This window comes from Saccoglossus kowalevskii, chromosome 20, assembly GCF_978046115.1.
Source record: "Saccoglossus kowalevskii chromosome 20, keSacKowa6.1, whole genome shotgun sequence".
NCBI classification, from domain to species: Eukaryota; Metazoa; Hemichordata; class Enteropneusta; family Harrimaniidae; genus Saccoglossus; species Saccoglossus kowalevskii.
In genome coordinates this window covers 27,437,559-27,581,737 of record NC_140660.1, presented here as the reverse complement: position 1 = coordinate 27,581,737, position 144,179 = coordinate 27,437,559, and the positions used below count along the sequence as shown (strand labels likewise).

Below are 144,179 nucleotides of genomic sequence, written 5' to 3'. Positions count from 1 at the left end.
CGTTGTACCAGTGCTACCAGTAGCAGCAGATAGCAGTGCAGTTGCCGATACTCTCTGGACACAGAGCATGAGTTAACTTGTAGTGCAGCTGCTTCGACAGTGTGCCAGATATGAAGGAACGCAACATTGCACAGTGCTGTCCATTGGAGAGTGGAGTGTTCCCTGCAGCATCGATCAAGTCTCCAATTTATTTTATTTTACAGTGTATTCCCCTCCTTGCTGGTTCCAGTGACCATCATCCCTGTTATTTGTTTATTAAAGTACAGGAAACCGTATATATTGTGTTGTGTTGATTTGTTATAATCGTTACTGGTATATTTCTTTCTCTGCACAGCCTGAGTTGTGATGATATATATTCACCAAACGATCCCCACCCCGTGACAGCGGACAAGCTGAAAGGGAGGGGAATTATAAGATAAGCACGCTACCAAAGACAAAGACTATTAGACCGGCACTAAAGACAAGCTCCCGGATTCTGAATACGATGTAGCCCCACAAAGGCCCCCAGCATTTAAAGTCACAATAATACAAAAATAGATATTCAAACATGAGCATAAACAATTCTCAAAAAGAAAGCATAAATTATAGTAGAATGCTGAACTAATACACTGTAGCCACAGACTGTAGTGACATTATAAAGAACGAAGACTCACCAACACCTCCAATCAAGAGACATTTTGTAACATTTTGCCCCTTTTGTTGATAGGTGAGGACAAGTAGCGTTTTTCCTGTCAACAGGTAGGGGTTCTTTGGAGTGAAAATATATCACTCAGTGAGACTGGTGCGGGGCAAGGGAACTCTTTGATAATTGAATCACTTTAACACAGTATACGGCTAACCTCTTTTATTACTAGCACACTAATGACGTGAAGTACATGTAAGTCACTTGAGGTCACACAGGTAACAGTCACATAGACTTGCCAAGACAACAGCACATTGAAGCTGCCCTCTGAAACCTTTACAGAGGATGTCTCGCAATATCTTTTCTGAGAACTTAATGCAATGCACAATTATCTTGAGCCAAAGTTGTATCTATATTCTTTGTCCAAGCTCTGTGGAGTGCAAGGCCTTTGGTTCCCGAGGGGACGGCTTGGTCTTGTGGATGAGTTGCAAGAACTGACCGAAAAGTGAGTTTGTGTGCTAATTTATAGCAGTTTGTATAGGTGTGACTGAAGCCAAGTGAGGCTAAATCAATCAGAAATATTCGGGGATTCCATTGAGTCGCGTATACATAAAAACAATTTGATTGGTAATGGGGTCACATGTTCCAGCAAAATAGAAAATACCTGTCAAGTGTAGTCAAATGACACCAGGCAATTAATCAAGACAGAAGTTACAATCATTAAAATTTTAATTTCACACTTCAGTATCCTTGGTACCGGGCACAGAAAAACATCATGACCTAGTTACCAGGGAAATCAAACTACGGTAGCTAGTTCACTTGAGTAGGTCACCTTCAAGGGATGTGCCAACCAGCTTTCTGCGACAAAACTAACATCTACATATACCAGTGGCATATATGACTATGAACTTCAGTTGTACTGTGTGAAGAAAAATGAAACATTTTCTATCACTAACTCACAAATTACCGATGAGATTCATTGGCTCTGGCAAAGAGAATAATTAATCTGTACATACCACCAACCTGTTCCTTCTAGAAAACAATGGCTGACTGTAACAGGTCAGGTTAAACGAACGGAACTCGCTAGCCACCAAAGAGGGCGTTATATTGCAACCCGACTATGGGAAATTTTTCCTCAACATAAGCTTTCATTGCAATATATTCACAAATACAGGCACATACTTGTGTTGGCGTGGCCGCCATTTTGTCTTGAAATTCTAAACATTTGCAAATTTTCCACACAAAGTTGTGATTATGCAAACTCGTCTTGGATTAGTACATGACAAACATAGCCAGTTAGTAGTTATACTGTGGTGAACGTTATCAATAAACAAACGTATTGTATTTACACTTGTCAGTATAGCAGCTAGATTGAGTACATTAGGTCAAAAAGTCATGACCATTGAACTCTTATTTCATGTTTACAACACGACAACCAATCAGATTTGAGGTCAATTCATCTGAATCTCAACATGGAATATAGTATATCTCAGAAATGATACTGCGGCTAGACTCACAGTCCTATGCATGCAAGTTATACATGCTCTTTTATTCAGTTTAGAGGAAAGGGAATTATAATGCATAATTATTCTAAGGCATCACTCGATGTTCACTGCTTATAATATTTATGAATTAATTTTAATGTATGGTATTTTAATCTCAACACGATATATGATTCCCTTGCTAGAAAATGGTATATCACACAAATGGTGCAGCGGCTAAACGACAGTCCTCATGGGTACAAGTTATAGGTTCTTCCCCATTATGTTTTGAGGTGAGTGATTTATATTACTTAATTATTCTAAGACATAGCTTGATATTCACTGCTTATAATATTTATGAACTAATATTAATATATCATTTTAATTTCAACACTAGATGTGATTAACTAGCCGGAAAATGAAATATCACAGAAATGGAGCCGCGGTTAGACTGCAAGCCCCATGGGTATAATTTTGTACAATCAGTCCTAGGCCACCATACACGACAGAACAATGGAAGTATGCACATCCTGTCGTAATCTGTGATTTTCCGATTTGCATCCTCACTTATCAATCTTCTATTCTATTTTATTTTATTTTATTTTAATATAATTGCATTATTATTAACGTGTGTAATTTACTTAGAGCTAATCAGAGTGAATTTAGTTAAAATAGCTTAAATTGCAATTCAACATCAAATTAAATTATGAAAATAGGGTCGACAAATTAAAACCTTTCATTCATTGTGTAGCAACTGTGTTGGCATGCAAGTTGTAACAATTACACACACGTCCCATGCCACCCGACCATCCATACATCAACCCACATTTTTGTTATCTGCACAACAGGAGAAATTAAAATCATGCACAAGAAAACAGTAGTTAATTATTTGAATGAAGACGCAACACAGTAAAATGCAAATAATAACTATTGTTTAAGAAATGAAAGACTAAATCATGTTACACACATTACAGAAAATATTTAAAATGCTTAGAAATAAATTTGTTCTTCCAGACGTGCCGATTAACTTGTCTACATGTGGTTGAGTATATATGTTTGTTCAATGACAATATGGCAATTCTTACATATTTAAATTCAATAATTTAACAAACACGACAAACGGCCCAACACAGTTTCCCAACACATAAGCACAGTGTATGGTATGCATCTGCGCCCAGATAAAATTAAAACCAATCAGACAACTATATAAAAACAATGTGTATTATTATAATGGAAGCCTCAACACAGTTGCATTTTATAATTTTTGTATTTGGTTTATTTTCATAAACTTTTAATAAACTCATAAACAAAAAAATTACATTCTATTTTACATTAAAATAATGAAGAGTTGGTCACTTAGTCTGGTACATTGTGTCTGCAAAGTGTAATGTGATGTTTCATACACTGTTTATTTTGAAGTCATTGAGAGAAATTATTCTTTTATAGCGGAAAATAGTACATATGGAAGGCACCATGCATATAATTAGTCCTCCTTGAAGTCTCCAAGTTAAATAATAAACACCCCTATGTTTCTAGTCACACAACAAACTGCAAACAAATGAAACCGTCCGATGCAAACGACCTGCTTCATTGGAAATCGAGTTTTATCCCCTTTTCGTTTGCATCAGAAAACACGTCGATGTCATAAATGACCCATTTTTGCCAAATCTTCTATGATTATTTGATAATACTATTAATTCAGTTCAGCGTTTAGATAGAATATTCATTATGGACTCCCGAATATTCGGTTGTAGTATTAAAAGGGAATTGTTTAAGACAATTAGGTATAATTGTGATAAACATGCCTACTCTATATACGGAAAAGAGCAATTTAGGTGCATATTTGTTTTATAACTATGTGTTTTCTATCACCAAACACTTAAACCAGACGGTGTCAAATACCGCAGCAGGAAAGCATACGGAAAATTGTCAGATAGAAGCCGATATATGTTTTGTGTCCTCTTGTAAATAATATATGATCTGACCAAATTAACTGAAGTTACCCATGCCACCTAATAATCTAGCAACGTTATTTCGGGGGAATTTGCTGTTCCTCTACATTACCATGAATATTACGTTTAAATTGCAAAGAAAATCAGTCTTCGATTAGATCATTGAAGGAAAAGATAGAGTTACGTCGAACCAACAGACAATTGTGTATTCTATTTAATTAAATTAACAATGAAGGTCAAGAATCTTTGCAAAGCTGATCATTTAAAAATCTTTCATGGTATCAAAAGTGTGTCGAGTGAATTCCATTAAATGTATCTTATTTACTTGAGGATTGCCAAAATACACAAACAATACGAAACACTAGTTTGACATAAAATGTTTGAAAGACCCTGTTTGAACAGCTTTGTCTATATGCAACATAAATGTCCGTGTATTGTGCGTAGTGGGGTGGTGGTAACTTTCATTCCATTAAAATACTAGTTTTTCATATAGTAATCATAAAACGCAATTTCATGATAAGGTCATATAATATTGCAACGAGTATGTTAGAGTAAATATACTCTGTCAACAAAACCTATAAACGTGATTAAAAATGCAATTTAATATTTAACTAAAATATTAGGAAAAATAGGGTCGTCACTAAAAAGCTAAAAGTCATTTTGTGGGGACCGTGGTGTAATGAAGCTTGTAGTCATTGTACACGCGCCCACACCCATTTAGTACGTGAGTATAATCAGGGCATTTATTGTGCACCCCTGTCTCCAGGTCACCCCTGGATGTTACCAGGATACGTAATTATTCCCCTCGAAAATCACCAGGGGCTATCCCGGTATGCAAATAACTAGTACCCTGCAAAACAAATTTTGTGACAAGCAAACTGATACTATAAAATCTCCTTCTAAACTTTGTATTAAATTACCAGATGATATTATGATAACGCCTATGTGTAGAGTTATTTCTCTCCAAGGCCTTTAATATGTCTTCTATAAAGCAGGGCAGCTGATTTTCTTATTTTATTTTGAATATATAGAGCATTATTTTTTATGTATATTACAGATATAATATCACAGATTCAATGTCACCCAAAGACATGAAACAAAATCAAGTGGGACACTATGGATTCAGGTGGTGTGAATTAAAACAAAAGTTCAATCAGCTTCACAAGTTTCTGGCAGATATCTTATTTTATGTTTTTAATTATGAATGAAGCGACACATTACTAATTTAATATCAGCATATATTTAATATCAGGACAAATGCTATGTCTCCGTCCGGCAATACGAAGCATCGTGTCATTATAAATATATCCACAAGGGTGTTATAAATCAGTTTGACTAATTGTATTGTATGGACTGTGTATATATGTTTTGTGCAGATGACACGACAGACCAAGAGAGCTATGCACAGTCTGTCGCAATCTGTGGTTTTCCTATTTGCATCCTCACTAGCCATCCTCTATTTATTTATTTAAACTTAAATTAATTCCATTATTATATACACATGTAAATTAGTTATGGCTAATGTGAGTGAATTTAGGTAAATTAGCTTAAAATGCAATTAAATATCTTAAAATATTAGGAAAATGAGGGTCGTCAATAAAATCTTTCATTATTTTTTGTGGCAACTGTGTTGTCATGAAGTTGTAACAATTACAAACACGACCATGCCCGCCAGCCATGCATGCATCGAGCAACATTAATGTTCTCTTCATTTCAGGTGGAATTAAAATTAACCACAAGAAGACAACATTTAATTATTTTAATGAAGCCGCAGCACAGTAATATGCAAATCAATTCTCTAACTGCAGAACAACGACAATAAGCCATTAGCCATCCACAGCAGCGATTAGTGTAACTGTTTTTTCATCTACTCCCACTATATTTAAAACGCTCAAATGAATGTTGTCGAATTCACGAGTGTGCGCATTTTCGTATAGTGACGTAAACATTGCTACAATCAAAGGCGCCCATTTTGGGCTCGGTACTATAGTCGAATTTCAAAGATACAGCAGATGTTCCAGTAAGGAATTATTAAAATTGTTTGGCGTACCAAAATCCTTTATTTGAACAGAACATGTTCTATAATCCATCTATATTCCCATGTTTCGACATAAACGTGGAACTCAAAACAAACCGACCTACAAACCGACCTACCTGCGTCCCTGCAAATCTTATCGCCGTTGCGTTTCCGAGAGGACAATGCCATGAAACCAAAAATCAACGTTGCTATGTTTCTAGTCACACAATCAATTGAAAACAAAACAAACGACTCGATCCAAACGAGCTGCATCCTTGAAAATCGAGTTTTATCGACGTTGCGTCTCTGAGAAAAACATGTGGATGCCATGAACGCCCTATTTTCGTATACACAGTTTGTTATTATATGTATTATTTCTATAAATGAAAACAGAAGTACGAAACTTTATGTATTCATGATTTATGAAATTTATATCCTACATCTCATGGCTCGTGCTCTAAAGACGTTACACTCACAAAAATACAAATATTAATAAGAGAATTTATTATATAACTGCATATCCCTTGCTATAATGATATATTTTGCCTATCCGTGTAACTTCATGCAGATGTATGATAATGCTATATTCATGGCTTACCTGTGATCCTGAGTCCCCATTTTGTCTACCGGTATTTCCCGACCAGTTTACTTACTTACTTAGTGTCTGACTTGTGACCAAGAAACGTCAGAGTCGTATCAAGGAAAGCTAAATATAAATTGCTCATGTCAAGAGAGCTACAGAACCACGACAACCAACGTCAGCCGTCGCTGTCCACAACCGCGATATAATTTTACACCTAGAAATTGAGAATCGCAAGTGTAGACACTTCATATCGTAACGAACACTACATACAGCTATCCATGCCAACAATAAAATATTCAATATTTAAGAGTGATGTAAGTGTTTTTTCATCTACTTCTGCTATATTTAAACGCTCAAATTAATGTTGTCGAATTCGTGAGTGTGTTTATTTTCGAACAGTGGCGTAATCATTGCCACAATAAAAGACGCGCTGAATGGGATGACCATTTTGAGCTTAGTACTATAGTTCTATATTCACCAAAAAACAACGTTGCTATGTTTCTAGTCACCCAACGAACTGAAAACAAAAGTAACCGTCCGATGCAAACGACAAGCGTCCTGGAAAATCTAGTCTTATCGCCCCTGCATTCAGACAGAAAACACGTCGATGACATATACGACCGATTTTTGCCCAATTTTCTATAATTTTTTTGGTAATATTATGACGTGAAATGCGGGTTGGGGCTATTGTGGAGCTACTCCGCATTCAGGAGCTGGGAGCTTGTCTTCAATACAGGTCTAATAATAGACGTCTCTGGTAGCGTGCTTATTTTATAAGTCTTCTCCCTTCAGCTCGAATACAATAAATCAAAACAACACAATATATAAGGTTTTTATTTCACATTAATAAATGAATAGTACGGGGTGCCAATCACTGGAACCAGCGAGGAATGGGGATATACAGTAAACAAATAAAACTTAGGACATGATCAATGCTGCAGGGAACACTCTCCGGTGAACAACAATGTACAACGTTGCGTTCCTTTGTATCAGACACACGGAAAAGCAGCTGCACTACAATTTAAACTCGTGCTCCGTGTCCAGGGAGTATCGGCAACTGCACTGCTATCTGCTGCTACTAGTAGCACCAGTACAACGGGGCATTTCAGGCAGTGAGCGTCAGTGGTTTCTGTCGATTAGCACGTCACGTCACGTTAGTCACGTCTGCATATGTACCTCAGTATAGGGTACAGCTCCCTGGAGTCAGAAATCAGCATCACAGGATGTTATAGGATCAAGTCAGGTCTCCTTCCTGACTAAAGATGTTTACACTTGTCTCAATTTAAATACTACAGTTAAATTATGGCTATACAAAAAATAAAATGTAACCAAAGAAATTATTGTGTTTTTTTCGAAATAGCAGACAAATTATTGTAAAGAGGATGCCAATTTTGGTAGTGGAATAAATGACTTTTATTTTACTCAAGCTCAACCAATTTTTAAATTTTTAATTAAAATACTCGGATCAAGGATGTCATATTTATTTTCATTGCCAACAACACTGAGCTAAGCACATTCAAGGTATTTCACAATAACCATAACATTGTCTGAGATATACCATTATGCCACAGGAAGAGACAAAATGTATGTATCTCAAATTCTGCTGACAACACAATCCAGTGACTGTATCAGCTGTATACAATAAACATGTACAATGGGTTGTTGCAAAGTACCCAAGCATATGTGCTTTTCATCCAAACAACCAGGGCTCTGTACTTTTCACTTACAATTTATGTCGAATTACCCACGCCCCTGAGTTCAACACATCGAGGGTTGATTTCATATCATTTTAAACAGACATAAATTATCTTTAAAAATTCAAATTGATTATACATTTGGGTGGTAATTGTTATCTGAAGTCTATCTTCTCAATTGAAATAGTTCACAAAATCCACCACACAAGTCACAGTTCAAGTGAACTTGAAAACCAATTTGCTTGTCAATTTAACCTCTCTCCCAAACTCCCAATGCTCTGCAGCCCAGCACTAGGAATTTAGTTCGAGATCTTTCTGACCAGAAATAAAATATATTCATGAATACAACAAAACTAAATAAATATGGAATAGTTTATGCTTCACGCACAATTGTGGGTTTTTTACTTTTAAATTTCAAGTTACACTAAATCAAAACCGACAGTTCATAGTTCAGTTCTATTCTGTGTCCTCCTCATCTGATTCAACAAAAACGCACCCTGACTGGTTAATAATATTCACATTCATCAGATCATCAAAACTGTCCACTTTCCTTTATTGCGAGTTTCTTCCAGGTTTTTCAGTGAGCTTTCACGGCGGGCGCCAACCGTGACATCTCTTCCCATTTTAGTCTGGTTCCGTAATCTTTAGCCCTCTTTACTGGACCTATTTCCGCATCAGCCGCCTGGGCTTTCTTTGTCTGATCACTGCTCAATTTACGTTGAACTATGACATCCCGTGCCTGGGTCTCTATTTCTGTTTCCACCATCCTGGTGTCCGCTATTCTTTTTTCTTTATTTATTTTTCCTTATTCACTGTTTCTTTATCCCTCATGCAAGTGAGAGTATCCTGCAATTCACTGCTATACTCTCCGACCCTGGAAATCATAGCACTATGTTTTCCCTGCTAACCACATTCCCGTGGATTTTCCCTGGCCTATAACTTTATACTCGTATTCCCCAAAGTCAACAACCATGATCAGAATCAACCATCAACCTGATGGTGAATTTCCTGTCGTACAAATACTGCCTGTGGTATCTCACGAAATTCACTAACACCAGTAATTATTTCCTTGTGAGGCAATAATACCTTTTCATTTTACTAAGCGACCTGCTGCCATACGCCATCACCCTTTCCTTTTCATCCCCTATACCTGTTTCACTTGCATCCGTATCCTGCACTTGCCCCTTTTTCCTGTGGATACGCTAGTACTGGGGCAAACATCAGACACTCCTTTAATTTCTGGAGAGCAATATCACATTCCGTAGCCCATCAAACACTATTTTCTTAGTTAATCTACGCAAAGGTACTACTACCCCAGCAAATCTCTCTGCATACCGGCTGTATTAGAACGCCGTCCCCAAGAAACTTCTTACATCACCTGTTTGGTCACTCTTTTATGGATCTCACTTTGTCAGGATCCGTCGCTACGCCATCTTTCGACACTATATGATCCAAATAAATTACACTGGCTCTGCACAGGTCACTTTTCTACTTGCATTCTGTTCAATACTTTTTCCAAATGCTCTAACTCCTTACATCTAAGACGTACATAATAATATCGTCAAGGTCTAGGAACTACAACTTGGTTCAATAATACGGGCATTCAGCATATTTTCTACTTCCAATGCAGGTCTCTGCATCACACATATACGTTGATATTGTTTTCTTGACATCAGTGTTCCTGATGCCCCAGTATCTATTAAAACAATCTTTGAACCTACTTTGTCTGTCACAAATTTACCGCCTATTATCATAGTATAGTCATATATGGTAGGGAGGGGTCTACCGCTTTTTCTGGGGGGGCACTGTATCTAGTTCCTCCAGTTTCTTTTCGTCTGGTTGTGTTCCCTGCACTCCTCCATCTCTCCACCATTTTTTACTGTTTGTTGAGGTTTCCTGGGACTGTCTGCATTTCTGACCCAGATCTGGCCCCTAGAGTTGGTCTTGATTTATTTCCAGCATAACTGCTCGGTGGGGTAGCACAATCCCTCTTAATATGTCCCGTACTCCACATCAGTAACACTCAATTCCCGTCAGGCTCTACCTTTTTGGTCTTCCAGCTGTTGACCCATTGAATGGCAGCTCTGCTATTGGGGCTTGTTTAAATTTTCCGTCTGAGTCACAATCAGCAATCACTCTGCTAAATTTGGGGTACTGCTCAGCCAGTCCTTGTTTTCAGACATCACGTAAAATCAAAATACTGCCTGCCTAGCCGTTTTGGGAAGAAGGATTCATACCTGGGTAGGTCATCTCTGTTAACGCACATATACCTTCTCCCAATTCCTGCAGACTTTCATCTTTCTTGCGCTGCCTTAATCGCAACGCTGCATAGGTATCTGCTTGCCCACTGTGACTAAATCCCCTGTCCAATTTTGCGACCAACCCCTTGGTATGGTATTTCTCCACCATCCCTTCTTAGGTCAGCACTTTCTGCGACAAGCCGAATAAACTCACTGCCAAATACCTGGAATTATGTACTATATCCCAATTATTTACAAGTGCACATTGCTCAAAATACGCCTTGTAGTCTCTCCATGGCGTTTCCCATAACATTTTCTGGAATGATGTTAGGCTTTGTCACAGGATATATCCCTCTCTGACGGAAAGCTTCCTCTCCCTTCAGTGTTTTTTCTCTGCACAGCCTTGGTCTAACTGTCGGTTCTGGATCCTACTTTTTCCCCTCAAATAAGTTTGAGGTGGGGTTTGTCAGTCGTCTGCCAGTTGATTTTGTTCAGGGATACCCAATCCATTAGTCATCTGTTTTGTCAGCTGGTCTGCCTGTCAATGCTGATGGTGCCATGGTGTGGCTGTATCCAGCCTCCATGGTATATTCTCTACTACTGCTGGCTTACACCGTTTTTCTGGTGTAATTATGCCAGTCAACAGTTAAGGTTAGTCTTTTCTCGGGTCCCATAGCCGGATGTTGGTGTCACCTGTGGTGGTAGCTCCTCTGCTTTACCCACTGGCTGCTAAACCCTTTCACCTATCAGTCTCCTCCGGATCTTTCACCACTGCAGTATGACCAGCTGCTACATGTGCAAACTCTATTTCTCCTGATGTATCAGCATAAATTTGCTGATCATCTTCCTGCTCTGCATCAGCTACTGGTTCAGTCAGGTCGATATATCGAAAATACCCCTTCAACCGCCGACAAAATTGCTGCAAAAGATTTCTCAACTGAGTCTGGTAGGTTTCAGTGTTTTTTAACATACTAAAAGTTTACAAAAGTAGGACCCTCGGAAAAGTTTGTTTTTCAAGATGGCGTCCAAGATGGTCGCCGAAACATCTGAATGATCATAACTCTGTAACTATCAACTCAAATTTGATGACTTTGGTGTCTATTCCTAGGTTTTCGTGGACATAGAACACGTTAAGACCATAAAAACATGATGTTGGCTTATTATGCAACACACAATTCCAAAATGGCGTCAAAAATGGCTGCCAACATCTCCAAATGACCGCAAGTTTATAACTATTGACTCAAATTTATAATCTTGATGTCTATCCCCAGGAACACATTAGAATCAATGAAAGTGGGTAAATATATAACTAGTAAGACCAATATTGTGTCGAATATGGCACTACCATGTGACCAGTGTTTCAGTCTAATGTGATTAAACTTGGGTCTAAATCTATATATGTTTTTGGGAGGTCAAGGAACACATTTTAAACATTTTAAAATCACAAGCTGAAAGAGCTGGAAACTGGGTGAGTTAAGATTTGTTGATGCAGTGGCTTTCCATATCTTCAGTGCTGTCATCAGTTGAGAAACGTGTTGTTACGAATATGTTATTGGTTGAGGGCGCATTTTACATATTTTGACTTTCAGAATATGTATTGCGTCTAACTGAATAAAAATTCTCATCTTTCCCTTTTTCAGACACATAATTAAACAATGAGTGCAAGCACATCCAGTCAAGCTTACTTTGAATATATATAGCATTATTTTTTTGATATATATTACAGATATAATATCACAGATTCAATGTCATTCAAAGACAAAATCAAGTGGGACACTATGGATTCAGGTGATGTGAATTAAAACAAAAGTTCAATCAGCTTCACAAGTTTCTGGCAGATATTTTATTTTGTCCTTTATAATTTATTTTGAACAGTCCAAAGTTTTAACAGCTCCGAGCCACCATAAAAATTGTTTATCTGTTCAATCAATATACAGTATTACCAACATGAAGCGACACATTACTTATTTAATATTAGCATATATTTAATATCAGGACACATGCTAGGTCTCCGTCCTGCATTACGAAGCATTGTGTCATTATACTTATATCCACAATGGTGTTATAAATCTGCTTTACTAATTGTATTTTATGGACTGTCTATATGTTTTGTTCAGATGACACGACAGAACAAGAGAGCTATGCATAGTCTGTCACAATCTATGGTTTTCCTATTTGCATCCTACTAGCCATCCTCTATTTATTTATTTTAACTTAAATTAATTCCATTATTATATACACATGTAAATTAGTTATGGCTAATGTGAGTGAATTTAGGTAAATTAGCTTGAAATGCAATTAAATATCTTAAATATTAGGAAAATGAGGGTCGTCAATAAAAGCTTTCATTATTTTCTGTGGCAACTGTGTTGTCATGAAGTTGTAACAATTACAAACACGACCATGCCCATCAGCCATGCATGCATCGAACAACATTATTGTTATATGAATTTCAGGTAAAATTAACATCAAGAAAACAACTTTTAATTATTTGAATGAAGCCGCAACACAATAATATGCAAATCAATTCTCTAACTGCAGAACAACGACAATAAGCCGCCAGCCATCAACAGCAGCGATTTGTGTAACAGTTTTTTCATCTACTCCCACTATCTTTAAAACGCTCAAATGAATGTTGTCGAATTCGCGAGTGTGCGCATTTTCGTATAGTGGCGTAAACATTGCTACAATCAAAGGCGCCCATTTTGGGCTCAGTACTATAGTTAAATTTCAGAGATACAGCAGATGTTCCAGTTAGGAATTATTAAAATTGTTAGATTGGCGTACCAAAATCCTTTAGTTGAACAGAACATGTTCTATATTCCATCTATATTCCTATGTTTCGACATACACGTGGAACTCAAAACAAACCGACCTACAAACTGACCTACCTGCGCCCGTGCAAATCTAATCTTATCGCCGTTGCGTTTTCGAGAGGACAATGCCATGAAACCAAAAATCAACGTTGCTATGTTTCTAGTCACACAATCAATTGACAACAAAACAAACGACTCGATCGAAACGAGCTGCATCCTTGAAAATCGAGTTTTATCGACGTTGCGTCTCTGAGAAAAACATGTGGATACCATGAACGACCAATTTTCGTTTACAGAGTTTGTTGTCACATGTATTATTTCTATAAATGAAAACAGAAGTACGAAACTTTGTGTATTCATGATTTATAAAATTTATATCCTACATCTCATGGCTCGTGCTCTAAAGACTTTACACTCGCAAAAATACAAATATTAATAAGAGAATTTATTATATAACTGCATATCCCTTGCTATAATGATATATTTTGCCTATCCGTGTAACTTCATGCAGATGTATGATAATGCTATCTTCATGGCCTACCTGTGATCCTGAGTCCCCATTTTGTCTACCGGTATTTCCCGACCAGTTTACTTACTTACTTAGTGTCTGACTTGTGACCGTCAGTGTCGTAAACAAAGAAAGCTAAATATAAATTGCTCATGCCAAGAGAGCTACAGAACCACGACAACCAACGTCAGCCGTCGCCGTCCACAACAGCGATATAACTTTACACCTAAAAATTGAGAACCGCATGTGTAGACACGTCATATCGTAACGAACACTAAATACAGCTATCCATGCCAACAATCAAATATTCAATATTTAAGAGTGATGTAAGTGTTTTTTTTCATCTACTTCTGATGTATTTAAAACGCTCAAATTAATGTTGTCGAATTCGTGAGTGTGTTTATTTTCGAACAGTGGCGTAATCATTGCTACAATAAAAGACGCGCTGAATGGGATGACCATTTTGAGCTTAGTACTATAGTTCTATATTCACCAAAAAACAACGTTGCTATGTTACTAGTCACCCAACGAACTGAAAACAAAAGTAACCGTCCGATGCAAACGACCAGCGTCCTAGAAAATCGAGTCTTATCGCTCCTGCATTCAGACAGAAAACACGTCGATGCCATATACGACCGATTTTTGCCCAATTTTCTATAATTCTTTTTGTAATATTGTGCGTGAAATGCGGGCTGGGGCTATTGTGGGGCTACTCCGCATTCAGGAGCTGGGAGCTTTTCTCCAATACAGGTCTAATAATAAACATCTCTGGTAGCGTGTTTATTTTATAAGTCTTCTCCCTTCAGCTCGAATACAATAAATCAAAACAACACAATATATAAGGGTTTTGTTTCACTTTAATAAATGAATAGTACGGGGTGCCAATCACTGGAACCAGTGAGGAATTGGGGTTTACAGTAAACAAATAAAACTTAGGACCTGATCGATGCTGCAGGGAACACTCTCCGGTGAACAACAATGTACAACGTTGCGTTTCTTTGTATCAGACACACGGAAAAGCAGCTGCACTGCAATTTAAACTCGTGCTCTGTGTACAGGAGGTATCGCCAACTGCACTGCTATCTGCTGCTACTAGTAGCACCAGTACAACGGGGGCATTTTTCAGGCAGTGAGCGTCAGTGGTTTCTGTCGATTAGCACGTCACGTCACGTTAGTCACGTCTGCATATGTACCTCAGTATAGGGTAAAGCTCCCTGGAGTCAGAAATCAGCATCACGGGATGTTATAGGATCAAGTCAGGTCACCTTCCTGACTAAAGATGTTAACACTTGTCTCAATTTAAATACTACAGCTAAATTATGGCTATACAAAAAAATGTAACCAAAGAAATTATTGTTTTTTTCGAAATAGCAGACAAATCATTGTAAAGAGGATGCCAATTTTGGTAGTGGAATAAATGACTTTTTTTTCTCAAGCTCTACCAATTTTTAAATTTTTAATTAAAATACTCGGATCAAGGATGTCATATTTATTTTCATTGCCAACAACACTGAGCTAAGCACATTCAAGGTATTTCACAATAACCATAACATTGTCTGAGATATACCATTATGCCACAGGAAGAGACAGAATGTATGTATCTCAAATTCTGCTGACAACACAATCCAGTGACTGTATCAGCTGTATAAAATAAACATGTACAATGGGTTGTTGCAAAGTACCCAAGCATATGTGCTTTTCATCCAAACAACCAGGGCTCTGTACTTTTCACTTACAATTTATGTCGAATTACCCACGCCCCTGAGTTCAACACATCGAGGGTTGATTTCATATCATTTTAAACAGACATAAATTATCTTTAAAAATTCAAATTGATTATACATTTGGGTGGTAATTGTTATCTGAAGTCTATCTTCTCAATTGAAATAGTTCACAAAATCCACCACACAAGTCACAATTCAAGTGAACTTGAAAACCAATTTGCTTGTCAATTTAACCTCTCTCCCAAACTCCCAATGCTCTGCAGCCCAGCACTAGGAATTTAGTTCGAGATCTTTCTGACCAGAAATAAAATATATTCATGAATACAACAAAACTAAATAAATATGGAATAGTTTATGCTTCACGCACAATTGTGGGTTTTTTACTTTTAACTTTCAAGTTACACTAAATCAAAACCGACAGTTCATAGTTCAGTTCTATTCTGTGTCCTCCTCATCTGATTCAACAAAAACGCACCCTGACTGGTTAATAATATTCACATTCATCAGATCATCAAAACTGTCCACTTTCCTTTATTGCGAGTTTCTTCCAGGTTTTTCAGTGAGCTTTCACGGCGGGCGTCAACCGTGACATCTCTTCCCATTTTAGTCTGGTTCTTTACTGGACCTATTTCCGCATCAGCCGCCTGAGCTTTCTTTATCTGATCACAGCTCAACTTAGGTTGAATTCTGACATCCCGTGCCTGGGTCTCCATTTCCGTTTCCACCATCCTGGTGTCCGCTATACTTTTTTTCTTTATTTCTTTTTCTTTATTCACTTTTTCTTTATTCCTCATGCAAGTGGGAGTATCCTGCAATTCACTGCTATACTCTCCGACCCTAGAAATCATAGCACTATGTTTTCCCTGCTAACCACATTCCCGTGGATTTTCCCTGACCTATAACCTTATACTCGTATTCCCATAAGTCAACAACCATGATCAGAATCAACCATGCACCTGATGGTGAATTTCCTGTCGTACAAATACTGCCTGTGGTATCTCACGAAATTCACTAACACCAGTAATTATTTCCTTGTGACGCAATAATACCTTTTCATTTTTCCACAAAGACAGATCTCAGAATTGAAAACTGAAAACAAGCCAAAAATTCATATTTTGGAGTACAGGTTTGCAAGGCATGCTTGTCATGAGAAAGCCTTCCAAGACCTGCCGAGATTTCTTTGGCTGTGATTGACTGTGACAAGAGGATCGATATTCTGTGGGAAGTTTCAGTCGGCTTCAAAGAGGCAACACCCAATTGGCAGGGGATGATGCATATCTTGAATCAGGGGAGCCAGCACCCTGGGCAGACGTCAGTCAATGATCAATATGTACTCTTGAGACAAATCATGCATTGTGTCTACATTAGACTTTGTTTGCAACATTGCCATGAAGCACAAAATTCCCACCAGTGTAACTTTTGACCAGCCCTTGTATTGGAAGGCTGCCGAAATAATCATTGATGCGCCACAAAGTATAGGAAATCCCATGGAAGGGACTGGTCTCAAAAAGATAATCGAAAATACAGTTGTGCACATAATGACAGGGAAAGCTGTCAAGAGTGTTTTTTGGGGCCATCTTCTTGTTGACAAGTGCCAACATAACCAGCTTATAACGGAAATGGTCAAAAAACGATCCCGAGATTCAGACACTGCTGGATCAAGCCGAGAAATTGTACTCCTCCCTTCTTAGCGGAGAGTCAACACTAGATGATGCTGCTTGTCTTGAGGCTTTGATTCAACTCGAGACAGTAATGGGGAAGAATAAAACTGAACTTGCTCAGACCTCAAAGATCAGCTAGTTGTGGCTAAATTATCAGCGTTTGGTTGGCATGGCAAGAATGGTGATCAGAGCAGATCGTACTGGGTCTTGGTTGATGCATTTGCAGGCAGTGTCTAATTGCATAACTGTCTTTGCTGCAGCTGGACACTTCAATTACCTGCGATCTGCTCATTATTACATTATTATTATTATTATTAAAATGAGCAACCTGGAGGAAAAGCACCCAGATGTTTATCGAAAGTTCCTTGCTGGTTTTTACGTTGTTCATAGGAGTAATCAGTGCTGGGCAGGGCTTAATAGTGATCTTGTAATTGAACAAACATTGATGAGGTCTTTAAAGAGCACTGGTGGTCTAACTGGACATGCAAAACCCTTTAGACCTTGGAGTACAACTGTGCGATGCAGGATTTCACAGACCTGACCTAAACTACAAGTCTGCAATACAAAAGTTCAACTGAGGCACGCTTCAAAAAAGATGCATCTGATCTCGAGAAAATTCGAATAAAGCTTGCAGCCTGCTCACCTTTACACCTGGGCAGATGTGATTGTACACGTCTTTGAATCGGTTGGGAACAAAATCATTGAAGATATAATTGGAAAGTCGGCATTTACTTACAAATTCAAGCCGAAAGACATAGCCCAAACCTTGGGAATATGTCTGCTGTGAAGATTGCTCCTGATCGTACCATTGATCCTGCCCTTCTGACCCAGCCTTTCCTTGTGGTGTCAAGGTCGTAGATCTTTCGCTTGAAGAGGTTTTGACATATGAACTCTTTGAGGCTGTGATGAACTTTATTCTTGAAATAGATTGGTACATGCTTGATGGTGGCTCTTTGCTCCACCATTTACCTTGAAAGAAAGGCGACTCATATAACGCCGAGTATTTTGGTGACTACACTGTGAGACATTATGGACTAGCAACAGCGGTGTTCGATGGCTATGGTGAAGGTCCTCCCATGAAAGACAATACACATCAAGGAAAAAGAAAAAAGCCTGCACCCTATTGTTAGTTTCACTGCAGAAACACAGTTTTCAGGCAAAGAGGGGGACTGTTTATCTTGAGACGAAATCAAAGGAGACATGATTGCGCTCATTAGTACAGCACTAATTGAAAGGGGATGCAGACGTTGATATCATTAAGGCAACTATTGAAAAATCCCGTCATTGCACCACAACGTTGGTCGTTGAGGATACATATTTGCTGATCTTTCTCCTTCATTACTCCAGAACAGACAATGAGATCATCTACTTCTGTTCTGATGCAAATAAGCAGTCAAAAGAACACAAAGTGTATAACATTAACCTGTTGAAAGAAACTTTGTACATGCTTACTCAGTCTGTAATTCAACTTCAAGTATTTTCTACATCGTCAGCCTTCTGGAAATTAGTGAAATCTGATCTTGTCATGAAGTCTTGTGCTAGTGCATTCATCCTTCAAAACGAATTATACGAGGACATATCAGATCTTGGCAAAGACATAATGGTTAATCTCGTTATTGCCAAATACAACGTTACACTAACATCACTGCACCACATCATCTTTCACCAAGAAAGTGGCAACTGCTGACTTATTTTTCACTCCTGAACGCCTTCCCCCAACATCACCTGCAACAAGATTCAATAGCCAGTGTTGTGTACTTTCATTCATGGTATGGAAGGGGATGGCAAATGAAATGAATCCAACCGAATGGAGATGGAAATGATCAGTTAATTCCAATTATGACCCCTAAAAAATGCTGAAAATTATTCATTGCATTGTTTGGTGGGATGCAAATTCTCTCAATGCAGCTGTAGACGCCATGAACTCCCCTGCACTGCTGTATGTGGTCCTTGTCAAACTGAAAATTGTGACAACCCAAACAACGCTCAAGGCGTTGACACTGAAGAAGAGGATGACACTCAAAACTGAAAACTCTGAAACTTATTCCATGGACAAAGGTGTTTATGCAATAGGTGATAGTAGACAGCTGCAGGTAATGAATTCAATTCCATAATGATTCATTAGCTCTGTGATATCCAAAGTGTTCTTAATGTGTTACTTGCCCCACAAAACCTGGGGATATACATCAAGATTATCAAATTTGAGTCAATAGTTATGGACTTGCGGTCATTTGCAGGTGTTGGTAGCCATTTTTGACGCCATACTGGATTTGTGTGTTACAAAATATGCCAAAATCATTTTGAATGATCTTAATGTGTTCTTTGACTGCGAAAACCTAGGGATAGACACCAAGATCATCAAATTTGACTTTATAGTTACAGAGTTATAATCATTATGAAGTTTGAAAAAAAAACACTTTTATGGGGGTCCTATTTTGGTAAACTTTTAGTATGTTAAAAGTACACTAACAGAAACACTAACAATAACCAGTTGTATCAAACCACTGTCACCAATGTGACGTAAAATGCAGTGACGGGCCTTTGTAAAGAGGATGCCAATTTTGGTAGTCGAATAAACCAATTTTCACCCAAGCTCTACCAATTTAAAGTAGGAGACTCGAGTCAATGATGTCATATTTATTTTTTTAGACAACAACACTGAGCTGAGCACATTCCAAGTCATTTCACAATCACCTTTAAACATTGTCTGAGACATACCATTATGCCACAGGGGGGAGACAGAATATATGTGTCTGACAACACAATACAGTGACTGTATCAGCTGTATAAAATTAAAATGTACAATGGGTTGTTGCAAAGTATCCAAACATGTGTGACTTTCATTCAATCAGCCAGGGCTCTGTACTTTTCAAAACAATTTATGTCACAATATCATTAATTCAGTCCACCGGTTTAATGGGGTATTTATTAAATATTGGTTTGTAGTATTAAAAGGCAATTGTTTAAGACAGTAAAATATAATTGTGATAAACAATGACTACTCTATATACGGAAAAGATCATTTTTAGTGTATGTTTTTCATAACTAGGGCAAGTTAAATGTATTTTCTATCATTAAACACTTAAAACAGATGTTGACTGCCACAGCAGGGGAGCATACAGAATTGTTTTCAGACAGAAGCAGATATGTGTTTGTTGTCCTCCTGTAAATAATATATGATCTGACCAGATTAACTGAAATGACTCGTGCCACTTAACAATCGAGTAACTTTTTTTTTTGCGGGGGGGAGGATATGCTGTTCCTGTACATTAGCATACGTATTACGTTTACATTGCAAAACAGAATAGGCCTTCGAATGGAGCAGTGAGGGAAAAGATAAGTTATTTTGAACCAACATAATATTATGTATTCTATTTACCGTAATTAGATTGACAATAAAGGTCAACTAAAAGGACCTTTGCAAAGCTGGTCATTTAAATATACTTCATAGTACCAACAGTGTGTCGAGTGAATTCCATTAAACGTGTCTTATTTACTTGAAGATTGCCAAATACATTTTGAAATGTTATATGAAATCCCGAGTTTGACATAAAATGTTTGAATGACCCTGTTTGAAATACTCATATTCCATATAATGAGTAATTCTAAAACGCATTGCAACAAGTTGGTTGAGTAAATACGTTGTCCATTTAAGCAATATATCTTGCTATCAATTTAAATAAACCAGAAAAAGACGTCATAGTTGGGGTTGAAATAGTATTGCTCGTACAGCTGTTCAAATATGTGTATTTGTACAACATTGTATGTTTATATTGTATGTTTATATGTAATTATAATTATATTTGTTTCCAAATTCAACCCTATCTCATGACGCCTCTTCAAAACATTCTATATTCTCAAATTATTCCTTGAGTGATGTAGCAGAATTGTTTTTCATGATTACGTAGTATATATTTAACCACATACGCTAGGGACTGCATTTCAAACATTACATAGATTATTGTCATGCGCTGATGACACCATGTTCCGGATATGATATGTGGAATAAAAAAAAAATATACCACCTATCTCGTTCAAAAATATAACTAATGGTTACTCCGACAACTCGGGTTCGATCTTCCAGATAATTATAATAGAGAATATATCATGTGATATGTACATGTCCGTCAAGCTTAGTATAGTCAACACCCTCCCAAAAACCGTTAGAACAAACTAGTGTTTATTAAATGAGAAGCACATATGGATGTTCCTCCATTGGACGATAAATTAAAATGCGTCACTGTTTTGAGAAATTCTACTAGATAAATTAATGCGTTTTGCTATAGAGCGACACGTTGCTGTTATCCACCGAGGCAGTTATCTACTGAAAAAAGACATCTACATTTGAGAGTTCAGTGCAGTCAGGTAATTATTTGTCTCATATACGTTTTTAATAGGAGATCGTTCGTCCGATAGGTTGAGTTGAGTAGATGGACATACGTCTGGTAATCAGTGCGTTATATATGCTGTGTAGAAACCCAGTTTTTGTTCTTGAATGAAACACACAATACAGCAACTTCAATTTAATTGTTAATTCAGTGATACTTTCTCGATCAAATCAAGGTTAATATACGTATTCATGTCAACTTTAATTTGCAAATAGTATTTTGTGTATCAACATTGCATAGCAAAGATATCTAAAAAAACATGGCTATTCAATCCCGTGTTGGCGTAGTTGGCTTGTTCTATTATTTTAAGTCTTTACTTTTAAAGCACAGATGTGGCACCGTGAACATTCTTATGATTCAGCGTTTGGGACAAACCACCATTAGACGTACATCAACTAAAATGTGTTTATCAAATTACAATTTATTTTTCCGTTTAATTTTCTTGATTGTCAATATCTTGACATTTCGTAGTACTGTCATTTTATCAATAACGTTTACACAATTAATCTGGTAAAATACATCGTTGGGATGATAATAGGAAGCAAATTACCGGACAAAATAAAATTATTTGGGTTTATCTTCAGACAGAACCAGACAGAAAAAACAGCGCAGTAATTAATGTCGTGCAATTTGAAATTGTTTCACAAAATAGAAATTCACATTATACAAGAATGTTATAATCACGTCAGTGAAAATTGTCTTTTTCATGTTTGGTACAGCATACATGCATATACGACCGGGGAATGGTGACAATCGCGAATATGTATGACTTATTGAATCTATTAAAGGCTTACAAATTAAATACACCGAGAAGTTTGTTTTATCGCTGTTAAATGTGTCCAAGACAACTGTTAGATTAAACTTGTACTTTTTAAATTTTTCGTTTAAATCTAGCCGCTCACCATTACGCTGCATATGCTGGTTTTAAATTTCACTTCCTATTATACACAGCATATTATGAGCCTACAATATACTATAATCACTGCAAAAAATACAATTATATTTGGCTTAGTGGAACCAACCAGAACCGGATATCGCCACGATTATGGGGATTCAACGTTTTATACTTTCTCGTTTGCTAATGAAAATTCGGCAAAGAGATGTTTGCAGTTATTGACTGTTCATATTATGAACAAGTGTTGTAACTTATTACTGGAATCACGTTGTACTTGGGTAATTGTCGTGTTTTCGACGTAAATTTGCTATGTGGTAGAATACATTTTTTTCAGTAATGGTTTTGTGAGTATATAATTTCCATACGTTTTATTGACGCTATATATATACTACAGTGTTTGGGCATTAGATGAGCTCCATCCGAAACGAGACAAGTCCATGTTGCCACGTCACCAACCTTTTAGAAATAAAAATAAAGCGTTCGTATCGTAGGCTTTGGCTATTTTATCAGGTTTTCGTCCATAACAGGTACACATATTTTTAGTCTGAGCGCCCGTTCATGAATATATAAAAATATTCATGAGAATTTGGAGTTCCGTTCAATTTGCACTGTTAATAATTTAATCGAAACGTATTTTGGGCTATAATACAGTTATCACCAACTATAGACCTGTTCATAATAATAATACTGAGTGAATAATTTTTTTCTGCCGTCTTGATAAAATTTACACTTATACAATATAAGCAAGGTAATGCATCATCAACCCTTGCAGTCACTGACATAAACACGTGATTACGAAGTGTCATGCTGCAACATCTAGCGATAATGTGAAGTTCTGAAAGTTCAAGTAGTGAAAGTTAGCATTTGCAATGATCCTTCAGCAAGATCAACTGTGTCTGTTCTTATTTGTTTATCAGAGAATCATAACAAAGGCCACAAAGGAGTTCAATCCAATGAAATACCGAGTAATGCTCAATAAATCCTCTATCCATCTATATAAGTATATAAGTCAGTGAACGCACCCAAAACTATTGTTGTTTTGTTCTAGTATTGTTGAAGTCAGATGCATAGCATCATCAATCACTCACACTTCTGTCACACGAGCATACTATCCAAGTATACTACTACTACCAGTATACATAATAAATTATTGTACTGCTACTAACACATCGTTTCAGCTTTTCCATAGATAAATACGTCTCGGAGATCAGAGTCAAATATGATGCTGTGTTTGATGGTAATTATTTCAATGGCCAGCTTCACACTTGCTGTTCCAAAAGAGGTAAGTTTAAATCATTAAACACTAAACTACATGTATTGCTTGGATTACTGAGCGTTTTAATCTAATACTTGCACTGCAATTATTCTAATATTATTTTGAGGAACTATGATGGAGCATTTTCACTTCTACTCACACTAAAATTGAAATCTGGCTGGGCCATGTTACACAAATAGAGCTATTGTTGTTGTACCCACATTTTGAATTCAGAATTTAGAGAATCACTTTCGTTGTCTTTGTGTCTAATCATCTTGCTGCGTATGCGTTTTTAGTGCCATAAATAAATTTGTTACACATAAAATATAAGAAATATATGTTGATATGTTAAATTTAAAATATAGAAAAAAATAATGTCAGTTTATTCTTCTTTCAAATCTACAAACCTGAACATAGCAGATTTTAAAATAGCAAATTTGAACACAGATCTTTAGTGGCGCTGTCCTGGACACAATGAACACCCCTTGTGTAAGGGATACAATTGTATGGGTCCATAACCCAGTCCGTTGGGCGAGATTACCCTTCGTTACCGATATGACATATGACGGTTCATATAACAATAGGCTATATTCAATGTTTCATGCCTACTTGAAATATTGCAGTCGTGTTCTGTTTATTGTTTATTTAAACATTGTTTATTTCAATTCGTCTTTTTTCTATTTTGATGTGTTGGCATTAGTTGTCGATATTTTTGCTTCCATTGAGGTACATTGATACATAATTGATTCATAATGAGTTTCTTCATCTAAAGCATCACAAAAACACTGTTGCACACAAATCAATACAATGTTTACAGCGTATGCCATGTATGTCTTTTATTATTCACTATTACTATATTCTATTATTTTATGTTTTCTAGAAATTGGCTGTAAAGCGAACAGGTAAGTATAATTCCTAAATATTGAATTGTTCAGCAATGGTTCATATTAATTAACAATAAAAGGATCATCACAAGCTTTAGTGAATATCTACATTGTTTGATGATATATTTAACATGGCCCCATTGTCACCAATTATCACATTGGAACTCCCTCACAGTTTCATTAAAAAGTTCACATAATAGAATTTATTATTTATAATAGAATTAATCAATTTAAAAAAGATTTAAAGACCCATCGCATAAGTAGTTACCTGGCATATCCATTTTTCTTGACTATTATTAATATTTTAGTTACTTTATTTTCCTTGTATTATATTTGCTAACGAGGGTATATTTCTTAGTTCCTTGGAAGATTTTGTTTATTGTTCTTTTCCCCTACCAATTCATTATTTATATTTTCTATTTTTGTTTGAATAGCTGTTTGATTCGTTTAATTGTTTCATAACAGCTTAAGTAATTATTATATCAACTGGTTACTTGGTTATTTTTTTTGGATAAATAGTTGTTGATGAATTGTATTACATATATATAGTTTTACTTGGTTATTTTTTTGGATAAATAGTTGTTGATGAATTGTATTACATATATATAGTTTTCTAGTACAGATTTAGAAATATAAATAGTTTCTGTCTGTCAATGACCTTTACACATAAGTTAACTAGAATGGCAGGGCTGTGGACTAGACTAGTTCAGTAGAACTATTTTCACAGACCTCATTTTTTTTACATTTTTTTACTATCTACTTAACTACTTGTATTTTTTGCTGATGAAAATAAACATATAATGACTAGTGATATAATGACATGTAATGCACCCCTCAAATGCGACATGTCCTTATAATTGAATAGTGTCCATAACAAATAGTGTTCACTCATTCAGAATATAGCTAATCATAATTTCTCATTTATGGATGACCACATATGAAAATGAGCAGCACTTCTATGTACCACGCTGAATATTGGTCACTAGGGGACGGTCTTTTATAAAGGATGTAAGAATCTAGCAATGACGATGTATATAATTCATTCACTAATTAAAATATGCATGTTTTTGGACAGGATGTGGTGGGAGCTTTTACATCAATGAAGGCGAGCAAAAGATAATTACTAGTCCTAATTATCCATCTAATTATGACAATAATCTTAACTGCCCTTGGATTGTCTCAACCAGCCCTGGAAATACTCTCGATGTGAATGCTGTAGATTTTAATATAGAAAACTTAGTGGATATGTTGATAATCCATGATGGGACTGAAGCTGTTCAATGGACTGGCAATTCTCTACCACCAAGCTACACATCAGTTTCCAACGAGTTAATATTCATATTCAGAACTGATTCTATGAATAATTACAAGGGATTTAAGTTAATTATTACAGGTAATATAAAAAAGGCAAAATTTACATTTCTTCTTTGTAATTCAAAGAAGTGTCAATTAGCTTGTGTTTCACGATAACTGTAGTCATTTGTAAAGATTATGTTATTGACTGACAAAATTATGTGAATAATTAATGATATTTCATTTCACTTGATACTGGACAACACTGAATATAGATAGACAATTATAACGTCGTGAAATACGAGTGTCCCTTTTCTGGCATTGATCTATCTGAGCCAAGGGTCACATATCAAGGATATATGTAATTTTTGTTGCATATCCCACTTTTGTGGCTATTTTGAAAAATTAGACGATCTGACGGTGTAAACTCTGAAAGTATTCGGGCACCACATATGTTGACATTGAATATATGAAATGAATATAACCATAATGTGAAGTAACACTCGGATGATAACTAGATAAACCATGAAATTTGCTGATTTTACTTGTCTACAGGCCGTGGTGGTTTTAGGTATTTTACTTGTATTTGAAATAGATCATGGGAATAGTATATTAGATTATGTTATTTAATGGTAGCTGTTGCTATGTTTTGATTTTTGATTTGAAAATAAGGCATGGAATAGTTTAGACATACCAGAGATTTGGGAAGATATATATTTCTAGATAGACCATAATACTTGTATGTGACATAGTCCCGTTTTGTATTGACTGATAAAATATTTATTAAGATGAACCATGTAATTTCCAAATGTATTATATCATTTGAAGATACACCTTAAAATGTGAAGGTCTTGTTTATATTCATCTACAATTATTTATATTATTTATCATATAGTGTCAGGCGGAAGTGAGAAAGGAGACCCTCATATGACGACATTTGATGGACGTCGATACAGTTTTCAAGGTCAATGCTGGTATACATTTTTCAAAGACTGCAGTGCACACCCCGATTTTGAAGTGATTAGTAAGTTCGGGCCAAGAGATGATATCAAGAATAAAACAAGAACGGTTTCTTTCAAAGTTACTGTCGGAGACCAGTATGTTATTGTTAATGGTCGCGATGTAGCTACAGTAAGTTATATCATATAATTAAGCATTCAATTAGTCTGCTAAATCTGTTTAAACTGTTTAAATAGAATAGTGCTGAGAGTATATACGATATTATATATTTCAGGGAAGCAAGAATAATGGTCACGTGTACTCACCTTTCATACATGTACAAGAAAATAATGACCTGATTACACTGGCGTTCACTTCCAAATATACAACTTTCACTCTGGAGTGGACACCGAGAAAGCATATGTTAAAAGCATCATTCTCTGGCACTGATTACAATGGCAAGCTCTGTGGTTTGATGGGTAATGCTGATGGTGATACACGTAATGATCTTCAGACGCCCGATGGTTTTGAAGTAAAGGACGTTACTGCGTTCGGTGAAAGCTGGAAAGTGAAGGGTGAAGTGTAAGTTTGTTATTTCTTTATTTTCTGCTTCGAAAAGTAGTCATACAGTCACTCATTTAAATAACCGAATCTTAAAAACGTGATGTATGGTTATTGTTATTTATACTGTCGTGAATGTATGTTACATATTTTGTGTAATATTTAGACTATTAGGATAAAATTGCGATGGTGATTATAAGGTGATACTTTTGTACTCAACTCCTCACAATTTACTAAAAATATAATAGTAATGTGTATTTCTGCAAAACTGTGCACATGTGTGTTGATATATTTTTGAGTTTTTAGTTACAGACAGCCAATTAACTCAAGATAAAACGGTTACTTGAAATGCAGTAAACCGCACTTTTTTTAGAAGTATACACATTGTTATATTTATATGCTCAGTAAACAAAATCATGTTTAGTTAAAAACAGGTGAAAAAGCTGTCATTATTTGTATAATATGATGCTCAAATTACAGTGCAAAGAAGAGAGCCTTGCCTTTTTGTTTTATAGAATTTTTTGTTCAGTTTAAAATCCTGAAGATATTACATATTTGACAATTCTACTTTGAAAATGACCGAGTACAAAAATAAGTTTAATTTAATTTGCAACATATTTAAAGAAATGTCATTTTTTGTTTCATTACAGGTGTGATTAAGAGTCTTCTAATAACAAATGCTGGACACAGGTTTAGATTTTTCAACGCATGTAATTTGAATTATTATGCTGTTGTAATTTGGCAATTCACAGGTATCGATTTCCGAGAATGCAATGGAACGGTGATAGTGGAATACGGGTTATATATAATCAAGCTTCAATTTAATGTTCAGCATAAAATAAATGGGAAATAAATGGTGAAAGATTGGAAACCAGTGTCGCTTTTTTTGTTACTAAATATGAGAACGGATTTGATAAATGATGCAACAAACACGTTGTATGTAGTATGGGTCTGATATCGACCACGTTATAACTGATAATATTATATTGTATGTACAAGGTCATGTCGGTATTGACTTCCATCAAATATTCCCATTCGGGGATATATAGTTTACCAACACCAGAAAGCGATCGTAAATTATATAGTGACCACGGGGAAGGGTGATACTACCCTCATATTACGTGTCAGTGTTCGCTCAGAAAATACTGAAGGAATTGGGAAATGTCTGTAATTATGTAAACTCGAATTCAATACTTAATGTCTGTCTGATAATTAAGGGGTGATAAAACACCTGTTCAAAACGTTCGTCATCTACTACACAAGCCCAAAAGATACATTTCTTGACAATCTGGAGTGAAAACCAGTTATAGATTCCAGATCGGTCGATGACATAATGATGTATGGATAATGACCGTTCTAGCGTAACTGGTATCACGCTTAACTGTACTCTACACTGTGTACAATTCTCATAAGCGAAGCCATCTTTCTGTTCAATACAGTGTATTGTGTTCGTGTACATAAAATGCGAGAAACAAATGTAAGCAATAACGCTATGTTTATATTTAATAGAGCGTCATCATCCCAAACGAATATCATGTTCTTTAAAGTTTTGTATACTACTTGCACAGTGCACAGTCTACTCAATGGATCAAATAACACATTCACCCAGAAATTCGGTGGTATTTGTTTAAGTATCTTAATTTTGCCAATAGTCACGATTTAAAAATATTATTTTACCCAGTTTTGCAGATTTTGAAATTTATGCCTATTTAAGAGGTTGAGGTTAAGGTTAAGGATGCCCAATGTGTTGGTCATTCTACAAGTATTAGCAAAGTGAACGTCTGAATGAAGAATACTCGGTTCACAAATAAACAAATTCGGATCAAGATGCCGTCACCCTAATCGCTAGACGGTGTTGAGGGATTATTCTTGCAGCCAGAAATATAATGATTTATGACATATCTCACAACGTTGACTTTGTGAATTTTCTGAGCTCGCCAATATGATTTTGTGTGAATATATGGGGAAAGAAGTGGAATATGATATAAATTACCATGTGTACGTAGTCATTGACGAAGTCATTAAATTTGAATCTTAAGTGTTTTCTTTTGCCTGAACAGAGTAAACGCAAAGGAAGTATTTGCCAAAATAAACAATACTACTTAAATCGTGTTACATATCGGATTGATAAAAAAAAGTGGCGGCCTTTCGATAAAATGTTCAGCTGCATAATCTGAATGTATGAATTAGTGTAAGCTGAGTGACACTGGCAAAGTGATACTGGTGATTATTTAAGTGCGCCTCGGATACTACATCACTTTTAAGATGTACTGTCACGTGCTATGATCACGTTGGGAAGACGCAAGTGTAGCTCGACGAGCCCCCAGTCAGATTTAACAAACCCGAGTTACGTTTATACGAGGATTGAACGTACTCATTTATTAAAGTTCATTAGTATATATATATATATATAGTACATCAAACAATAATAAGACATTCAAAAATTAATCGCATGCCAAGAAGAAAATGTACTCTCAAGTGAACACGCGTGTATCGCATTCAATATTCATGAAACAAATAATGTCAGTGTGGTCAGTGTGTAAACAAATATTTGATTTTTACATTTGGGGATTAATTAATATAGTACCAACAAGACGGTTGGAAAGGCTGTAAACTGTCGATTTGTTGTTCACATAAAGAGACCAACATGTGGGACATATGCCCTAAAATGTTTCTAACAATATTTCGTGTGCAAATCTCGGTTTTGTTAGTCGTTTAGGTATCAGTCAGCAGTATGTCAAAAATCCATATTGTTAAGATAGGTCTTCATAGACATTTCGTCATTCAACATAAACATTATAAACATGTTTAATAATTGTATATATAAACAAGTACTTCAAAATAAATTATGTATTATTTTGTGTCATCAACAAAATCGGAGATACACCATTGCCTAAGCAAATTGTGTTTATCTTTGGACAATTTTATTATCGGTGGTGACATTTTTTATCAATTCAGTGACTATTGTCAATAGCGTATAGGGAATATATTTACAAATTGGGCATTCACTTGTATTGTTACTTGAGTAGCCTACAGCTTGCATAAATTTACCTGTAGATATAGCCCCTTTAAGTAGACGCAATTGTATGTCACCTTAATTTTTAAGAAGTGTCGTAAATACATTTAAAATTTGGCTTAATGTCCGTGGATATACCAAGAATATCTCTCCATACGAAATCAAGTCTACTGTTATTAGTATCAGTGAATTAATTAGAAGATTGTAAATAACTTTGTTTTCAAACTTATGTAAACATTCAAACTTCTCATCATTATCAGAGCTGATATACAGTGTATAATTGTAGCGAGTAGTGTCAGGAAATGGAGCTCATCTGTTTTTTTCATGAAAGTAGTCCAGAAAGGGTAAGTCCGGGAAGCTAGATAAAATACCAGTGTGTAATAGTTCGATTTTGCACTTAAGTATGCGGGAAGAGTGCATGGTAATTCCAGTTTCCAGTGGTATCTCAAACTCATTATATCAATAATCTGGTTACTCCAGCACAGGCGAAGTGATCTGTAGAAAATGGTTGATTGTTGGAAGGGTTCAGAATCATAGAGTTATTATAAATTGGCTCGTTAAAGTATTCATGAATTTTAGAAGGTTTAATAGCTCGCTTAACTGTAATTGAGCTGAAGGAGGCAAGAAGTTCGTTATAGCGTTGAAGATATTTGATTCTGAATGCTTTAATATTGGATTCAATGTGAATAAACCCGAGATAATTTCACGAGCTACCCAGTGTTTACCTTGCCGCATAAAGTTGTTGAATTTGTTGGCAGCGTGTCGATTAAATCTTCGGGGGGCATAGAAATGAGGCGATGCCTCAGTTTGGATGCACAAAGCTGGTTGATGACTAGTACCCGACCACGGTATGAAATTGCTTCGCAAACTGACCACAGTAATGTAGTTTACAGAGAGAGAGAGAGAGAAAGAGAGAGTAGCCTTGTCGTATGCCACAATTAACATTTTAATGAGCCTTACCCAGGCAATGTATATTGTACTATAATTAATGAAAGTATTCAAGAGATTCTGGTGATGAACACAAACAAACGTGTTTCCTTGATCAATTGATATTATTGGTAACGGAATGTGTTGTTGTTTCGCGTAACACGTATTAAAATTGTTAGAAATATTTTTTCCGGAGAACTAACTTTGATCAATATGTATGATTTCGGCGAGCACAGAGCGAAACGGATAGACATTGTTTTGGTAAAAATGTTGTAGACGGTGCAAAGTAAAAATACAGAACACCATTTTCTAATTAAATTGTAATTGTTCCATCATAGATTACCAGTTCTAACATGGACTTGTTCACACCTTTGTATTGTTCCAGATTGAAAAAGAAGGTAGTTGCTGTGCCACTTTCGTGCAACTGCTTAAATCGTGACCGCACGGTGGCGCCCTGTAACTAGGATTTAATAAGTTTATTGAGCAAGGATTGGTTGTCAGTAATAAGCGATTGAACGTAATTACGAGTGGCGTCATTATTTCGACAGAATGTTTAGCAACTTTTAGATTTTGTGTTCGGGCTTTGCTGTACTGCTGTGAAAGCAATTTATTTGTCAGTTTACCTACGTCACAAGAATTTTGAATGACGCAAACTTACCGTTTTTTAAATGCCACTGCCTCCATAAGAGTTCAATGAGATAATTCTGTTCGTGTAATAATTGAGAGTTGAGGCACCATATCGCACTATGTTAGCGGCGATTTTTAGTTTGACAGGGGAGTGGTCAGAACTAATACCTGTTCCGTTAATAGCGGAAAGTATTTTCGTTGCAAGGTTCTTTGAAATGTAAATACGATCAGAACATCAAAACGTGCAGCCTCTGGTTCGGCCTTGGGTTCGGCGCGACTACGTTGGTCACCTCCAAGAATAGTTGTTCCAAATGTATCTAACGATTTCAAGAAGCGTTTAAACACTTTGAAGTTTTCTCTTCGTTCATTTGGAATAAAATAAGCTTGGAATTAATGAAATTTCTGATATTGTCATTAATACTGGCTTTGATATGCAATGCGTAACCGGATATAGTTTGATTGACCTGTAGGATGCTAACACAGCTTTTTTAATTCTATAGCAACTGTACCAGAGTTCAGTTCCAAGTGAGAGAACTGTATTTCACCCGCCAATTGATATGCCACGTGTGGTCATCTATGTTGGTTGTATGAGTTCCCCGCAAAAACTTAAATGTCAGAAGGAAGTTCAGTTTTCAAAAAGAAAAAGATTATCTCTTGTCCCTTTATGAAGGTGGAGGTAAATGTAATTTAAACAAATAAAAAAAAATATTTGCTTAGCCATCCCTTTCCAGTGATTTTACTGGCCCTAACATACACGAAATGGCCCCAGAAAAGTTATGATATACTCATTAATTTAAATGTTCACATAGAGCAGCATTTGCTATTGTACTACCCATTTTACAACAAATTGACCGTATCAAAATTGACTTTAACTGTCGCCATAGCTCTTTTATGTCGTCAATACCATACAAATACCAAGTATATTTATTATGTCATTAGATTGACACAAGCAGAGCTATTGACCAAAAGCTATGTATTATAGTGATAACGATACCATTTACCTCATTTGTTTGGACCATGCCAGTCACCAGTATGTTTTAATGGGTTTTAGCTTCATGCAAATGAACAGAAATGTATTGTGACTGTATACTTAGAGATAATTAACACTGAGTTATTTAACAAGCAAACTTCAAGAGTGAATGTTCATAACCATTTATAATTAATTGTATAATGAATATGTACAGTACAGTGACGATATTGTACATAATTTAACTTTTGAAGTTGAATTTATGTTAAGTGTGTGTGGGGATATAATCAATAGGTTGCACATTGATTAAAGGGCACAATTTTGGAACTAGTTTGTATTTATTTAAAATAGTCTAAAAATAATGTTAGCACCCACTAATAATAATAGGCTGAGAATCTCATATTTGACTAAGTTGAGAATTTATTGTATTTACAAATCAATATCATCATGATCATTACCATGAAGTACATTGTACAATCTGATTAAATATTTCACAGCTTTCAACGGAATCACCACTATCTGATTTAAGCAACTCTGTATTGAAAATCAATATTATCATAATCATTGTCACGATGAATCATCTTATTTCCAATATTACTCACTGTAATAAAATCAGTCCACAATGACACTGCCTTAAGTAATAATATCTGCTTCAACTGATCATTATAGGTATCTGATTTGGCAGTCATAATTTCAGATTTATTGTAATATTTGCTGTACAACGACCAAATTATAGGTATCTGATTTGGCAGTCATAATTTCAGATTTATTGTAATATTTGCTGTACAACGAACAAATGTTCCTTTGTTTTGTAATCACTTTAGGGTCGAAGGCCTTTAGTATTTGTGAATAAAGACCATATATAATAATAAAAAAAAGATTTGGCAGACATATGTCACTTCACGTGGAACAACGTCAACAAATCAATGCCAGATCTAAACTTTGTCATTTCGGGGTTGGCTCTGAAAAGTTTCTGTCCGACAAAATCATTGTAATTATTAATGTTAACAATAAATCCCTGTTTTAAATCTAATCTGTTAATTTATAAAGTTTATTTTATTAATTTTATTTATATTTGACACGTGCATAATAAATAAAATGACATCTATTTATTATGATAAAAACATGATTTACATCAATATTATAAAATTAAGGTTTAAGAATTGTGCCTTTTAACCTACATCAAAACTTTTACGTTGTCCCTAAGTTGCATAGTTGACATAAATACACTCTTAGTTTTAAATAGATACAACATACTTTAGTTTTTCATACAATGAAATATTAAATACTGACAGAATCAGAATCCATCCACTATTTGGGTAAGAAAATGTTGCTTCTAAAAATGCACATTCAAACATACAATTACCAATACTGTTCCATTAGATATAAATTGAACCTGACTTTTCTTTGATACAGCAAAAAAAGTGGTAAATCATTTGTCTCCCCGTTCCCATTACTCCTCAGAGACAGCCTCGTTTTGCCTTGGGCTAGGATATAACAAAACAATAATAAACACATCAATACAAAAGACTCACTCCACGGATCTACATTTGTTGTTGTTGCTTGTATTCATTCTAAATACAAGTAAATGTTTATCAAATATTTGCTTACAAAAAAAGGTTATAGTCCATGTCTTTGAAAAAGAAAAACATGACTATTATACATTACGAACTAAATAATATTGATATCTTTTATTATATCATATCAACCACTTTCCATTTAGTGTAGTCTTAAAAAATAGTATACATATCAGTATGAAGTATTTTTCACATTTTTTAGTTTTGTTCTGTTTCAACTTATGTCACTGTTATTATAAAAAATGTTTACTATATATATATATATATATGGAATTTGAACATGAACGATCCAGGTATAAAGAAATGTGATCCATGCTTTATGGATCTGATTCCTGGCATGTCCAGAAATGTGGCTCTTATCGTTCCAGGTATGTTAAGAGTTGTGTCTATGATCGATCCAGGCATCAAGAGTTTTATGGTTCTGGTCGATCCAGTCATCAAGAGAAGTGACTCTAATCGATCCAGGCATGCCAAGAGATGTGCCTCTGGCCGAACCAGACATGTCAAAAAGAGGTGACTATGTTCTATCCAGTCACCAAGGAATGTGGGCTCTAATGACCCAGGCATGTCAAGATATGTAGCTATGATCAATCCAGGCATATCCAGAGTTTGGGCTCTGATCGATCCAGGCATGTCAAAACATGTGGCTCTGATCCAACCAGGCACGTCAAGAGATGTGCTTAGATCAATCCAGTCAACAGTTGTGGCTCTGATCAATCTCGTCAATAAGAGATGTGGCTCTGATCAATCTCGTCAATAAGAGATGTGGCTCTGATCAATCTCGTCAACAAGAGATGTGGCTCTGATCAATCCAGGCATATCAAGAGATGTGGCTCTGATCAATGCTGTCAGCAAGAGATGTGGTTCTAATCAATCCAGGCATACCAAGAGATGTAGCTCTGATCAATCCAGACTTGTCAACAGATGTTGCTTTGATCGATCCATGCATATCAAAAGTTGTGCCTCTGATCAATCCCGTCAACAAGAGATGTGGCTCTGATCAATCCAGGCATTTCAAAAGATCAAGGCATGCCAATACCTGTGATGAAGGATGAGTTATCTTGCTTCTGCCAAGTCAAGACATTCAGTTTCCATCACCACTCTGGATGACCAGAAAACGCTTGCTTAATTTTCAGAAACATATTCTCATAGGTTGCCAACTCGTTGTAATGCCAAACTTTGTACACCTTGGTGATGCGATACCCCACTTCAGCTTTTTTTCAATTCCAGTCTGCACCCAACACCAATCAGCTGACTTGCATTGACACCGTTGTGCTTATTCGTGCTCTCCGTGCATTTGGAAAAAGAGTGGGAACAACAATTAATTGTAGGTATATACAATCTTCTCAGAGGCAAATCGTTACACTTGATAATACCTAATGTCGGGTGCCCAACTGGATATCTCAAGGTATTATTGATGTATGGATAGATGAACCAGTAGTCAACAAATTCTATCTTGTAACATTCCTTGATCTCGAAATACAGACACAGGGCATTGATACGATCACCGGAGAAAGACTCCCTAACTCTGGTGGGGATTGAGATACTTAAATTTCGCTCTCATTTAATACTTTGTGCCGAGATCTAATGGCAGCTCCGCGCGTTTCAGTATGTATCAGGTGTTCGAGTTTTAGTTTTTTCTCGGCGAGTGTTCTGCTCACTGAAGGGTGTGTTTTGCGTTCGTTTTCCATCCTTTGAACTTCGTCACAAAGTATTCGTTTTCCGTTACGAAAATTATTTGCGATGTATGAGATGTATTGTTTAGTCAGTTGTTTGATATTAAGTTTTCCATATCCCACCAATGTTGTAACGATTAAAAGCGTGTTTTTGTCTCCGCCAAGTCAATCAATATTCAGTAAAAATATTGCAATACTCCTGGTCATCAAGAAGTTTTGTGTTAAACGACCAGGTGGTACTGCGGTGAGAAATATTCTCAAGTGACAATGACACAGTAATGAGTGAGTGATCAGCAAAATGATAGTTATTATGTATACGGAACTGTTTGATGCGAGATCAATAAGAGAATGGGAGGTAGGCCAAGTAAAACCGCTGCAGTTATTATTAAAGTTACGCTAGGCATTGATCAACTTAAATCTCTTAATAATATTTAAAAGTAAAGCTGACGGGAAAGTGTGGTTGGCTCTGTCCATGTTAGGATTGACAGTACAGTTGAAGTCACCACCTATACAACTAAATCGTTATTCAAGCTATTTAAAGGTGATTTAATTCTAACAACAATTTTGTGCGATAGTATTGACATAGGTTTTTATTTATAGACCATAAACTGATTCGTATTACAATCCATGTTTCCTGGTTACCCTATGCGAGTAACCATCATGCATGCTGGTTCACAAAAACGTTGTTTTTTACCGTATCTTTCAGAGCGATGTAGAGAGACGTCCGCGAATGGATGCGAGAGACGTCCGCTGATGAGTGAGAGTGACCTCCGCTGATGGATGAGAGAGACGTCTGCGGATGAATAAGGAAGGCGGCCGGGCATTTGAGCGTTTTGAGGGAGGGAGGGATGGATGGATGAGAGAGACGTTCGCAGATGAATGAGAGAGACGTCTGAAGATGAATGAGAAAGACCATAGTCCAAAAGTGTTCTCTTGTTCGGACCATCAAATTCTGCTCAAATACATTGTCAAATTTGACAAGACCAGATAATTTTGTTGCGTGCAGGTTCAAATTCACAAAACAGTTTCACTACCCAATGATTCTATGAATGGTGTATTTAATAGACAATGTCGACGCATTGCTTACTATCAGATCGATACTATGGTAGCGGGTGTCAACAGCCTGCTATGGTACTCAGTTTGCGTTACCTATTTACAGTGGCAATTAACACGAACTACCATGGTTAACGTACATTAAAATAGAATCAAATTTTCGATATGGAAATCGATTGGAAATAAATGTTTCAAGACTAAGTGTTATCCACACAACCCAACATTGGACTAATTTTATATGTAAAATACACGTGACTAATTTAATGAGAGTAAATACAGTTTTTTTCTTAGTAAACAAATAAACTATTACACTCCATTTGTCAAGGTTGCTGCTCACAGAAATAAAGCATTAAATAATCTAAGTGAAATAGTATGCTTCCTATTTTGAATACAATCAACTCCAATCAAACATACAAGTTTATTTTTTTTTTCAAAATTAACATTTTGCAGTTGGCATAGAATTACTACCTCTGAAAGTCGTCAGTGAACATATTAAGTACCTCCGGAAATCACCAGGGCAATCCTGAAAGACACTTGTGCACATAGTTAATATCGCTGGAAGTCACAAAGACAACTAATTATTACCCTAAAACAACCATTTAATTAGTTATTCTAGTGCTGAGTATGACCTCTGAAAGTCACCTTGGGCCATATTTAATATCCATGTATACCACCAAATATTTAGAATACTGAAACTCGCCATGGCATATAATTAATACCTTTTGACACCATGATCAACATTTATAATAATGCAATTCAATTAGAGAGAGTTAAGTTAAAATGGCTTTAAATCCATTTAAATCATCAAACCCTACACCTAATTTACAGATTTGAATTTTTTGAAGATGCAATCAAATATTAAACTATAATATTAAGAAAATGAGGGCCAACAAAACACATAAACCTAATTTATAGATGTGTAAGAAAAATGCAATATATTATTAAACTAAAATATGAGGGTCGTCACTAAAAAGCTTTCATTCATTTTGTGGGGACTGTGGTATAATGAATCTTGTAATCATTACACACGCACCCACACTAAATTAGTACGTGAATATACACATAGAAATTAATGGGCATAAAAGTAGTACCCCTGTAACCAGGTCATGGAATTAATACCCCTGACATCATGTTACAAAATAATGCCCATGTAAGTCACCAGGGCAGACAATTAGTACCATGAATTTAGACAAGGCACATATTTAGTCCCCTTGTAAATCACTTGGGCATATAAGTAACTCCCGTGGATGTACCCAGAGTACATAATCACTACTTCTGTAAATCCCCAGAAGCTCTTATTAATATCCCTGCATAACAAACTTATGAGATGCAATCTGATGCTATATTACACATTGTACATTGATACATGCTCGATTAAGTTCATGTTGAGTTTTTTTTTATCTTACGCATCATACAAACCAAATCAACACACTGTTTACGACGTATGCCATGTATGCCTATTATTATTCACCATTACTATATTATATTATTTATGTTTTCTAGAAATTGGTTAAAAGGCGAACAGGTAAGTATAATTACTAAATATTGAATAGTTCAGCAATGTTTGATTCAAAGAACAATAATGACTGCATGACGGTTGTGAAGTTATGCTGTCAAGGTTTGAGACAATGGCACTATAATATGAGATTATGAGAATACCATAAAGTATGCACAAAGACAGTACAGCGGGAGTGTCGACCGACGCGCAGGAGAGATCGATGCGACGGCGTACTTGTCTGAATGCATACTTTACGGTATCTCGTAATAACCTTAATACCGAAATACAAAAAAAAGTTTAGAACAGTATCAGCGAACTTCTTTGTGTGGAGTCTGGTCTAACCCATGTTTATTTGTTTTGTTTATGCGCGTAAGCATTTCATATTGTGAATTCGCATTTCCTAATATAGTAGGATAAAAATTACGGCACGCTGTAACTTATGGCGTTACGGTGACAGATGTATGATAATGTAACATATTGACGGATATTTTTCAAAGTTTAACATAATCACTAAATATAGAAAGGATTAATGGCTTCAGTGTGTTGTACCAGATGAGGGATTTAACTCTAAAGAAGATGTGCCTTGGTCCACATTGTCAACATTGTAGTTCATGAAAATGCTTTGCATCAAACTGGACTTCTTCTTTTGTGATGATATAGCTTTCTCCAAACATATGCATGTCTTCCATAGTTTTCCAATGTAAATCCGTTGGTTTCTTCTGCTTAGCCTCTCTGCTGCTGTCCTTGCTTTCCCTGTAGACTCATTTCTGGGTTATTTGTAGGTACAGTCAGAGGTGAACGCTCTATCGTGGGTGGAATTAATTTGCAACTTATGTCATTGTCACTTTCTTCAGCGTCTGTTCAGTCTTTCCAATTTGGCAATAAATAGTTATTCTTAAGGCCGTAGTTAGTGACCTGAGTACAAGCCATAGTGATGATAAACTCACATGGAACACTGTTGAATACGAGCCCAAGAAACCGGCCAGCTTTCAAATCAGCAACCTCTTTGACTGATTTCTAGACATTTGGGGTACACAACACATCGCATTTTCAGATATATGTTTGTGTAGTGAGTGTAAAATGGTAAAATTCTACCATTGATTGTGGGCTGTTATCAGTTTATATAATATGAAAATAATTAAATATATTATTATATATCTTGTGTACAAAACATAATTCATTTTAATGGTATTACCCAGGTGGCTTGTGACCCTCATTATGGTCTCAAACCAATTACTGCATTGCTCGTGATGACAACTGACCCTTAACATTAGGCAGTATGTTTCGGATACTATTTTGCCTTCTCCTGAATCCAGTTTATTGAAATATTTTTTTCTGAGTGGATTTTTTAGTTCACTTCGTCATATATATTTTTTTTAAAGAATGCCATGTTGTTACAGTCAGCATCTGTCAAAGTCTAACATAATTGTACACTCTTGATAACCACAAGCAGTTAATGAGCATCCAGGTAAAACCACAATGAATTGTTTGCCTCATCCCATTGCTGGTAGGCATGCAATTCATAGCTGAATTGACCATGCACAGACATTTTGTAACGCTACTGGAAGTGCACACTCACATCGCGGCAATTATTTCCTGTATCACGCCTGACCGCAATTGAAGTATTCGGAGGTGAAATTGTCATTCATTTGGTAGTTTATTTCCTGTGATAATCAGTTGTTTGTAGCAACTACTGGAATGATTAAGACATGTGATATCTTGTCTTGTCGTTACCATTATAAGTTATACCAGTGTTACATCACATGCATGTCAAATATATACCAATAGTACACTCATTCAGGAATGACAATAGCAATCCTCGGTATTTATTTACTATGCTATTACAGTACGCTTTATAATGATTATTATATGTAGAAACACGACATATAATGACAATGACGTAATCAAAGTCAGTCTGAAAAGTAAACAGTCAACGGCCACGATCCAAATCTGAAATAGATTGAAATGACATGTTATATCTGGCGTGTTAGACTCTCAAACGATTATAGTTTGTAATTGTAATTCATTTTCATTTACCGAAAGTATATTTAACAGTCATTTGATTATAGAATAATTTATACATTATAATGTTCTTTTTTTGTGTCAACATATAATTAAAAGCTGATTGATAAATTGTAACTGTTAAACCATCTAAATTAATGAGGTAAACGTATTCTATTTTTATTCTAGAGTGAACTCCATTTTTCAAATAATATTAATGTTTTTTTCACTGCGAGACTCAGCCTTATGCTTGACATTCAACGCGTCGTGTCAAAAAGGCTATTTAAATGCATATTTCCTCGCTGTACACAATATAAAAAATGAAATTTGATGTAGTACTGTTGTCTTTACGTTTTACTTTTATAGCTGGGCATTCGGACATTGACAATCAAAAATATCCAAGTTCTGAATCATATAATTCGGATTTGGAGGAAAATACACGGATTTCATGCAAACATCGCATACTGTATATATTGTTTGTTTGTGTACGTTCGGTATAATTTCTTTATTATATTCTCTATTATTTATTTACCAAGAATACAAAGTATTAGTGACTTACGATATTGTTGTTATCCCATGAGCCGTACTGCTTTGATAGCTCGACAATCCAGCCGCCATATTGAGAGTTATTGCGCCACCTACATCAGTTATCCTGCCGTCGTGTATTGCAGCTTTGCATACACACGAATCCTGAGATGAACAGATACAATGGAGAGGATGTAGTGGATTACTGTTCTATATGCACACGAATACTGAGATGAACAGATACAATAGAGAGGATGTATTGGGCTACTGCTCTATATGCACACGGATCCTGAGATAAACAGATACAATAGAGAGGATGTAGTGGATTACTACTCTATATGCACACGAATCCTGTGATCAACAGATACAATAGAGAGGATGTAGTGGATTACTACTCTATATGCACACGAATCCTGAGATGAACAGATACAATAGAGAGGATGTAGTGGATTACTACTCTATATGCACACGAATCCTGTGATCAACAGATACAATAGAGAGGATGTAGTGGATTACTACTCTATATGCACACGAATCCTGAGATGAACAGATACAATAGAGAGGATGTAGTGGATTACTGCTCTATATGCACACGAATCCTGTGATGAACAGATACAATAGAGGGGATGTAGTGGATTACTGCTCTATATGCACACGAATTCTGAGATGAACAGATACAATAGAGATAATGTAGTGGATTACTACTCCATATGCACACGAATCCTGAGATGAACAGATACAATAGAGAGGAGGTAGCGGATTACTACTCTATATGCACACGAATCCTGAGATGAACAGATACAATAGAGAGGATGTAGTGGATTACTACTCTATATGCACACGAATCCTGAGATGAACAGATACAATAGAGAGGATGTAGTGGATTGCTACTCCATATGCACACGAATCCTGAGATCAACAGACACAATAGAGAGGATGTAGTGCATTACTACTCTATATGCACACGAATTCTGAGATGAACAGATACAATAGAGAGGATGTAGTGGATTACTACTCTATATGCACACGAATCCTGAGATCAACAGACACAATAGAGAGGATGTAGTGCATTACTACTCTATATGCACACGAATCCTGAGATGAACAGATACAATAGAGAGGATGTAGTGGATTACTACTCTATATGCACACGAATTCTGAGATGAACAGACACGATGGAGAGGATGTAGTGGATTACTACTCTATATGCACACGAATCCTGAGATGAACAGATACAATAGAGAGTATGTAGTGGATTACTGCTCTATATGCACACGAATCCTGAGATGAACAGATACAATAGAGAGGATGTAGTAGATTACTACTCTATATGCACACGAATCCTGAGATGAACAGATACAATAGAGAGGATGTAGTGGATTACTGCTCTATATGCACACGAATCCTGTGATGAACAGATACAATAGAGGGGATGTAGTGGATTACTACTCTATATGCACACGAATCCTGAGATGAACAGATACAATAGAGAGGAGGTAGTGGATTACTACTCTATATGCACACGAATCCTGAGATGAAGAGATACAATAGAGAGGATGTAGTGGATTACTACTCTATATGCACACGAATCCTGAGATGAACAGATACAATAGAGAGGATGTAGTGGATTGCTACTCCATATGCACACGAATCCTGAGATCAACAGACACAATAGAGAGGATGTAGTGAATTACTACTACCATATATGCACACGAATTCTGAGATGAACAGATACAATAGAGAGGATGTAGTGGATTACTACTCTATATGCACACGAATCCTGAGATCAACATACACAATAGAGAGGATGTAGTGCATTACTACTCTATATGCACACGAATTCTGAGATGAACAGACACGATGGAGAGGATGTAGTGGATTACTACTCTATATGCACACGAATCCTGAGATGAACAGATACAATAGAGAGTATGTAGTGGATTACTGCTCTATATGCACACGAATCCTGAGATGAACAGATACAATAGAGAGGATGTAGTAGATTACTACTCTATATGCACACGAATCCTGAGATGAACAGATACAATAGAGAGGATGTAGTGGATTACTGCACTATATGCACACGAATCCTGAGATGAATAGACACAATAGATAGAATGTAGTGAATTACTGCTCTATTTGCACACGAATTCTGTGATTAGCAGATACAATAGACAGGATGTAGTGGATTACTACTCTATATGCACACGAATCCTGTGATGAACAGATACAATAGAGAGGATGTAGTGCATTACTGCTATATATGCACACGAATTCTGTGATGAGCAGATACAATGGAGAGGATGTAGTGAATTACTACTCTATATGCACACGAATTCTGTGATGAGCAGATACAATGGAGAGGATGTAGTAAATTAATGCTCTATATGCACACGAATTCTGTGATGAACATATACAATGGAGAGGATGTAGTGGATTACTACTCTATATGCACACGAATCCTGAGATCAACAGACACAATAGAGAGGATGTAGTGCATTACTACTCTATATGCACACGAATTCTGAGATGAACAGACACGATGGAGAGGATGTAGTGGATTACTACTCTATATGCACACGAATCCTGAGATGAACAGATACAATAGAGAGTATGTAGTGGATTACTGCTCTATATGCACACGAATCCTGAGATGAACAGATACAATAGAGAGGATGTAGTAGATTACTACTCTATATGCACACGAATCCTGAGATGAACAGATACAATAGAGAGGATGTAGTGGATTACTGCACTATATGCACACGAATCCTGAGATGAATAGACACAATAGATAGAATGTAGTGAATTACTGCTCTATTTGCACACGAATTCTGTGATTAGCAGATACAATAGACAGGATGTAGTGGATTACTACTCTATATGCACACGAATCCTGTGATGAACAGATACAATAGAGAGGATGTAGTGCATTACTGCTATATATGGACACGAATTCTGTGATGAGCAGATACAATGGAGAGGATGTAGTGAATTACTACTCTATATGCACACGAATTCTGTGATGAGCAGATACAATGGAGAGGATGTAGTAAATTAATGCTCTATATGCACACGAATTCTGTGATGAACATATACAATGGAGAGGATGTATTGGATTACTACTCTATATGCACACGAATCATGTGATGAACAGATACAATAGAGAGGATGTAGTGGAAACACATGAATCCTGAGATGAACAAATACAAAAGAACGTCTTCAGAAATCCCATGTTTATGTTTGAGAAAACACCTTATACCTATTGATATTGTCATTCGCTATCTTTTCCCTAAACCTCCCCGGCACTGCCAGCAAAGGACCGTAAAAACTTAAGTCGTCCCAGTTGTGACGTCACCTAGCAATCGAACTAAACTTGGCAGGATCGAGGCGCCCCGTGACACCCAAGAATATGATCAATTTACATTGTATATGTTTACATATGTTCGGTTATCATACGTGAATCGGTCATGCAATTAGACTTGTGTTGTTGCAATAGTGCAGCTCCTATTCTTCGCCAATTAATTAATGAAATGTACAACTCGAATGTAAATATATACTCACAGCAGTGTACATTGTTGTTCCCCAAACATCACATGAGTCCGCAGTACATCCAGCTGGACATGTAAATCTGTGTTTTGAAGAGAAATCATTTATCGTGAACGAGCAATAATTTCCAAGGAACTCAATGCACCAATGACAATGCACACACTCAAATATATTGTGTACCATTTAAAAATCTTAAACGGCCAGTCGAAATACTTATTACCAGCTGGTATTAATTGTTACTTAAACCAAGTGTCTCTATTTCGAACCATGTTATAACTAATTAGTTTGAAACTGATTATTGTTGTTATGTGCCACAATTCTCTTAATAATCATCACTCGAGAAACTTACTGTGGACAAAACTACTGTGCAAATGCGCATAACCCTTTCGTGATACATTTGATAAGAACGTTCAATGTTAGTTGATGTTTACTTTTCCGCGCAATTGAATCACACATTCCCGTTCTACTACAGTTAAAACGTTCAGCATAAAGCCTCGTGCAAAAGGATAAATCCAGTGAAACCAGAAATGTCGAAACGTGTTTCGAAACAGTGTATAGTGTAAGCAATTGCCAGTGGTGCGCACCTGTTTTCTTACATTTGTTTAAACATTTTGCACTGAAATATTTGCAGGTTTTTGCTGAACGTCATGTTGACGTTAAGTTTTGTAATTGGCTGTTGTAAAAACGAAAAAAGACATCCGACAAGAATCCGCCATGAGTTATCAGGTATACGCTCAACTTATAGCAACGGCAAATGTTTGCAGTTTCATTGTGCAAACGTGGGAAAACATGGACCGTTGGCGGTGCTCTTCATGTAGAGCTTTGAACGATTTAGTAGGGCATCGACAATATATCGTGCGCATTTGAAACCTCCTAAACCACTGATCATAGATGAATACGACAATTTTCGCTATCGCAATAATTACGTTTTGACAGAAAATGCAATCAGCATGATACAACGGCAGTCTAATCATCAACTAAGCTTTCGAGATGCCAATATATCCATACGTAAGATGACAGTTTAATCACAAAATTAGCACCTTGTCAAACATTTATGGAATACTGCCACATGTTCATACTTCTCTGAACTTTGTAGTCAACTGTATTTGTCAATAACAAAAGTTCCAAAATCTCTATAACTCTGTAATTGTCATTCAACTGCAGCGTTTTATCTGATCAAGGCTGTCGATAGGATGGAATTTCTAACGCCACTGTCTTTTGTTAGTCATTTATATAAAGACTCGCTCATTTACACGATGGTACCAACAAATGCGATGTTTACTACACTAAAACACAGTGTATTTAATCTTGTCACATGTTCAATAATTTTTTAAAATGTTATTTCTTAATATTGAAGACAGAAACTATTTATGTTTTTTGTTGATGAACCAACACAAACATTTTTCCCGTTTTGCAAAGTCGTTTAACATCATTTATGAGTACAGCTGTGGTAGTTTGTCATCTGAATAAATACAACTGAATCACTTGTAGATTTACTCAGGGACAATGAGATTCACCAAAACGTTGTTTATCTATGAATTGCGATTACACAATGAACCAATGCAATAACCCATATTGCAAATAAAGAAAATACATATAAGATCCATAGTCCAAAATGAATTGAATTGATATCTAAGGGATACGAACTTTTAAATATGAAACAACAGATTCGAACATAATAAACAGGTGCAATGATCAACATTGCAAATGAAACATATATGTTCATTACAATGAATCAGTGCAATGGATCATAATATAAATGAAGAGAAGCTGTACTTACCTACATGGTCCACTCTGTTGGGAACAGATTGAATCTGCAGTAGTACTACATCCAATGACAGGAGCTTAACAATTGAAATAGAATAGCATACATACTGATAAATAAACTACTATGGAGTTATGCAATTCAACTCGAAATATACTGCTTGAACTAGATGTTACAGGAAAGGCTTTTTCTTATCAGCTTATTGATTGTTAGAACTGTGGGTGGCAATGAGCTAATTCCAATATCGTAAAAATGTATGTGATTAGAAAAGTCAAGCCACAGACAAATACAATATCACATGTTTCATTGATTTTTCAAAATTTTACAAAAAAACAAAACATGAATCAAATTATTCAACATTGAACGAATGAAAGGTTTGAATGTAATTGTCTTATAAGATTGATTTATTAATTGATTTACTTTGGCATAATTATTGTACTGATGTATCAATACTTTTAATGAACTTAGTACAATTAAGTTTGTGCTGTTGAGAAAACATTCATACCTGTTTCCTCGGTCGTCAGTATCTTGGTTGACATTTGAACTGTTTCGGATGTTGTAATCACACTGGTTGATTCCATTGTTGTTTGAGAAAGTGATGTACTGGGTGATGATGTAGTTGGTGGTACTGTCGATTTAACTAATGTTGTGTGTGGTAGTGTTGTATGAGAAAGTGATGTACTAGTTAATGATGTGATTGGTGGTACTGTCGATTTAACCATTGTTGTTTGTGGTTGTGTTGTATGAGAAAATGATGTACTGGGTGATGATGTAGTTGGTGGTACTGTCGATTTAACTAGTGTTGTTTGTGGATGTGTTGTATGAGAAAATGATGTACTAGTTGACGATGTGATTGGTGGTACTGTCGATTTAACCATTGTTGTTTGTGGTTGTGTTGTTTGAGAAAGTGATGTACTAGGTGATGATGTAGTTGGTGGTACTGTCGATTTAACTAGTGTTGTTTGTGGATGTGTTGTATGAGAAAATGATGTACTAGTTAATGATGTGATTGGTGGTACTGTCGATTTAACTAATGTTGTTTGTGGTTGTGTTTTATGAGAAAGTGATTTACTAGTTAATGATGTGATTGGTGGCACTGTCGATTTAACTAATGTTGTTTGTGGTTGTGTTGTATGAGAAAGTGATGTACTGGGTAATGATGATGTGGTTGGTGGTACTGTCGATTTAACTAATGTTGTTTGTGGTTGTGTTGTATGAGAAAGTAATGTACTAGTTAATGATGTGATTGGTGGTACTGTCGATTTAACTAATGTTGTTTGTGGTTGTGTTGTATGAGAAAGTGATGTACGAGTTAATGATGTGATTGATGGTACTGTCGATTTAACTATTGTTGTTTGTGGTTGTGTTGTATGAGAAAGTGATGTACTGGGTAAAGAAGTAGTCAGTGGTACTGTCGATGTAGTTATTGATGTTTGTGTTTGTGTTGTCTCATTTAGACTGGTCGCATCTGCAATTAATAAAATCATCAAAGGCGTCAGGTTTTTCATACGTACAATGATGCATAGTGAGTGACGTAGGTGAATGTCCGTGGACTTATTGTGATTAGATTCATATACTACTGTAGATATTCTTTGGAGTAATTGCTGAATATTAGAAAAGCTGTTTTGTTTGCGAGTCCCAGTGTCAATAAATGCGCACAATTAATAAACATGAAGGAAATACAATATATTGTTTTAGTGAGCAAAGAGACATGGTATTGATCTGAATGTAACCTTGTATACAAAGTGAGGCAATTCTTCAATTACAATCTAAGCAAGAAAGGTATGTAGTGCACATTGGTTGCTGTTGTGATATGTGCATTTGGCTGATCAGCAAATATCATATCATATAAGTATTGTTCAGTTTGCTATGTTCCAGAATGTAGTTCATCTTGACAGTAAAGTCTTGATGGTCTTTGCATGCTAAGATCGTCTGGCCATTATAATCTAATCCTATGTGGGTTACCTGACCTTAATCTGTTCGAATAGTGAGCAGATTATCCACTGACTCAAATAAATCACCTATGTATTGTCATCCACACTTTCCTGTGTTGCTTTAATAATCCTGACTACTAAGTGCATTTTTGCATTGTTTGACTGTCAACTCTTGACTACTGTTGCCGACAAGTGAATAATCTGCATTTTCTGTGTTGCTTTGTGCATCAACTCATACCAAGCAAGATTGACCATCTTCCCAGAAGTAACTCTCAATCATTTCAGTAAAAGTAGTGCTTATATTTTTTGGACAGAGGGAAAATGATATGATGACCAACCACAAATTGTTTTCCTTTGCATAGTAAGGTATTTATATAAAAATAACTAAAACACGTTTTTGTCAAATTCAGTAAATGGGGTGCCCTGCCAGTAGATGCAATGCCCGGCCACTAGGTGGCGTGTCCGGTCAGTAGATGACGTGTCCGATCAGTAGATGGCGTGCCCTGCCAGTAGATGGCGTGCCCTGCCAGTAGTTGGCGTGCCCGGCCAGTAAATGATGTGATTTACAAGAATGTTTTACTAGAGTGTCCAAAAGATCGATTAGAATAAGTTTGTTGAATTTGTTATATTTCCCCAAGCCTTGGACTTGTAGCAGATAATCTCATACACGCAAGGACAAACAATTGATAAACAACTTAAGCGATGATGCCATTATGAAAGTGAATGCACTATTTTGTAACATTTAGCATAGTAATAATTCATATTTACTTAAATTTTTTCCACTTGACACTGTAAGCAGTACAACTGAAGCAATAATAACAGCTGAAATAATAGCAACTGCACCCACAGCAACCCCAATAATTGTAGCAGTTGTTCCCGCAGTCACTGCAGTCCCTGTTCCAGCACTAGCACCAGTTGTACCAGTAGCACCTCCTGTACCACCTCCACTGCCTACTTGCTGTGATGAGGTATTTCTGCAACACAATCGTTGCTTCATGAAATAAATAATAGTATCTGTTGTTAGTTGTTGGCATAATGGATGGTATTTGTGAGCTTATATGCGACACATGATATGATTGAGGTCACTGATTGGTGGATTGGAACAATACATGGCGTGTATATATGAGACTAATACCTTTAGAAACGATTGCTTAATGTTACACATGGTTGACACTTTGTAATGAATTCCGGGAATAGTGTGTATTTTGTGTTGGCAAACTGTCTATCTAAACGGTAAATCAAGGAATTTCGTTACAGCGCCCTCTATTACAATTGAAGTCATGAACTGGAATAGAAATGCCGTCAACGTAAACAAGGCAGCCATTTAAGGACTGGGCTCCGTCAGTTTGCCCTGAAATCTAGTTGAGTAGTTAATTTAAATATTTTTTTTCTAGTAGCGATTGACATGATTAATATTTGTTGGTGCCGAAATTACAATTGTGTTTGATTCTATGTATTGTATTTGATGATTCAAAATGTGCATGTTCACCACGACATTGCTCAAGTTTTATATGTACTTTTGTACTGTAGTTTACCTGGATGGTATAGACATCATATTAAAGTTCGTGAAAACTACGGAATTGCCGATATTATCATTCTGAGAACGAAATAAGGGGAGCGCCTACAACATAACTTATTTAAACGTTTCTCATTCATCTGTGTGAAAATAGGTCAATATAATAATCTGTCGTAATTTGCATTTTGTAAGTCACTTCTGAATATATTGAAGTTCATTGGTCATGTGGTAACTAGAGATCACACAAGGGCTGAAAGTATGTTATGGTGGCTTTGTATTTTAGAACCTCTTCGCAAGAATTTAGGTCGTATTTAAAGCAGGAGGGTCATCACCTGCGCACGCGCGGGAATTGAGTCCTAAGCGACGATAACAACACACGCTTAGAACGCAAATGCTCATGGTTAGACGCTTGTTTGTAAACAATGACACGCTATAGCCACCTGACGCATAAGTAGGTGACGCCTCCTCTGCTTTAATATGCTCAAATAAAGCAATAACAGCCTATTTTGGTACCTTGTACATGATGGATTTCGAGCCGCATCGGATGTATAACGTATACTGCCCTTAGGATAATTGTACATTAAGAACATCATTTTATTTGAAAATCCAAAACAAGGCCGGTAAATACAGCAATCAAATAAAAAATAATATTATATATCTGTCACCGTAACGCCATAAGTTACGGCGTGCCGTAATTTTGCGGTGTTTTATGGGGTATTTTCATCCTACCATATTAGGAAATGCGAATTTCAAATATGGAATGATTACGCGCGTAAGTGTCCTCTAATAATAAAAACAAACATGGCTGCTGCCAGAGTTTGACCGGAGAAGAAGTTCGTTGATTCTGTTCTAAACATTTTGGATTACGGCATCTCCATGGTGTATCATTGGAAGGAAAAGATGTATAATAATAAGGTTATTAAGAGATCACCTCGAAGTATGCACTCAGACAGTACGCAGCGCATCGACCTCCGCTGTGCGTCGGTCGATAGTCCAGCTGTACTGTCTTCGTGCATACTTTGAGGTATCCTCGTAATAACTTCATAATATTTAATGTATTTAACAATACCAGTTATCAATGTCTTAATAATAAATGGTGGCTGGTTACAGGCCAGTCCCCGGTAGATCGTAGCGTGAACAATATCATAGAAAATGAGAACAAACGTACAATAAAATCAAATTTCAACTGACACTCATATTTATTGGCGACATTTTACCCTGAACACAGGTTTTTTTGTGAAAAGAACACGTATAACCTCATCAGCGTGCCATTTCCTATATCAACATTCATACTGATGAAGTCAAATGTTTTCCAACACAAGAAAAAATCATTTGTTCAAAACAGTTAAAAGTATGCGTAGTCGTGTGCATATTCTCATTTACTATTCATTTTCATGGCTCAACTCACCAATTCATCTTTTATATCCAAAGCTTCTTCCACGTCATCTGCACTGAAAACCAAGTAAATTACATTGAGTATATTTGGGTTGCATACAATCACAGATATCACAATGTCGAATACGTACACTTGACAAATAAAAGACTCACAAAAACAAAATATATTTAAAAAATGCTATGCAATTAGTTTAAACACTCTAAATGCAATTCAAAACATGTTTATAAATAGATCATTTTTCGTTCACTGTGAGATCACGCGTGATTTCGAACGTAGAAACAGTACAAACAAAGGTCACAGCGCCGTAGTCGCGACAAATGAACATTGCGTGTGATTTGACAAAAGCGAAAGTATTTTTGTAGATATTTCCATGCTTAATAATGTGCTATACACATTCGATGATGGTCAATTTAAGGATATCTAAATGCAATATTCCACTGTCAAAGATCGGCTCTTCGATGTGAGCTACAAAATAAAAAAACATCGAATTCAAAATCAAATCGTTCGATTTTTGGGAAAGACGTTCGGCGCAAGTCTTTTAGGCAACTCGCGAGATCTCGCAGTTGAACGCAAAATCGCTTATAAATGTAGAATCGCTACCATTATCAGTCTATTCAAATTGTTTGTATGGTGTAGAACTCCTGTCATGATAATGGTGTTCGAGTTTAAGCGCAATTTCATTGCCGAGGTATTTCAGTTGTTGGCACAGTGCAAAACACAGCCATGTCAATGGTATTTGAAACTTTAGCAATTGTGAACCCCAATCATGACCATGTGATTTAAATCATTGATCCGGTGCCACATCTGTCATGGCCATGATATTTGAATTGTTGACACATGGTAAACCTCTGTTATAGGCATGGTATTTATAGACTCCTGTCTTGGCCATTTGAATCATTAACATGGTAAACTCAAACTATAATACAATACAAATTAGATCATTTTCACTGTTTAAAGCCTAACCACGGCCATGATATTTGAAATGTTACTACAGTTTAGACCCTTGTCACGGCCATGGTATTTCAATCATTAGTATAGTTCAGACCTCCTATCATAGACATGGTATTTTAATCATTGGTATAGTTCAGACCTCCTATCATAGACATGGTATTTTAATCATTAGCATAGTTCAGACCTCCTATCATAGACATGGTATTTTAATCATTAGCATAGTTTAGACCTCCTATCATAGACATGGTATTTGAATCATTAGCATAGTTCAGACCTCCTATCATAGACATGGTATTTTAATCATTAGCATAGTTCAGACCTCCTATCATAGACATGGTATTTTAATCATTAGTATTGTTCAGACCTCCTATCATAGACATGGTATTTTAATCATTAGCATAGTTCAGACCTCCTATCATAGACATGGTATTTTAATCATTAGCATAGTTTAGACCTCCTATCATAGACATGGTATTTTAATCATTAGCATAGTTCAGACCTCCTATCATAGACATGGTATTTTAATCATTAGCATAGTTCAGACCTCCTATCATAGACATGGTATTTTAATCATTAGTATAGTTTAGACCTCCTATCAGAGACATGGTATTTTAATCATTAGCATAGTTCAGACCTCCTATCATAGACATGGTATTTTAATCATTGGCACAGTCCAGACCTCCTATCATAGACATGGTATTTTAATCATTAGTATAGTTTAGACCTCCTATCATAGACATGGTATTTTAATCATTAGTATAGTTCAGACCTCCTATCATAGACATGGTATTTTAATCATTAGCATAGTTCAGACCTCCTATCATAGACATGGTATTTTAATCATTGGCATAGTTCAGACCTACTATCATAGACATGGTATTTCAATCATTAGCATAGTTCAGACCTCCTATAATAGACATGGTATTTCAATCATTAGCATAGTTCAGACCTCCTATAATAGACATGGTATTTGAATCATTAGCATAGTTCAGACCTCCTATCATAGACATGGTATTTTAATCATTAGCATAGTTCAGACCTCCTATCATAGACATGGTATTTGAATCATTAGCATAGTTCAGACCTCCTATCATAGACATGGTATTTTAATCATTAGCATAGTTCAGACCTCCTATCATAGACATGGTATTTTAATCATTAGCATAGTTCAGACCTCCTATCATAGACATGGTATTTTAATCATTAGTATAGTTCAGACCTCCTATCATAGACATGGTATTTTAATCATTAGCATAGTTTAGACCTCCTATCATATACATGGTATTTTAATCATTGGTATAGTTCAGACCTCCTATCACAGACATGGTATTTTAATCATTAGCATAGTTCAGACCTCCTATCATAGACATGGTATTTGAATCATTAGTATAGTTCAGACCTCCTATCATAGACATGGTATTTTAATCATTAGCATAGTTCAGACCTCCTATCATAGACATGGTATTTTAATCATTGGTATAGTTCAGACCTCCTATCATAGACATGGTATTTTAATCATTAGCATAGTTCAGACCTCCTATCATGGACATGGTATTTTAATCATTAGCATAGTTTAGACCTCCTATCATAGACATGGCATTTTAATCATTAGTATAGTTCAGACCTTCTATCATAGACATAGTATTTGAATAGTTGGCATAGCCTATTTATTTAAATTATTGATACGTTATAGACCCCCCTGTCATGGCCATGGTGTTTGAATAGTGAACAGACACAGTGTATATTATATTGATGTTCAATCAATAGAATGACATCCAAATCAACAATCAAATACCAAACTGCCAGTATATTGATTTCATATTAACTGATAACAATGCGATAAAGACTTTCCGTTTCCGACATTGTAAAATTCTTTCGTTTTTATGCAGAAAGCTACAATATTTTTAGCTGGTAAAATCATAAGCAGTTTAGGACACACTATAGGTACGACCATGAGGGCGCTGTTCATACTCGGGATGCGATGACGTCATACGGGGTGGGATGACGTCACAATGGGTGCCCGTGCATGGATGAGCATAAATAATGACGTCACAATGGGAATTCGTGAATAAATTAGCATAAATGAGCGTCCATGACCGTAAAGGGGATAATTTTAATGAGGATGACGTCACAATGGGATATTGTGAATACATTTGCATACATAAAATAGATTTGAATACGAGGTCGTGTCAAGGTCATCGTGAATACATTTGCATAAATTACCATAATTTTTTTTTTAATATTTTTTTTTTTTTTATTTAATTATTATTTTTTAATTGAATGTTTTTTTTTAATTTTTAATTGGACGGGCGTGGACGTCACGAAAGATTTTTCAGAATGTATTGTAGAGGGCGCTCTCTCTCTCTCTCTCTCACACACACACACACACACTAATCAATACACGTAATTTTGAAAACTAACGGAGTTTATTACATTTATTGCACAAAAGAAGTAAACAAGAATGAAATGACATGGAGTATATATTTATGGCATGGTTGAGTATTTTTTTAATGTAAAAAAAAACATACGATGCGAGTAAGGATAATAGTTGCGTAGTGTATAAATGTTTAGCGTGATTAAATATTTCTTAATACCTCGAAAAATACGTAGATACATGTAAATGTGTGGCGTGGTTAAATTTATATTTAACGCCACGAAAAATACGAGTACATAAACGATTCGATTAAAAACACAGAAGAGTAAAAAGTCAACAGTGAACAATCAAAAATAATTAATTCTATATATACATATGTTGTTCATTGTTTATATTTCTTACATATTTGCTTTTTTTTCGAGTAAATTATTTTTAACGGCACGAAAAAAATATGAGTACATAAACGATTCGATTAAAACACAGAAAAGTGAAACGTCAATAATAGTAAACAGTGAAAAATAAATAATAATTCATTCTATATATACATATGTTGTTTATTTTTTACATTTCTTACTTCCTTTCAATGAGGCAAGCAGTCGGTACACTTTTTTTTCCTATTCCATCCCTCTAATCAGAATCGATCATCTGTCATAGAAGAAAAAAAAAGAAAGAGAGAATAATATTAAAAACCGATAGTTACATAAAAAGGGTTATGTGTTGGAAATTATGAGTCACCTCGTAAAATTGCGGTCTTAAACAGCTAAAATGCAAAGTATGCAAAATCGGTTGATCGACCTACAGTTTGGTTTTTCAAAAAAATGGCGGACTGTGCTACTATGAGTTAAAATATATATTTACCTGATTGTTTCACAGAATAACTTTGACATACAGTTTGGTTTTCAAAAAAATGGCGGACTATGCTACTATGAGTTAAAATATATATTTACCTGATCGTTTCACAGAATAACTTTGACATACATAATCATGAGTTTACGTTTTAGCGTAGCGATTTTCGTTTTCCCTTGGCGAAAAAGATCTACGAAACAAGTCATACAGAACGTATTGGCCACACATGGCTTGAAAGTATTCGATGATTGTAGATCCACGTACGAGAAATCTTTTAAATTCCGTGACATGACTACCGTACGAGTAAAAATAGTCATCGGTGTTTGAGCGATGTGTATTACTCCAAAGCACACTCGTGAATGCCAGTTTGAACTAAATCACACGATTAAGTTTAAGGCATAGGGGTTATTTATAACTCGCTCCTCACAAGTGTTCCTAATGTGAAATAGACCTCCCACGTAGATGATAAACAACAGATGTTGGTGTATTTGTATATTTATGTTATCTAAAACATGAACACTCGCAAGCATGGATATTGAATAGAGTTTCAAGTTTAAAGCGTCACCCATATGCATGAATTTCGACCTGCGTCTATTGAATCACGCCTGGACATAACAAACATCGAGCAAACAAACCTAATCTCGTTGATGGCGATTAGTTGTATACTGTTCCGTTCGTGACAGTGTGAATTACTACAGAGTTGAAATTCACCATGAATAAAAGTCGAAATACTCACATATTTCTAACATCAGTCTCTTATAACAGGACTTGACATTCTGTTGACCCCAGGCGCTATCAGTCAATTCACTTATTCTTACCGATTAGACTTTGCTAAAATACTACCGTTCTTTTCGACACATAACAAAAACACATGGCCCACAGTGGAGGGATTTGATCTCCCAAATAAATGAGTTTACGCTGTAACGTAGCAATTTTCGTTTTCCCTTGGCGAAGAAGATCTACGCAACAAGTCATACAGAACGTATTGGCCACACATGGCTTGAAAGTATTCGATGATTGTAGATCCACTACGAGAAATCTTTTAAATTCCGTGACATGACTACTGTACGAGTAAAAATAGTCATCGGTGTTTGAGCGATGTGTATTACTTCAAAGCACACTCGTGAATGCCAGTTTGAACTAAATCACACGATTAAGTTTAAGGCATAAGGGTTATTTATAACTCGGTCCTCACAAGTGTTCCCAATGTGAAATAGACCTCCCACGTAGATGATAAACAACAGATGTTGGTGTATTTGTATATATATGTTATCTAAAACATGAACACGCGCAAGCAGGGATATTGAATAGAGTTTCATGATTAAAGCGTAACCCATATGCATGAATTTCAACCTGCGTCTATTGAATCGCGCCTGGACATAACAAACATCGAGCAAACAAACCTAATCTCGTTTATGGCGATTAGTTGCATACTGTTCCGTTCGTGGCAGTGTGAATTACTACAGAGTTGAAATTCACCATGAATGAAAGTCGAAATACTCACATATTTCTAACATCAGTCACTTATAACAGGACTTGACATTCTGTTGACCCCAGGCGCTATCAGTCAATTCACTTATTCTTATCGATTAGACTTTGCTAAAAAACTACCGTCCTTTTCGACACATAACAAAAACACATGGCCCACAGCGGAGGGATTTGATCTCCCAAATAAATGAAATAAAACACGTACGTATGGATATTATCGAAGCGTTCAATCCCATCGTTTTTTTCTTCAGATTTGATAACGTCAGACCCCCTGCCAAAATAATCTCATAAATAAAATGACGCGTTCCCCATGCCAATGTTACGATTATACTCCAAATTATACAATAAAAACTGGGTCAACTTGATTCCGTCAACATGAATCTGACCCAGGCAGAATGATGATTCCAGTCCATCACCAATTCACTTGTCTGAAAAGGCACACCTCAAGAGTGTATGACGCCTTGTCTCAATTCAGACTGAATCAAAGACTGTGCACGCCGTCGATCTATATTTGTGATCGGTGTAGATGAGAAACATTCCACCACTCTGATCGTTTCTATATCATCGGTAATTCAGTGTACCGCTCGAATGTAATGCATCAATCAATAGTTTATTTTTGAAGGTTTATTTTACAATGACTGGAAAACCGACCGGAATCGCGAAATTTTAGGATTCAATCTTTACTCAGTCAACCATCAAAACTATTCAGTTCATTCTCTCTTCACTAATGAAATGGCAGTAATCAGCAAACTATCATTCATCGTTTTTTTAAACATCATTTCGTGTATCCACGATTTCGAAATACTAGAAGAGGCAAGAACGAACGTTACATTTGAATGGTCAAATGACAAGAGGTTGACCCCGCTCGAACGTGCAACAGAATGTATTAAATACATTGACCCATTTGAAAGACAGAGTCAACCTCAAAACATTGAGAGCCATAGCCGATGCTTCAAACAGCGAGTTTCTCTTTAAATGGTTCAAAACCAAATTAAATGAAGCACTATGATTCGTCACAAATTACGCTGACATTCTTAGCAGCCTGGCAAACGAAATCACTCAACTAACCTCACCACCAGATTCAAATTTCCACCATCAACGACAAAAAAGAAACATTATAGGCGATCTCCTGTTCGAGGTAACGAGCTTGGCTTGGCTACAAAGAGTCAATTGTAGTTACTAGCTCGCCAAATTGACCACTTTGAAACGAGACATTTAGGCGATCATCATCATCAAGACATCGGCTCAGATACTGTACGCCTCGGCAAAACAGCCAATTGACGAATTCGTAGACTCAAATTCCAACAAGAACAATCCTGACATAATACTTAAACTACGTTCCTTGCAAGAACGTGTAGACGTCAACACAACATTTCTGGAGACCCACGAGATGAAGGACACAATTTTAGTATATCTGTTAATTACTGTTGATAAAACACATTTTTTGAATGAATTGGTTTTCCGATTTGAAAAACATTGAGTACGTATTCATGCGTTAATTAATAATGTTCAACCCATTGAATTTGTGTCTCACCCCAAAAAAATCAGAACAGCATTACTAGACATCTCCATATTTCTAAGACAAAACTAACCAAATTTTGAAATTATACATATTTTAATACCAAACTTGATATTTTTACCATCAAACTACTGAATCACTGTACGTATAATTACGTATACCATTGACAAATTCAGACTCCGCTTATAATTTATACTCGATTATGTCTTTACCAATCATTACTCCGCTCATCATTCACGATTCGATTGACCACGTTCTGAATAATTTGTACATACAGATAAACTGATTTTTGCGATATACATGTACTTCTTGTTTTCAATACAAAACTAACTGCTTATTTGATCCCTCAATCAAAAGCTGTTTTACTTGGGATTGACGTTTCCACGTTGAACTGATATGACGACATGTCGGTCATCAACGTTTTTCAGAAAGGGTGACTGTCGAAAAGTAGGACACCACTAATTTAAAATAAACAGTTATATTGGAGAGAATGAGATGAAATGTTATTATTATCGTTGTAGATTCAATAAGCAAACTGGAAGCGGGTCAAGAAATCGTAAATGATTCATATTATAGAGATGGTGCGTAGTTCGTTCTTTGACGGTAAACACGTACGCATTGCAAACAGAGTATTTTCAATGGCAAATATCGACCAGTAATAATGCCATACACTTTGTATGCTAATTCATGTTTAATAAAATGCGCTAAGTATTGATTATTGCCAAGATGTACAGGGAGCACTCGCTTATCCATTAGGCAGATTCCATTATACAATTATAATATCCTGACCGTATTGTTTACACTCTCGTAAATCGACTGTTTGACGTGACTGGGGCACCGGTGGACGTGGAATGCGTGCGTGCACGTTACATTTCGTCAACACTTTCATTGATAATAGTATCATTTGCAATATGGCATAATATCATTCGACGATTCTCAGAATACTGTATGTATGTATGGACGTTGTAGTTCGAATGATTAGATATTTGTTTTATTTTGCCATTTTTGTCGATTATTTCATTATGAACAGTGTTGGCTTGCTCTCGAAATAAATACTTTTACACCGATGTTACCGTTTGTAATGTTTATAGTGTGTACGTGAAAGATATTCGCCTTTGAAATAATAATTGAAGACACAACTATATAGTCTTCAAATCAGCTGGGTGTTATTATTGAAGTAACGCATGAGGCGTAATATTGTTGTAATGGGGGTCTGGTCGCGTTTCATAACTCCTGTATTGAATAATGCCATGAATCAAATTGTGCTAACAACATGGTAAACACGTTTCAGCAATAAGTAGCTATTTTATCGGCGAGGAAAGATCTGCTTCTTGATTGCGATTATGATTATGTCTAATATAATGTATAATAATCTATTACTCTACGTACACATCTTGATGCGGGCTTTTCAATTCAACTCACTGCGGCCGTACACAACATGGCTAGTTCCCCCTTCGAAAGAGTGCGTGCGTGTGTTGCGTGAGCAACACTATCTGTGACCACTGAGCTTGTCAAATATTTACAAAGCACGATGTGATAACTGAGGTGGTAAACTGACCATGATGTCAATATTCAACCACCTAATTTGCACAATAATAATTAAAATTGAAACCGTATTCAAGCGCGGGATCTTGGTTGGAAATACAACGAAGTAACAAACAACCATCAAAGTGTAACAATAATAAAATCAAAAAAAATCAAAAAAAAAATATGTGGTGTTTGGTTTAGGAATTTGGCATTTTAGGATTTTTTTTCTTATCGTGCCCTGAAACAGATGTGGACGAATGTTCTTAGCTCAATGATTGTTTTGTCATTTTAACTTTTTAGTATACCTGTTAAGTGTTCATCATCTGTCCTAAAGTTGATTTTATTGTATTTAATATTTTGATCATGATTTTTTTTGTTTCTCTTTGTATAGATTACAATTGAGAAGATATTGTTTTTCGTTCTCAATTTTCTAGTTGTCACAAACTGAGCAAATTCAGTCTTCAGCTATAAGGTTATATACAATAAAGTAACAAAAATAAGCAAATTGTAACAATAATAAAATCACAAACATTTGAATGTAAAGAAAAACAAAATTATTTTGTGGTTGGTTTAGGCATCTGGTATTTTAGTTTTTTTCTTGTCGTAACCTGAAACAGATGTAGACAAATTTTCCTAGCTCAATGATTATTTTGTCATTTTAACTTCTTAGTGTATCTGTTAGGTGTTCATCGTCCGTTCTAAAGTTGATTTTATTGTATTTAATATTTTAATCATGATTTTTTCGTTCCTCCATGTATAGATTACAATTGAGAAGTTTTTTTCGTTCTCAATTTTCTAGTTGTCGCAAACTGGGCAAATTTAGTCTTCAGCTATAAAGTTATTATATCTACCCCTTTCGATTTGGAGGGGGTATGAGCCCTTATTCCGAGTTTCGCCTTAGCACAGAACTATGATTTAGATTTTTGATTGTAATCTATACATGGAGGAACGAAAAAATCATGATTAAAATATTAAATACAATAAAATCAACTTTAGAACGGACGATGGACACCTAACAGATATACTAAGAAGTTAAAATGACAAAATAATCATTGAGCTAGGAAAATTCGTCTACATCTGTTTCTGGTTACGACAAGAAAAAAACTAAAATACCAGATGCCTAAACCAACCACAAAATAATTTTGTTTTTCTTTACATTCAAATGTTTGTGATTTTATTATTGTTACAATTTGCTTATTTTTGTTACTTTATTGTATATAACCTTATAGCTGAAGACTGAATTTGCTTAGTTTGTGACAACTAGAAAATTGAGAACGAAAAACAATATCTTCTCAATTGTAATCTATACAAGAAGAAACAAAAAAAAATCATGATCAAAATATTAAATACAATAAAATCAACTTTAGGACAGATGATGAACACTTAACAGGTATACTAAAAAGTTAAAATGACAAAACAATCATTGAGCTAAGAACATTCGTCCACATCTGTTTCAGGGCACGATAAGAAAAAAAATCCTAAAATGCCAAATTCCTAAACCAACCACCACATATTTTTTTTGTGATTTTTGTGATTTTATTATTGTTACACTTTGCTGGTTGTTTGTTACTTCGTTGTATTTCCAACCAAGATCCCGCGCTTGAATACGGTTTCAATTTTAATTATTATTGTGCAAATTAAGTGGTTGAATATTGACATCATGGTCAGTTTACCACCTCAGTTATCACATCGTGCTTTGTAAATATTTGACAAGCTCAGTGGTCACAGATATTGTTGCTAACGCAACACACGCACGCACTCTTTCGAAGGGGGAACTAGCCATGTTGTGTACGGACGCAGTGAGTTGAATTGAAAAGCCCACATCAAGTTGTGTACGTAGAGTAATAGATTATTATACATTATATTAGACATAATCATAATCGCAATCAAGAAGCAGATCTTTCCTCGCTGATAAAATAGCTACTTATTGCTGACCCGTGTTTACCGTGTTGTTAGCACAATTTGATTCATGGCATTATTCAATACAGGAGTTATGAAACGCGACCAGACCCCCATTACAAAAATATTACGCCTCATGCGTTACTTGAATAATAACACCCAGCTGATTTGAAAACTATATAGTTGTGTCTTCAAATATTATTTCAAAGGCAAATATCTTTCACGTACACACTATAAACATTACAAACGGTAACATCGGTGTAAAAGTATTTATTTCGAGAGCAAGCCAACACTGTTCATAATGAAAGAATCGACAAAAATGGCAAAATAAAACAAATATCTAATCATTCGAACTACAACGTCCATACATACATACAGTATTCTGAGAATCGTCGAATTATATTATGCCATATTGCAAATGATACTATTATCAATGAAAGTGTTGACGAAATGTAACGTGCACGCACGCATTCCTCGTCCACTGGTGCCCCAGTCACGTCAAACAGTCGATTTACGAGAGTGTAAACAATACGGTCAGGATATTATAATTGTATAATGGAATCTGCCTATTGGATAAGCGAGTGCTCCCTGTACATCTTGGCAATAATCAAAACTTAGCGCATTTTATTAAACATAAATTAGCATACAAAGTGTATGGCATTATTACTGGTCTATGTTCGCCATTGAAAATACTCTGTATGCAATGCGTACGTGTTTTCCGTCAAAGAACGAACAACGCACCATCTCTATAATATGAATCATTTACGACTTCTTGACCCGCTTCCAGTTTGCTTATTGAATCTACAATGATAATAATAACATTTCATCTCATTCTCTCCAATATAACTGTTTATTTTAAATTAGTGGTGTCCTACTTTTCGACAGTCACCCTTTCTGAAAAACGTTGATGACCGACATGTCGTCACATCAGTTCAACGTGGAAACGTGGAAACGTCAATCCCAAGTAAAACAGCTTTTGATTGAGGGATCAAATAAACAGTAAGTTTTGTATTGAAAACAAGAAGTACATGTATATCGCAAAAATCAGTTTATCTGTATGTACAAATTATTCAGAACATGGTCAATCGAATCGTGAATGATGAGCGGAGTAATGATTGGTAAAGACATAATCGAGTATAATTTATAAGCGGAGTCTGAATTTGTCAATGGTATACGTAATTATACGTACAGTGATTCAGTAGTTTGATGGTAAAATAGTTTGGTATTAAAATATGTATAATTTCAAAATTTGGTTAATTTTGTCTTAGAAATATGGGGATGTCTAGTAATGCTGTTCTGATTTTTTTTTGGGTGAGACACAAATTCAATGGGTTGAACATTATTAATTAACGCATGAATACGTACTCAATGTTTTTCAAATCGGAAAACCAATTCATTCATAAAATGTGTTCTATCAACAGTAATTAACAGATATACTAAAATTGTGTCCTTTATCTCGTGGGTTTCCAGAAATGTTGTGTTGACGGCTACACGTTCTTGCAAGGAACGTAGTTTAAGTATTATGTCGGGATTGTTCTTGTTGGAATTTGAGTCTACGAATTCGTCAATTGGCTGTTTTGCCGAGGCGTACAGTATCTGAGCCGATGTCTTGATGATGATGATCGCCTAAATGTCTCGTTTCAAAGTGGTCAATTTGGCGAGCTAGTAACTACAATTGTCTCTTTGTAGCCAGGCCAAGCTCGTTACCTCGAACAGGAGATCGCCTATAATGTTTCTTTTTTGTCGTTGATCGTGGAAATTTGAATCTGGTGGTGAGGTTAGTTGAGTGATTTCTTTTGCCAGGCTGCTAAGGATGTCAGCGTAATTTGTGACGAATCATAGTGCTTCATTTAATTTGGTTTTGAACCATTTAAAGAGAAACTCGCTGTTTGAAGCATCGGCTATGGCTCTCAATGTTTTGAGGTTGACTCTGCCTTTCAAATGGGTCAATGTATTTAATATTATGTTGCACGTTCGAGCGGGGTCAGCCCCTTGTCATTTGACCATTCAAATGTAACGTTCGTTCTTGCCTCTTCTAGTATTTCGAAATCGTGGATACACGAAATGATGTTTAAAAAAACGATGAATGATAGTTTGCTAATTACTGCCATTTCATTAGTGAAGAGAGGATGAACTGAATAGTTTTGATGGTTGACTGAGTAAAGATTGAATCCTATAATTTCGCGATTCCGGTCGGTTTTCCAGTCATTGTAAAATAAACCTTCAAAAATAAACTATTGATTGATGCATTACATTCGAGCGGTACACTGAATTACCGATGATATAGAAACGATCAGAGTGGTGGAATGTTTCTCATCTACACCGATCACAAATATAGATCGACGGCGTGCACAGTCTTTGCTTCTGTCTGAATTGAGACAAGGCGTCATACACTCTTGGGGTGTGCCTTTTCAGACAAGTGAATTGGTGACGGACTGGAACCATCATACTGCCTGGGTCAGATTCATGTTGACTGAATCAAGTTGACCCAGTTTTTATTGTATAATTTGGAGTATAATCGTAACATTGGCATGGGGAATGCGTCATTTTATTTACGAGTTCTGAAGAAAAAAACGATGGGATTGAACGCTTCGATAATATCCATACGTACGTGTTTTATTTCATTTATTTGGGAGATCAAATCCCTCCGCTGTGGGCCATGTGTTTTTGTTATGTGTCGAAAAGGACGGTAGTATTTTAGCAAAGTCTAATCGATAAGAATAAGTGAATTGACTGATAGCGCCTGGGGTCAACAGAATGTCAAGTCCTGTTATAAGTGACTGATGTTAGAAATATGTGAGTATTTCGACTTTCATTCATGGTGAATTTCAACTCTGTAGTAATTCACACTGTCACGAACGGAACAGTATACAACTAATCGCAATAAACGAGATTAGGTTTGTTTGCTCGATGTTTGTTATGTCCAGGCGGGATTCAATAGACACAGGTCGAAATTCATGCATATGGGTGACACTTTAAACTTGAAACTCTATTCAATATCCCTGCTTGCGAGTGTTCATGTTTTAGATAACATAAATATACAAATACACCAACATCTGTTGTTTATCATCTACGTGGGAGGTCTATTTCACATTGGGAACACTTGTGAGGAGCGAGTTATAAATAACCCTTATGCCTTAAACTTAATCATGTGATTTAGTTCAAACTGTCATTCACGAGTGTGCTTTGGAGTAATACACATCGCTCAAACACCGATGACTATTTTTACTCATACGGTAGTCATGTCACGGAATTTAAAACATTTCTCGTACGTGGATCTACAATCATCGAATACTTTCAAGCCATGTGTGGCCAATACGTTCTGTATGACTTGTTGCGTAGATCTTCTTCGCCAAGGGAAAACGAAAATCGCTACGTTACAACGTAAACTCATTCCGTGTGATGATTATGTATGTCAAAGTTATTCTGTGAAACGATCAGGTAAATATATATTTTAACTCATAGTAGCACAGTCCGCCATTTTTTTGAAAAACCAAACTGTAGGTCGATCAACCGATTTTGCATACTTTGCATTTTAGCGGTTTAAGACCGCAATTTTACGAGGTGACTCATAATTTCCAACACATAACCCTTTTTATGTAACTATCGGTTTTTAATATTATTCTCTCTCTCTCTTTTTTTCTTCTATGACAGATGAGCGATTCTGATTAGAAGGATGGAATAGGAAAAAAAAGTGTACAGACTGCTTGCCTCATTGAAAGGAAGTAGGAAATGTAAAAAATAAACAACTTATTTATATATAGAATGAATTATTATTTTTTTCACTGTTTACTATTATTGACGCTTCTATTTTCTGTGTTTTAATCGAATCGTTTATGTACTCATATTTTTTTCTAGCCGTTAAAATTAATTTACTCGAAAAAAAAGCAAATATGTAAGAAAAATAAACAATGAACAACATATGTATATATAGAATTAATTATTTTTGATTGTTCACTGTTGACTTTTTACTCTTCCGTGTTTTTAATCGAATCATTTATGTACTCGTATTTTTCGTGGCGTTAAATATAAATTTAACCACGCCACACATTTACATTTATCTACATATTTTTCGAGGTATTAAGAAATATTTAATCACGCTAAACATTTATACACTACGCAACTATTTTCCTTACTCGCATCGTATGTTTTTTTTGTTACGTTAAACAAATACTCAACCATGCCATAAATATATACTCCATGTCATTTCATTCTTGTTTACTTCTTTTGTGCAATAAATGTAATAAACTCTGTTAGTTTTCAAAATGACATGTATTGATTAGTGTGTGTGTGTGTGTGTGTGTGTGAGCGCCCTCTACGATACATTCTGAAAAATCTTTCGTGACGTCCACGCCCGTCCAATTAAAAATTAAAAAAAACATTCAATTAAAAAATAATAATTAAATAAAAAAAAAATAATAATTAAAAAAAAATTATGGTAATTTATGCAAATGTATTCACGATAACCTCGACACGACCTCGTATTCAAATCTATTTTATGTATGCAAATGTATTCACAATATCCCATTGTGACGTCATCCTCATTCAAATTATCCCCTTTATGGCCATGGACGCTCATTTATGCTAATTTATGCACGAATTCCCATTGTGACGTCATTATTTATGCTCATCTATGCACGGGCACCCATTGTGACGTCATCCCACCCCGTATGACGTCATGGCATCCCGAGTATGAACAGCGCTCTCATGGTCGTACCTATAGTGTGTCCTAAACTACTATCATATTTATTAAAGTTACTGGTCATATATGGGCTGTTTAACACAATGCATAGTTTGTAATTTCATTCAGCTTCTTTCAGTCATAATTAAAGACAAATAAAAGGCAAAAATAATGATAATGTCAGGACTTTTTCTCCCAACAAACGAAAGTATTTCACAATGTCGAAAACATTGTCGTAGTCTTTGAAATTTGTTTATGTAATTAAATGCAAACGTTTGTGATAACATAAACTAATTATTGCCAATATAATTTAGCGGCTAATAATTATCACCTCAATTTAGAGTGATAGCATTTACCATTACATTATCTGCTTTCACTATCAATGTAACGAATATTTGTCTTCATTGAATAGAGAAAGTACATGTTCATACAAACTGTGAACATATTATTGTATTGCACTGTATGTTGAGTTGGCAGTTATCTTTTCATTTTGTCAGCCAGACTTTGTATTTAAAATGTGTTTTAAGTGTATATATACAGAATATACAGAGACAGTGATGTTAAAGAGCGGTAGTCGTCGCACCGCGCATGCGCGAGATATGGGTCTCATATAAACAAAGATTGCGATTTTGACTGTTGCGCACACTGACTTGTACAGACTGAGAGGTTACCAAGCTTCAATTTAGGTATGTTTTTGTTGTTTGGAAGGTATCGACGGAGTAGCCAGCGGTAATTAGCCTAGGACAAAACTCGTAGTCGTTATTTCATTAGAAAGACGCATTGTATTGTTGGAAAAACAATGTTTATCAACACAAATGTCGCACACGCGCGGTGTGACAACTACCACTACCGCCCTTTAACAAACGAACATTGTGTTGTATGTATATTACTGCATTGGTAAATGTGATATGCAAACTTGTCTTTATACAATGCATTACTTTACATAGAATAATACATTTATCATTCTTGTTCTCGACTAAATGATGTAATAACTGATCATCAGAGTGAATAGAACACTTGTGGGTTTCTAGACGTTTGTGCATGGTGCGCATGCGCTCTGCAACTGTTAATTTTTAGTCAAATATGTCCAAATCGACAACACATTTCCAGTAGTTCACGGTACTATAAGTCAAACGTTTACCCGTAATCATTTCGTGTTTGTATTTTACCACGAACAAGTATGACAAATAACATGTGCCACAGAAACCTGCTAATGGTGTTTTGCTATGAAAGTTTCACATATACATGTATACAAACCTGAATTCCTCAACGTCTGGTGGCCCTTCATCGGCCATAGCGTATTATAAATGGTTGAATTCTCCAACGGCAAAATAAGTAACATTAATGAACGAACACAGCTTTTGTGTCGGAACAAATGGACTCATCGCGGACTGCTATGTTTAAATGATGTCGACAGTATTGAAGATTAAAACTAATCAGCTTTTGAAATGTACTCGAAAATTTATTCTAAAAATAGTTTTCATATTCTGACCTATTAGGAAGATTATATTGCTATGTTTTGCAATGACAATTGGCATGGTACTATCTATCAATGCATAGATTATATGCAGTGTGTCATTAAGGTTTTTTAATCGAGGATTTCTTGCGTGTGTGTGAGCGCCCTCTACTGTTCAATCAAACACTTTATGCCGGGCGTGTTGTCATAATTAATAAACTATGTCGTCATTACTCGTACAAAAAAAAACGAAAAAAAAATTGAAGCAGTATAATTTATGATAATTTATGTTAATATCACAAAATCAGTATTCAAAGGCAGCACTGTGATTAAGAGCCATAAACTTCTACTTCACATAAAGTTAACCAATTGTTATGGTCTTTTAGTTGTACACCAACATAACGACCACTCAGCTGACAATCAAAGGGAATTCTTTCTTCATATGTGTTGGAATTCCAGTCTATTTGAACACCACATTGGTGATTTTGGCTTATATGAGGATCGTCCCCAATCAAAACTACAGCACCATCAATTCTATCTTCTGTAATATACAAACATGACAATTTTCACTTATTAATAGAAATGTGAAATTATATTTCACCTCGCAGGGAATAGTGGTGAATAATTAAAAAAAAAAATGTCATCACCATCACCATCAATCCAGACCATAGCTTCATCTATTGTTTCAGCTGCAATATAACAGACGTACCTTTCTCTGAATAAGTGAATGGGAATGTATATTGAAGCTTGTAGGCTATATAGTGGTGATCATTCAATGATCTGAATGTTAACATCAATCAACTTCATTCACTTAGTCAGCCGCAATATTTAAATGAATGATTTCTAAACAGTAAGAATATAGTGGTAAATAACTCGGTATCATGCAAAATAAAACATGTCGAGAAGCGTTCATATGGACAACGGGCCATTTCCAAAGTTCATATATGTGGGTGTCCGTTCATATATGTGGGTGTCCGTTCATATGAATAATCCTTAAAAGCAAATAGCCGTCAAGATCTTGTTACGAGTGAGATAGCCAAAAGATTTGTTTTCTGTCCACAAATAGTTTTCCATTGCGATATACTTATTATTGAATCTCTGATTTTTAGAGCAAGGAACGTGAGTATGGCAAACAATGTTACACTACTTATATGACTGAACCAATTATCGTAGCCATCTCGTACTCATCGAGATTTTGACGGCCATTTGTGCCTAAGGTATATCAATGTTTTTGAAAGCGTAACCATTGTCTAAATGGCTGACAACCAGATACCATATTCGCTTTAATCACATTTCTACCATATATGCAAGTTTGACGTCATGTGAATGCTTAGATACCAGAAAACGCTGATTTCAGAAAAGTTGAATCATATCATTTTACAAATATTTTATCTGTTATACGCATCATACTTACGTGAATCAGTTTTGTGTTTCAAGATCATGTGAATTCATTGTGAATATTTAAAAAAGATGCACATAGTGTTCTAACATTGATCAACTGTTATGTACAATTTCATAAAATCATATTTATGTTATTATAGCTTACCGCAACAATCTCCACGATTCGTTATAACCACTTTAAAAATATCGTAAGTTGATTCCAAATCTACTTTCCACCAACTGTTTAGTTGCTTTATCGTGTGCATGCAACTCTCTTGACCATACATCGAAGAATCATTTCCATCTATTGCACGAACTGGCAGTCCTCCAGAAGCAGTAGTACTCTGGCTGGCAATTCCATTTACAGCAATATTTTCTAGATAACACATACAATCATAAAGTGAATATTGTATAAGTGTGACAGTTCACTTTTTACATGATTTATATTTTCCTGTTTAGGGTATTTTGTTTACATGAAATGTCATTTTTTCAGGTAACTGTTTAGAAGTAGGGTTGATTTGGCAGCAACTTAGATAATTAGCACTGTGGTTTGATGTTTTTCATTCATTCATTCATTCATTCATTCATTCATTCATTCATTCATTCATTCATTCATTCATTCATTCATTCATTCATTCATTCATTCATTCATTCATTCATTCATTCATTCATTCATTCATTCATTCATTCATTTACAGTTCCTTCATTAGTAATGCATTTTCGAAATAATGGTTCATACATCTGCGTATTTGCATAATTTGATCACTGTATGCACCATTCACTGGACTGGTGTTATTTTAATAATAACGACATAGGATTTTTGAATGGATTTCGACTATTCGACAGTACATACTTAGGAATGTATCATGTTTACATTGTGCTGTACGAATGTTTCTTAATATTATTTCTGTATTCATATCTAGGTTTCCTATTTTTGTATGTGTTTGTCCGTAACATTTATCTCTGATACATTCATACTTACAACATAATGTGGAATTACAGAACGGAGCTAATCGACTTTCATCACTACTCTGTCTTGTGCATGATTTGTATTCAAATACAGTAAGTTTTATATAAACTACCTTGGATTGAACAATTCTAGTATTTTGACGACCATTTTTATTGACCATATTTTAATGAGATTGTATTGTCTTGGCTTTTTGCTCAATATCCGGAAACAACCATTTTACTTCAAGTATGTATATAGATATATATATATATATATCAGGATAAAGCTACCACCCATCCTTTTGTTGGTCAGATTTCATTAGACAATTTTGAACAGCGACGCCAGGCACCTCTGTCTGATATGAGTAATATATTGACTTGTATATCTTATTTTGAGGTAATTTTTAAATGTTTTCTCTAAACATGCAATTATATACAAGATCAGCAAAGATAAAACAAAGTAGAAAAAACGTTACCAAGCAAGTGCTTTAAGTGGAACGCTAGTGATGAAAGTGAATACATTTAACATTTGTTTTCTTGAAATGATCCGAATAAAGGGATAGCTGTTCCATTTCACCGTCACACTTTCATTCACGAGTATAATATTTATTCAGTGAAACTTCTAGTAAGCATTTATCACTTGTTCCTTACCTATTGCCATCACTTGCATTTCACAAAGGTTAAGAAGATCAGTTCTGTCCACAAGCTGCAGACTGGCGTAACGTCCAACAATCGGACTGTCACATTCAAATACGATGTCTGACTGACTGGTTTGTTCTAGTGTAACTAATTCACCGCAGCGGGTATTATTAGATATGAAATCCGATAAACCAATTCTAACCTCGCTGTTCAAAATACGCGTTTCTGAAATAAAATCACAGAACTATTAAAAATGAATAACAATAGTTGTATTATTAATTATACCATTGACGCATTTTTGAAACCTTGATTGTTCACCTAGTTGTTGTTTTTGCTGTGTTATTGTAGAACTGTGAGCGGTATACAAACACAATCGGCATATTTCACCACTATGTGGTATTACCTATTCCTGAGTTATGCTTTGTTAAATATAAAACCAAACGTTCTTATTTTAGCTTTTACACACATTATTTTAGCCATAAATATTCGACGATAGAGTGATCAATTTTATTTCATTTGCTGTTAATTTAAGGTATACCATGTTCACAAAGATCTAAAGCTATTGATTGCCTTTTGAAACATGTTTCTGGTGATCGCACAAACCAACTAATTGTAGTCTAACCTTAATTCATAAGACACCTTACACAATACATAGTCATTGTCTTAAATTCAACGAAACACATTTTACATCTTATATCTTGGACTAAACCTCATTTTTGTTTGTGCGCGTTCCAATCATATCATATCATATCATATCAAACTACTCGTACTCTGCAGCACCTTGAAATGCTGTCCTTGGGTGTGCTTGGTCGATTTCACAAACAATTTTATACCACAACTCACCACAACAACCTTGGCGATTAGTAAGAATTACATTAAATACAAGGTAATTGGCACCAAGATCAACTTTCCACCAGGCACCAGTTTCCTTGCGTGTGGAAGTACAACTTTTACCCTGATACCAGTTTGTGTTAGTATTACCATCCACTGCATTGGATGCTGGGTAGGAAGGTGACCAAATGGTACTTAACATCGCTGTCTTGTTAAAGGCTACGTTCATTAGCACTGGCTGTACTAGTAAAATTAAATCAAATCAAATATATTGTTATAGGTGATGTTCTAACGCTGTTTACACACATAAAACAGGTTTACAATGGTCAGTATTATTGTAAATTACTGCTTAATTATGGGAAATGTGGTAACAGAGAATAATATTTCTAAACGCACAAGATGACAACGGTCATTTCACTATTAGGCAGACCATGAATGACGCCGATTACAGTAATACAGTCTGAGTAGGTTGTACCAACGTATTATTTTCTATTGAGCAAAATTCACTGAATCACATATTACCCAGGAATAATTAATAGCTCCGTGCAATCGCAACAATACCGAGATCAGACGGAAACAACTGCAAATTATTCCAGAAACGCACAAAACTGCATTATTATAATATTCTGAGTCGATACTATTAACTTTGACAACAATATTGAAAACAAGGAAGCGGATTGACAGCTTAGATAGCCACACAGTAATACCATTACTCCGACAAATAACATTTGATATACATTGTCATAGCCATGCAGTGTGATTTCGAAAAATCACATACATCGTTATTCACTGTTGCCATGACAGAAGTAACAGAGCGAACACCTCATTTTAGCAACACATGAATACTAGGATATTCAAATAATAACACATGTTTGTGAGGGCAATGTCACGATTGAATAGTCGGTACACATATTAACATTATATCCCGTGAAATATGAAGACAACAATTAAAGAAATTTATAATGACAGTGTAATGAATGTCGAATTATTAAAAAAAAATACAGTAATGTTTTACCGGACACTGTAGATGTAAACTAAATCCACATAACAAAAAATGTTCATTGAGGTAAACGTGTTCAATTAAAATTTGACAATCTTAAACACAAATAGGCAGAACGGGATTATCATTTTCTAAACATTTAGCAAAATCATTCGTATAGCGGTCATCGGTAACTCGACAATTTGTATATTAGAAAAGACACTCTCTCTGTAACATACATATGCAGATATTTTTCTTTAGATTTTGAAAACCGTGATTTAACCTAAAGTTCGTGTTTGACATCAAATGTAAGCCGTGTAATATTCTGAATGCGAAATTTTAGTTTGAAATTCAAATATGTCAGTAAAAAATATCAGTTGATTCACTATTTGTTTTTCATGCTTTACGTGGCTGAGACTTGTCTACAGACTATCTACTGCTAGCTAACACGTACGAGTTACATTACATTATATGCAGAACTCCTCACATTAGTTTTATTATGAACACCTTGTTCGTTTGGTAACAAATCCCTAAATAAATATTAAAGCTAGTATGCACTGCCGTGGTGTATCACTTTATTGTTGTAGGTTTTTAAATTTGATTTCAGGATTCTGCTGAATGTAATTAATTGTTGAAATTAATAGAAAAACCATCAACTCTTGTCTTCTGCATGATATATGTGCGCTATCGGAAATATATAGTCATGGCTTATTTAAAAATAATTTATTATTTGCTATCAAATGAAGCAAAAATACATATATACATATACCTGTTTCTTCCGTTGTCATAATAACAGTAGTGGTGATTGGAGGTACAGTGGGAAAAGGCATTGTTGTTAGCGACTGTGTTGTATGGGGAAAGAGTGTACTTAGGGAAGATGATGTGTGTGGTACAGTGGGAAAAGGCATTGTTGTTAGTGAATTTGTTGTTACAGTATGTGGTACAGTGGGAAAAGGCATTGTTGTTAGTGAATTTGTTGTACGGGGAAAGATTGTACTTAGGGAAGATGATGTATGTGGTACAGTGGGAAAAGGCATTGTTGTTAGTGAATTTGTTGTACGGGGAAAGATTGTACTTAGGGAAAATGATGTGTGTGGTACAGTGGGATAAGGCATTGTTGTTTGTGTCACTGGTGAAAATGTAGCTTGTGTTAACATTGGAGATGAAGATGTTTCTAATATTGTTGAGCTATCCGTATTTGGAAGAGTAGAGCGACGTTCAGCAGAGCGAGTTGACAGAAGCGCGGTGAGTGTTGGTGCAGTACCAGTCGAAATAGGTGTTTGAGAGGTGAGTGATGGTGCAGTACCAGTCGAAATAGGTGTTTGAGAGGTGAGTGTCAGTGCAGTACCAGTCGAAATAGGTGTTTGAGAGGTGAGTGTCGGTGCAGTACCAGTCGAAATAGGTGTTTGCGTCAGTTGCGAGGTGAGTGTCGGAGCAGTGCCAGTCGAAACAGGTGTTTCCATCATTTGCGAGGTGAGTGTCGGTGCTGTACCAGTTGAAATAGGTGTTTGCGAGGTGAGTGTTGGTGCAGTTCCATAGGAAGGAACCCCCGTGGTGTTTGTATCATTAAGACTGGTTGTATCTGAAAATTAAAACATAATCACGTTAAGAAGAAAAACATTAATTTTGACAACAAATCAACATTATTTTGTAGCAGTATTTAATCTACAAATACTAGATCAACCATCGTCTATGTAAACCGATTCTATTCTGCATTGTATCTTACATACACATATCCACATACACACTTTCTCCCTATTCTATCTTACACGCACATATCCACATACACACTTTGTCCCTATTCTATCTTACATACACATATCCACATACACACTTTGTCACTATTCTATATTACATACACATATCCACATAAACACTTTGTCCCTATTCTATCTTACATACACATATCCACATACACACTTTGTCCTTATTCTGTCTTACATACACATATCCACATACACACTTTGTCCCTATTCTATCTTACATACACATATCCACATACACACTTTGTCCTTATTCTATCTTACATACACATATCCACATACACACTTTGTCCCTATTCTATCTTACATAGACATATCCATATACACACTTTGTCCCTATTCTATCTTACATACACATATCCACATACACACTTTGTCCCTATTCTATCTTACATACACATATCCACATACACACTTTGTCCCTATTCTATCTTACATACACATATCCACATACACACTTTGTCCCTATTCTATCTTACATAAACATATCCACATACACACTTTGTCCCTATTCTATCTTACATACACATATCCACATACACACTTTGTCCCTATTCTATCTTACATACACATATACACATACACAATTTGTCCCTATTCTATCTTACATACACATATACACATACACACTTTGTCCCTATTCTATCTTACATACACATATCCACATACACACTTTGTCTCTATTCTATCTTACATACACATATCCACATACACACTTTGTCCCTATTCTATCTTACATACACATATCCATATACACACTTTGTCCTTATTCTATCTTACATACACATATTCACATACACACTTTGTCCCTATTCTATCTTACATACACATATCCACATACACACGTTGTCCCTATTCTATCTTACATACACATATTCACATAGACACGTTGTCCCTATTCTATCTTACATACACATATCCACATACACACTTTGTCCCTATTATATCTGACATACACATATCCACATACACACTTTGTCCTTATACTATCTTACATACACATATTCACATACACACTTTGTCCCTATTCTATCTTACATAGACATATACACATACACACTTTGTCCCTATTCTATCTTACATACACATATCCACATACACACTTTGTCCCTATTCTATCTTACATAGACATATCCACATACACACTTTGTCCCTATTCTATCTTACATACACATATTCACATACACACTTTGTCCCTATTCTATCTTACATAGACATATCCACATACACACTTTGTCCCTATTCTATCTTACATACACATATCCACATACACACTTTGTCATTATTCTATCTTACATATACATATTCACATACACACTTTGTCCCTATTCTATCTTACATACACATATCCACATACACACTTTGTCCCTATTCTATCTTACATACACATATCCACATACACACTTTGTCCCTATTCTATCTTACATACACATATCCACATACACACTTTGTCCCTATTCTATCTTACATACACATATCCACATACACACTTTGTCCCTATTCTATCTTACATACACATATCCACATACACACTTTGTCCCTATTCTATCTTACATACACATATCCACATACACACTTTGTCCCTATTCTATCTTACATACACATATCCACATACACACTTTGTCCCTATTCTATCTTACATACACATATCCACATACACACTTTGTCCCTATTCTATCTTACATACATATATCCACATACACACTTTGTCCCTATTCTATCTTACATACACATATCCACATACACACTTTGTCCCTATTCTATCTTACATACACATATCCACATACACACTTTGTCCCTATTCTATCTTACATACACATATCCACATACACACTTTGTCCCTATTCTATCTTACATACACATATCCACATACACACTTTGTCCCTATTCTATCTTACATACACATATCCACATACACACTTTGTCCCTATTCTATCTTACATACACATATCCACATACACACTTTGTCCCTATTCTATCTTAAATACACATATCCACATACACACTTTGTCCCTATTCTATCTTACATACACATATCCACATACACACTTTGTCCCTATTCTATCTTACATACACATATCCACATACACACTTTGTCCCTATTCTATCTTACATACACATATCCACATATACACTTTGTCCCCATTCTATCTTACATACACATATCCACATACACACTTTGTCCCTATTCTATCTTACATACACGTATCCACATACACACTTTGTCCCTATTCTATCTTACATACACATATCCACATACACACTTTGTTCCTATTCTATCTTACATACACATATCCACATACACACTTCGTCCCTATTTTATCTTACATGCACATATCCACATACACACTTTGTCCCTATTTTATCTTACATACACATATCCACATACACACTTTGTCCCTATTCTATCTTGCATACACATATCCACATACACAATTTGTCCCTATTCTATCTTACATACACATATCCACATACACACTTTGTCCCTATTCTATCTTACATACACATATCCACTTACACACTTTGACCCTATTCTAACTTACATACCCATATCCACATACACACTTTGTCCCTATTCTATCTTACATACACATATCCACATACACACTTTGTCCCTATTCTATATTACATACACATATCCACATACACACTTTGTCCCTATTCTATCTTACTTACATATCCACATACACACTTTGTCCCTATTCTATCTTACATACACATATCCACATACACACTTTGTCCATATTATATCTTACATACACATATCCACATACACACTTTGGTCATATTCTATCTTACATACACATATCCACATACTCACTTTGTCCCTATTCTATCTTACATACACATATCCACATACACACGTTGTCCCTATTCTATCTTACATACACATATCCAAATACACACTTTATCCATATTATATCTTACATACACATATACACATACACACTTTGTCCCAATTCTATCTTACATACACATATCCATATACACACTTTGTCCCTATTCTATCTTACATACACATATCCACATACACACGTTGTCCCTATTCTATCTTACATACACATATCCACATACACACTTTGTCCATATTATATCTTACATACACATATACACATACACACTTTGTCCCTATTCTATCTTACATACACATATCCACATACACACTTTGTCCCTATTCTATCTTTCATACACATATTCACATACACCCTTTGTCCCTATTCTATCTTACATACACATATCCACATACACACTTTGTCCCTATTCTATCTTACATACACATATCCACATACACACTTTGTCCCTATTCTATCTTACATACACATATCCACATACACACTTTGTCCCTATTCTATCTTACATACACATATCCACATACACACGTTGTCCCTATTCTATCTTACATACACATATCCACATACACACTTTGTCCCTATTCTATCTTACATACACATATCCACATACACACTTTGTCCCTATTCAATCTTACATACACATATCCACATACACACTTTGTCCCTATTCTATCTTACATACACATATCCACATACACACTTTGTTCCTATTCTATCTTACATACACATATCCACATACACACTTTGTCCCTATTCTATCTTACATACACATATCCACATACACACTTTGTCCCTATTCTATCTTACATACACATATCCACATACACACTTTGTTCCTATTCTATCTTACATACACATATCCACATACACACTTTGTCCCTATTCTATCTTACATACACATATCCACATACACACTTTGTCCCTATTCTGTCTTACATACACATATCCACATACACACTTTGTCCCTATTCTATCTTACATACACATATCCACATACACAATTTGTCCCTATTCTATCTTACATACACATATCCACATACACACTTTGTCCCTATTCTATCTTACATAAACATATCCACATACACACTTTGTCCCTATTCTATCTTACATACACATATCCACATACACACTTTGTCCATATTATATCTTACATACACATATCCACATACACACTTTGGTCATATTCTGTCTTACATACACATATCCACATACACACTTTGTCCCTATTCTATCTTACATACACATATCCACATACACACGTTGTCCCTATTCTATCTTACATACACATATCCACATACACACTTTATCCATATTATATCTTACATACACATATACACATACACACTTTGTCCCTATTCTATCTTACATACACATATCCACATAACACTTTGTCCCTATTCTATCTTACATACACATATCCACATACACACTTTGTCCCTATTCTATCTTACATACACATATCCACTTACACACTTTGTCCCTATTCTATCTTACATACACATATCCACATAACACTTTGTCCCTATTCTATCTTACATACACATATCCACATACACACTTTGTCCCTATTCTATCTTACATACACATATCCACTTACACACTTTGTCCCTATTCTATCTTACATACACATATCCACATAACACTTTGACCCTATTCTATCTTACATACACATATCCACATACACACTTTGTCCCTATTCTATCTTACATACACATATCCACATACACACTTTGTCCATATTCTATCTTACTTACACATATCCACATACACACTTTGTCCCTATTCTATCTTACATACACATATCCACATACACACTTTGGTCATATTCTATCTTAAATACACATATCCACATACACACTTTGTTTCTATTCTATCTTACATACACATATCCACATACACACTTTGTCCCTATTCTATCTTACTTACACATATCCACATACACACTTTGTCCCTATTCTATCTTACATACACATATCCACATACACACTTTGTCCCTATTCTATCTTACATACACATATCCACATACACACTTTGTCCCTATTCTATCTTACATACACATATCCACATATACACTTTGTCCCCATTCTATCTTACATAAACATATCCACATACACACTTTGTCCCTATTCTATCTTACATACACATATCCACATATACACTTTGTCCCCATTCTATCTTACATAAACATATCCACATACACACTTTGTCCCTATTCTATCTTACATACACATATCCACATACACACTTTGTTCCTATTCTATCTTACATACACATATTCACATACACACTTTGTCCCTATTCTATCTTACATACACATATCCACATACACACTTTGTTCCTATTCTATCTTACATACACATATCCACATACACACTTTGTCCCTATTTTATCTTACATACACATATCCACATACACACTTTGTCCCTATTCTATCTTACATAGACATATCCACATACACACTTTGTCCCTATTCTATCTTACATACACATATCCATATACACATTTTGTCCCTATTCTATCTTACATACACATATCCACATACACACTTTGGTCATATTCTATCTTAAATACACATATCCACATACACACTTTGTTTCTATTCTATCTTACATACACATATCCACATACACACTTTGTTTCTATTCTATCTTACATACACATATCCACATACACACTTTGTCCCTATTCTATCTTACATACACATATCCACATACACACTTTGTTTCTATTCTATCTTACATACGCATATCCACATAACACTTTGTTTCTATTCTATCTTACATACACATATCCACATACACACTTTGTCCCTATTCTATCTTACATACACATATCCACATACACACTTTGTTTCTATTCTATCTTACATACACATATCCACATATACACTTTGTCCCCATTCTATCTTACATAAACATATCCACATACACACTTTGTCCCTATTCTATCTTACATACACATATCCACATACAATCTTTGTTCCTATTCTATCTTACATACACATATCCACATAACACTTTGTCCCTATTCTATCTTACATACACATATCCACATACACACTTTGTCCCTATTCTATCTTACATACACATATCCACTTACACACTTTGTCCCTATTCTATCTTACATACACATATCCACATAACACTTTGTCCCTATTCTATCTTACATACACATATCCACATACACACTTTGTCCCTATTCTATCTTACATAAACATATCCACATACACACTTTGTCCCTATTCTATCTTACATACACATATCCACATACACACTTTATCCCTATTCTATCTTACATACACATAACCACATACACACTTTGTCCCTATTCTATCTTACATACACATATCCACATACACACTTTGTCCCTATTCTATCTTACATACACATATCCACATACACACTTTGTCCCTATTCTATCTTACATACACATATCCACATACACACGTTGTCCCTATTCTATCTTACATACACATATCCACATACACACTTTGTCCCTATTCTATCTTACATACACATATCCACATACACACTTTGTCCCTATTCAATCTTACATACACATATCCACATACACACTTTGTCCCTATTCTATCTTACATACACATATCCACATACACACTGTGTTCCTATTCTATCTTACATACACATATCCACATACACACTTTGTCCCTATTCTATCTTACATACACATATCCACATACACACTTTGTCCCTATTCTATCTTACATACACATATCCACATACACACTTTGTTCCTATTCTATCTTACATACACATATCCACATACACACTTTGTCTCTATTCTATCTTACATACACATATCCACATACACACTTTGTCCCTATTCTGTCTTACATACACATATCCACATACACACTTTGTCCCTATTCTATCTTACATACACATATCCACATACACAATTTGTCCCTATTCTATCTTACATACACATATCCACATACACACTTTGTCCCTATTCTATCTTACATAAACATATCCACATACACACTTTGTCCCTATTCTATCTTACATACACATATCCACATACACACTTTGTCCATATTATATCTTACATACACATATCCACATACACACTTTGGTCATATTCTGTCTTACATACACATATCCACATACACACTTTGTCCCTATTCTATCTTACATACACATATCCACATACACACGTTGTCCCTATTCTATCTTACATACACATATCCACATACACACTTTATCCATATTATATCTTACATACACATATACACATACACACTTTGTCCCTATTCTATCTTACATACACATATCCACATAACACTTTGTCCCTATTCTATCTTACATACACATATCCACATACACACTTTGTCCCTATTCTATCTTACATACACATATCCACTTACACACTTTGTCCCTATTCTATCTTACATACACATATCCACATAACACTTTGTCCCTATTCTATCTTACATACACATATCCACATACACACTTTGTCCCTATTCTATCTTACATACACATATCCACTTACACACTTTGTCCCTATTCTATCTTACATACACATATCCACATAACACTTTGTCCCTATTCTATCTTACATACACATATCCACATACACACTTTGTCCCTATTCTATCTTACATACACATATCCACATACACACTTTGTCCCTATTCTATCTTACTTACACATATCCACATACACACTTTGTCCCTATTCTATCTTACATACACATATCCACATACACACTTTGGTCATATTCTATCTTAAATACACATATCCACATACACACTTTGTTTCTATTCTATCTTACATACACATATCCACATACACACTTTGTCCCTATTCTATCTTACTTACACATATCCACATACACACTTTGTCCCTATTCTATCTTACATACACATATCCACATACACACTTTGTCCCTATTCTATCTTACATACATATATCCACATACACACTTTGTCCCTATTCTATCTTAGATACACATATCCACATATACACTTTGTCCCCATTCTATCTTACATAAACATATCCACATACACACTTTGTCCCTATTCTATCTTACATACACATATCCACATATACACTTTGTCCCCATTCTATCTTACATAAACATATCCACATACACACTTTGTCCCTATTCTATCTTACATACACATATCCACATACACACTTTGTTCCTATTCTATCTTACATACACATATTCACATACACACTTTGTCCCTATTCTATCTTACATACACATATCCACATACACACTTTGTTCCTATTCTATCTTACATACACATATCCACATACACACTTTGTCCCTATTTTATCTTACATACACATATCCACATACACACTTTGTCCCTATTCTATCTTACATAGGCATATCCACATACACACTTTGTCCCTATTCTATCTTACATACACATATCCATATACACATTTTGTCCCTATTCTATCTTACATACACATATTCACATACACACTTTGTCCCTATTCTATCTTACATACACATATCCACATACACACTTTGTCGCTATTCTATCTTACATACACATATCCACATACACACTTTGTCCCTATTCTATCTTACATAAACATATCCACATACACACTTTGTCCCTATTCTATCTTACATACACATATCCACATACACACTTTATCCCTATTCTATCTTACATACACATAACCACATACACACTTTGTCCCTATTCTATCTTACATACACATATCCACATACACACTTTGTCCCTATTCTATCTTACATACACATATCCACATACACACTTTGTCCCTATTCTATCTTACATACACATATCCACATACACACTTTGTCCCTATTCTATCTTACATACACATATCCACATACACACGTTGTCCCTATTCTATCTTACATACACATATCCACATACACACTTTGTCCCTATTCTATCTTACATACACATATCCACATACACACTTTGTCCCTATTCTATCTTACATACACATATCCACATACACACTTTGTCCCTATTCTATCTTACATACACATATCCACATACACACTTTGTTCCTATTCTATCTTACATACACATATCCACATACACACTTTGTCCCTATTCTATCTTACATACACATATCCACATACACACTTTGTCCCTATTCTATCTTACATACACATATCCACATACACACTTTGTTCCTATTCTATCTTACATACACATATCCACATACACACTGTGTCCCTATTCTATCTTACATACACATATCCACATACACACTTTGTCCCTATTCTATCTTACATACACATATCCACATACACACTTTGTCCCTATTCTATCTTACATACACATATCCACATACACACTTTGTCCCTATTCTATCTTACATAAACATATCCACATACACACTTTGTCCCTATTCTATCTTACATACACATATCCACATACACACTTTGTCCATATTATATCTTACATACACATATCCACATACACACTTTGGTCATATTCTATCTTACATACACATATCCACTTACACACTTTGTCCCTATTCTATCATACATACACATATCCACATACACACGTTGTCCCTATTCTATCTTACATACACATATCCACATACGCACTTTATCCATATTATATCTTACATACACATATACACATACACACTTTGTCCCTATTCTATCTTACATACACATATCCACATACACACTTTGTCCCTATTCTATCTTACATACACATATTCACATACACACTTTGTCCCTATTCTATCTTACATAGACATATCCACATACACACTTTGTCCCTATTCTATCTTACATAGACATATCCACATACACACTTTGTCCCTATTCTATCTTAGATACACATATCCACATACACACTTTGTCCCTATTCTATCTTACATACACATATCCACATACACACTTTGGTCATATTCTATCTTACATACACATATTCACATACACACTTTGTCCCTATTCTATCTTACATACACATATCCATATACACACTTTGTCCCTATTCTATCTTACATACACATATCCACATACACACTTTGTCCCTATTCTATCTTACATACACATATCCACATACACACTTTGTCCCTATACTATCTTACATACACATATCCACATACACACTTTGTTCCTATTCTATCTTACATACACATATCCACATACACACTTCGTCCCTATTCTATCTTACATGCACATATCCACATACACACTTTGTCCCTATTTTATCTTACATACACATATCCACATACACACTTTGTCCCTATTGTATCTTACATACACATATCCACATACACAATTTGTCCCTATTCTATCTTACATACACATATCCACATACACACTTTGTCCCTATTCTATCTTACATACACATATCCACATACACACTTTGACCCTATTCTAACTTACATACCCATATCCACATACACACTTTGTCCCTATTCTATCTTACATACACATATCCACATACACACTTTGTCCCTATTCTATATTACATACACATATCCACATACACACTTTGTCCCTATTCTATCTTACTTACACATATCCACATACACACTTTGTCCCTATTCTATCCTACATACACATATCCACATACACACTTTGTCGCTATTCTATCTTACATACACATATCCACATACACACTTTGTCCCTATTCTATCTTATATACACATATCCACATACACACTTTGTCCCTATTCTATCTTACATACACATATCCACATACACACTTTGTCCCTATTCTATCTTACATACACATATCCACATACACACTTTGTCCATATTATATCTTACATACACATATCCACATACACACTTTGGTCATATTCTATCTTACATACACATATCCACATACACACTTTGTCCCTATTCTATCTTACATACACATATCCACATACACACGTTGTCCCTATTCTATCTTACATACACATATCCACATAACACTTTATCCATATTATATCTTACATACACATATACACATACACACTTTGTCCCAATTCTATCTTACATACACATATCCATATACACACTTTGTCCCTATTCTATCTTACATACACATATCCACATACACACGTTGTCCCTATTCTATCTTACATACACATATCCACATACACACTTTGTCCATATTATATCTTACATACACATATACACATACACACTTTGTCCCTATTCTATCTTACATACACATATCCACATACACACTTTGTCCCTATTCTATCTTTCATACACATATTCACATACACCCTTTGTCCCTATTCTATCTTACATACACATATCCACATACACACTTTGTCCCTATTCTATCTTACATACACATATCCACATACACACTTTGTCCCTATTCTATCTTACATACACATATCCACATACACACTTTGTCCCTATTCTATCTTACATACACATATCCACATACACACGTTGTCCCTATTCTATCTTACATACACATATCCACATACACACTTTGTCCCTATTCTATCTTACATACACATATCCACATACACACTTTGTCCCTATTCAATCTTACATACACATATCCACATACACACTTTGTCCCTATTCTATCTTACATACACATATCCACATACACACTTTGTTCCTATTCTATCTTACATACACATATCCACATACACACTTTGTCCCTATTCTATCTTACATACACATATCCACATACACACTTTGTCCCTATTCTATCTTACATACACATATCCACATACACACTTTGTTCCTATTCTATCTTACATACACATATCCACATACACACTTTGTCCCTATTCTATCTTACATACACATATCCACATACACACTTTGTCCCTATTCTGTCTTACATACACATATCCACATACACACTTTGTCCCTATTCTATCTTACATACACATATCCACATACACAATTTGTCCCTATTCTATCTTACATACACATATCCACATACACACTTTGTCCCTATTCTATCTTACATAAACATATCCACATACACACTTTGTCCCTATTCTATCTTACATACACATATCCACATACACACTTTGTCCATATTATATCTTACATACACATATCCACATACACACTTTGGTCATATTCTGTCTTACATACACATATCCACATACACACTTTGTCCCTATTCTATCTTACATACACATATCCACATACACACGTTGTCCCTATTCTATCTTACATACACATATCCACATAACACTTTATCCATATTATATCTTACATACACATATACACATACACACTTTGTCCCAATTCTATCTTACATACACATATCCATATACACACTTTGTCCCTATTCTATCTTACATACACATATCCACATACACACGTTGTCCCTATTCTATCTTACATACACATATCCACATACACACTTTGTCCATATTATATCTTACATACACATATACACATACACACTTTGTCCCTATTCTATCTTACATACACATATCCACATACACACTTTGTCCCTATTCTATCTTTCATACACATATTCACATACACCCTTTGTCCCTATTCTATCTTACATACACATATCCACATACACACTTTGTCCCTATTCTATCTTACATACACATATCCACATACACACTTTGTCCCTATTCTATCTTACATACACATATCCACATACACACTTTGTCCCTATTCTATCTTACATACACATATCCACATACACACGTTGTCCCTATTCTATCTTACATACACATATCCACATACACACTTTGTCCCTATTCTATCTTACATACACATATCCACATACACACTTTGTCCCTATTCAATCTTACATACACATATCCACATACACACTTTGTCCCTATTCTATCTTACATACACATATCCACATACACACTTTGTTCCTATTCTATCTTACATACACATATCCACATACACACTTTGTCCCTATTCTATCTTACATACACATATCCACATACACACTTTGTCCCTATTCTATCTTACATACACATATCCACATACACACTTTGTTCCTATTCTATCTTACATACACATATCCACATACACACTTTGTCCCTATTCTATCTTACATACACATATCCACATACACACTTTGTCCCTATTCTGTCTTACATACACATATCCACATACACACTTTGTCCCTATTCTATCTTACATACACATATCCACATACACAATTTGTCCCTATTCTATCTTACATACACATATCCACATACACACTTTGTCCCTATTCTATCTTACATAAACATATCCACATACACACTTTGTCCCTATTCTATCTTACATACACATATCCACATACACACTTTGTCCATATTATATCTTACATACACATATCCACATACACACTTTGGTCATATTCTGTCTTACATACACATATCCACATACACACTTTGTCCCTATTCTATCTTACATACACATATCCACATACACACGTTGTCCCTATTCTATCTTACATACACATATCCACATACACACTTTATCCATATTATATCTTACATACACATATACACATACACACTTTGTCCCTATTCTATCTTACATACACATATCCACATACACACTTTGTCCCTATTCTATCTTACATACAAATATCCACATACACACTTTGTCCCTATTCTATCTTACATACACATATCCACATACACACTTTGTCCCTATTCTATCTTACATACACATATTCACATACACACTTTGTCCCTATTCTATCTTACATAGACATATCCACATACACACTTTGTCCCTATTCTATCTTACATAGACATATCCACATACACACTTTGTCCCTATTCTATCTTACATACACATATCCGCATACACACTTTGGTCATATTCTATCTTACATACACATATTCACATACACACTTTGTCCCTATTCTATCTTACATACACATATCCACATACACACTTTGTCCCTATTCTATCTTACATACACATATCCACATACACACTTTATCCCTATTCTATCTTACATACACATATCCACATACACACTTTGTCCCTATTCTATCTTACATACACATATCCACATACACGCTTTGTCCCTATTCTATCTTACATACACATATCCACATACACACTTTGTCCCTATTCTATCTTACATACACATATCCACATACACACTTTGTCCCTATTCTATCTTACATACACATATCCACATACACACTTTGTCCCTATTCTATCTTACATACACATATCCACATACACACTTTTTTCCTATTCTATCTTACATACACATATCCACATACACACTTTGTCCCTATTCTATCTTACATACACATATCCACATACACACTTTGTCCCTATTCTATCTTACATACACATATCCACATACACAATTTGTCCCTATTCTATCTTACATAAACATATCCACATACACACTTTGTCCCTATTCTATCTTACATAAACATATCCACATACACACTTTGTCCCTATTCTATCTTACATACACATATCCACATACACACTTTGTCCATATTATATCTTACATACACATATCCACATACACACTTTGATCATATTCTATCTTACATACACATATCCACATACACACTTTGTCCCTATTCTATCTTACATACACATATCCACATACACACGTTGTCCCTATTCTATCTTACATACACATATCCACATACACACTTTATCCATATTATATCTTACATACACATATACACATACACACTTTGTCCCTATTCTATCTTACATACACATATCCACATACACACTTTGTCCCTATTCTATCTTACATACATATATCCACATACACACGTTGTCCCTATTCTATCTTACATACACATATCCACATACACACTTTGTCCATATTATATCTTACATACACATATACACATACACACTTTGTCCCTATTCTATCTTACATACACATATCCACATACACACTTTGTCCATATTATATCTTACATACACATATCCACATACACACTTTGGTCATATTCTATCTTACATACACATATCCACATACACACTTTGTCCTATTCTATCTTACATACACATATCCACATACACACTTTGTCCATATTATATCTTACATACACATATACACATACACACTTTGTCCCTATTCTATCTTACATACACATATCCACATACACACTTTGTCCCTATTCTATCTTACATACACATATCCACATACACACTTTGGTCATATTCTATCTTACAAAGGCATGTCCACATACACACTTTGTCCCTACTCTATCTTTCATACCCACATACACACTTTGTCTCTATTCTATCTTACATACACATATCCACATACACACTTTGTCCCTATTCTATCTTACATACACATATCCACATACACACTTTTTTCCTATTCTATCTTACATACACATATCCACATACACACTTTGTCCCTATTCTATCTTACATACACATATCCACATACACACTTTGTCCCTATTCTATCTTACATACACATATCCACATACACACTTTGTCCCTATTCTATCTTACATACACATATCCACATACACACTTTGTCCCTATTCTATCTTACATACACATATCCACATACACAATTTGTCCCTATTCTATCTTACATAAACATATCCACATACACACTTTGTCCCTATTCTATCTTACATAAACATATCCACATACACACTTTGTCCCTATTCTATCTTACATACACATATCCACATACACACTTTGTCCATATTATATCTTACATACACATATCCACATACACACTTTGGTCATATTCTATCTTACATACACATATCCACATACACACTTTGTCCCTATTCTATCTTACATACACATATCCACATACACACGTTGTCCCTATTCTATCTTACATACACATATCCACATACACACTTTATCCATATTATATCTTACATACACATATACACATACACACTTTGTCCCTATTCTATCTTACATACACATATCCACATACACACTTTGTCCCTATTCTATCTTACATACACATATCCACATACACACGTTGTCCCTATTCTATCTTACATACACATATCCACATTCATACTTTGTCCATATTATATCTTACATACACATATACACATACACACTTTGTCCCTATTCTATCTTACATACACATATCCACATACACACTTTGTCCCTATTCTATCTTACATACACATATCCACATACACACGTTGTCCCTATTCTATCTTACATATACATATCCACATACACACTTTGTCCCTATTCTATCTTACATACACATATCCACATACACACTTTGACCCTATTATATCTTACATATCCACATACACTTTGTCCCTATTCTATCTTAAATAGACATATTCACATACACACTTTGTCCCTATTCTATCTTACAAAGGCATGTGCACATACAAGAGTTTTTCGCATCAATCAAAAACTACATGGATGATTTAGAAGATAATGCGGTGTTAAATAACGAATTAAATGTTTCTGAATTTGATGGGCCTATTTCTTTGGATGAAATTAGGGAAAATTTAAGTAAATTAAAGACAAATAAAGCCCCAGGACCAGATGGTATACCCACAGAATTTTGGAAAAATGCTCCCATAGAAATCCATGAAATGTTATTTATTTTATACAACAAGGTATTTGACCAGGGAATCTTTCCTGATGAATGGGGTAGGGGATTAATATCGCCTGTATACAAGAAGGGAAATAAGGATGACCCCGGTAATTATAGGAGTATTATGTTATTAAACGTCATAAGTAAAATTTATACAAGTATATTAAGTAATAGGTTAAATACCTGGTTAAAACATTATAATGAAATTGTAGAAGAACAAAGTGGTTTCCAGAAACATAGAAGCACATTAGATAATGTTTTCATTTTACGTACTCTTGTGGAAAAATATGTCTTTCAGTTAAAAGGTCGTTTCTATTGTGCATTTGTGGACTATGAGAAGGCCTTCGACAGGGTACATCATTGCTCATTGTTTTACAAATTATCGAAGACCGGTCTCAAAGGCAAATTATTTAATTCCTTATATTCAATGTACCAGCATGTAAAGGCAGCAGTGAAAACTCCCTGGGGGGTAACTAACTACTTTAATATTAGTATGGGTTTGCAACAGGGCTCTGTGATTTCACCTCTTTTATTTTGTTTCTACATTAATGATCTTCATGGGGCTTTTCAACGAGGTCATGAAAGTGTAGTTTACCTGTGTGCTTTGAAATTGTGTTACCTATTGTATGCAGATGACCTGGCTCTGTTTAGTAGTACACCCATTCGTTTACAACGATTATTGAATAATTTGGCAGACTATTGTTCAAAGTGGAGACTTACAGTGAACCTTAAGAAAACTAAAATTATTGTTTTTCGGAAAGGGGGTCGTTTAAAAAACAGTGAAAAATGGTTTTGGAAGGGTAAAAGCATTGAAACTGTTTCAAAATATAATTATTTGGGGGTTATACTTTCCAGTTCTGGAAAGTGGTACCAGGCACAAAAATATGTTTCTCAACAGGCCAGTAAAGCACTTTTTTGTTTGGAAAAAAAGATACAGAATTTGGGTGGTGTGCCGCCTGATGTTGCTTTTCGTATATTTGATTGTAAAATCCTCCCAATTCTCCTCTACGGTAGTGCTATTTGGGGCACTCATTCTGATATTAATGATGTGGAGAGAGTACACAATAAATTTTGCAAATTTTTACTAAGTGTTAGTTTGGTTGCCACTAATTCCGCTGTTAGGGGAGAGTTGGGTCGGCATTATCTTAGAGTGTATGTAAATGTTGAAATTATTCGTTTTTGGTTAAAACTAATACGTGATGTTTCTCCACATATTTTAAAAGAATCGTATAAATTTCAACTTAATATGGCAGGAGCAGGTGCTATTTGCTGGGCTTTGACAGTTAAAAATCTTCTCTATAAATATGGTTTTGGACATATTTGGATTGACCAATATGTAAGTAACTCTATTGCATTCCTGGAACTATTTAAACAGAGGTGCTTTGATATTTCCAGACAAGATTGGAGCTCTGAAATTAATAGAAGTCTCAAACTAGTAACTTATTGTAAGGTGAAACATGAATTAACATGTGAGAAATATCTTACAAATATTGGTCAGTCTTATGCAATATATAGAAATGCTTTATGTAGATTAAGGATCTCGTCCCATGTACTACAAATTGAAAAGGGTAGGGCCAGTGGTACTCCACGTAACCAGAGGTTGTGTCCTTTTGGCTGTAATGTAATTGAGGACGAATACCACTTTACATTAGTTTGTCCCAAATACAGCTCCCTAAGGTTGAAGTTTATTGCACAGTATTACTTCTCCCCACCTACAGAGATAAAGTTTATTTCATTATTTCAGAATCAAACCCCATATATACAATTAAACCTTGGTAAATTTATATTTTATAGTTTTCAAGTACGTCAGCTTATGCTTGAAGAGAACACTTAATTATGCAAATGTTATGTATTATGATTTTATATTTGTTTTTCTTTACTTGTTTCTGCGACCATTCCAATCTAATTTATTATGTATTTATTTGTATCTGTACATAAGGCCAATGGCCACAGTACGAAATAAAGATATATATACATACACACTTTGGTTCTATTCTATCTTACACACACATATCCATATTTAATTTAATTGAATTTAATTTAATTGAATTTAATTTATTTACTTAATTTACAGGCAATATTGATAAAAGAATACAATACAAACAACACTGAAATACATAATGAATAGGAAGCTGGAAAATAGTGTAAAACACTAGTCGAGTCCACCCCCTTTTCAAGGTGAAATACAAACTACAATAATAAGTGGACGCTAAAAAAATGTTTAAGCATAGTGTAAAAATCTTTTCATTTCTTTTTTTGAATGAATTTCTTGAGCTCATGGAACGAATTTCTTCTGGAAGTTTATTCCAGAGTTTAGCTCCAGCATATTTGATTGAATGTTGTCCCGAATTAGTATGGTATTTTGGAATAATAAGATTACCTAATGCTTTTGATTTGTGTGATAAGAGTGTTGGATGGACGAGAAATATTGAGGAAACCCTGGTGGTAACTTTCCATTGAGATTATCATGAACAAACAAAGATATTGGCAAATCATGTTGTTTATAGATATCTAGTACATGGAGCTGATTAAAAAGTGAAGAAGTGTGTGAGAGGCGATCTGATCCTGTTATTATGCGTACAATTCTTTTCTGTGTGAGATGTATGGATTTCAGGTAAGTTTAGTACGTGTTTCCCCAAACTTCTAGTGCATAGGAAATATGTAATAGGATGAAACAATTATATATAGTAAAAGAATAAATGGTGGAATAATGTCTCTCAACTTGAAAAGAATACCTGCTTTACTACTTATTGTTTTGTTTACTTTCTGTATATGGTTTTTCCAGTCAAGGTTATTGTCCAATTCAACACCAATGTACCTAGTTGTTTCAACTTCATCTATTGTTACCCCTTTTATATTAATTGTACCCGTTGAATGTATTGATGCCTGTTTACCTCTAAATATAATGCATTCAGTTTTTTTGGAATTTATTGTTAATTTATTTGTATCGCACCATTCTATAACATTTTTTTAAATGAGAATTTACATTTGAAAAATCTATTGTGTTTTTTGAATTGAAGGTATGAAATAGGTTGGTGTCATCTGCAAATAAACGGGTGTCAAAATATTCTGTGGCACTTGCAATATCATTTACGTAAATCAGTAAGAGTGTCGGACCTAGCACCGAGCCCTGTGGAACTCCGCAAGTAATTGGTAGTTCATTTGACTGCATCCCATTAATATTGACATGTTGATTCCTGTTTGTTAAATAATTTCTGAAGAGATTTTTAGGGATCCCCCGAAAACCGTAATTGCCTAGTTTGATAATTAGAGTGTCATGATTCACAGTGTCAAATGCTTTTTTAAAGTCCAAAAATATACCAATCACGCCAGTACACATATCAATTTTCTCCAGAATCTGTGGTAATACTGATACTGGTCTGTAATTGCCTGGATTACTAGGTACTCCTTTTTTGAAAATTAGAATCACTTTAGCTATTTGTAAAGAATTTGGGAATACACCTCTTGAAAACGATAAATTAATTATGTGATTGAGAGGTCGGGAAATGTACTTTGCGGCATAAATTAACAGTTTTGGACTAATGTAATCATAACCCACAGCCTTATTTTTATCATGTGCTTTAGTAGTTGAAATATTTCTTGTTCAGAGGTTGCGTGAAAAAAGAAAGATTGTGGCAAGGATTTTGGTAGATAGGAATGATAGGATTTAGTGCAATGATTTAAGTTATTAGCAAGTGCCTCCCCAACTGAGACCAAAAAATGGTTAAAGTCATTAACAATGTCATGTTGGTTAACTAGAGTGGTCTTTAAACCATTGTGTGTAGAAGACATATGTAGTGTACTTGGCAAATTTACATTATTCCTGCCACCAAGAATATTCTTAATAACTTTCCAAGTCTTATTATTATCTCCTTGACAACATGTGAACTGATCAGCATAAAAATTCTGCTTATCTCGTTTCAAAATATTTGTAAGCATGTTCCGATAGTGTTTATAGTTTGTCAGGATATCTGGATGGGAGTTACTTTTTAATACTTTTGAATAATGTGACATAAATTGTAAGTGAAAAGTACAGAGCCCTGGCTGTGTGAAATAAAAGCGCACATGTTTGTATAATTTGCAACAACCCATTGCACATGTTTATTTTTAAGACTGCTGATACAGTCACTGGATTGTGTTGTCAGCAGAAATTGAGATACATACATCCTGTCTCTCCCTGTAGCATAATGGTATGTCTCAGACAGTGACATGGTGATTGTGAAATACCTTAGAATGTGCTGAGCCCAGTGTTGTTGGCAATGAAAATAGATATGACATCATTGACCCGAGTCTCCTACTTTAAATTGGTAGAGCTTGGATTAAGAGTGGTTTATTCCACTACCAAAATTGGCATCCTCTGTACACTGATTTGTCGGCTATTTCGAGATAACCAATCATTTCGTTATATACATTTTATTATTTGCATGGCCATAAATTAACTAGGGTATTTAAGTTGAGACATAAGGGAAAATCTTTAGTCAGGAAGGTAACCTGACTTGATCCTGTAACATCTTGTGATGCTGATTCCTGACTCCAGTGAGCTGTACCCTATACAGGGGTACATATGCAGACGTGCTGTGCAGTAATCCCTGCTGATCAACAGGAACCACTGAAGCTCACTGCCTGAACTACTCCCGTTGTACCAGTGCTACCAGTAGCAGCAGATAGCAGTGCAGTTGCCGATACTCCCTGGACACAGAGCACGAGTTTAAATTGTAGTGCAGCTGCTTCGACAGTGTGCCAGATACGAAGAAACGCAACATTGCACATTGCTGTCCAATGGAGAGTGGAGTGTTCCCTGCAGCATCGATCAAGTCTCTAATTTATTTTATTTTACAGTGTATTCCCCTCCTTGCTGGTTCCAGTGACCAGCATCCCTGTTATTTGTTTATTAAAGTACAGGAAACCGTATATATTGTGTTGTGTAGATTTGTTATAATCGTTACTGCTATATTTCTTTCTCTGCACAGTCTCAGTTGTGGTGATATACATTCACCAAACGATCCCCACCCCGTGACAGCGGACGAGCTGAGAGGGAGGAGACTTATAAGATAAGCACGCTACCAAAGACAAAGACTATTAGACCGGCATTAAAGACAAGCTCCCCGATCCTGAATACGGTGTAGCCCCATAAAGGCCCCCCGCATTTAACGTCACAATATAGTTTGTGTTTACGATCAATTGACTTCCTAATTCCTGCAGTTATCCAAGGTTTCCTAGTTTTTCTTTTTTGGGTTAAAGTTTTAGTAACTAGGGGCGCATGCTTATTACAAATACTTGAAAACTTGTGCAAAAATGATTCATATGCTACATTAACGCCAACACTTTCATAAACACAGTTCCAGTTTTCACTACACAAGTCATCTTGAAATGAGCTTACATTTAAATTGGAGTAGTCCCTGAAGGTTACATTTTTCGGTTCTTGAAAATAAACACAGAGATCATCAAAGATGGCAAAAATAGGCAAATGATCAGAAAGATCAACCTCCACTGTACCACAATTAACAAAATTAGTAAGTGTATTCGTATAAATATGATCAATAACCGTACGCGAGTGATTTCATATCCGTGTCGGCATGGTAATCATATTTAGGGAAGACATACTATTGGTTAGATTGATTGTTTCATTTGCATGGACATTATAAGTATTTATATTGAAGTCGCCAACAAGTATACACTGTGAATTTTTATGATCAATATCAATTAACACGGATTCAAGGCTTTCAAGAAACTCGTCCACATTTGTGTTTGGTTTTCTGTATATTATACCAACTATGAGTGATTTATTTCTGCACATATCAATTTTCAGCCATAGTGATTCAGAATGACTGACATTTGCTTCTAAAGCTGTGAACTTTAAAGATGTCTGAATATATGCCCCCACTCCCCCACCCCGCTGGTCATTTCGACATTTAGTTTACAAATGATACCCATCTAAACAGTACAACTTTTTGCTTTGTATCTGCCAACGACTTTGATTTTTGATTTTATAAGCGATTCGTAGAATAATTTGAAATCTTGAAAATTTCGACTGAGAGTCCGAATATTACAATGTGAAATTGAAAATGTACACTTAGGTGTGTTACCTATCAGATTAATGAACTGGGAAGAAAAATAAGATTTACAATTACTATAACAAGTGTTATTTACATTATCATCCAACATTAAAATGTGTAAAAATATCTATGAATATATGTCTGCAAAAGGATAAGGAATACTACACGATCTTTGCAAGATCATGCTCATTCTTTATGTTAAGAGATTGTGAATTCTCAACCCTGCGTACAAATATCTGTGCGTTTCTAGTCCATATACATACATCCTATTCTATCTTACATATACATATTCACAAACACACGTATTCTGCTTTACACACATAATCACTTTTATTTGTTTTACAAAACAGGAATAATCGTATTCTTGTACTTTGTATTTTTAACAAAGTGAATTATATTATTAAAGGACATGATGTAGAGTAAATTTGTTGGTGGCAATGTGCAATTCACTAAACACACCTAACATACATCTAATAATATGACGTAATTACTTGTTGAGCTGTTTCCACTTGGCATAGTAAGTAGTACAGATAATGTAATAATAACAGATACAATAATAACTACAGCAACAGCAATACCAACAATTGTACCAACTGCAGCACCTGCTCTATTACCAGCTCCTGTTCCAGATCCACTTTGTGGTGAATTATTTTTACAGCACAGTTCTTGCTTTAGTAAAGACATAATACATGTAGTGTATATACACATATTAGTAGTATATTGCGATTTATCATAGTATATTGGGATTACTATTATCTTATCATTATATTATATATTTATGTAAGATAAAATTATATGAGGTTATTACGATGATACCTCCAAGTATGCACGAAGACAGTGCAGCTGGAGTATCGACAGACGCGCAGCGGAGGTCGATGCGACTGTCTGAGAGCACACTTTGAGGTATCTTTGTAATAACCTTGTTATTATACATTTTTTCCTTCCATGGATACGTCATAGGAATGCCGAAATCCAAACAAATTAGAACAGACTGTTGAACATCGACTTCTTAGTATGGAGTCCGGTCAAAACCTGGTGGCAGCCATGTTTGTTTTTATTATTAGAGGACGCTTACGCACGTAATCATTCCATATTCGGAATTCGCATTTCCTAATATGGTAGGAAGATAATACCCCTAAAAATACCACAAAATTATGGCGTTACGGTGACGGATGTATAATAATATTTAATATCTTTATTTCTATAGTATTTGGTACTCACCAATTTTTCCTTAATGTCACTAACATAATCAATAGCGTCTTGTACGTCATCTGAACTGAAAAACAAATATTTTAAAAATGACATCATAGCCATGTATTTGACAGTGAGTCGTATCACGTCATCAGCGCTGAAAAAAATAAGTATAGTTGATTCAGAATATTATTTGTGATGACACCGTAGCCACGTATTTGAATGATCTTTGGTCTTCTGACGTCATCAGCTGGCAGACGACAATGATATCAAATCATAGTTTGCGTGATCCATATCAACTCGCGCTTGAACGAGTGATTTCAGATACGGAGATGCTTCTACTATTGTAACACATCACAATTTACACATGAATGTGCGAAACAATTATAACACATACTGTATGTATGCTTACCAAAGCACAGGACAAGTAATGAAACACATTTAAAGCGGAGGAGTCGTCTCCTGCGAATGCGTCAATGGCTATAGTGTGTAATTGTCTACAAACAAGCGTCTACCCATGAGCCTTTACTTTTTAGCGGGTATTGTTATCGTCGCTTGGGAATCAATTCCCGCTCGTGCGCAGGTGACGACCCCCCACTAATTTACTGTCGTTTGTAGTAAACTCTCATCATCAAACATATATGTGGTTTACTCATTTGCATACCAGTGCAGATGAAAGCAGCACTCATGTGGGACACATATGAGTGGTTTCGTACAAATCGCATCGTTTTAATATGTGCAATACAAAAATCAAATTGTGGGCTTGTTCATTATTTTACAATGAATAAATTTGAGTAGAGCATTATTTTCAGATGAAATTATAGTTTGGGTTGATATCAGCTTGTCTGTGTGTATCGTACGCGAAACTGTATATATTGCTTTCTGTTGGAAAGCATTGACTTAGCTTCTACGGCCGCACTGCACCCGACTACTCCCGGCATGCTTCTTTGTTTGGCATACCAATGCAGAAATGTCACTACGATAAACTGAAAAAGTAGTGATAGAAATATGTGTTCGTTTATATAAAATAGCGACACGCATAATATAATAATTAATTAATATAATTAATTAATTAGTTTGACGGTATTAAATGATACTGATACATATGCCATATCGCTCGTACGGACACTCATCATGGGCGTTTTCAGAATTTTCACAAGTGACGCTTGTATTGAAATAATATCAACCGTATCTTTACATTGCTATCAACAAGCGTGGTTTCTAAAACAACATCCGGGTCGCTTTTAGCAAGTGTGTGATATATGGACAACTGACAGTGTATGACACTACGTGTATTAATATAATTAGTGAAACATTATCACCTGCGACAAATCAGCCTATAGAGTCATTTTACCACGATGTGGAGGTGTTGACATCACTTTAGTATTTTTATTCAATGTATTTTTATCCAATATATTTTTATTCAATGTATCGTCGGGGAAACTTATGCGGGTGTATTGAATCACTGTTCTATCAAAAAAGGTGTTTTTGGTCATGTGGTGTATCAATATGAATCACGTGATTTACCTCATAAAAAGACTTTATACTAGAGAAATTCTGGTCCACTTGTTTGCTCTCTGGGCTTGCCCGCTTGGCCAACGCCCAGACATAACTGTTGTACTCTATGCTCTGGCTAGGCTTCATCCTTCTGATATCACCATTTGAATAAAGATCACTGGTTCATACCACTCTCCGTCACAGTCGAAATTCTCTATTGCGCGTATGTTAGATGCGTCCTTTTGTTTGATTGTGGTACCAGGAGAGTTGACACGTTCATAACTTCTACATCGATCTGACTTATTGCACAAGCTGGGAACAGCTATGCACTTCATCAGTGCGCTCGTACGTATCATATTTTGAATATTAATTGTATATATATATATATATATATATATATATATATATATATATATATATATATATATATATATATATATATATATATATATATATATATATATATATATATATATATATATATATATAGTTGTATGCGAAATTTTAGTTTTCAGTCAAATTGATCTTTTGTTCCTTAGTTAGATTTAAATTCGCAAACGGCTTCAATCTTATTGGAATATTCTATTTCAAGTCATGTTCGGCGACAGACAGAACCGTATGACTTATAACATACGCCATCTGACGTCATGCCCACAATGGCAATAGTACATACAACAGGGCAACGTTTTACATGGAACATTCTTAATCTATGACCTTTCGGAATATGAAAATGTTCATTATCTCTATCCAATGAAAATTGCACAATGCACAATTATTGAGTTTGACACCATCTACAGATTACCGTATTATACATATCAAGAACATCTTAATTAGGTTAATATAATCCGAAAATATAACTTCTATTTGTGTAAAAATGTAATCAGAAATTTGAATATGTTTTGCATACACTAAATTGTGGTTTAGGGATCAACAATTCCAGTTACCCACAATTCAGTGTTCATTTGACGTAGGTTATGGATGATCACGCACATGAAATCACGCATCAACCAGGACAGTTACCAACATGCTACTATTTTAGTAATACAGTGTCGTAGTTGGTTTGAGTGGCCGAAAAAAAAATATTTATTTATTTATTATATGTGTTATACTTTATTCTCACGAACGAAACCACGTGATGAAAAGTTATTCATAACATACAGGATAATATAACCGTACAAACTGTAGAGACGGACCATTATAAAATAGTTGATGTTTACGTCTTTATTTAAATACATAAAAAAGATGACCATTGCATGTTGAGAATGGAAGATTCGGACAGAGTAGCCCATAGACATATTTTTGTTTTTCAATTTTGTTCTCATTATCTACTCATCTACTTACGTTTTTTGAGCGCGTTCTCCGATATCATGAATCAATTCCGTCAATTCCGGTGGCTCTTCAGTTGTTGCAGCCATGTTGCATTATTCGGTGAAAACACACTTCCAGTGTACCGCTAATACTGCAATACTCGATTTGATAGAATATACAATAATGACGTTATTTTAAAACGTAACAGCTAATATACATGCACGGATGAAATTACTCCATATGGCGAATATACTACGTATAAAGTGGAATGCTAATTTGTCAGGAAACTGAATAGCTTAATATTTATGTATTAAGCCGATTAGTTTTCTATTGCATATATATATAAATATGTCAACCCTAAATCCCAGACACAATAAAACACAAAACAACACAACCTAGACTAATAACGTCAATCACTGCAATTGTTTTTCTGCATATTAATATTAGAATACCATTCAAGAGAGTCGTGAATGGGATCGATCATGCAGGTGTGCAATATTGAGAATCCTCGTGGGACGGAGCTACGTAACACGATTATCCACGTTGCTATGACGCGCACCACTGTACCATGCATTCATATGGTCTTTGCGCGGTCGAAGAGCCGGTGAAAATAGCTAAATTTGAGAAAACAGTACAAACTCAACTTCGAAGTAATCCTGAACAGCCAAATTAATATATGGTGCACACACTTGTTACACTGTTCAGGGGAGTCTCAACAACCATTGCAAAGTACAGTTTTCTGAGAGTTTTCAGCCCCTTTTTTCACCGCGATGGTTCTCAGGCGGTGAATATGCCCGGGTGTCCGCCCCTGGGAATAATAAAATATTAGAATAGAATGCAACGAATTTATTGTACACCAGTAGAACTATTCTAAATATATAATAAAATGCATAGTACAATTAACCCTAAGCGTGCATCATTATATTAGCGATATTTGTTATAATTATGTATTCAAAAGTATTGGCTTTCCGGATGTCAAAACCGCCAACATATTTTTTTTAAATACACACACATTTAAATTGAATAAAAATTGTACAAAGCTATTCTTGTTTTTGTCATGTTATATGCAACTTTTTTCAAGAAGGAAAATGTCTTCTCAGTATTTATTTTAATCTTTATTTACTGATAACATTAGGGTTACATCTAATGTAGTGTTTCAATTAATGTGAATTACGAGTTAAATACAATATACAGTTTAATAATATTTACTGCATAATACTATAATTGGCATTAAATGATTTAATTAAATAATACGAGAAACAGACAAAAACAAAAGTAGAAAATAACTAGTTTGACACATTAAAAAACAATGATACTGCTATTCCAGTGAATGTTTTCCACACAGTAATATTACGGCTGTATATACCAGCAGGATTTGCTCATTTTTAGAAACATCAGGCAGTAGAGAGTATTTTTCACACACAAATGTCTCTGCTAAGATAATATGTAATGATATGAATAACAGTAGCTGTTCAAGCAATGCATTTACTAGAATGTTTCATTTTGATCATAATTTAAGTCAATAGACTCGATGTCTTAGCATTCCTCGTAACGGTGACTGTGTACCCCAGAAACAGTGGATATGCACCCAAGAACGAGTGACTGTGACTGTCGTGAACTAAGTACTCTAGAAGAAGTGACTATATTTGAATAATAACACATGCTTGTGAGGGCAATATCACGATGTGTTGCCTGACAAGGGATGGTGATCATGACCATAAGATTGATGATACCAGAGCCGAAGCGGGGCGTTAATACACTAAAAAATATTGATTCGTTGAATATAATCATGCACTTACGAATAAGTTCAAATGCCCGCAATGTTATGACTAAATTTGCATATATTATAAATAATATATAAAGCACTTAGTCAATATTACCAATAATCTACATTTTACCTTTCGTCAATACATTGTTCAAAACAGATTTTATTATCATTTCAAAATTATTGTTTTTGTGGAGTTATTAAAACGCTTGTTGCAGAAACTGAAGCACAATTTAAACACACAAAAGTACACAAAATAAAAACACTGAGGGTACATAAATGTGTCACTGGAGTGTTTATGGACTAATGCCATCCAACTTTATGCAAGCACTATTACCAAAATTGAGTGCAAAGTTTGGGAACTCGTAAATAAACATTAAATTACATATGTACTGCAGTTTATTTTGATTCGTCTCTGAAATCAAAATCGGTATTTCCACGCCCACTATGCAAATGAGGTATGAGAGCAAACAAACTGGTCCATTCAGGAGTGCAATTTTTCAAAACATGGCAGAAATAAACAATATTTAGAAGTACGATATTTTTCTCTTGGGGGTACATAAATATACATGCCGAGTGAAATGAAATTTGACAACAATAGTGGTACTTTTAGGCAGTCACTTATTTTATCAAAAACGAATTAGCATATCACCAATGCAATAATGTATTCGATATTTCCATTGGCAACCGAACTATTTTTATTTTGTAAACAAATTTTCGTCTGCTATTTTTATCCAGTTCAAATTAAGTGTACATCACATGGAATACTACGATTGGGGGAACGTAATGTTTGTTGATCACCTGGAAACTAAGTGTAACAGTAAAATCAACGATTTCTACGGAGCAGCAACCATCGAGGTACCAGAAAGTCTCTGCTGGCGACGTTGTGGCGAGCAGAAAAACAAGAATACGGCGATGAAAACGAAGCGTGACACACAAAAAAGGATATACCACCACAATTTTATTTCGGTATTCGTAAAAAAAAGACATTTGAGACTAAAAGGAAATATCTGAAGGCTGTTCCTTTTGGTTATTTGCCTAACAAATTACAACCAATTACGAGAGATCAAGAGAAGGCGTTACTGAATGCTGGGAAATTTGGTTTAGACTCCGCAAGAGCCATTATCAACACCGTGTAGTAAAACAACACGTGGAAACAACGAACACCGTCAGATGAATGGATGATGTAGTCCTACAGAGTGACGAAAATGGCGAGTTTCTAGTATATAATGAGAGACTCACTAAAGCTTGTCACTGGTAGCCAGAAAATACTAGAACGTTTGCACCAAAGTCCTATGCTACACCGAAAACACCGGACATTTGCTCAGTTCGTGCCTACAAAGCATACGCAGCTCATCAACCAGACAGAATGAACTGCACTTCAGCGCTATTCTACTGTGATAGGTATTTTCGATGTTTCGAAACCTTTCACTTAGTTAACCGGGATTCGATTGTTTTCCACGTTGGACTCACAAAAAAACTCACAGAAGCTCAATTCGTGTCACCTTCGATTCTCCGACTGACTCGTGCTCTCCTCCCGAGACAGCTTCAAATCACGTTATTAACTTGTCAACCATTAGCCAATTACAATAGAGTATAAGAGACTTTGAGGCGTTGCCCCCAAACACACAGCCAATCACACGAAAGTTTTACACATCATAATACAATTGATTAATCGTCACTATATTAGGAAAACCACTATCATAGTGTCAACGTCAGTTTATATTTATGGGTACTAATAGTCTTGCAATAACATTCCACAGTTGACATCAATATACATCATTAGTTCTGGACTACGACCAAAGTACCGCATAAGCTTGAAATCGCAAGCTCATGAGAATGTGTCGACTGATCTCAACCAGTCTTGTCATCTGGCCTCATCATTTAACCTTTATCAGTAGATGTCATGGCAACCACCATTAGGCCGAAATATAAATCATGATACATCCCCCTTTTCAAATTCTGCTTATGCACTCCGGGCATAATGTTCCCATGTCAAAGATGTCGTCACACTTATATTCCACACGTCAAATACATCAACACTCGTCGTGCAAATAAACACACACTAATATAACAAAATGTATAGTTTCAAATGAGTAAAAACAATGATTCAATACAATGACTATACGTCTAGATACAATGCTTATAATTCCAAATAAAATGTTTATAAATTTAAACACAATGGATATAATTCTAAATGCAATGATTATATTTTCAAATGTCCTACTCTACCAAGGAGAGGTGCCAGCACAGCTTGTTACCCAAATATTCAGCATTTGGTTTTCTATCTAATGCATATCAGCGGAAATCTCGCAAGGGATGGTCTGTAATTAACTCATCTACTGGCAATATAAAGTTTTAGCCCGGGCCCTTGGAAGGGTTGCAATCAATATACTCAAAGTTCTCACCTTACAAATTGTATACACTGACAAAATCAGCGACCCTGTACATATAATAGCCAGAATGGTTTCAATTATAGTAATAGTTTTGACCTCCAAAAATGGCAAGACAGGAGTTTCATCAATTGTGTCGCTAAATAATTTGTCCGCGATAGAATAATAAATTGGTTTGTTTTTCTTCAATAAATCTGCCGTCCTGTTTAAATCCACTACCAAAAGTCCGTCAGAACGTAAATTTCATCCAAATTCCCCTGTTAATGGTTATGTTAAGGAGTTGTACTCGCTGCGGATTCTCGTACATTGATTCTCCTGTAATTTATATCAAGTCTCCTGGGTCATAGAAGGGTATTAATCACACTCACAAATCAGTTGTAAAAACATGCATACTAAAAACCCACTATACGAATTTCATGCACCGCTTTTATCGTTATTTAAACAGAAACCCCCGACATATACGGCTCATATGCAATATCAATTGGTAATGGTAACTAGCGTTTCTCTATTCGAGATCATTGACCTATGTTGTATTCATTTATTTTCTTTCTAATGATTTTTGGAATAAAATCATAACTTATCTATCATTGAGATAGTAATGTACATGTCATGTTTTATTATGTAGTATATATTTGATGGAATACGAGAATGCATCTTTGTTTTTGTGACCCAGTTATTGTATAAACGTTTATTTTATGACGTAACATATACAGTAATACCGTTTCCATTCCCATTTCATTCCATTTCGCACTCAGTATTGTATTGACTGTGTTAACATATTTTCAAAATCCTACAGAGAGTGATTGCAACGATACAATGATGGTCTATCATAACACTGTAAATGTGCAAGTATACGTTCGAATATTGTTTCGGCTAATCTTTCTAACACTCATTTTAAAACTATGGATGCCACGTTGTTGACGATGAAGTAGAACCACAAATATAACAGATCCGAATAAACTTACATGACTACTACTGTGTTACTGTTCTGTACTGATCGTTTGAAGACGATATTATTATATTTATCAAATTAAAGTTCACTAACAATAGTTCTGTAATAAGCAATACAATTACTATATTATAACAGTGCAGTAGAATTCAGTTGTTAGATGATTGATGAATTAGCATAACCACTGTGCTTCTTGAATCTCTGCATCTGTCAACTCTTCATCATAAATTTGAAAACAAGTAATCATTCCTGTATAATAACGAGAATCTCCATTGAAAGCCCCCATCCTACCAACGTAGTTAGTTGCTAAGTCAACAGTTCCAATACTGGTATTTGCAATCATTTCGTTATTATACCAAAGCTTAACGTTTCCTGATGTGTTATTGTAGCTTGCTCCTACAAAGTTCCATTTATTCTGAAGCAATGCATTGTCAAAGATTGCATCAGTAAAGTCACCATCGCGTTTTACCATTCTTGTGAATAATTCATTTTCATCAGTTTGAAACAGGTGTACACCCCAAGAATTTGTTCCGAAGTTAAATATAAGTCCGGATTCTCCCTCTGTATATATATATGCCAGCATTGTTATAGAATACTGCGTATCGAATGCTCCGTCATTTGGAAACTCAATGTAGGAGTTGGCACTTCCAGAAAATCGATATGCACCACATGTACGACCATTGATATCCAGATTTGTTCCTATAGCAATGCCATTGTTACCATTACCAGATATGTCTGCAAGTTGATACAGTGTATTCAGCGGCCAGAATGCAACCGGAGCTACAGATGGTTACGTAATGGAAAGATGAAACATATTATGACGTGTTTTATGGCTACAATAACGGAACAAAGACACTAATCTTTTGCGGCCCGAGATCGTACGGCAGGAGCGCCCGAGCTCGCGAAGGTGCGCATGTCCAAACAGATTGTTATCATTACAATTTTACCATCGCAAGACCTCAAAGTTACGACGTAATATGGAAATACGCGTTCTGTTTTTATTGGCCTGGTGCGAGTGCTCGCTTCCCATAGCGTTACAAGGTGGAGCAATATGAGGTATTGATATGATAAATTCCCAAATTGCCTCACAACATAGAATCACTTGGCTCCACATATTGAAAATACTTATTTTTATACATGTTTTTAAGCTACACTTCATTATTCAATTGTGAAAATGCATTAATTTCGCTAGTGAAATAGAAAAGAAACCTTGATTATATTCTATATTAAGCAGATATATCATTAGATACATATATTATGTATACATAGTGTATGACGATATAAATATCTGTTGCAGCTTACCAAGTTGAGTATTGTTCAGGTCAATGATTGAACATCTAGGTGTTGTTGCTGCCAGCGTTGACGCATGCGTACTTGACATTGTGGTCGTTGTAACTTGGCGAGTTGGTGACGTCATAAACTGAATTGTGGTTGGTTGCTCAGTAATATGGAATGACGTAGATTCTGTTAACGTAAACAATAAAGTATGACAATTAAAATGTTTGTAAATCTATTTTTTCATAAATATTATCATTAATACACAAGTAGGTGATTTTCTTACAATGTGAAAATTCTGAAACGATGAAAACGAAAGGTTGAATACATTCGTTATGAAATAGCCTCCAGATTTTAATTATTCTTTGATATAACGCATACATAATCATGTTCTAACCCATTAGCTTTGATACCACATTCAATTTGTATTCGACCACCGACACGAAAACTGGATGCTTTTTAACACTCTTGTGTTTGATAGGTTTTCCCTCTCAAAAATTGGTGAAACCACATCATGACCAGCGGCAGGCTTTATATGACATTAGGGGACTGTGTCGGCGCTTGGTCTGTGTCATTCACAGGCCACCAAGTGAGACTTCCGGGCGCCGTTAACATAACATCAGCCAGACGTCACTTTTTTGACTGAGAGTGGCGTCGGCTCACATCGGTCCACCGCTTTCATGGCGTGAAAGTTGTTTTCTTAACACGTGCGCGCCCCGTACGAGTCTTTACCAGTATAATACGGACTCGGGAATACCTAACTGTAAACCTCAGGGTTCATTTTATTGTATGACAAAGTGAGCAATTTTTCTAGGACTTCCAGCCCCGCTCTGGTGATAAAAATTAGTCCGCCTTTTAAAAAATATTATGCATTAGAAAAACGGACCTTCTAGCGCGCGTGGTGGGGGGGGGATTCGTCCGTCAGATTGTACAGTAAAGGGTACATCAAAGAAATTTGATATAATTGTTTATTTTTCTCATACTGGAAGCACTGCCGAATATTACGAGCATCCGGGATACTCATGATATCATTGGCGGATTTAGATGGGGGCCGAGGGGGTTTTGGCCCCTATTATTAACAACCAACATTGCTTCGAGCCATCGGCGCTCGCGAACTTGGCCTTAGGCCAACATATCGGCCCCCTATTCCAGAATCCTAGATCCGCCCCTGGATATAACGTGTTTACCATCTGATCGTATACACTAATCACGTGACAAGAATGTTATAAACATCACAATGCAAAGAGAGACACATCACAATGTTATGAACATAATACTGCATACAGAAGGATCATTAGTAAATGTTCTGACCATCATATTGGTAGACATATGACATATTTGTTCTTGGTTGTATGTCACATACCTGACTGCATGTGGCACACTTGTAAATTTAAAGGGCGGCAGTCGTCGTGCTGCGCATGTGCGACATTTGTGTTGATAAACATCAATTTTCTCACAATCCGATGCGCTCATCTAATGGAAATCACAAGTATGAGGTTTTAATTTAACGCAACTTGCTCTAATTACCGCTGGTGACTCCTTCGATATCTTTTAATCACCTAAAACTACATAATTAAAGCTTGGTAACGTCTCAGTTTGTACTGGTTGATATGCGCAACAGTCAAATCGGCCATCATTGTTTATATGAGACCCATATCACGCGCATGCGTGGCACGACGACTACCACCCTTTAAACAAGCATATTTACATATTTATTACTGAATCGACAATTCACAATAATCCAATTAATAATTCAAATCAAGTCACGTGATTTATGTGAACACACCTGGCATCATTGATATCAACATGGTCGATTGGTGAACTGATTCACTTGTGGTAACCTCACTTGCAATGATATTCGAAACTGTGGATGGCGGTACTGTTGACGTAACTACCGTAGTGCTGGGGTGTTCTGTATGAGAAGGCGACGTATTTTCAGGCGATGTCATTGGTGGTACTGTTGACACGAGTAGCGTTGTTTGTAAAGCTGATGTAATTTCATAAAACATTGTTGGTGTTATTGATGAGGTGTGTATGGTTGTTTGCCGTCGTGTTGAACGTGGCGGTGATTTGAACTCAGAAGACATGGTCGGTGGTACTGATGACGTGTGTATGCTTGTTTGCCGTCGTGTTGAACGTGGCGGTGATTTGAACTCAGAAGACATGGTCGGTGGTACTGATGACGTGTGCATGCTTGTTTGCCGTCGTGTTAAACGTGGCGGTGATTTGAACTCAGAAGACATGGTCGTCGATACTGATGACGTCAGAATCGCTGTTTGTGATTGTGTTGTCCGTGAAGATGATGTAATTTCAGAAGACGGGATTGGTGTTACTGATGACGTAACTGTTGTCTGTATCGGTGTTGTATGAGGAAGTGATGTCATTGGTGATACTGTTGACGTAACTATCACATGTGGCTGTGTTGAACGCGATGTACTGGATGGTGATGTGGTTTGTGTTACTGTCGATTTAATGGATGTTGTTAGGGATGTACTGGGTAAGGATGATATGTTGGTTATGCTCGGCACAGTATCAGTTGAGGAAGCGGTTGCTATAGTTTTTAGATTACTGATCGTGTTATTGAAACTGGTTGAATCTGCAAAAATAAAATCATTTATCGTTATGTCGAGTAAAAAAATGATTACTAGAAAAGTGCTGAAGGTATATTTAATAATAAAACTGTTGCCAGTACGACCTATTTTGTTATATTAAGTATTTGGTAGCAATTTAAATTGAATATTCTGTAATAAAATTGTGCCCCAATAAAAAAAATTAAGTCAAAGTGACAAATGTCAAATGTATTGATAATATGTATTTACAATTTCCATTTCGATTTGTAAGCAGCACCGGTAACACAACACTAAGAGTTATGATGGTAACCACACCCACAGCAATACCAGCAACAGTTGCGGTTGTGCCAGCAGTAACAACAGCCCCCAGACCAGCTCCTGTTCCTGTACCAGCCCCTGTTCCAGCTGCCCCCGTTCCACTTCCAGTTCCTCCTCCTGAACTACCATGATGTGATGAATTATTTCTACAACATAGACGTTGCTTCATGCAACAAATCATAGGTATGCATGTGTCATTAGAATGTTAAATATTATATGTATCATCGATAGGTTCTAGATCAATTTAAGGACTCGTGTTTTGACCACCTAAGTAATAGAATTTCTACAATTTTGGGGGAATTACAATTTATTGTCTGGAAGCAAAAATTACCATTGGATTGCCCACCAACAATAAAGCAGAACGTAAAAAACGTTCGATGCAAAAGATGTTTGTATGTGCTGAGATGGGTTATTGTATGAAATACAGAACTACAAGCCTGAAATAATCATATCATTCCGATTACATATTTGTAATGCTGTTTATCAGCTACCAATAGTTCATATACTCAAGTCCTCTTCAGAATTGCAAAAAAAAAAAACTAAATATTGGCATGTTAGACGCAAGGCATCCCAGCCAAAAATTTGCAAAAGTCTCAGTCGCTTTTCAATCCACACAAAAAGATTCGTTTCGAAACTTTGCTACGTCTTGCAGAATGAGTGTCATTGCCAAAATGGATAACTACACATGAGTTTATGCTTTCTCATTGCGCGAAACGCAGGGTTCCAATTTTATTTGGTGAGGATTTCTAAAAAAAAGTTGTAATTGATTTTGTCCTACTACTCAACAACATGATATACATTTTCTGACTTGTATAAAAATAATCTCTATGAAAACCTTTCATTTCTCTCTCAAAGTTCACTAATCTGTGTAAGTTTCATTTACATAACTTTTTCAGTTCAACAAATCTACCCTACTGTATGCATTTTAGACAAATCCGTCTATTAAATACCAAATGACTGGTTTAATAATAGCCTAAAATCTCCAATTCATGTGGAAGAGTTTGATATAGAATTAGTTAAAAATAAAGCAGTTGTTAAAAGTAACACGGCTTTGATAATCAATCAATCTCAAGCTTATAGCACTATGCAGTAACCGTATAGTTATGCATACAAATAGAACTGTTGGATATACACAAACATGCACGATTTACACAATGTGGTAATTACATTTGTTTAGTTCTTGAAATAATTCAACCTTGAATTTGATACCATTATGAGCTAATATCACAAATAATTGGAATCGCTATAATGTGAAATATACTCACCAATTCATCTTTCATATCAAAAGCATCTTGCACATCGTCTAAACTGGAAACAAAGAATGCATATGCTATCACAAATTTTAATTTGTCATATAACTCCTAGTCAAATCCTTTAAAGACAAACGTGTAAGTTATTTATGCAAATAACATTCTAAGTTGAAATATACTTCGTATTAGCGTATTTTTTCATATGTCAATTGTTTTCCCTGTCATACAATAAAATATGTAACAATCAAGTTGCTGTCATACTTCAGTGCTATATTTGTCATTAAATATTGTCATATGGATAGGTTTAGTTTGAAATTTCAGTTATGTAGTAATAATATATGTGATGTCATATTTTGTGATATTTGATCATCTGGTAAGGGATAGATAATAAATAGTTGTTAGCTGACTTGACGAATAATTGTGTAAGCGTGGAAGAAGAACATTGATTATTGTCAAGTAGTAATTTCACGACTCAGGGGTGACGTGACTTCCGTTCAGCAGCTATTGCGTTTAGGAGAAGAGAAAATGTATCACTGATATTCATAAGGATTTCGTTCTACAATGTATTCCTTGTAAATAGAATTTCAGACACTCATATAACATATTCCCGACGAGTGTTTGTACCCATATTTAGCACAATTCTGACATGGTAACATTTATTATTCTCCATGATTGTTCTAAGTAGTTTGCCCTAAGTCAAAAATATTTATTGCATGGAGTTGTATGGTAATAATTATTTGTGTGTTTGTTATATGGTTTTATGTGACATCTCATTACATGTGGTTACTATGGACGATGATCTACCTGTGGTGTGTGATTTGTATGTACAATTTTCGATATGTAATGTGTGTGACTTGTATAGACACATTTCTACCTGTGGTGAGTGTGTGGTTTGTATGAAGCAAGAAATACCTTTTGTGTGTGTGATTTGTAAAAACGAAGATTCAACTTTGGAGTGTGATTTAAATGTACAATTTTCGACATATAATATGTGTGATTTGTATATACACATTTCAACCTGTGTTATGTGTGATTTGTTTGTAGACAATTCTACATGTGGCGTTTGTATGTAACATTTCGCAGACTGTGGTTTGTATATACACATATCTACCTGTGTTATGTGTGATTTGTTTGTACACAATTCTACATGTGGCGTTTATATGTAACATTTCGCAGACTGTGGTTTGTATATACACATATCTACCTGCGTTATGTGTGATTTGTTTGTACACAATTCTACATGTGGCGTTTGTATGTAGCATTTCGCAGACTGTGGTTTGTATATACACATATCTACCTGTGTTATGTGTGATTTGTTTGTACACAATTCTACATGTGGCGTTTGTATGTACATTTCGCAGACTGTGGTTTGTATATACACATATCTACCTGTGTTATGTGTGATTTGTTTGTACACAATTCTACATGTGGTGTTTATATGTAACATTTCGCAGACTGTGGTTTGTATATACACATATCTACCTGTGTTATGTGTGATTTGTTCGTACACAATTCTACATGTGGCGTTTATATGTAACATTTCGCAGACTGTGGTTTGTATATACACATATCTACCTGTGTTATGAGTGATTTGTTTGTACACAATTCTACATGTGGTGTTTATATGTAACATTTCGCAGACTGTGGTTTGTATATACACATATCTACCTGTGTTATGTGTGATTTGTTTGTACACAATTCTACATGTGGTGTTTATATGTAACATTTCGCAGAATGTGGTTTGTATATACACATATCTACCTGCGTTATGTGTGATTTGTTTGTACACAATTCTACATGTGGCGTTTGTATGTAGCATTTCGCAGACTGTGGTTTGTATATACACATATCTACCTGTGTTATGTGTGATTTCTTTGTACACAATTCTACATGTGGTGTTTATATGTAACATTTCGCAGAATGTGGTTTGTATATACACATATCTATCTGTGTTATGTGTGATTTGTTTGTACACAATTCTACATGTGGTGTTTATATGTAACATTTTGCAGACTGTGGTTTGTATATACACATATCTACCTGTGTTATGTGTGATTTGTTTGTACACAATTCTATATGCACATACAAAGGTGTGAACAAACGGTGTTTAGTGTGAAGCTATAACATAACTTAACAAACGAATATGATATTGTAAGTACACCACGTACACATAATACTGCCTTGATAATTGTGTAATTTAATATGTGTTGTAAATTTGTTTTTACAAATATCAATAAATTTGCAATCTTTATTTTTTTTATTTTTGTATGATAAAAACATAAAATACGCATTGGAATCAACTCTAACAATATATGTGTACGAACCTAACTGCTTCAACATCCGGTGGCTCTTGCGCTGTGTCGTTCATGTTGTGTTAACCGACAAAACACTGTGTGTAAAACGTTGAGTTGCTCAGTTTGTATTTGTAAAGGTGAACCCGATCAACATGAACGTTTAGATATGTCCGAATGATCTATATCTACCTCCAACCGAATGTAATCCACGTGGAATGTATTAGGTAACCCACCTTACTGAGTGTATTTGTGTAACTGACAGCACGGCAGTATGGAGGATTACGCTTATTAAGCTTTAGATATTTTTACAGAATCAATCTCACTAATCGCACAGAACGATACTACTTACATGCATTATTGAAATAAAACACTGCCAACCGCGTTAAATTACCTTTAAAATATGCCACTGTATCACATTCTAGTAAATGCATTGCTTGAACAGCTACTGTTATTCATATCATTACACATAATCTTAGCAGAGAAATTTGTGTGTGAAAAAATACTCTCTCTGCGGCCCGATGTTTCTAAAAATGAACAATATATACAGCCGTGGTCACAGATATAATATCACTGTGTGAGAAAAACATTTGTTGGAATGGTATTATTATTTCTGTTTAAAGCGTCAAATTCGTTATGTCTTATTTTCTATCTTTGTCTTTTGTCGATTTCTCGCCAACGAAATCGTAATAATTAAACAAATCATCCAATGTTAATAATGGATACAGTAGAGATTTTTTGAAGTAAAGTAATTATTTTAAATAGTATGTTCGTAGTTTTGGATGCACAAAAATTGGTAACAAGGTTTTGTTCACATATACAACATCTACAATTTCTGAAAAAAAGTTATGGAATTTAATGAGTAGTACTCATTTGATTAATTAATTAGAATATAGATTACACCTATTTACATATCGAGACATAGATATACGCGACACCGTAAATTATAGGAGTTTTAAAATGGGAAACATTTTTGTTCCCACTTTAAAATAACGTTAAGTGTTTTATAAATAAACACATTAAAGGGCGGTAGTTGTCACGCCACGCATGCGCGGGATATATGAGTCTCATATAAGATGGCGACTATTGCGCAGATCGACGAGTACAAACGAAATGTTACCAAGGCATAATTAGGTATGTTTAGCTGATTGGAAGGTGTCGAAGGTGTCGAAGGTGTCACCAGCGGTAATCAGTGCAAGTCGCGCCCAAATCAAACTTCATACTTGTGATTTCCATTAGAAGAGCGCATTGGATTGTGGGAAAATTAATGTTTATCAACACAACCGTCGTACATACGAAGAGACGACCACCACCCTTTAAGTGATTTTCTTAAAATTGCAATTTTACTGTTTTATAATAAAACATTTTTACTGTTTGTTGATGTGTCCCAACACTTATGTGTATAATCTGCATAATTCCCAGTGTATATTATGAAAACACTTATGTGTATAATCTGCATAATTCCCAGTGTATATTATGAAAACACTTATGTGTATAATCTGCATAATTCCCGGTGTATATTATGAAAACACGTATGTGTATAATCTGCATAATTCCCGGTGTATATTATGAAAACACTTATGTGTATAATCTGCATAATTCCCAGTGTATATTATGAAAACACTTATGTGTATAATCTGCATAATTCCCAGTGTATATTATGAAAACACTTATGTGTATAATCTGCATAATTCCCAGTGTATATTATGAAAACACTTATGTGTATAATCTGCATAATTCCCAGTGTATATTATGAAAACACTTATGTGTATAATCTGCATAATTCCCAGTGTATATTATGAAAACACTTATGTGTATAATCTGCATAATTCCCAGTGTATATTATGAAAACACTTATGTGTATAATCTGCATAATTCCCAGTGTATATTATGAAAACACTTATGTGTATAATCTGCATAATTCCCGGTGTATATTATGAAAACACGTATGTGTATAATCTGCATAATTCCCGGTGTATATTATGAAAACACTTATGTGTATAATCTGCATAATTCCCAGTGTATATTATGAAAACACTTATGTGTATAATCTGCATAATTCCCAGTGTATATTATGAAAACACTTATGTGTATAATCTGCATAATTCCCAGTGTATATTATGAAAACACTTATGTGTATAATCTGCATAATTCCCAGTGTATATTATGAAAACACGTATGTGTATAATCTGCATAATTCCCAGTGTATATTATGAAAACACTTATGTGTATAATCTGCATAATTCCCAGTGTATATTATGAAAACACGTATGTGTATAATCTGCATAATTCCCAGTGTATATTATGAAAACACTTATGTGTATAATCTGCATAATTCCCAGTGTATATTATGAAAACACTTATGTGTATAATCTGCATAATTCCCAGTGTATATTATGAAAACACGTATGTGTATAATCTGCATAATTCCCAGTGTATATTATGAAAACACTTATGTGTATAATCTGCATAATTCCCGGTGTATATTATGAAAACACGTATGTGTATAATCTGCATAATTCCCAGTGTATATTATGAAAACACTTATGTGTATAATCTGCATAATTCCCAGTGTATATTATGAAAACACGTATGTGTATAATCTGCATAATTCCCAGTGTATATTATGAAAACACTTATGTGTATAATCTGCATAATTCCCAGTGTATATTATGAAAACACTTATGTGTATAATCTGCATAATTCCCAGTGTATATTATGAAAACACTTATGTGTATAATCTGCATAATTCCCAGTGTATATTATGAAAACACTTATGTGTATAATCTGCATAATTCCCAGTGTATATTATGAAAACACTTATGTGTATAATCTGCATAATTCCCAGTGTATATTATGAAAACACTTATGTGTATAATCTGCATAATTCCCAGTGTATATTATGAAAACACTTATGTGTATAATCTGCATAATTCCCAGTGTATATTATGAAAACACTTATGTGTATAATCTGCATAATTCCCAGTGTATATTATGAAAACACGTATGTGTATAATCTGCATAATTCCCAGTGTATATTATGAAAACACTTATGTGTATAATCTGCATAATTCCCAGTGTATATTATGAAAACACGTATGTGTATAATCTGCATAATTCCCAGTGTATATTATGAAAACACTTATGTGTATAATCTGCATAATTCCCAGTGTATATTATGAAAACACTTATGTGTATAATCTGCATAATTCCCAGTGTATATTATGAAAACACGTATGTGTATAATCTGCATAATTCCCAGTGTATATTATGAAAACACTTATGTGTATAATCTGCATAATTCCCGGTGTATATTATGAAAACACGTATGTGTATAATCTGCATAATTCCCAGTGTATATTATGAAAACACTTATGTGTATAATCTGCATAATTCCCAGTGTATATTATGAAAACACGTATGTGTATAATCTGCATAATTCCCAGTGTATATTATGAAAACACTTATGTGTATAATCTGCATAATTCCCGGTGTATATTATGAAAACACTTATGTGTATAATCTGCATAATTCCCAGTGTATATTATGAAAACACTTATGTGTATAATCTGCATAATTCCCAGTGTATATTATGAAAACACTTATGTGTATAATCTGCATAATTCCCAGTGTATATTATGAAAACACTTATGTGTATAATCTGCATAATTCCCAGTGTATATTATGAAAACACTTATGTGTATAATCTGCATAATTCCCAGTGTATATTATGAAAACACTTATGTGTATAATCTGCATAATTCCCGGTGTATATTATGAAAACACGTATGTGTATAATCTGCATAATTCCCAGTGTATATTATGAAAACACTTATGTGTATAATCTGCATAATTCCCAGTGTATATTATGAAAACACGTATGTGTATAATCTGCATAATTCCCAGTGTATATTATGAAAACACTTATGTGTATAATCTGCATAATTCCCAGTGTATATTATGAAAACACTTATGTGTATAATCTGCATAATTCCCAGTGTATATTATGAAAACACTTATGTGTATAATCTGCATAATTCCCAGTGTATATTATGAAAACACTTATGTGTATAATCTGCATAATTCCCAGTGTATATTATGAAAACACTTATGTGTATAATCTGCATAATTCCCAGTGTATATTATGAAAACACTTATGTGTATAATCTGCATAATTCCCAGTGTATATTATGAAAACACTTATGTGTATAATCTGCATAATTCCCAGTGTATATTATGAAAACACTTATGTGTATAATCTGCATAATTCCCAGTGTATATTATGAAAACACGTATGTGTATAATCTGCATAATTCCCAGTGTATATTATGAAAACACTTATGTGTATAATCTGCATAATTCCCAGTGTATATTATGAAAACACGTATGTGTATAATCTGCATAATTCCCAGTGTATATTATGAAAACACTTATGTGTATAATCTGCATAATTCCCAGTGTATATTATGAAAACACTTATGTGTATAATCTGCATAATTCCCAGTGTATATTATGAAAACACGTATGTGTATAATCTGCATAATTCCCAGTGTATATTATGAAAACACTTATGTGTATAATCTGCATAATTCCCGGTGTATATTATGAAAACACGTATGTGTATAATCTGCATAATTCCCAGTGTATATTATGAAAACACTTATGTGTATAATCTGCATAATTCCCAGTGTATATTATGAAAACACGTATGTGTATAATCTGCATAATTCCCAGTGTATATTATGAAAACACTTATGTGTATAATCTGCATAATTCCCGGTGTATATTATGAAAACACTTATGTGTATAATCTGCATAATTCCCAGTGTATATTATGAAAACACTTATGTGTATAATCTGCATAATTCCCAGTGTATATTATGAAAACACTTATGTGTATAATCTGCATAATTCCCAGTGTATATTATGAAAACACTTATGTGTATAATCTGCATAATTCCCAGTGTATATTATGAAAACACTTATGTGTATAATCTGCATAATTCCCTGTGTATATTATGAAAACACTTATGTGTATAATCTGCATAATTCCCAGTGTATATTATGAAAACACTTATGTGTATAATCTGCATAATTCCCAGTGTATATTATGAAAACACTTATGTGTATAATCTGCATAATTCCCAGTGTATATTATGAAAACACTTATGTGTATAATCTGCATAATTCCCGGTGTATATTATGAAAACACTTATGTGTATAATCTGCATAATTCCCAGTGTATATTATGAAAACACTTATGTGTATAATCTGCATAATTCCCAGTGTATATTATGAAAACACTTATGTGTATAATCTGCATAATTCCCAGTGTATATTATGAAAACACTTATGTGTATAATCTGCATAATTCCCGGTGTATATTATGAAAACACTTATGTGTATAATCTGCATAATTCCCAGTGTATATTATGAAAACACGTATGTGTATAATCTGCATAATTCCCAGTGTATATTATGAAAACACTTATGTGTATAATCTGCATAATTCCCAGTGTATATTATGAAAACACGTATGTGTATAATCTGCATAATTCCCAGTGTATATTATGAAAACACTTATGTGTATAATCTGCATAATTCCCAGTGTATATTATGAAAACACTTATGTGTATAATCTGCATAATTCCCAGTGTATATTATGAAAACACTTATGTGTATAATCTGCATAATTCCCAGTGTATATTATGAAAACACTTATGTGTATAATCTGCATAATTCCCAGTGTATATTATGAAAACATGTATGTGTATAATCTGCATAATTCCCAGTGTATATTATGAAAACACTTATGTGTATAATCTGCATAATTCCCAGTGTATATTATGAAAACACTTATGTGTATAATCTGCATAATTCCCAGTGTATATTATGAAAACACTTATGTGTATAATCTGCTTAATTCCCAGTGTATATTATGAAAACACTTATGTGTATAATCTGCATAATTCCCAGTGTATATTATGAAAACACTTATGTGTATAATCTGCATAATTCCCAGTGTATATTATGAAAACACTTATGTGTATAATCTGCATAATTCCCAGTGTATATTATGAAAACACTTATGTGTATAATCTGCATAATTCCCAGTGTATATTATGAAAACACTTATGTGTATAATCTGCATAATTCCCGGTGTATATTATGAAAACACTTATGTGTATAATCTGCATAATTCCCAGTGTATATTATGAAAACACTTATGTGTATAATCTGCATAATTCCCAGTGTATATTATGAAAACACTTACAGTTAGTGTTTTGCTGCAATATTTTAGTGATGTTTTGCACATAACACAATATGTAAAATGTTTCCATTACAAACACGTATTGAAAAGTGTTCCCATCAGTTACATTAGAACATGATTATGTTTTCTATCAAAGACTAATTAAAATCAAGGGGCCATTTCATAACGGGTATAACTTTTTTTTTCATCCAATAAAATATTGTCTGAAGCAGTTATGTGAGTGTATCTGATTTTCCCATGAAATCCTCTCAAAAACGCTGGAAATGCCATTTCAGAAAGTTCATTTTTTTAAATTTCCAGGGGTAACATGCCCCGAGACCCCTGGGAACCATATTCCCTTAGCGATGGTACATGGGACATACTCAATTCCAAGGTAGAATTGCGATGAACTGCAGATCATTCTGTCTGATAGATGAGCTGCGTATGCTTTGTAGGCACGAACTGGGCAAATGTCCGGGGTTTTGGTGTAGCAAACGCCTGGAACATAGGACTTCGCAAGGCTTCTAGTATTTCTCGGCTGCCCGTGACGAGTTTTAGTGAGTCTCTCATTATATACTAGACACTCGCCATTTTCGTCACTCTGTAGGACTACATCGCCCCATTGCATCTGACGGTGTTCGCTGTTTCCACGCAATCCTAAAAGCTTCGTTTTGATATACCACACAGACTAAGTTTTGATGATGCCTGTTGCGGAGTCTAAACAAAATTGCCCAGCTTTCAGTAACGCCTTCTCTTGATCTTTCGTAGTTGGTTGTGATTTGTTAGGCAAATTACCAAATCCAGCAGCCTTCAGATGTTTCCTTTTAGCGGCCAATGTGCGGCGACTTGGATAAAATGCATCGTCGCGAATGATGCTTACCCCTTAATTATTGTCACGCAAATGTCGGTCGATCGATTTTTGATACGATGATATGGAATCCGGCTCGCCGTTTTTTAGGAATACCAATATAAACGTGCTACAGCAAAGCATCTAGCTGGGGTGGTGGTATATGCTTCAGGTCACGCTTTTTCTTGTGTCACAGAAAACTTGTGAGGCTCCATAGCAATCGCTGATTGCTCTTCGGGTGGATCTTCCGAGAGCCTTTCAGGGTAACATACACTAAGTTCCACCAATTCTAGTATTCCGTGTGCCGTACACCTAATATGCCAAAAAGTATCAATATTGTTGTTCAGTTCAAATTTCATTTCACTCGGCAAGTATATTCATGTATCCTCAAAAAATATCTTACTTCCAAATATTGTTTATTTCTGTCATGTTTCGAAAAACGATACTCCTGAATGAACTACTTTGTTTGCTCTCAGACATCATTTGCATATGGGTTTGGAAATACCGATTTTGATTTCAGAGACGAATCAAAATAAACTGCAGTACATATGTAATAATGAATATTTACGAGTTCCCAGACTTCGCACTAAAATGTGTTAATAGTGCTTGCCTAAATTTGCATGCATTAGTTCATAAGTCCTATCAATAAATGACAAATTTATGTCCCCGTAAAAAAGTGTTTAATTTTGAAAACAAGTGTATTGTTTGTGTGTTTACAATGTGCTTCATTTTCTGCAAACTGGGTTTTAATAGTTCCCAAAAACACTTTTCTAAAAATACTAAAACATTACTGTTTTGTTAGAAAATACAGGTGTGTTATCATATATATCACATGTTTTTTTTTATTACACGGTGTGCGTTCAGGTGTGTATTGATAAAAACAAACATGAAAGTGCTTCCAAGATTTACAGTGTAGTTTGTTTTTCAATATACGGATAGTGAAGTTGCTGCACTAATTTCAAAATGGTAATAAAATCTGTTTTTAACAACGTATTGACGTCAGGTAAAATGCAGATTATTGGTAATTTCATATTTGACAGCGTGCTTTATTGATTATGTATAATATATGCAAATTTAGTCATAACATTGCGGGTATTTGAACTAATTCGCCAGTGCATGGTTATATTCAACGACTCGATACTTGTTAGCGTATAAACGCCCCTATAATATTTGACAAAATACTTAATAAGTTCTAGCGCTACAATGATCAGAACTTGCGCACATAATTATACATCATAAAGGTCTGAGGTATATTCACTGTATTTGCATATCGAGTCACGTGTTCAAACACGCGCAACCACTTGTTAAAGGTATGCATAGTCAGGAGCTCAAGACATGTATAACTAATGGTTCACAAGGAGTATCTAGTCAGAGGTATAATTCATGACCAGCCACTTGTTCAACGCGTTCACAGTCCCGGCTACAAGCGTCCATATACACTATCAAAGCGTTGATGCTCTGTCACCGATTCCGAGCGTGCTTATTCATTGGGTTCAATGCATGTAGAGTCAACGAATCATGGCGTGCCAATTGATCTGCCCTGTTACATGTTCTAGGATACCCAGTCACCGTTCCAAGGCATCTTATCTATTGAGTTAAATTATATTCAAAGTGAAACTGTATTACATTCTTAACATTACTTATTATTTTAGCAGAGAAATGTTGTGTGCGATAGAATACTTTCTGCGTCATGTTTCTAAAAATGAGTAAATCCTGCTGGTATATACAGCCGTAATATTACTGTGTGTGAAAAATATTCACTGGAATAGCAGTATCATTGTTTTTTAAATCGTCAAACAAGTTATTTTCTACTTTTGTTTTTTGTCTGTTTCTCGCAAATAAAGTCGTATTAATTAATTAAATCATCTAACGCCAATTATCGTAGCATACAATAGAGGTTTTTAGACAATAAATAAATAAATAATATTATTAAATTTAAATAATATTAAACTGAATATTTCATTTTCAACTCGTAATTACATTTGATGCCATTCTAATGTTGTCAATAAATAACTCTTTCAATAAATATTCAAATAAATAAAGTGACATTTTCCTTCCTGAATATAGCATGACTAAAACAACAAAGGCTTAGAATATTTGTTGTTCAATTTAAATTTGTGTGTGTTTACCAAATATGTTGGCGGTTTTGACATCCGGGAAGCCACCTCTTCTGAACACATAATTATAACAAATATCGCTAATATAAATTTATAAAATTACAACGCTTAGGTTTAAATGTACTATAATTTTTATCATATATTTAAAATATTTCTACTGATGTACAATATAATGGTTGCATTTTATTCTAATATTTTATGCAGGATCGATTCATTCATGACTTTCTTGATTGGTATTATTCAGAAAAAACAATTGCAGTGATTAACGTTCTTGGTCTATGTTGTGTTGTTTTGCGTTGTGTGTTCGATTTAGGGTTGATTATATCTGCAATTGAGAATTAATCGGCTTAATACATAAATATAAATATATATAAATATTAAGCTGTTTAGTTTTCTGGCAAACTAGCATTCCACTGTATACGTAGCATTTTCGCCATATGGAGTAATTTCATCAGTGCATATATATTAGCTGTTACGTTTTAAAATAACGTCATTATTGTATATTCTATCAAATCGAGTATTGCAGTATTAGCGGTACACTGGGAGAGTGTGTTATCACTGAATAATGCAACATGGCTGCAACAACAGAAGAGCCGCCGGAATTGACGGAATTGATTCATGATATCGGAGAACGCGCTCAAAAAACGTAAGTAGCATCTTTGAAAAGTCATTAAACCATACTACATATTCAGTAAAACATATTTGTCCATTATAACGCCTTGAAATATACTGAATTATGGATGAACTTGTGTGGATTGGCAAATAGAGAAAACATTTAAGCTTATGCCCATACGCTACTCTACACAAACCCTCCATTTTCAACATGCAATGGTCATTTTTTTGTGTATTTAAATAATGACGTAAACATCAACTATTGCTATTGTTATGTCGTTCTGCACGTTATGGATAAGTTTGAAAGAGTGCGTTACGTGGTTTCGGTCTTTGAGTATTTTATTCATCTATTTTAGCCCTCAAACATGTCTTCGATTGTCTAAATAAATAAATAAATAAATAAATAAATAAATAAATAAATAAATAAATAAATAAATAAATAAATAAATAAATAAATAAATAAATAAATAAATAAATAAATAAATAAATAAATAAATAAATAAATAAATAAATAAATAAATAAATAAATAAATTATTTTCCGTTATTTTTCGCATGAACAAACAATCTTTTTTTCGGACGCTCAAATCAACTACGACACTGTATAACTAAAATAGTAGCATGTTGGTAACTATCCTGGTTGACGAATCATTTCATGTGCGTTGTCATGCATAACCGACGTCAAATGAACACTGAATTGTGGGTAACTGGAATTGTTGATCCCTAAACCACAATTTAGTGTATGCAAAATATTTTTAAATTTCTGAATGCAGTTTTACACAAATAGAAGTTATATTCTCGGATTATATTCATCTAATTAAGATGTTCAACAGTTGATTGGATATAGGTAATGAACATTTTCATATTCCGAAAAGTCACTTTCATCTGAAAATAATGCTATACTCGAATTTCTTCATTTTAAAATAATGAACAAGCCCACAACCTGTATTGCACATATTAAAACGATGCGATTTGCACGAAACTATACATATGTATTGCACATGAGTGCTGCTTTCATCTGCATTGATATGCAAATTAGTAAACCTTAACGGTTACATTAATAATTAGTAAACCACATAGCTATTTGATTACTAGAGGTTACTACAAACGACTGTAGTTCATTTAAATGTTTTTTCATTACTTGTCCTGTGCTTTGGTAAGCATACATACAGTATGTGTTATAATTGTTTCACACATTCATGTGTAAATTGTGATGTGTTACAATAGTAGAAGCATCTCCGTATATGAAACCACTCCTTCAAGCGCGAGTTGATAAGGATCAAGCAAGCTATGATTTGATATCATTGTGGTCTGCCAGCTGATGACGACAGAAGACCAAAGATCATTCAAATACGTGGCTACGGTGTCATCACAAATAATATTCTGAATTTAACTATACTTATTTTTTTCAGCGCTGATGACATGATACGACTCACTGTCCAGCCAAATACATGGCTATGATGTCATTTTTAAAATATTTGTTTTTCAGTTCAGATGACGTACAAGACGCTATTGATTATGTTAGTGACATTAAGGAAAAATTGGTGAGTACCAAATACCATAGAAATAATGATATTTTATATTATTATACATATGTCGCCGTAACGCCATAAGTTACGGCATGCCGTAATTTGCGGTATTTTAAGGGGTATTTTAATCCTACCATATTAGGAAATGCGAATTCCGAATATGGAATGTTTACGTGCGTAAGCGTCCTCTAATAATAAAAATACATGGCTGCCACCCAAAACATGTATAATACATATATAATGTATAATAATAAGGTTATTACAAGGATACCTCAAAGTGTGCACTGTGCGTCGGTCAATACTCCCGCTGTACTGCCTTCGTGCATACTGTGAGGTATCCTTGAAATAACCTCATATTATTTTATTTTACATAAATATAATGAAAAGAAAATAGTAATCCCAATATACTATGATAAATCGCAATATACTACTAATATGTTTATATACACTAAACATGTGACATTTCATTCTGTCTTTACTAAAGCAAGAACTGTGCTGTAAAAATAATTCATCACAAAGTGGATCTGGAACAGGAGCTGGGGCAGGAGCAGGTGCAGGTGCTGCAGTTGGTACAATTGTTGGTGTTGCTGTTGCTGCAGTTATTATTGTATCTGTTATTATTACATTATCTGTACTACTTACTATGCCAAGTGGGAACAGCTCAACAAGTAATTACGTCATATTATTAGATGTATGTTAGGTGTATTTAGTGAATTGCACATTGCCACCAACAAATTTACTCTAAATAATGTCCTTTAATAAGATAATTCACTTTGTTAAAAAAAACAATACAAGAATACGATTATTCCTATTTTGTAAAACAAAGTGATTATGTGTGAAAAGAAGAATACACGTGTATTTGGATATGTCTACGTAAGATAGAATAGGGACAAAGTGTGCATGTGGATATGTGTATATAAGATAGAATAGGGACAAAGTGTGTATGTGGATATGTCTATGTAAGATAGAATAGGAACAAAGTGTGTATGTAGATATGTGAATGTAAGATAGAATAGGGACAAAGTGTGTATGTGGATATGTGTATGTTAGATAGAATAGGGGCAAGGTGTGTATGTGGATACGTGTATGTAAGATAGAATAGGGACAAAGTGTGTATGTGGATATGTGTATGTAAGATAGAATAGGGACAAAGTGTGTATGTGGATATGTGTATGTACAATAGAATAGGAACAAAGTGTGTATGTGGATATGTGTATGTAAGATAGAATAGGGACAAAGTGTGCATGTGGATATGAGTATATAAGATAGACTAGGGACAAAGTGTGTATGTGGATATGTCTATGTAAGATAGAATAGAAACAAAGTGTGTATGTGGATATGTCTTTGTATGATAGAATAGGGACAAAGTGTGTATGTGGATATGTCTATGTAAGATAGAATAGGAACAAATTGTGTATGTGGATATGTTTATATAAGATAAAAAAGGGACACTGTGTATGTGGACATGTGTATGTGAGATAGAATAGGAACAAAGTGTGTATGTGGATATGTATATGTAAGATAGAATAGGGACAAAGTGTGTATGTGGATATGTGTATGTAAGATAGAATAGGGACAAAGAGTGTATGTGGATTTGTCTTTGTATGATATAATAGGAACAAAGTGTGCATGTGTATATGTGTATGTAAGATAGAATAGGACCAAAGTGTGTATGTGGATATGTCTATGTAAGATAGAATAGGACAAAGTGTGTATGTGGATATGTGTATATAAGATAGAATAGGGACAAAGTGTGTATGTGGTGACGTGAATGTTAAATAGAATAGGGTCAAAGTGTGCATGTGGATATGTATATGTAAGATAGAATAGAAACAAAGTGTGTATGTGGATATGTTTTTGTATGATAGAATAGGAACAAAGTGTATATGTGGATATGTGTATGTAAGATAGAATAGGGACGAAGTGTGTATGTGGATATGTGTATGTAAGATAGGATAGAAACAAAGTGTGTATGTGGATATGTCTGTGTAAGATAGAATAGAAACAAAGTGTGTATGTGGATACGTATATGTAAGATAGAATAGAAACAAAGTGTGTATGTGGATATGTCTTTGTATGATAGAATAGGGAAAAAGTGTGTATGTGGATATGTCTATGTAAGATAGAATAGGGACAAAGTGTGTATGTGGATATGTTTAAATAAGATAGAATAGAAACAAAGTGTGTATGTGGATATGTGTATGTAAGATAGAATAGGGACAAAGTGTGTATGTGGATATGTGTATGTACGATAGAATAGGAACAAAGTGTGTATGTGGATATGTGTATGTAAGATAGAATAGGGACAAAGTGTGTATGTGGATATGAGTATATAAGATAGACTAGGGACAAAGTGTGTATGTGGATATGTCTATTTAAGATAGAATAGAAACAAAGTGTGTATGTGGATATGTCTTTGTATGATAGAATAGGGACAAAGTGTGTATGTGGATATGTCTATGTAAGATGGAATAGGAACAAATTGTGTATGTGGATATGTTTATATAAGATAAAAAAGGGACACTGTGTATGTGGACATGTGTATGTGAGATAGAATAGGAACAAAGTGTGTATATGGATATGTGTATGTAAGATAGAATAGGGACAAAGTGTGTATGTGGATATGCGTATGTAAGATAGAATAGGGACAAAGTGTGTATGTGGATATGCGTATGTAAGATAGAATAGGGACAAAGAGTGTATGTGGATTTGTCTTTGTATGATATAATAGGAACAAAGTGTGCATGTGTATATGTGTATGTAAGATAGAATAGGACCAAAGTGAGTATGTGGATATGTCTATGTAAGATAGAATAGGGACAAAGTGTGTATGTGGATATGTGTATGTAAGATAGAATAGGGACAAAGTGTGTATGTGGTGACGTGAATGTTAAATAGAATATGGTCAAAGTGTGCATGTGGATATGTATATGTAAGATAGAATAGAAACAAAGTGTGTATGTGGATATGTTTTTGTATGATAGAATAGGAACAAAGTGTATATGTGGATATGTGTATGTAAGATAGAATAGGGACGAAATGTGTATGTGGATATGTGTATTTAAGATAGGATAGAAACAAAGTGTGTATGTGGATATGTTTGTGTAAGATAGAATAGAAACAAAGTGTGTATGTGGATACGTATATGTAAGATGGAATAGAAACAAAGTGTGTATGTGGATATGTCTTTGTATGATAGAATAGGAACAAAGTGTATATGTGGATATGTGTATGTAAGATAGAATAGGGACAAAGTGTGTATGTGGATATGTGTATGTAAGATAGGATAGAAACAAAGTGTGTATGTGGATATGTATATAAGATAGAATAGGGACAAAGTGTGTATGTGGATATGTCTATGTAAGATAGAATAGGAACAAAGTGTGTATGTGGATATGTGTATGTAAGATAGAATAGGGACAAAGTGTGTATGTGGATATGTGTATGTAAGATAGAATAGAAACAAAGTGTGTAAGTGGATATGTCTTTGTATGATAGAATAGGGATAAATCGTGTATGTGGATATGTTTATATAAAATAGAATAGAAACAAAGTGTGTATGTGGATATGTCTTTGTATGATAGGATAAGGACAAAGTGTGTATGTGGATATGTCTATGTAAGATAGAATAGGAACAAAGTGTGTATGTGGATATGTTTATATAAGGTAGAATAGGGACAAAGTGTGTATGTGGATATGTTTATATAAGATAGAATAGGACCAAAGTGTGTATGTGGATATGTTTATATAAGATAGAATAGGGCCAAAGTGTGTATGTGGATATGTCTATGTAAGATAGAATAGAAACAAAGTATGTATGTGGATATGTCTTTGTATGATAGAATAGGGACAAAGTGTGTATGTGGATAAGTGTATGTAAGAGAGAATAGGGACAAAGAGTGCATGTGGATATGTCTTTGTATGATAGAATAGAAACAAAGTGTGTATGTGGATATGTCTTTGTATAATAGAATAGGGACAATGTGTGTATGTGGATAAGTGTATGTAAGATAGAATAGGGACAAAGTGTGTATGTGGATATGTGTATGTAAGATAGAATAAGGACAAAGTGTGTATGTGAATATGTGTATGTAAGATAGAATAGGGACAAAGTGTGTAAGTGAATATGTGTATGTAAGATAGAATAGGGACAAAGTGTGTATGTGAATATGTGTATGTAAGACAGAATAGGATAACGTGTGTATGTGTATGTGTATATGTAAGATAGAATAGGAACAAAGTGTGTATGTGGATATGTGTATGTAAGATAGAATAGGAATAACGTGTGTAAGTGGATATGTGTATGTAAGATAGAATAGGGACAAAGTGTGTATGTGGATATGTGTATGTAAGATAGAATAGGGACAAAGTGTGTATGTGGATATGTCTTTGTATGATAGAATAGGGATAAATCGTGTATGTGGATATTTTTATATAAGATAGAATAGAAACAAAGTGTGTATGTGGATATGTCTTTGTATGATAGGATAAGGACAAAGTGTGTATGTGGATTTGTCTATGTAAGATAGAATAGGAACAAAGTGTGTATGTGGATATGTTTATATAAGATAGAATAGGGACAAAGTGTGTATGTGGATATGTTTACTTAAGATAGAATAGGACCAAAGTGTGTATGTGGATATGTTTATATAAGATAGAATAGGGACAAAGTGTGTATGTGGATATGTTTATGTAAGATAGAATAGAAACAAAGTGTGTATGTGGATATGTCATTGTATGATATAATAGGGACAACGTGTGTATGTGGATAAGTGTATTTAAGATAGAATAGGGATAAAGAGTGCATGTGGATATGTCTTTGTATGATAGAATAGAAACAAAGTGTGTATGTGGATATGTCTTTGTATAATAGAATAGGGACAATGTGTGTATGTGGATAAGTGTATGTAAGATAGAATAGTGACAAAGTGTGTATGTGGATATGTGTATGTAAGATAGAATAGGGACAAAGTGTGTATGTAGTGACGTGAATGTTAAATAGAATACGGTCAAAGTGTGCATGTGGATATGTGAATGTAAGATAGAACATGGACAAAGTGTGTATGTGGATTTGTGTATATAAGATATAATAGGGACAACGTGTGTATGTGGATATGTGTATGTAAGATAGAATAGGGACAAAGTGTTTATGTGGATAAGTGTATGTAAGATAGAATAAAGACAATGTATGTATGTGGATATGTGTATGTAAGACAGAATAAGGATAATGTGTGTATGTGTATATATGTAAGATAGAATAGGCACAAAGTGTGTATGTGAATATGTGTATGTAAGATAGAATAGGAATAACGTGTGTAAGTGGATATGTGTATGTAAGATAGAATAGGGACAAAGTGTGTATGTGGATATGTGTATGTAAGATAGAATAGGGACAAAGTGTGTATGTGGATATGTGTGTGTAAGATAGAATAGGAATAACGTGTGTAAGTGGATATGTGTATGTAAGATAGAATAGGAATAACGTGTGTAAGTGGATATGTGTATGTAAGATAGAATAGGGACAAAGTGTGTATGTGTATATGTGTATGTAAGATAGAATAGGGACAAAGTGTGTATGTGTATATGTGTATGTAAGATAGAATAGGGACAAAGTGTGTATGTGAATATGTGTATGTAAGATAGAATAGGGACAAAGTGTGTATGTGGATATGTGTATGTAAGATAGAATAGGGACAAAGTGTGTATGTGTATATGTGTATGTAAGAAAGAATAGGGACAAAGTGTGTATGTGTATCTGTGTATGTAAGATAGAATAGGGACAAAGTGTGTATGTGAATATGTGTATGTAAGATAGAATAGGGACAAAGTGTGTATGTGAATATGTGTATGTAAGATAGAATAGGGACAAAGTGTGTATGTGGATATGTGTATGTAAGATAGAATAGGGACAAAGTGTGTATGTGTATATGTATATGTATGATAGAATAGGAACAAAGTGTGTATGTGGATATGCGTATGTAAGATAGAATAGGGACAAAATATGTATGTGGATATGTCTATGTAAGATAGAATAGGAACAAAGAGTGTATGTGCATATGTTTATATAAGATATAATAGGGACAAAGTGTGTATGTGGATATGTTTATATAAGATAGAATAGGGACAAAGTGTGTATGTGGATATGTTTATATAAGATAGAATAGGGACAAAGTGTGTATGTGGATATGTTTATGTAAGATAGAATAGAAACAAAGTGTGTATGTGGATATGTCTTTGTATGATATAACAGGGACAACGTGTGTATGTGGATAAGTGTATTTAAGATAGAATAGGGACAAAGAGTGCATGTGGATATGTCTTTGTATGATATAATAGAAACAAAGTGTGTATGTGGATATGTCTTTGTATAATAGAATAGGGACAATGTGTGTATGTGGATAAGTGTATGTAAGATAGAATAGTGACAAAGTGTGTATGTGGATATGTGTATGTAAGATAGAATAGGGACAAAGTGTGTATGTAGTGACGTGAATGTTAAATAGAATAGGGTCAAAGTGTGCATGTGGATATGTGAATGTAAGATAGAATATGGACAAAGTGTGTATGTGGATATGTGTATATAAGATATAATAGGGACAACGTGTGTATGTGGATATGTGTATGTAAGATAGAATAGGGACAAAGTGTTTATGTGGATAAGTGTATGTAAGATAGAATAAAGACAATGTATGTATGTGGATATGTGTATGTAAGACAGAATAAGGATAACGTGTGTATGTGTATATATGTAAGATAGAATAGGAACAAAGTGTGTATGTGGATATGTGTATGTAAGATAGAATAGGACTAATGTGTGTAAGTGGATATGTGTATGTAAGATAGAATAGGGACAAAGTGTGTATATGGATATGTGTATGTAAGATAGAATAGGGACAAAGTGTGTATGTGGATATGTGTATGTAAGATAGAATAGGAATAACGTGTGTAAGTGGATATGTGTATGTAAGATAGAATAGGGACAAAGTGTGTATGTGCATATGTGTATGTAAGATAGAATAGGGACAAAGTGTGTATGTGTATATGTGTATGTAAGATAGAATAGGGACAAAGTGTGTATGTGAATATGTGTATGTAAGATAGAATAGGGACAAAGTGTGTATGTGGATATGTGTATGTAAGATAGAATAGGGACAAAGTGTGTATGTGTATATGTGTATGTAAGAAAGAATAGGGACAAAGTGTGTATGTGTATCTGTGTATGTAAGATAGAATAGGGACAAAGTGTGTATGTGAATATGTGTATGTAAGATAGAATAGGATAACGTGTGTATGTGTATGTGTATATGTAAGATAGAATAGGAACAAAGTGTGTATGTGGATATGTGTATGTAAGATAGAATAGGAATAACGTGTGTAAGTGGATATGTGTATGTAAGATAGAATAGGGACAAAGTGTGTATGTGGATATGTGTATGTAAGATAGAATAGGGACAAAGTGTGTATGTGGATATGTCTTTGTATGATAGAATAGGGATAAATCGTGTATGTGGATATTTTTATATAAGATAGAATAGAAACAAAGTGTGTATGTGGATATGTCTTTGTATGATAGGATAAGGACAAAGAGTGTATGTGGATTTGTCTATGTAAGATAGAATAGGAACAAAGTGTGTATGTGGATATGTTTATATAAGATAGAATAGGGACAAAGTGTGTATGTGGATATGTTTATATAAGATAGAATAGGACCAAAGTGTGTATGTGGATATGTTTATATAAGATAGAATAGGGACAAAGTGTGTATGTGGATATGTCTATGTAAGATAGAATAGAAACAAAGTATGTATGTGGATATGTCTTTGTATGATAGAATAGGAACAAAGTGTGTATGTGGATATGCGTATGTAAGATAGAATAGGGACAAAATATGTATGTGGATATGTCTATGTGAGATAGAATAGGAACAAAGTGTGTATGTGCATATGTTTATATAAGATATAATAGGGACAAAGTGTGTATGTGGATATGTTTATATAAGATAGAATAGGGACAAAGTGTGTATGTGGATATGTTTATATAAGATAGAATAGGGACAAAGTGTGTATGTGGATATGTTTATGTAAGATAGAATAGAAACAAAGTGTGTATGTGGATATGTCATTGTATGATATAATAGGGACAACGTGTGTATGTGGATAAGTGTATTTAAGATAGAATAGGGATAAAGAGTGCATGTGGATATGTCTTTGTATGATAGAATAGAAACAAAGTGTGTATGTGGATATGTCTTTGTATAATAGAATAGGGACAATGTGTGTATGTGGATAAGTGTATGTAAGATAGAATAGTGACAAAGTGTGTATGTGGATATGTGTATGTAAGATAGAATAGGGACAAAGTGTGTATGTAGTGACGTGAATGTTAAATAGAATACGGTCAAAGTGTGCATGTGGATATGTGAATGTAAGATAGAATATGGACAAAGTGTGTATGTGGATTTGTGTATATAAGATATAATAGGGACAACGTGTGTATGTGGATATGTGTATGTAAGATAGAATAGGGACAAAGTGTTTATGTGGATTAGTGTATGTAAGATAGAATAAAGACAATGTATGTATGTGGATATGTGTATGTAAGACAGAATAAGGATAATGTGTGTATGTGTATATATGTAAGATAGAATAGGAACAAAGTGTGTATGTGGATATGTGTATGTAAGATAGAATAGGAATAACGTGTGTAAGTGGATATGTGTATGTAAGATAGAATAGGGACAAAGTGTGTATGTGGATATGTGTATGTAAGATAGAATAGGGACAAAGTGTGTATGTGGATATGTGTATGTAAGATAGAATAGGAATAACGTGTGTAAGTGGATATGTGTATGTAAGATAGAATAGGAATAACGTGTGTAAGTGGATATGTGTATATAAGATAGAATAGGGACAAAGTGTGTATGTGTATATGTGTATGTAAGATAGAATAGGGACAAAGTGTGTATGTGTATATGTGTATGTAAGATAGAATAGGGACAAAGTGTGTATGTGAATATGTGTATGTAAGATAGAATAGGGACAAAGTGTGTATGTGGATATGTGTATGTAAGATAGAATAGGGACAAAGTGTGTATGTGTATATGTGTATGTAAGAAAGAATAGGGACAAAGTGTGTATGTGTATCTGTGTATGTAAGATAGAATAGGGACAAAGTGTGTATGTGAATATGTGTATGTAAGATAGAATAGGGACAAAGTGTGTATGTGAATATGTGTATGTAAGATAGAATAGGGACAAAGTGTGTATGTGGATATGTGTATGTAAGATAGAATAGGGACAAAGTGTGTATGTGTATATGTATATGTATGATAGAATAGGAACAAAGTGTGTATGTGGATATGCGTATGTAAGATAGAATAGGGACAAAATATGTATGTGGATATGTCTATGTAAGATAGAATAGGAACAAAGTGTGTATGTGCATATGTTTATATAAGATATAATAGGGACAAAGTGTGTATGTGGATATGTTTATATAAGATAGAATAGGGACAAAGTGTGTATGTGGATATGTTTATATAAGATAGAATAGGGACAAAGTGTGTATGTGGATATGTTTATGTAAGATAGAATAGAAACAAAGTGTGTATGTGGATATGTCTTTGTATGATATAACAGGGACAACGTGTGTATGTGGATAAGTGTATTTAAGATAGAATAGGGACAAAGAGTGCATGTGGATATGTCTTTGTATGATATAATAGAAACAAAGTGTGTATGTGGATATGTCTTTGTATAATAGAATAGGGACAATGTGTGTATGTGGATAAGTGTATGTAAGATAGAATAGTGACAAAGTGTGTATGTGGATATGTGTATGTAAGATAGAATAGGGACAAAGTGTGTATGTAGTGACGTGAATGTTAAATAGAATAGGGTCAAAGTGTGCATGTGGATATGTGAATGTAAGATAGAATATGGACAAAGTGTGTATGTGGATATGTGTATATAAGATATAATAGGGACAACGTGTGTATGTGGATATGTGTATGTAAGATAGAATAGGGACAAAGTGTTTATGTGGATAAGTGTATGTAAGATAGAATAAAGACAATGTATGTATGTGGATATGTGTATGTAAGACAGAATAAGCATAACGTGTGTATGTGTATATATGTAAGATAGAATAGGAACAAAGTGTGTATGTGGATATGTGTATGTAAGATAGAATAGGAATAATGTGTGTAAGTGGATATGTGTATGTAAGATAGAATAGGGACAAAGTGTGTATGTGGATATGTGTATGTAAGATAGAATAGGGACAAAGTGTGTATGTGGATATGTGTATGTAAGATAGAATAGGAATAACGTGTGTAAGTGGATATGTGTATGTAAGATAGAATAGGGACAAAGTGTGTATGTGTATATGTGTATGTAAGATAGAATAGGGACAAAGTGTGTATGTGTATATGTGTATGTAAGATAGAATAGGGACAAAGTGTGTATGTGAATATGTGTATGTAAGATAGAATAGGGACAAAGTGTGTATGTGGATATGTGTATGTAAGATATAATAGGGACAAAGTGTGTATGTGTATATGTGTATGTAAGAAAGAATAGGGACAAAGTGTGTATGTGTATCTGTGTATGTAAGATAGAATAGGGACAAAGTGTGTATGTGAATATGTGTATGTAAGATAGAATAGGGACAAAGTGTGTATGTGAATATGTGTATGTAAGATAGAATAGGGACAAAGTGTGTATGTGGATATGTGTATGTAAGATAGAATAGGGACATAGTGTGTATGTGTATATGTATATGTAAGATAGAATAGGGACAAAGTGTGTATGTGGATATGTGTATGTAAGATAGAATGCAAAATAGAATCGGTTTACATAGACGATGGTAGATCAAGTATTTGTAGATTAAATACTGCTACAAAATAATGTTGATTTGTTGTCAAAATTAACGTTTTTCTACTTAACGTGATTTTGTTTTAATTTTCAGATACAACCAGTCTTAATGATACAAACACGACGGGGGCTCCTTCATATGGAACTGCACCAACACTCACCTCGCTACTGTCCCGGACACCTATTTCGACTGGTACTGCACCAACTCTCACCTCGCAAACACCTATTTCAACTGGTACTGCCCCGACACTCACCTCTCAACTGACACAAACACCTATATCGACTGGCACTGCACCGACACTCATCTCGCAAACGCATATTTCAACTGATACTGCACCGACACTCACCTCACAAACACCTATTTCAACTGGTACTGCACCGACACTCACCTCTCAACTGGCACAAACACCTATATCGACTGGTACTGCACCGGCACTGACCTTGCAAACACCTATTTCAACTGGCACCATACCGACACTCACCTCGCAGACACCTATTTCAACTGGCACCGTACCGACACTCACCTCGCAACTGACGCAAACACCCATTTCGACTGGTACTGCACCGACACTCTCCTCGCAAACACCCATTTCGACTGGTACTGCACCGACACTCACCTCGCAAACACCTATTTCAACTGGTACTGCACCGACACTCACCTCTCAACTGACACAAACACCTATATCGACTGGTACTGCACCGACACTCACCTCGCAAACACCTATTTCGTCTGGTACTGCACCGACACTCACCGTGCATCTGTTACGAACACCTATATCAACTCGTTTTACTGAACATGGCTCCACTCTTCAAAATACGGATAGCTCAACAATAATAGATACATCTTCATCTTCTATGTTAACACAAGCTACCTTTTCACCAGTGACACGAACAACAATACCTTTTCCCACTGTACCACGTACAACACAGTCACTAACAACAATGCCTTTTCCCACTGTACCACGTACATCATCTTCTCTAAGTACAGTCTTTTCCCATACAACACAGTCACTAACAACAATGCCTTTGCCAACTTTACCTCCAATCACCACTACTGTTCTTATGACAACTGAGGAAACAGGTATATGTATATATGTATTTTTGCTTCATTTGATAGCAAATAATAAATTATTTTCAAATCAGCCGTGACTATATATATCCGATAGTGCACATATATCATGCGGAAGACAAGAGTTGATAGTTTTTCTATTAATTACAACAATAAATTACATTCAGCAGAATCGTGAAATCAAATTTAGAAACCTTCAACATTAGAGTGATACACCACGGCAGGGCATACTGGCTTTAGTATTTATTTAAGGATTTGTTACCAAACGAACATGGTGCTCGTAATGGAACTAATGTGAGAAGTTCTGCATATAATGAAATGATGCAATGTAAATGTACGTGTTAGCCACCAGTAGATACACTGTAGACAAGCCTCATTTACGTAAAGTATGAAAAACAAATAGTGAATTGACAGATATTTTTTACTGGCATATTTGAATTTCAAACTAAAATTTGGCATTCATATAGAATATTACACGGCTTACATTTGGTATCAAACACGAACTTTATGTTAAATTGAGTTTTTCAAAATCTAATGAAAAATTTCTGCATATGTATGTTACAGAGAGAGTTTGTTTTTCTAATAAAAAACTCGACAATTTACCGATGTCCGTTATACAAATGATTTTAATTGAACACTTTTAACTCAATGAATATTTGTATTATGTCGATTTAGTTTACACCTACAGTGTCCGGTAAAACATTACTATATTCTTTTTTTTTCAATAATTTTCAACATTCGTTACATTATCATTATCTATTTCTTTAATTGTTTTCTTCATATTTCACGGTATATTATGTTAACATGTGTGCGACGATATTTCATAGTACACATAAGTGCATTGACAGATATAATTTTATAAATTGTAATTATTCAAAATTCAGTGAGCCTACCAAATTTAATGACACTCTCCACGTGAGTTATCTACTCGCTTATATTAAAATTAAATATAACAGAACACATTTCGAATTTACTTTAAATATTTCTTCTAATAATCAGTTGCTTACATTATATAAAAGTTATTTTATCATCATTAACTATTTCTTTAATTGTTTTCTTCATATTTCACGATATCTAATTTTCATAGTACACATTAGTGTCCTGACAGTTATATATTCATATAAATTGTAATTATTCAAAATTCAGTGAGCTTACCCAATGTAATGACACTCTCCACGTAATACGACAATATCGATCAAAACTTTTGAATGTATACATTTTGAATGTACATAATATGTATTAAACATGATTATTGCAGTTTTATTGTTTGCTTCGACGTCTGTTTGCATTTGATTCCAGTTACGCAGTCTCCATGCAATGTGCTAACTGTTGATGAAAATTCAAGGGTTGAAGTTCTGGAGCCAATACCTACAATGTCAGCAGTTACAGCATGTATTCGGGCACGAACAGTTGAAGTGTCTGGAGGAACGCCACTTTCATACAGTACTGCTGCATCTGACAACGAATTCTTTCTCAGTTTCCCAGAAAATTTAAGAGTGGGTATAAGAGGGGCAACCACTGGTGCGACGGGAATCAGTGTGAATGATGGTGCCTGGCATCATGTGTGTGTCACATGGAATTCAGTTGGTGGAATATTCAACATATATGATAATGGTGTACTGGCATTTGGTGATAGTAATTTCAGAACTGGATTGATGATAAGATCTGGCGGTGTCTTCATATTAGGACAGGAACAAGACACACTGGGAGGCGGATTTGATCCAGCCCAAGCATTTAAAGGAGATCTAGCAAATTTTAATTTGTGGGACAGGGAATTAGAAGGTGTAGATATCCTAAACTCCACACACGACTGTTCATGTGATATTGAAGGCAATGTGTTTTCATGGAAGTCTGATAGTCTTGATATTACCGGAACTGCACTAGTCTCGGCTATAGATTTCTGTCGTAAGTTTTTTGTGTTCAAGTAAATCCGTCGTCGAGGGCATGTCATTAATTGTCACGTGGTTTGTAACATTTAAAACTTGTTTATGTGACTCTTGCGACACACTGCCGGGAAATTATACTACAGGACAACATACGCTTTTAATCAGGAAAAAAGTCTTACAAATAAATGTATTCTTATTTCAGCTCAGCCTTCACTAACGAACGTAGCACTAGACAAGAATGCAACGCAGAGCAGCGATTGGTCAGTTTCTTTCCCAGCATCCAATGCGGTGGATGGTAATACAAACACACACTGGGTTAGTGGCAGTTGTACCAGCACACTCAGTGACATTAATGCATGGTGGAAAGTTGATCTTGGTGAAAATTATCTTGTATATGAAGTTATTCTTACTAATCGTCTAGATCCGTGCTGTAGTGAGTATAACTACGACACTTTTTGCAAAATTCATTACATATTACATAATCATCAATAATACAATATCCTCATGGAATGTCAGACTCGTATACTGTGTCATCATAGTATTGTCTCTGATTAAGGCTAGACTTGTTCTAATGTTTAAATAATTTGAGATATTTTTATGCGAGTATATGGTTAAACAGACAACTATATGCCTTGAAATATGTATCTCATGGCCATATATTCAACAATAATGTGATTCTGTTTCAGAAACGCGTATTTTGAACAGCGAGGTTAGAATTGGTGTATCGGATGTCATATCTGAAAATATCCGATGCGGTGAATTAGTTACACTAGAACAAACCAGTCAGTCAGACATCGTATTTGAATGTGACAGTCCGATTGTTGGACGTTACGCCAGTCTGCAGCTTGTGGACAGAACTGATCTTCTTAACTTTTGTGAAATGCAAGTGATGGCAATAGGTAAGATACGAACCATAATTAGTGAATATTCGAGCTAAATACCAGAGAGAGAAATAACTATTGAATCGGGCAAGTAATAAACATACAACTGCGTTATAACAGAACTGACCAAGTGAAAAAAAACGAGTGTAAAGATAAGATCGGCGGAGAGAATCATATGTTGTAAGTATGAATGTATCAGAGATAAATGTTACAGACAAATACATACAAAAATAGGAAACCTAGATATAAATATATAAATAATATTAAGAAACATTCGTACAGCACAACGTAAACTTGATACATTCCAAAATATGTACTGTCGAATAGTCGAAATCCATTCGAAAATCCTATGTAGTTATTAATAAAATAACACCAGTCCAGTGAATGGTGCATACAGTGATCAAATTATTCAAATACGCAGATGTATGAACCATTAATTCGAAAATGCATTACTAATGAAGGAACTGAAAAAGAATGAACGAATGAACAAATGAATGAATGAATGAATGAATGAATGAATGAATGAATGAATGAATGAAATTAATAAATGAATAAATGAATGAATGAATGTATGAATGAAGGAAGGAAGGAAGGAAGGAAGGAAGGAAGGAAGGAAGGAAGGAAGGAAGGAAGGAAGGAAGGAAGGAAGGAAGGAAGGAAGGAAGGAAGGAAGGAAGGAAGGAAAAACATCAAACCACAGTGCTAATTATCTAAGTCGCTGCCAAATCAACCCCACCTCTAAACAGTTACCTGAAAGAATAACATTTCATGTAAAACAAAACTACCCTAACAAGGAATATAAATCATGTGAAAAGTAAACTGTCACACTTATACAATATTCACTTTATGATTGTATGTGTTATCTAGAAAATATTGCTCTAAATGGAATTGCCAGCCAGAGTAGTACTGCTTCTGGAGGACTGCCAGTTCGTGCAATAGATGGAAATGATTCTTCTACGTATAGTCAAGGGAGTTGCATGCACACGCTAAAGGAACTAAACAGTTGGTGGAAAGTAGATTTGGAAACAACTTACGATATTTTTAAAGTGGTTATAACGAATCGTGGAGATTGTTGCGGTAAGCTATACTAACATAAATATGATTTCTTGAAATTGTACATAACAGTTGATCAATGTTAAAACACTCAATGCATCTTTTGAAATATTAACAATGAGTTCACATGATCTTGAATCACAAAACTGATTCACGCTACGTATTGATGATGAGTATAACAGATAAAATACATAAATATATTTTCTTAATCTGAAAGAATTCACCTTTTCTGAATCAACGCTTTCTGGTATCTAAGCATTCATATGACGTCAAACTTGCATATATGGTAGAAATGCGATAAAACGAATATGGTATCTCGTTGTCAGCCATTTAGCCAATGGTTACGTTTCCAAAAACATTTAGGCACAAATGGCCGTCAAAATCTCGATGAAAGCGAGATGTAACGCAATGGAAAACTATTTGTGGGCAGAAAACAAATCTTCTGGCTATCTCACTTGTAACAAGATCATGGCGGCCATTTGCTTTTAAGAATTATTCATATGAACGGACACCCCAATATATGAACGGACACCCACATATATGAACGGACACCCACATATATGAACGGACACCCACATATATGAACGGACACCAACATATATGAACTTTGGAAATGGCCCGTTGTCCATATGAACGCTTGTCGCCATGCTTTATTTTGCATGATACCGAGTTATTCACCAATATATTTTTACTGTTTAGAAATCATTCATTTAAATATTGCGGCTGACTAAGTGAATGAAGTTGATTGATGTTAACATTCAGATCATTGAATGATAACCACTATATAGCCTACAAGCTTCAATATACATTCCCATTCACTTATTCAGAGAAAAGTACGTCTGTTATATTGCAGCTGAAACAATAGATGAAGCTATGGTCTGGATTGATGGTGATGGTGATGACATTGTTTTTTTGAATTATTCACCACTATTCCCTGCGAGGTGAAATATAATTTCACATTTCTATTAATAAGTGAAAATTGCCATGTTTATATATTACAGAAGATAGAATTGATGGTGCTGTAGTTTTGATTGGAGAAAACGCCGATATAAGCCAAAATCACCAATGTGGTGTTCAAATAGACTGGAATTCTAACACATATGAAGAAAGAATTCCCTTTGATTGTCAGCTGAGTGGTCGTTATGTTGGTGTACAACTAAAAGACCATAACAATTGGTTAACTTTATGTGAAGTAGAAGTTTATGGTTCTTAATCACAGTGTTGCTCTTATATGATGATTTTATGATATTACCGGGTTTTTGTATGCATGTTTGTGCATGATTTGTGAGTATGATTAAGTTGATTACCAAACATAACTGAGGTGAAAGCGTTTATTTTTTGGAGCGGATCTACGTCACAGAATGTTCTGTGTTGCTATGACTCGCAAGTAGTTTATACCACACTATTGGGGCGATTGAATAAATTAGCATAAATTATTATAAATTATACTGTTTAATTTTGTCTCGTTTTATTTCGTACGAGTCATGACGATATAGTTTATTAATTATGACGTCATGCCCGACAGAAAATGTTTGATTGAACAGTAGATGGCGCTCGCACACATGCAGGAAATCTTCGATTAAAAAACCTTAATAATAAACAGTAATAAATAAAAAAGAGTTAGCATACAAATATTCTGTTTGTTTATTTCTTTCTTCCTTCCAATGAGTAACTAAGTCTGTACAATTTCGTTATTCAGTTACTCTTTTCGAATTCCTTTCTAATAAGAATCCAAACCAGAATCAGAAGAAAAAAGAGAGAATATAATATAAAATTGATTTAAAAAGGGTACAAGTTATGTGTTTGTCCTTAACTGTGTGGGTGAAAGTATCTGTTCTTAAGAGGTAGATTGGATCCAGTGACATTTAAATATCGTTTAAATGCTTAGCCAATTGTACAGTTTTTTATAGTAATATATTTTACATATTTATATGTCTATAAATAATCATGTTTTTATAGTTCGAAAATAGTAACAATCTAAGCATTAATAGAGTGACATATAGTGAGTGACGTACTGCATATATTCTATGTATTGATAGAGTAACGTATAGTGAGTGACATACTGCATATGATCTAGGTAATGATATAGTGGCGTATAGTGAGTGACATGCTGCATAAAATCTAGGCATTGATAGAGTGACGTATAGTGAACGACATACTGCATATAATCTAGACATTGATAGAGTGACGTATAGTGAGTGACATACTGCATATAATCTAGACATTGATAGAGTGACGTATGGTGAGTGACATACTGCATATAATCTAGGCATTGATATAGTGATGTATGGTGAGTGACATACTGCATATAATCTAGACATTGATAGAGTGACGTATAGTGAGTGACATACTGCATATAATCTAGGCATTGATAGAGTGACGTATAGTGAGTGACATACTGCATATAATCTAGACATTGATAGAGTGACGTATAGTGAGTGACATACTGCATATAATCTAGGCATTGATAGAGTGACGTAAGTGAGTGACATACTGCATATAATCTAGGCATTGACAGAGTGACGTATAGTGAACGACATACTGCATATAATCTAGGCATTGATAGAGTGACGTATAGTGAGTGACATACTGCATATAATCTAGGTATTGATATAGTGACGTATAGTGAGTGACATACTGCATATAATCTAGGCTTTGATAGAGTGACGTATAGTGAGTGACATACTGCATATAATCTAGGCATTGATATAGTGACGTATAGTGAGTGACGTACTGCATATAATCTAGGCATTGATAGAGTGACGTACAGTGAGTGACATACTGCATATAATCTAGCATTGATAGAGTGACGTATAGTGAGTGACGTACTGCGTATAATCTAGCATCGATAGTGTGACGTACAGTGAGTGACATACTGCATATAATCTAGGCATTGATAGAGTGACGTATAGTGTGTGACATACTGCATATAATCTAGGCTTTGATAGAGTGACGTATAGTGAATGACATACTGCATATAATCTAGACATTGATAGAGTGACGTATAGTGAGTGACATACTGCATATAATCTAGACATTGATAGAGT

General features: G+C 34.9%; 4 protein-coding genes across 10 annotated transcripts; 2 read left to right on the top strand and 2 right to left on the bottom strand.

The window, feature by feature from the left end:
* The first annotated feature begins 21,560 nt into the window (after positions 1-21,560).
* LOC102801143 (BMP-binding endothelial regulator protein-like) lies at positions 21,561-28,384 on the top strand. Its single transcript, XM_006812271.3, has 7 exons — positions 21,561-21,663; positions 23,760-23,863; positions 24,717-24,738; positions 25,796-26,113; positions 26,909-27,144; positions 27,248-27,534; positions 28,164-28,384. Exons 2-7 carry the CDS (start codon positions 23,801-23,803, stop codon positions 28,171-28,173), a joined length of 936 nt encoding a protein of 311 aa, XP_006812334.2. The 5' UTR covers positions 21,561-21,663; positions 23,760-23,800; the 3' UTR covers positions 28,174-28,384.
* A 12,295-nt stretch (positions 28,385-40,679) lies between these two features.
* LOC144360296 (uncharacterized) lies at positions 40,680-68,120 on the bottom strand. The gene is made up of 8 exons (XM_085494473.1): positions 68,083-68,120; positions 51,553-51,595; positions 49,397-49,619; positions 47,200-48,162; positions 46,710-46,773; positions 44,945-45,011; positions 41,415-41,545; positions 40,680-40,804 (listed from the first exon to the last, which is right to left on the bottom strand). The coding sequence occupies exons 1-8, from the start codon at positions 68,118-68,120 to the stop codon at positions 40,765-40,767; spliced, it is 1,569 nt and encodes a 522-aa protein (XP_085350599.1). The 3' UTR covers positions 40,680-40,764.
* A 421-nt stretch (positions 68,121-68,541) lies between these two features.
* Positions 68,542-101,449, bottom strand: LOC102805978 (uncharacterized). 4 transcript variants are annotated; one of them, XM_085494217.1, is made up of 8 exons: positions 101,239-101,449; positions 98,431-98,485; positions 97,701-97,878; positions 73,828-74,640; positions 72,092-72,322; positions 71,261-71,473; positions 69,828-70,037; positions 68,542-68,822 (listed from the first exon to the last, which is right to left on the bottom strand). In XM_085494217.1, exons 1-8 carry the CDS (start codon positions 101,310-101,312, stop codon positions 68,611-68,613), a joined length of 1,986 nt encoding a protein of 661 aa, XP_085350343.1. In that variant the 5' UTR covers positions 101,313-101,449; the 3' UTR covers positions 68,542-68,610. The 4 variants fall into 4 exon arrangements, with proteins under 4 accessions (XP_085350343.1, XP_085350345.1, XP_085350344.1 ...); XM_085494219.1 differs by having other exon boundaries at positions 97,701-97,874; positions 101,239-101,294; XM_085494218.1 differs by lacking the exon at positions 101,239-101,449 and adding an exon at positions 98,813-98,863.
* Positions 101,450-122,420: 20,971 nt separating this feature from the next.
* Positions 122,421-142,764, top strand: LOC102801634 (uncharacterized). Of its 4 annotated transcripts, none has more exons than XM_085494226.1 (10): positions 122,421-122,487; positions 123,749-123,876; positions 125,330-125,384; positions 125,854-126,037; positions 136,338-137,324; positions 138,612-139,217; positions 139,401-139,631; positions 139,885-140,097; positions 140,947-141,156; positions 142,134-142,764. In XM_085494226.1, exons 2-10 carry the CDS (start codon positions 123,803-123,805, stop codon positions 142,343-142,345), a joined length of 2,772 nt encoding a protein of 923 aa, XP_085350352.1. In that variant the 5' UTR covers positions 122,421-122,487; positions 123,749-123,802; the 3' UTR covers positions 142,346-142,764. The 4 variants fall into 4 exon arrangements, with proteins under 4 accessions (XP_085350352.1, XP_085350353.1, XP_085350351.1 ...); XM_085494227.1 differs by having other exon boundaries at positions 122,464-122,487; positions 123,757-123,876; XM_085494225.1 differs by lacking the exon at positions 122,421-122,487 and having other exon boundaries at positions 122,603-123,876.
* Positions 142,765-144,179: the final 1,415 nt, after the last annotated feature.

What these genes read in the sequence shown, in the direction of transcription:
- LOC102805978 (XM_085494217.1), bottom strand. Translation starts at nt 101,312, where the DNA reads ATGGCTGCAACAACTGAAGAGCCACCGGAATTGACGGAATTGATTCAT. An exon ending in TATGACAACGGAAGAAACAG is followed by an intron (nt 72,323 to 73,827) that starts GTATATGTATAT and finishes TAATTTTACTAG; the next exon opens with TACAGCCAGTGCTAATGAAC. An exon ending in GAATCGTGGAGATTGTTGCG is followed by an intron (nt 68,823 to 69,827) that starts GTAAGCTATAAT and finishes TGTATATTACAG; the next exon opens with AAGATAGAATTGATGGTGCT.
- LOC102801143 (XM_006812271.3), top strand. Translation starts at nt 23,801, where the DNA reads ATGATGCTGTGTTTGATGGTAATTATTTCAATGGCCAGCTTCACACTT. An exon ending in ATTGGCTGTAAAGCGAACAG is followed by an intron (nt 24,739 to 25,795) that starts GTAAGTATAATT and finishes GTTTTTGGACAG; the next exon opens with GATGTGGTGGGAGCTTTTAC. An exon ending in ATTTAAGTTAATTATTACAG is followed by an intron (nt 26,114 to 26,908) that starts GTAATATAAAAA and finishes TTTATCATATAG; the next exon opens with TGTCAGGCGGAAGTGAGAAA.
- LOC102801634 (XM_085494226.1), top strand. Translation starts at nt 123,803, where the DNA reads ATGGCTGCAACAACAGAAGAGCCGCCGGAATTGACGGAATTGATTCAT. An exon ending in TCGTCTAGATCCGTGCTGTA is followed by an intron (nt 139,632 to 139,884) that starts GTGAGTATAACT and finishes ATTCTGTTTCAG; the next exon opens with AAACGCGTATTTTGAACAGC. An exon ending in GAATCGTGGAGATTGTTGCG is followed by an intron (nt 141,157 to 142,133) that starts GTAAGCTATACT and finishes TATATATTACAG; the next exon opens with AAGATAGAATTGATGGTGCT.
- LOC144360296 (XM_085494473.1), bottom strand. Translation starts at nt 68,120, where the DNA reads ATGGCCGATGAAGGGCCACCAGACGTTGAGGAATTCAG. An exon ending in TGGATATAAAAGATGAATTG is followed by an intron (nt 49,620 to 51,552) that starts GTGAGTTGAGCC and finishes TATTTCATGAAG; the next exon opens with CAACGATTGTGTTGCAGAAA. An exon ending in CAACAGAGTGGACCATGTAG is followed by an intron (nt 45,012 to 46,709) that starts GTAAGTACAGCT and finishes TTCAAAACACAG; the next exon opens with ATTTACATGTCCAGCTGGAT.